Genomic DNA, 142,788 nt, shown 5'->3' on the forward strand with positions numbered 1-142,788 from the left:
GAAGTTGTTGCTCGTGACTTTCTGCCATCTTCTTGATGATTATATCCAGGTTCCATTCCATATTTGTTTATAAAGTAATAACTTATTATGCATCGACAACGTGGAGTTTCTTCCAACTAGCCAATACACTTTTTATATCTTTCTTTTGCCTTTCATAGCCACAAGGCTATACGTTTCCTTCCTGTTTTTTTGTAGACCACTTTCAGCTGATTCTAAAAAAAATTAAACCACTAATTTCCATTTTCTAAATTTTTAGGTTATTATCATGAAATGTGATGACCACGCCACGCCACTACACCCTACATAGATACACGCGCGGCAAATTTGAAAATGAACGCAAATTGAATAGTAAATGGCCTATGGCCTCTCTTAAAATATAGGACATTGGTAGTATGTTCATAGAATGCCTTGTGAAAACATTCCACCAATAATTCAATCAGATGTTCACCGAATGTTCCTTGAATGTCCCGGACATTCAAACATTAATAGAACTTTGATAGTACATTCCTGGAATGTCTTGTGTTGTTAGGGCCATTTTCGCTCTTTTTATCACTTTGTTATATTCTGTAGGATTTTTCCTCTATGTTTTCTAGTAACAAAACGCAACAATTAAGTAATTGTAGTGAAACGATTTCTGCTTCATCAACATTATAGATTATAATTATAGGATTATAGTTATAGATAATTATCCTTTATTTTAAGACGACTCTACGTTAGTTTTGGCGACCCTATTTTCTCGTATAATAGGTTGCATTATTATTTAGTTATCTATTCCTTGAAAATTTGAAGATGGTTCACGTGATTGTGGTAGAATTTACCAAAGTGTAGCTTATACTTTCCCTGTACATCACTATAAATAATAAATGTTCGACAAACTACAAATCTAATGGTGATATATGTTTGTATTTTACCTTACTCCAAAATTTAATAAGATACGAGTACGAAAAAGAGGTAGAATCAAAACGTTAACACATCTAAAAAGTAATTGCAGCAACATCAACACACTCAGGGCAGAACTAGAATAAGAAAAGAAAGCTACGATACCCAGGGAGGCCGTGGAAACCGCTATACACGGAAGTACGGGAAAATTTTGTCGGGGGATTAAGATCGTCTCATTTGAAAGCAACCGCTCCGTTTCGGCAAAAATTACGAGTAAAGGGAACCTTGGTATGTCGTGAATTAGATGAATTTGATAGTACAATCAAAATGATATTAAATTAAAATACTAGCAAATAAGCAAGTCATTTACAGAAATGATTATTCTGTCTGAAATTATCAGAGTAAAATTTTTAAAACTTTTTGAAACGCATTTCTAAACTAATGGAGTCTGAACAATTATAGCTTTGATTTCTTACATATTTACTATCTTCTGTAATTTCTTTTCCCAGCTAAATTCTCGCATCTTCAAATATGTACTTTTGTCATTATCTTATTTTTCATCTTCTTCTTCCTTTATATAAGCAATTCTACTTGTCATTGGTGGGTTGTTACCTTTATGGAAAATTGTCACTCCATCTCTTGTTAGGTTGGCCGATACTTCTTCTACGTTTGCTGTTTTATGACTCTTGTTTCCGCCATTCTACTGATGGGTTTGTTTCATTCTTTTTTCTATTTAGTCTCCACTCTATATTATACTCTGTTTGCATTTTGTTCTGATCCCGTTACTCATTATTCGGGCTCTCAGCGTGTTTCTGTGATTCTTCTGAGTATTTTTATTTCTGCTGTTTCTTTTTGCTTGTGTTTTGGCAATATCGGTCTTGTTTCTGATGCGTACGTTATTGTTGCTCTTTTACTGGCTTTATAGATTCTTGATTTCATCGCACAGTTAATGTGTGGGTTACGACATATAGTGTTATTAAGGCATCTTGCTAATCTATTTGCTCTTTGTACTTGATATCTTACTTCTTTTTCAACGCCTCTAAAGCTGTACAGAGTAATCTTTAGGTATTTTATTTCCATCTGAATTGAGTGTCACTAATCTGAAACTCAAACTTCTTGTAAATTTGTCTATGGATGCTTCTGAGAAAGTTTTAAAGACATAAGACATCAAGCTTAATATTCGATAGTCATCACATTGTGAGGAACTGGGTTTTTGGTAATGTTACGAATCTTTATGTTAGCAAGTCTCATGGTGTTTTACCTGTGTCATATATATTATTGAATAGTTTTGTTATTAAGTCTAGGCTTTTACTTTCGTTGTCTGAAATAAATTTAAGTACTTCGACATTGATATTTTCTGGACCTGTGAATTTTCCGTTTTTCTGAGCTTTTACTACAGTAATAACTTCTTGTTTTGGGTATTTCTGGACATTTTTTATGTATTCGATCATTTGTGGATGCTGAGGAAAAAGGTCTATCGTCGTCAAAATGTGTCTGACTATATTCTTTCCATCTTATATCTATAATTATTTCGATATTATTATTTCTTAATATTGTTTCATAATATTTCTTTATCTACTCTATGTCATATTATGTATAAGTTTTTAGTTTGTGAAAACTGTCATTATAGATAGCAGTGCGTGAAGGGTTTAAAGTGTGCGTGAAGTAACAATGTATTTTAAATGGGATTTACTTTTTTGCACACTTTCAATGGGTTTTTTGGCATATCCTTAACTTTCGCCTTGTCATGGTGATGACAATATGAGCAATGACTTACAACAAAATGTTTGACAGTTTTGTGGTTTGAAAGTAGTTAGGATTTTTAAATGTCAAAGTTCTAAAAATTGTAGAATAGAAATGAATTCCAGTGACGAAGAGTTACAGTTTTTTTATTTGTTTATCTTAGATAAAATATTGTATGAATCTGTGCGTGAAGTACTTTTTGCGAACTTACGCGATGTATAGCACTCGCTCCGTTGTCGCTCGTGCTCTAAAAATCACGTGCGTTCGCGAAAAGCATACTTCACGAACTGTATCATAAATAACTATTCTGTGTCTACCTGTCATTTCTTTCACTTTTTTATGGACATTAAATATGTCGTATCTTTCCTGAAGTTTTTCTACTTCTAGGCATTTTGACATCGTTTTCTTAGCTTCTCTGCACTATTGGATTTGTTCTAATAATAACATCCCAAATAAAAAATGAATAAAACACGATAATTTGTATTTAATGATATCTTACACGTCTCCATAAGAAAAAGTATCCCAAAATATAAAAACATAATAGCAATACAAGCATTCCAAAGATGTCAAATTGAAAGTCAGTTTCTTTAAAGTCGTATCTTGCCAAAACGTCTTGACCATTATTCATACAAGAGAAACCTTCTGGTGGATTGACACAAGCTAAAAAAGAAATGAATCGATAATTTAATAAATATAAATCTTTATATCAGTTTAGATAAAAAAAATAAAAAAATATGAAAAAAAATATTTTTAAGAAACGCTTTTTTTTAGTTACGAGTGACTAAAATTAAAAATATTATAAAAAATCAACTAAAAAGCAAAAAATAAAAAAAATAAAAAAATTTAACACATTCGTCAAAGAAAAGCGTGGCGCGTCTTCACCGAATAAACGGTTTTCACCCCACGCTTTTCTTTCATGAATGTGTTAGATTTTTTCATTTTTTTTATTTTTTGCTTTTTAGTTGATTTTTTTATAATATGTTTAATTTTAGTCACTCGTAACTAAAGAAAAGCGTTTCTTAAATTTTTTTTTTAATTTTTTTATTTTTTACTTTTTAGTCTTACACTTTTCAAACATTAAAATATATCGTCATGTTTATTAAAATATGTATAAAACATATGATGAACAAACATGAAAAGTAGTCGGAATCGGCAAAAAATTTGGAACTCTATTGTTTATTTATGAAACATAACGTAAACAATTAACGTAAAAAGTGAAATTATGTAGAGTTCATATAATTAGCTACAATCTGTAAAAGTTTCAAGTTTCTTAATTGTCAATTTCAACAATTGTTAATAAACATAAAAAAGAATGTGTGTGTACTTTGTACGCACGTAAAAAGTTATACTTCTTTTATATAATTTCAAAGAAATAAATATACTTAACAGGTTATTTGTATTTTATTTAAATATTAAACTAACTTTCTACCTACCACTTTTAAAAAAACTTTATTAAAGCGATACCAAAAATTAAAAAAAAAAAAAGAATATGAATCGTCCGGAATTTGAACCCGGGACCTCTCGATCTCCGGTCACATGCTCTCCCACTGAGCTATATTCCCTTCGCTTTGACAGGTTACAAGATTTCTCATACATACTGACAAATTTAATAGACCAAGTGAAGTATACATAGAATACATTTGTGTACAGTGAATACATTTAATAGAAAGAACAACAAATAGCATTCTGTACGCCAATAGAAAAATAATCAAGTACGAAGAATATTTGAACAATAATACAGCTTAAAGTTATTCAGTTGACACTAGCCTTATGAAACAACTAATCAAAAATATTGATCTCTAAAAACATGTCTTTCTTTCTTCATGCCTGCCTTTGGTCTGGCACTACCTGATGAGCCTTAGTAAACACGAAACATTTCGTAGTATTAAACAAGACAAGCTTTTATATCTTTAGAGGATGATATTACTATACTATCTACTAAATTAGTTACGTATTTACATATATAGTATTTTGCGATTTTTACTCACTTATATTAGTAACATCTTTCCATTGCAATATGAGGAGGTGTCAATCAAAACCGATCTTGTCCCTCTTAAGAAGTTTTAGGGAAATCGCAAAAAAGGTTTTAGTAAATAACCTTCCACTGAAAATCGGTAAAATTAGCATATATCATTTTATTTAGTGAAATTAACTTATTATAGTAAATATTTCAAATCTAAAGGTATAAATAAACCTGTAAATACGTTTTAAAAAAGGACATGTTCTTATTTGATTGGATTTCGTGGACATGATCTTTTTTGTTTGAAGTCTTATGGGACATGTTTGATTTTGGTTGCTCTCCAGTAAGATGGAATAGAATATCATTCTATAATATGTTTACTTTTCTGATTTTTATTAATATTTTAATCACGTGACCAAACCACGTGACCAAATCCGGGCACTGCTATTACCTAAATGGACATGTGGTTTTATGAATTGAAACTAGTTGTGGACATGATCTCATTTGGTTTGGGATCCTAATATTTTGTATTCATTTTAAACAGGACATAATTTTTTTTAACTGAAACCGAAAACATCACAGAATAGGATCCACCATTTTTATTATGAAACAGCTGCTAACTCATTTTTGATTTTTATGGACATGATTGATTTTGATTGACACCTCCTCTGGCACTACCTGATGAGCCTTGATAAACACGAAACATTTCGTAATATTAAACAAGACAAGCTTTTATATCTTTAGAGGATGATACTACTAAAAAAAATACTATACTATCTACTGAATTAGTTACGTATTTACATATAGTATTTTGCGATTTTTACTCACTTATATTAGTAACATCTTTCCATTGCAATATGTACAACGCCTCCGTCGAATACATTAACCAGGAGAGATATTTTATCCAAGAAAATACAAGTGGAAGGGTACTAAAAAATATGTGTTATGTAAATACTTTCTGATTTTGAATTAACGCCGTTACCTCAATTTTACGAAGACACCTGATGTAATCATATGGGCGTAGTCAAAGGGTACCAAATAGGCTAAAGCCGTAGGAACAGAATCAAAAGCATTTGAAAACATGACACCTTAAAATTTAAAAAATATTAATTTATAATTAATCCTAATTAGTCCAGAGTAATAAGGATTTTTTCGGCACACTCAAAGATCCAGGTAGCTGACTACTTTTTTAGTTACTGTAAACCTATAGGAAGAAAACCTACCTGTTTGCTGCCTAGAGTTCACGTCCGTTTTTTAATTATTAGTGCAAAAATCGCGATTTTTTCGATTTTTTGCACTCCATTCAAAAGCCAAATAGTTGATATAAAATTACAAAATTCATTTTTTTAGAACTTTGAAAAACTTTCAAAATGCCGATTTTTGAAAGTTAAAAAGTTAATTTGTTGCTACGCAAACTGCAAAATAAGTGAAAATCGTTATTTGTTAATAACTTTTACTAAAACTGCCTTAGAACTTTAGTGTTTCAACCAAAGTTGGGTATTGGGGTACTTAACAAACCCCTTAAAATTTAAGACCGATCCGTTAATTAGTTTAAGAGTTGTTCTATTTGTTTATACCAGAGACCTTTATTTTGCAATAAGATAAGACAGAAAATAATGAAGATAGGGCAATTCTGAGTTTGCCATATGAAAGTAGAAGAGTGATGGTATCAAAATCTAATGAAAAAAGATAAAAAAATAATTATTATAGTCAAAAATACTAATGCCAAATTTTTGAAATTTTGTTGTTTATAAACATTTAGAATAACTTTAAAAATGTTGTCCGGAGAAAAAATATTTTTATATATTCGAAAAGATAGTATTTTAACACGAATTTTCAAATAAAAAAAATTTATCCTGGGTTCATTTGGGACAAAGTTAGCCATATGTTTTTTTAATTCACAGCTAATTTGTTTATAATAATTAAGGAATCTCATTAACGCCATTTTAAATAATGGGATTTATATTTTTTCTTAAAAAATTTGCACAAACATTGTACTTTCCCAGCACCCTCTACGATTTTTCAAAAATGTAGTTCAAACGATTACTAGGGGGAACCACCAAATCCACTGAGTTAAAATACCGAAAAAGCAATTTCAAACGAATATAATTTTCTGTATCTCCGGACCAACTCAATGGATTTTAATCTTTCTTTTTTAATTCGTATGTAATTTCTACGTACATTACAAATATGCAATTTGTTTATAAATTTATTAATTAATAAACAATCTAATTTGTTTAAACCATTCTTAAAAAAATATTTATTTTACAATAATCTATTTTTTAATCATAGTATCATTAATGATCATAGAAAAAGTTAAAGTACACTTTAATAAATAAAAGATTTTTATTAGATAATTGAAGACACAAGTGCATGAAGGGTCTATGTGACAAATTTTTCAAAACATGTTTTTTATGTTAAAAGTAAGTTGTTCGAACCTAAAAATCTTTCAAACAAGCCAAACACGTTTTAAAGTTAATATTTTCTAAGTTACTAGAGTATAAAGGATCTATGTACACAGTAAATTTTAAAATGTAAGTGCATAAAGGATCTATGTACACTTTTTATATATAAAAAATATATAATAAATATATTTTTTAAGTTTTTTTTTAATAGTGTTAATAAATATATTAGTTTTAGGACTACCTATCCTATAAATTTGGTTTATTTAGATCTTATAGTAAAAAAGTTCTAGTATAAAAACTTTAACTTAATTTTTCTCAATAACTTGCAAATGTCACATAGACCCTTCACGCACTTGTGTCTTCAATTATTTATTGAAGATAATTTATTTATTAAAGTATACCTTAACTTTTTCTATGCTTAATAACGATAGTATGATTAAAATCATGGATTTTTGGGAAAAAATTATTTTTTCAAAAATTGTTTAAAGAAATTAGACTGTTTATTAATTAATAAATGTCTAGACAAATTGAATATTTGTAATGTACAAAAAAATTACATACAAATTAAAAAAAAGATCAAAATATATTCAGTAGATTCCGAGATATAGAAAATGATAGTAGTTTTAAGTTGCCTTTTTAGTTTTTGAACTAATGCATTTGTCGGCTCCCAGCTCCCCCTTCACTTACCACGACTAGCCACCAATTGAACTACCTTTTAAAAATTCGTGTAAAATACCAGCTTTTCTAATATGTGAAAGGATTTTTTCTAGGGACAATATTTTTAAAGTTATTCTAAATGTTTATAAACTACAAAATTTCACACATTTGGCATTAGGATTTTTGACTATATTAGATAATATTTTTATCTTTTTTTAGTACATTTTGATAGCATCAGTTTTCTCCTTTCATTTGGCATACGCAAAATTGCCCTATCTTCATTATTTTTTGTCTTATGTTATGGCAAAATAAAGGTCTCTGGGATAAACAATTAGAATAACTCTTAAACTAATTAATGGATCGGTCTCAAATACTGAGGGTTTGTTAAGTACCACAATACCCAACTTTGGATGAAACACTAAAGTTCTAAAGTAGTTTTATTAAAAGTTATTAACAAATAACGATTTTCACTTATTTTGCAGTTTGCGTAGCAACAAATTAACTTTTTAACTTTAAAAAATCGGGATTTTGAAGGTTTTTTAATGTTCTAAAAAATTAAATTTTGTAATTTTATGTCAACTATTTAGCTTTTGAATGGAGTGCAAAAATCGAAAAAAATCGCGATTTTTGCACTAAATTGTTAATAATTAAAAAACGGATGCGAACTCTAGGCAGGAAACAGGTAGGTTTTCTTCCTATAGGTCTACAATAACTAAAAAAGTAGTCAGCTACCTGGATCTTTGAGTTACCCGAACATGGTCTATTTCTAGCTTATTACCCTGTAGTAAATAGTGTAGGAGCCAGGGGGAGGTTGACTATACACTTTTATATCCCCTCGGTACCTTGAACTTTTTTAAAGTAGTTTTTTGGTGCGTAGATTCGATTTTTTAAGCGTACCAGGCTGAAAACCCGTCAGATAATTTGTTATTAACAGTTTAATTTGTTTAAATGGTTGGATCTCCTAAACTATTAGAGATATTTAATTTTACCAAAATGAATATTGGTTCTTTTGAAAAAATAAATAAAATGGCGTTTGGTAAACTTTGATCCAATTGTTAGAACCGGATTTTGGGATTCCTAGATATGAAAAAAGCTTTTGACATGGTGAGCAGGGAGGGAATATGGCAAAGCTTGACAAATAAGGAAGTGGATATGGAACTGATAACCACAATCCAGAGTGTGTATTGCAATACCATAAATCAGGTAAGAACAGGCAATCTTATTTCCAGCAAATTTACGAATAACGACGGAGTAGACAAGGAGGGGTATTGAGCCCCCTACTGTTTATCTGTGTAATAGACAAAGTAATTAAAAAATACTGGCCAAAAACAAAAACATAACCCATAGGTATACAGAAACAGGTAAACAGAAACCTACAACAAATAAAAATCGAAGCCTGTGTATTTGCAGATGATATTGTTATTGTGGCAAGAACTGAAAGAGCTCTGGAAGAGAACATAAGAATCTGGGAGGCAGAATTAAAAAATTACAATCTAATTATTAATATGGAAAAAACAAAAGTAATGGCAATATCCAAGAAATATGTTAACTTAAATATTGAAATCCAAGGCAAACAAATAGAACAGGTAGATACATTTAAATACCTTGGAATAATTTTAAATAAGAAGGGGACACAAGAAGACGAAACTGGAAATAGGATAAAAGCTGCCACAAGAACATATCATTCGCTGTATAAAAACTTTTTAAATAAAAAAGAAATAACTAGGAAAACCAAAATGATAATATTTAAAACAATTTACGTACCTATCACTACATATGGAGCAGAGAATTGGGTATTGAACGACAAACAAGAAAAGAGATTGCAATCAGCGGAAATGAGGTATTTAAGAAAAGTCGTGGGAGCTAGGAGAATCGATAAAAAACGTAGCGAAGATATTAGAAGAGAATTAAAAGTAAAATCATTAAAGGAAAAAATTCATGAAAAGAAATTAAAATGGACTGGGCACTTATTTAGAATGAACGACGGCAGCCCGGTTAAAATGGCATGGGAAGCGATGCCGATATGGAAAAACAGGAGAGGCCGACCAAGGAAAACGTGGAATACAAGTGTGATGGAAATATTGCAGAATAGAGGAAAATCGTGGCAGGAAGCCAAAGAATTAGCTAGGGACCGAAAAAAGTGGCGTAAGTTCGCAGAGAATAACGAGTAAAGAAGACACCTCGACGCCTTACGGTATAAGAGGATCATCGATTATATATGTATGTATGTATGTTAGAACCGGAGTTATAACAAATTTCGTGAAAAGCAATAATAATTGCAAAATAGGCATTCGATGGGGCTTTTCTAAGTGGGTATAACTCATCTTTAGTACGTGCGATTAACTATTCCTCTCATTTTAAAGGTAATTTTATCATCTTTAAAAAACTTTACCTTTACTAATAAAAAATGCAAAATTACTTTATCTTTGTTAATAAAAAAGTTATGACAATTACACATTAAAAATGTCACTAAAAATTGCGAATTAATTTGTTTATAAATGATTTAAACAAAATTAGCTATAAACTTTAAAAATCTGGCTGATGGAAGTTATAGAACAACTCAAAATGAATATTCTACCCTTGGGTAAATGTTTTTAATGTTACCTTTTGACCAAGATATGTAACTTTTAATAATGCGCTCTGAGGCGCACGGTAGCTCGCAACTAATGAGAGCGCGAGTAAACCGCGCGTGTAAATCAATTTTCAATTTCTCGCCAAAAAATTAACATAGAAACATTTACCAAGCCTTAAAATTTTCCTATTGAACTGTTCTATAACCACCATGGCTGAAGAACCTGAGAGAATGGTTTGGATGCAGCTCAAAACAACTATTTAGAGCTACTGCCTCAATAATTAAAATAGCTATGATGATTGCCAACCTCCGTAGCGGAGATGACACCTGAAGAAGAAGAATAACCACCATTAGTAGCCCAGTTAAAAACGGAAAATACGGACATTGCATGAAAATTTGGATTTAGGTTCTACTTACCCTCTACTTCAAAGTTGAACTTGTGCCGTTGGTTGCTTTTACTTGGGGGGTAACAGTCACCCCTTCTAGGTGGGGAAAACGCGCCTTTAAAAAAACTCGGAAATGGATAAACTGACTAATTCTAAGTAACTTTCGTTCTATAGTAGAGTTCTATAGAGTTTTTAGAGTAAGTCAATACTTTTTGAGTTATTTGCGATTGAAAATGTTTATTTTTGGACAAAAAACACGTTTTCAGGCGGGCAGCTTTCCGCAAATAATTAAAAAGTAAGTAATTTATCGAAAAAAATATTCTTAGCAAAAATGTAACAGAAAAAAAAGGAAAAAAGTTCAAGAAAAAGTGTATCCGTATAGTCTATAGACCCAGCAAAAGCAAAGTGAGGCTGATGAAAAATACGTTCTTATTCGTCAAATTTCAAATCGAATATTTCAACGTGATATAACCAAAAAATGAAGCACTTTTCAGGAAAAACCATTTAAACTTTTTTAAAGTGATTAAAAAAGCTTTATTGTTATTTTTTATAAAATTTTCTAGCATCAAAACTAAACGAGTTACCTTTTACGGTAAAATATAATAGGTATACGCTCAAAATAAAATAGCAAACACAGAAAACATGGAAAACTCATTATACAAGGAAAAGTGGAAGGCCAAAGATCACGAGGAAGATACCCAACAAGATGGATGGATCAAATTACAGGAATATGCAAAATACCTATGCATGAGAAAAGAAATGACCAGAGACAGAGATCTTTGAAGACGGACAATACACGACATCACGTCGACCACTACACTCACTCCGGGGGGTCAGGATTGAAGAGAAAGAAATTAGATTTTCAGAGGGTACCAGACTGAAAATCCGTCTTCAGATAATTTCTTAGTAACAATTTAATTGTTTAAATGATTGTATCTCCTAAACTATTAGAGATATTTAATTTTACCACATTGAAAATTGGTCCTTTTGAAAAAATAAATAAATAAAATGGCATTTGGTAAACTCTGATCTAATTGTTAGAACCCAAATTATTAAAATTTTGTGAAAAATAATCGCAAAATAGGCATTCGATGGGGCTTTTTTAAGTATGACTCAGCTTTCATACGTGCGATTAACTCTCAAAATCCCCTCATTTTAAAGGTAATTGTTTCAGCTTTTAAAAAAACTGCAAAATTACTTTATCTTTATTAATATAAAAAGCTTATAACAATTAAACATTAAAATTTTATTTCACTAAAAACTTGAGAAGCTATAAACTTTCAAAATCTGGCTCTAGCCCAGTAAATGACCGCTTTGGAGTGTAATTTTCAGGGTCAAACCTAAAAGTAGAGCCTAAAACCAAATTCTCATGCAATTTTGAGTTGACCCTGAAAATTACACTCCAAAGCGGTCATTTACTGGGCTTTTTGCCCAAGTTGAAAGTTTTGAAAGTTTATAGCTTCTCAAGTTTTTAGTGAAATAAAATTTTAATGTTAGATTATTATAAGCTTTTTATATTAATAAAGATAAAGTGCTTTTGCAGAGTTTTTTAAAGCTGAAACAATTACCTTTAAAATGAGGGGATTTTGAGAGTTAATCGCACGTATGAAAGCTGAGTCCCCACATAACAATGATGTTCGTATCATGTTCTAAGCATATACTACCAACATTCGTCGGAGTTTATTCTTTTTAGTATATGCGTAGTACAAGCATAGCATGTACCTTAAAAAACATTCTAAATTTCATGTTCTTTGCATATACTATAAAGTATATTCTCGTACCGAATATAGTGAGTACATTCGTGTACGTAGTTACTCGGAATATTCGTAAAAGTTTATTCTTAGAATATACCTTTATCGAATATTCTTAGCACATACTTATAAGTACATTCTTAACACATACTTATAAGTAGATACTTTTAAAATATCTTAAAAATAATATGTATGTATAGAAAGTATAATATTAGCCTTATAGATTATCAACTTCGTTATATTTTAGAATAATTAATAAAATTTATGTATGTAGGTAGTATTGGACGAATTTCATTTCAAAATTGTTGTATGGTAAAAAAGTTTAAACATTAATTGTATTAACGTTTATTATTAAAAATTCGTTTTCATAATTGAAATAACTTTACCATTTCGAGTTTATCACGAGTATTTTTACATCGTTGAAATTTGAATTTAGGTACATTTAATTAAATACGGGAGGCTGTGATACGGGCCATTCCAGAACCAAAGCATGCCAAAACCCACAACCGCACAGGCATTGGTGTTGCCAACCATCGAGTAAGCTTTTTCCGTCAACCTTAAAAATTCCCACTTTTATAAAAAAAATTCCTTCCTGTTGACAAAATCTGAGAAGATATGTTTAATTATTTTCAAATATTTTGATTTTTTTTAATATTTTACAATTTAGACTGGAACAAAAATTCCCTTTTACTTTTCCCTTTATCACCTTTTATGTTGAAAACTCTCGCATAAAGTGAAATTTCCCTCCGTTTGGCAACACTCACTGGTGCCCACTTCCATATCCCCCTAAGCCCGTCTTGTCTTATTCTCACCATTTCTTACCTGAATGGATCAGGGTAGGAAACAACGGTAAAACATGAAATCGAAAATATTATGTATCTATGCATTGTGGCAGTGTTAAGGATGAAGACGAATGATAATAAAGTACCTACTAGGGCTAAAGAACATACATAATCTTTTTATTTAAATAACAAATTTGTTTGCGGTACTTCAAAATAGGTATAATCTATTTTGGTAACTCAATATTATTTAATAAATACATATAAGTAAGTATATAAATTTTAGTTACTCATCTACGTAGTTTAGTTTAGCTAAATATTATAATATAATAGTTTATATAGACAACTAAAATTTATAAATATGTACTTACTTTTTAAGTAATATTGCAGAATGTAGGTGCTAACTACATTCTCATTTGCCATTACAATATGTAAATATAATAGGTATTTGGTAGAACCAGTAGAACCTAAGATGAGATTAGACGATGCTGAAAACATACTTCTGGGCAATATAGCACTTGATAGCACTTTCTTAGAATATCCTTAAAAATATATTCTTCTAATACAAAGATGTGCAGTAGTACGTTCTAAGTATATAAATAGAAGGTTTATAGCACTTCCTTGGAATATTCTAAAAAGTACGTTCTTAGTATAAACTAAAAAGATGTGCGGTAGTACGTTCTAAGTATATAAATAGAAGGTTTATAGCACGTCCTTGGAATGTTCTAAAAAGTATATTCTTAGTATATACTGAAAAGAAGTGCGGTAGCACATTCTAAGTATATACATAGAACGTTTAAGTACTGTAATGTAGTATATACTCAGTATGTGCTATGCACATTCGCAATGGTAATTACGCATATTCTTAGTATATACTTTTTCTGAAAAGTATGTTCTATGAATCTACTAAGAACATGAAATTGTTATGTGGGTCATACTTGAAAAAGCCCTATTGAATGCCTATTTTGCAATTATTTTTCACAAAAATTTTAATAATTCCGTTTCTAACAATTAGATCAGAGTTAACCAAACACCATTTTATTCTTTTTTTTAAAGGACCAATTTTCAATGTGGTAAAATTTAATATCACTAATAGTTTAGGAGATACAATCATTTAAACAATTAAATTGTTAATAAGAAATTATTTGAAGACGGAGTTTCAGTCTGGTACCTTCTGAAAATCTAATCTTTTTCTCTTCAATCCTGAGCCCCCGGATTCTTGTAATTTGATCGATCCATCTTGTTGGGGATCTTCCACGTTTCCTGTTTGCTCTCATAACATCTCATAACATCTCATAACATCTCATAACATCTCATAACATCTCATAACATCTCATAACATCTCCAAAGTATTTTAATTGTTGAAAATGGGCTTTACAGGAGAGTCGTTGGCTAACTTTTAGATCTCTTAAAATTGAATTATTTGTCCTATGGTCGGTCCAAGGAATTCATAGCATTCGTCTTCAACAGAACATTTCAGTGGCGTCTATCTTTCTTTTGTCCGATTGTCTCAGGGTCCAAGATTCACAACCGTAGGTAAGTGATGGGAATATTAGGCAGTTGATCAACCTCATCTTTAACGCTCTTGAAATTTGACAGTCCTTCCATATTGCGGTCGTTTTTGCTGTGACAACTTTTGCTATATCACCAAATTTTTAATCACTTTTGCTACGCACCAAAACAACATAAAAAAACGTCAAAGTACCAGGTACCCAGGGGACATAAATGTACTTACTTAACCCCCGGCTCTTAGACTATAATGCATTATTAATATTTAATTGATTTGAAAATTTATTACCACAAGCTGATGAAACGTTCATAGTCAGAACAATGACCGATAATGTCATTAGAAATGCATATCCACTAGTACGTAGTCCAGCTAACCAGTAAGCAGTTATTACAAATATTAATGGTTCCAATATGAATCCTGGCAGCTAAAAAACAACAACAATTGATTAGATACTTCAAAGAGCAAAATATATGTACATATATGTACAGGGTGTTTCATTAAGAATTGTCCATATAGTAACTGGAGAAACCTTAGCACAAACTACGAAGATTTAACCTAAAACACTTAAATAAAATATTCCTCCTTACCGAGATACAGAGGGTTTTATTACAAATTCTAAAATTATTTTTGCCCATTGTTTTACTTACAGTACACCTTCCAATATTTGTTGTTCAAACTTGACAAACAGTTTACACATGTTAGGATACTTTAACTAGTGTTAAACATAGTTTTCCGCTGTTACCAGAGGCGTGATAACCATTTCAGTACGTAATAATCAGTTCAGCATGTTTTTGATTATTCGTTACTGTTTACGTAAATATCATCCTTTTGTCGCAATGCGATAGAGTAAGTAGTTTTCAAGTATTTGCGTTTAAAGGTAATGAATTCAATAAGATTATGTATTTGTCGCATGTCATTCAAAATACATAATTTTATTGAATCCATTATCTTTAAACGCAAATAGGTAACTTGACAACTACTTACTTTATGGTATTGAGACACAAGGATATATTTAAGTAAAAAGAAACGAGAATTAAAAAAACATGCTGAAATGACTATTACGACAATGGCGTAGATTGTGAGGGAAAAAGGGCGAAAAAGAAGTATAGGTATATCCCTACAGCACGCCTCTGGTAACAGCGGACAACTATACAATGTGCAACTTCTCTCACTACTTACATACATTCAAAACGAAAAATTTCTCACGCAGTGAGAAAAGTCGGCAATTGCAGTGAGAAATAATTGTTTTCACTGGTTCACCGGTTTTCCATACATATGATAGCCGTTTCCATGGTAACATGCACAATACAAACACAATTAATATTGTCAAACAAAATGTGTTAAAGCAAAACTTACCAGGAATTACCTTTCAAAACTGTTCAAAAATAGGGTAGCAGCACCATTTTTGGCCATCTTAAGGAATTTCTTGGCCTTAATAAATCATTAAAAATCAAAAATTAGAGCTGCGGACTTGTAATTGAGCAAACGTATGACGTTAACTTTGTTTGATTTAATAGCCACTTACGTTTGAAGTTAAATTATAAGGACATTTTGTTAGGTATTTTTAATTCAGAAAGCATATAAAAACTAACTTTGTACCATTTGTGACCACTTTGCTCCTAATGTGGTTTATTCAGAAACCATTTGTGGCCATTTGTTTAATTCTACATAGATAAGGATGATAGTTTCTAGTATTTTTAGTTACCTAACACATTTTTTTACTAAAGGTAGAAAAATTATATTTAATTACTAGAAATGTTAATAAAATTACATGAAAAGGATAGTAGTTTTAATAAAAAAAATTGTTATTACAACAGTTTTAATCAACACGAATTACTAAAATTTATAATATTTATTGATCTCTTCAACAAAAAAGTAACCCCTTGAATTTTTTTTTAAAGGTGGTTGAATTTCTTCCATTACCTCATCCTTTTCATACCAAATTTCATCCTTTTTTTGTGGCCACTTCCAATCATTCCCATAGTTTTCCATTGTGCTGATTAAAACCTTGCCATTTTTTTCGTCAGTAATTATTCCTGGGAAAAACTTACTTTCGTACTGTACAATTACGTATGTAGATACTTTGTCCGCAGTACATATGTCAAGAGGGTTCTCTTCAACTACATTCTGTATATTTTTGGCCTCCTCACAGACAGGTTCCTCCCCTGATTCTTGTGTGAGATTGGTCTTTTCTAACCCGTTTCCAATTACTTGTTTTACATCTTCCGGGGCCTTTACATTACTCACGGAAACTGTTTTGTTTATTAGTTCGGTTTTTTTTTAGTCTCTTTAGATTTTATCTTAATTCCATTTTTCCTAGAAGTTTTTTTTAGATTCTCTTCTTTACAGGCTCTTTTCGCCTCTTTGTCTTGCTTCTTTTTTTCTTTTTTTTCCATTTCAAGTTCTTTTTCTTTTTCTTTAGCCACCGCAAGTTCCAACCATGTATTACATGTTAGCACAGAAGGTAAGATTTCACGCTTTCTGGTTTTCTTGGAAATGTTTTCGTCACTGGGATAAATTAGAATGTTACTTAATAGGTCTACAGGCCTTCTTTTCGGAGTATAGACAATGGTAGTACCAACAGATGAAGTCATTAAGTCAACATTTGAAGGTATAGGCGAGTCCGTCAATTTATTAATAACACTGCTATTTTCCAATAGATCCATCGATTCATTGTCCATAACCACATCAGAATTTTTTGCTAACTCTTTATCTATTAACATTTCTGTAGCATTGTCTATGAAACTGCTTTCTTTAAAGGAAGGATTATTATACTCTGGAAAGTCAAATTCTACAATATTAGAGACTGTTGGAGTTGATGTTAGTACATTATTATCTTCCACTTCAATTACAATGGAATTGTCTACCATATAATGGTTAGGAATTTCCTCAGCCGACAATTTGCTGACACTCTCAATGGGGTCATGTAATAAATCTTCTTCGTTTTTAAACTGTACCCATATATTGTATAATGATTCATCAAAAGCATCGTATTTGGACTGTTTGAATTGTTTTAAAACGTCGGGATGAATTTTAGACTCCAAATATTTTAAATGTGTCCGACAAGTTTTCGTTTTGCTAGAGACTACTATGGGTTCTTTCTTTAATGTGATTTTAGAATAATCTACGTTATTAGCAGAAAACGGAAAAAGTCCACATGTTTTAAACCCATTTTGTAGAGATTTAGTAAAATCAGTTTCATCCATAATTTTTTGAAGGAGTTGTGGAATGTCATGTTTTTTGACATCTCTGCCGTTGTGAAATCTGTACATTTTTACTTCAGTTTTCCACTTACTTTTTAACGGAAAAAAGAAACTGACATCCAACGGCTGAAGGATGTGTGTCGTATTTGGATGTAAACACACAACTATAATTTTATTCTCAATGCACAATCGACTTAAAGGCAAACTTAAATGCGAGGAATGTCCGTCCAAAAAAACTATAATCGGCAACGCAATATTACTTTCGTGAATAAAAGGAATAAACACATTTGAAAAGTATTCGTAAAAACACTTTGATGTCATCCATCCTTTGGGTGATTTTCCAACTCCCCAGTCTCTTGGAATATTTTTGCAGATCTCCTCAGGAAGCCGATCATATTTAAAAAGTGTAAGGGGTGGTGCCATTTTCCCTAAAGCATTTGCTGTTATTAAAGTGGTTATATTTTCTTTGTCCGAGGAGGATGAAGTATTGTAAACTGGAAGACCTTTCTCCGCTAAAATTAAACCGCCTTTTGGACATAAATAGAAAGACGTCTCATCCATATTCCAGATTCTTGCCGGATCATCCAAAACATGCTTATCATCTCCAAGTAAATCCAAAGTTTCTTTGAACCAGTTTCGGATTTTTTCTTCAGTAATTAATGATCTGGCTCTATTTATGTATTCAGACTGCTGTAATGAGAGTTCTGGAAATCTACGCATAAATAGATGAAACCACTTCCTCCCAGGAGTATTTGCTTTAAAAGGGGTTTTTAGTTGACTGTCTTCTACCAATTTTTTTATTGAAAAATAAAGGCCTTCTCGACAAATAGGAAAACCCATTTTAGCTGTAGTTTTGATCCAGTGTACCAGCCGATCTTCTATGATCTTCCCTAAAACTGGACTTCTTCCGACTTTGCCTGATGTTTCTGGAGCTCTTCCACTTAACTTATTGCGTATTGTGGAACGGGGTACTTCATACAAATTACATGCTGTACTTACTTTCATTCCACCTCGAATAGCTTCCAATGCATTCTTTACTTGCTGAGGTTCGTATTGAAAAAATGTTCGTTTTGGTCGTTGTCGTACATTATTATTTTTTTTCTTGATTTCAATTTTCTTTTTACTCCGTGCCATTATCTGTAATAATAACAAACATTTATAAATAAATTATTAGTTATATTTTTATGTACATGATGTTTTACCGGTAACGGTATGGTTTCTTATTTGTTTTAAATAAATGTCAATGTATAGTAAATGCATACTCCAGGGTTCTCCATAAAAAAATTATATTTTTGTTTTACAACCCCATTTTGGGATACCTTGATTATTACAAAATATTTTTATATCATTTTGTTAACGAACGGTCCGTTGCGAGTAAAACACCCTGTAGAGTATAACTGGCTACTATGGGAACACGCGTGTTTTTAAAGTAGTCAGTAAATTATGTCATATGACCAAAATTGGATTTAACTGTTCCATTAGTAGCCACTATTAAACAGTTGCTGTGGCCACAAATAGGTCAGAAGTGTTCTAATAGTAGCCAGCAAATGGCCATTAATGGTGTGAATACAAAAATAAGTGTTCCATTTGTGGCCACCCAATTTAATAATGTATCGAGATAAAATAAGGAGTTTAAAAACAGATGAAATCGTAAAGAAATCATACCCAAAACTTAAAATCATACGTTGATCACAAAATTTTAATATTTGGCTTAAATACAGCTTAAATAAACTTACCTGTTTTCTTACGTATATCGTTAACAGAAGGTCTAATACAGTGTCACCTACTTCAAGAATAAGTAGAAACTAACCTGTAAATCAGAATAAGTCGCAAATTGTAGAGCCATCGCGTTAGAACGAATATAGTCGAAATTCTTCCGATTTCCGTAAAGGCGGTAAACTCGGACCTTATTATATTAGATTATTGGTTTAGGTGGCCACTAACGGTGAAGTGGCCAAAAATGGTGCTGCTACCCTAACTGTAAATTATAATTTTAAATAAATATCGTATATAAATTTTAAGAATATTAAATACCTACATATATATACGTATTATGTATATGTATTTTATTTCAATTTATGCATATTATAACATACCCAAAAGCAAATAAATTATTTAATTTTGAAGTTTGTACTCTTGACAAAAACGCATCCATATAAAAAGTACAGTGTGCAACACGTACTCCCCTGCTTGATTTGCGACAAACTTCTGTGCTAGTGAGAAATATGTCTTTTTTCTCACTTGTTGTACAATATACTATTTAACGCTAGTTTAACTATCCTACATAGGTCTGGATCCCGCGTATGAAAAAAAAGTTGATTAATAGCAAGCTGAAAATTTGTTATATTGTCCTTTTCATGAGCATTTTTCAGTGCGTAACAAATGATAGGAAAAAGGGTAAGTCCGTGATAATACCACAAACCATACATATAGTATTTTTACTACAAAAACGTTATTACGTAGGTCAAAATTTTTGACGTAAGAGAACTGTCAAAACATTAGAATGTGACTTTTCATTATTGCCGTGTTTATAATAAACATAGCAATAATGAAAAGTCACATTCTAATGTTTTGACAGTTCTCTTACGTCAAAAATTTTGACCTACGTAATAACGTTTTTGTAGTAAAAATACTATACTCATAGACGTTTCACGTAAATTGTCAAGGTCAAGACAGCAAATTAGTTACCATTCCAATCAAGAGATGTCGCTGTCAGTCAATTCTCTTGTCATATTTAACAACTGACAGTTGAAAATTAAATTAATTTGTTATTTACTTTTAATTTCACAGTTTGTGGCTTAACTATTTTATTATAGTGGTGTTACGTTTTTAATTAGATTTAATCACAATTTTAATCAATAATCAATTGTATTAACTTCCTGTCCGTTTTAATGAGTAGAATTTTTAGTTTACATTGATCATCCCGTGTTGTGTTTCTCCACATTTAAAAAAACAATATAATCAAAACAGTTTATTTTAATAGACAAGTGTGTCATCAACATTTCGGGCCTACATATTTTTGGAAGTTTGTAAAAGATTATAAGGTAATATTTATCTAAACAATCATCCTACAAGATTCTTTCAAAAATTTTCATTCAACTCAATATTACACATCAGTGCTTTCACGTGACACTTGGGAGTAGTGTTTAGCATTTTGAAAACAAATTGGAATATTTGAGGTTTTCAGGAAAATATTGAATAAAACATTGAATTGTCCTTCTGTTGTTTTAATTTCCTGCGAAATTTCATCAAAAATCCCCCAAAACTTATAATTTGAAATTCCCACGTAACTAAAATTAGTCAATTTAGTTCCCATTCCAATCAAGAGATGGCGTTAATTCGATCCGAAAGATTAACATGGCCGTGAAACGTCTATAAGTATGTATGGTCTGTGGATAATACACATTTATGACATTTATTCTAACATGACATTTTAGTTAAATCTGACAGTTGTCACATTTTATTTTCAATTTGAAATAAAAACAAATCAAATGTGTTTCTTGCATTTATAAAATGGTATTTTCTTTGATTTGTATAGTATTATAAATTATACAGATTATATTTGTAATATTATTATCTAATTAAAAAAAATTATTTTTTTTTATTATGGCGCCATCTATTGACAACTAGAATAACTAGAATAAATGTTATAAATGTCACCTACGTGCCTTTTTTTCTGTCACATACAATTTAATGCGTTAGAAAGAAATCAAAAAACTGTGACGCACTGAAAGATGATCATGAGAAAAAGAATAATAGGGCTTTTCATTCACAGTCATTTGTTTCGAGCTGCTGTCATGTGTCACATAATATTAATATATCTACGTCATACGTTATTGGTATATTACAATGATACAAACCGAAGACGTATGACGTAGATATATTAATATTATGTGACACATGACAGAAGCTCGAAACCAATGACAATCGATGAAAAGCCCTATAGCTTAAGGGTGTCTAGTCGGACAAACTTTGATATATGGGGACACTGGAACAGGGGAAGTTTTAACTGTGGAACAGGTTAAAAATTTAGAACGGTCAGACCACGAAAACGGCACATGTATTTTGTCCGACAGGACAGACATAAACTCTTCGAACAGAGATTAAACTCTCATGCAAAAATCAGACTGCTATTTATCACCAAATGGGCGTCTTAATGAGTGGAACATGTAGAATCTGTCAAACGACAGGAATGGTGACATGTGATAAATAGCAGTCTGATTTTTGCATGAGAGTTTAATCTCTGTTCGGAAAGTTTAAGTCTGTTCTGTCGGACAAAATAAATATGTCGTTTTCGTGGTGTGACCGTTCCCAATTTTTAACCTGTTCCACAATTAAAACTGCCCCTATTCCAGTGTTCCCATATATCAAAGTTTATCCGACTAACAAATTTTCAGCTTGCTATTAATCAACTTTTTTTTCATACGCGGGATCCACTGTTTGTCAAGTTTGAACAAAAAATATTGAAAGGTGGGAAAACAATGGGCTAAAATCATTTTAGAATATTTGTAATAAAACACTCTGTTCGCTCGGTAAGGAGGAATATTTTAGTTACGTGTTTTAGGTTAAATCTTCGTATTTTGTGCTAAGGTTTCTCCAGTTACTTATATGGACAATTCTTAATGAAACACCCTATATAAAAAATAGCGACAGAGTAACATGAAGCAGAGATAAACAGCATAAAAGTAAAGAGAAAACAAACAGGTAATGTCATAATACATAACTCATAACATAATAACATATCTCAGATTTAAATATTTTTTAAAATATTAATTTAAAAAAAAAAACAAAAAAAGCGCCCCCGGGTGGGCTCGAACCACCAACCTTTCGGTTAACAGCCGAACGCGCTAGCCAATTGCGCCACGGAGGCTGGTGACAAAATTTAATTTTAACCACTATTTATCGAATTCTTATGAGTGAGTATGTCTGTATCGGTGCTATTTAGAATTACAGTAGAACCCCGCAAATCCGAACTAATTTGGGGTACAATCAATTCGGATTATCCGAAAGTTAGCCTGGAAAGCATGGATGAATAGTGCACTTTTTAAGGAATGATTTGAAAAACAATTTGTTCCATCCGTTTAGATATTCAATAAGGAAGTGGAAAAGCTGTTTTCCTACCACCACCAAATATGACCAACTTATTGCAACCCATGGATCAGGGTATTCTGCAGTTTAACTGTACTATAGAAAAAATTTGGTATGGACTGTATTAGAAGGCGAGGAAAGCCGTCCACTACTGACAATCTTAAAAAATCACCGTATAAGAGATCTCATTTATTAGATGGCTGGGGCCTGGGACAACAGCCCTTAGACTTTAATTACAAAATCATGGAAGAAGTTGTGGCCAGATTTACAATTTGAAGAAGCTCCATTACAAGATGATCTATAAGTCGTAACACAACTTCCAAGATGTGAAAACAAAGAAGAAAGTGCAATTACAAAATGTATTGCAAGCTGACGACAATGGGCACCAATAATTTACGGATGCAGACATTGTAGACTTTGTTCAACCTTAAGGCAGCCCTAATGAAGAAGAAGAAAGCGAGAAAGAAGTTTTTCTGACAAATCGAATGTCACACGCAGTTGCCACTATAAAGCTCTGGATGTAGCTCTACGTTACGTGGAGCAGAACTCTGCTGCGTTACCGGTCGATGTAATGTTTTTGCGTAAATTGTTTAACATCGCTGCGTTAACTCGCTACACCTCCATGCGTCAGACGAAAGTTACCGACTTCTTAAAGAATACGCCTATAGCGATACCTACGCTTTAATTACTACTTTTGCTAATTTTAATTTTTATTTTTAATAACTTTTTCAAAATGAAATAATACGTTCCATTTAAAATTCACATGCGTGGAATGGCCTGTTAGTTTTAAGAAACGAAATATATCAGTTCTCAGCTTTTAAAAAAAACCAGATGTTATACGCCCTTGTATGGGAAATTACCTTATCAGACCCTAGGCCCATAAATTACATTAAAAACCACAAACTAATGTTTTTAGTTCAGCGGAGTCGTTTTCACCAGTCTCGGTCGATTTCGCATCCCGGCAAGTGGTCTGACACTCTTACGAGATCTATAAGCAAAACACCTTTTTTACCAAAATAAATAAGTATATTATTGACAGTTGTTTGCGTTTTAATTAATATTTATTTTATATAATTAATTCCGTCAACACACACCAAACGGAACATTATACGACTTATTAATCCTACATTGTTAAATTTTCTGGTTTTACTATGTATAATAAACATGTTTTTAAGTTTTTTCTCGAAATTTTTATTTTTTTTAACTTTCCGTGGGTTCGGATTTGCCGAACGTTCGGATTAGCGGGGTTCGGATTTGCGGGGTTCTACTGTATTATTTTATCAATAAATTGGACAAATGCCAGACGAATGGAGAAGCAGTATACTGGTACCTGTTTACAAAAACAAGGGAGATACACAACAATGTACAAACTACAGGGTTATAAAACTGCTTAGCCACACCATGAAAATATGGGAAAGAGTAATTGATAGACGGTTACGTGAAGAGACCGAAATATCGGAGAATCAATTTGGCTTTATGCAGGGTAGATCAACAACAGATGCAATTTTCATTATAAGGCAGTTGATGGAAAAATACAGGAGTAAAGAGACCAACGCTCATATGGTATTCATTGATCTTGAGAAAGCGTATGATAGAGTTCCTCGAGAGATTCTGTGGTGGGCACTCAATAAGAAAGGAGTCCCTGGTGAATATGTAAAGATTGTGAGTGTGAGGGATATGTATGAGGGAGTAACGACTAGTGTTAGTAGGACATGTGTGGGAGAGACTGATAAATTTCATGTGAAAGTAGGATTGTACCAAGGCTCTGTGCTTAGTCCGTATTTATTCTCATTAGTTTTGGACCAGATAACAGCGAAACTACAGGGTAACATTCCATGGTGCTTAATGTATGCTGATGATGTCGTGTTGATGATGGATGAAGTGGAAAGAAGCGAGTGGTGTGTTGTGCGACAGAAAAATTCCAATGAAACTGAAGAGAAGATTCTATAAAACACCAATAGACCGGCTATGATGTACGGAACTGAATGTTGGGCAGTGAAAAAGAAAGAGGAACAACGAATGCATGTGGCGGAAATGAGAATGCTTAGAGGGATGAGTGGAGTGACAAAGAAGGATAAAATTAGAAATGAGTATATTAGGGGAAGTCTAGGTGTGGCACCAATTGATGCCAAAATGAGAGAGCATAGGTTAAGATGGTTTAGTCATGTTTAACGTCGAGACGTTAATCACCCAATACGAAGAATAGCTGAAGTGCAGATTCCTGGAAGGAGTCGGAGAGGAAGACCAAAGAAGACCTAGGGGGAGACGATAAGGCAGGACATGTTGGTAAAGGGGATTAACATTGATATGACCCAAGATAGAATTGTGTGGAGAAATGCAATTAGGGAAGCCGACCCCGCATAGGGATAAGGCAAAGAGAATGATGATGATTTTATCAATAAATATTAAATTTTACTTCAAACCGTATGTGCAGTTGAGTCCGCGAGTCTTTACCCGTGCGTCATTAATACCTGGCGAGATAAAACACATACTTTTTATCTAGCATCATTCTCTTCCACGCATGAAACTCATGACAAACCAGCTGCCGTTTGTTATTAAATAAAAACACATGTTATTTTTATGAACCATCTAGACTCAGTGCATTGAAAAGGGATAGGTACAGGTACAAAAAAAGACGATTCGGTATGTTTTCATATTTTAAGCACAATTTGTTTGACGTTTCTGCTTTGTTTACTTTTGTGGCTGTCAGTCAGTTGAATTTTTTGCTGTTTTTGCCGAATTTTTGCGTTTTGAAGTTTCTTTATATTACACAATCAGTTGTTTTCACAACTAATTTTATATTGGGCTTTGAAATTTTAAGGTAAGTAATTATATTTTGGCAATCAATATTTAAAACATACAAAGCACAATGCTAACGTCATTCAAACTTTATTGAATTTTTTTATAAATTGTTTATTTATTTATTAATCAATAATAATAAAAGAATTTATTAAGCTACTTCAAATGTAGCTGTAATTCTGCACAAAAATTTTGAAGCAAAAGTTACATTCAACATTCTATATATTTGATAACGTCAAATTTTATAATAAAACCCGTAATCGGAACAGTAGCCACTTTCTGTCGCTTGTTGTTGCGTGAAATAGATTTCCGACTTATTTCGTATGCTTTAATAGACCAATCAAGTTAGTAAAAAATAAGCCGTTTTTCGACATAATTGAAAAGACGAGGTTTGACAGTTGAAATGTGTAGTATGAGATATTACAAAAAGGCTACCATCTTGGGATTCGTCAATTTTTTAGTGGAACAATTTTCAAATAAACAATCAAAACATCAAACTTAGTTTTGTGCTCATAACTTAAAAACTTGTTTATTTAGAGATTTGACGTCCACAGGTAATTTTTTAGAACAAGAAGATACATCGAATGAGATACGCTAAATGAAAATCGGTTAATAAACAAAAAAGTTATTGCAAAACGGACAAAATCACTGTTTTTGAATATTGTTAATAAGAATTTTATTGTTTATTAAAATATGTTTAAATATGCCTAAACTTGAGGGTATTATGGTGTTTGAATGGTGTGCAAAAAATGGTTCAGATCTGTTAAATAGTTTTCGCAAAATTAAATTTGTTTATAAAATTTTTTGAAAAACGAGCTAAGTTCTGAGGCTGGTTCAGTTAATATGGCTGAATGTATCTCAATAATCCGGGGCTCATTTCCTTCGTTAAGACGTATACTAATAGCCTATGAAAAAAAAAGTAAAAAAAAATTACATTTACGTACACAAAATTATTTGTTAATAAATAGCAGTTTTTAAGCTTACAAACAATTAGGTACAATAATTTCGTAGAAATTACATCAAATTAAATAGCAATATAAAATACGGAAATCTGGTTAAAATACACAACTTCTAAAAAAAATTTTAGATCCTACGACCCTTGGGGTCTGAGATAGCCCCTTTTTTTGAAAAAATCACTGTTACGTTAATTAACAACACTAAGATCTGAAATTAACCAATATTTTATAAGAAAAGTCAACGTTTTTAACAAACTTTTAGCAAGAAAAAATGTTAAAAATTGTGTAAACCATAGATATATAATACTCTAGATTGCGCCCTGCGATCTTAAAATGGGTGACCGTTGCGACAGAGATAAATGAGCCTATTTGGTCGGTAGTCTCTTTTTAATTTAAGGGGAATATCGACGACGTGACTATCCCACTTTATCGATTAATATGTGTTGACAGTTGGAGCGGGTGGTGACGAGAAATGGTCTTTGGTCTTCGGACATGTATAATCGTGGTTCGAATCCCATGCCAACTTTACTTTTTTTATTTTTATTTAATCAATATTGCGTTTATTAGATATTTTTACATCTGAAAAATGGACCTAAGTAAATCTAGCAGATAATAAATGTACCTATGTATAGTAAGTTAATATTGGAATACATAATTTGTGAACTGCATAGTAAAATAAAAGTCATTCATTATTAATATAAATTCGTCCTTATTCGAATGATGTGAATAATATTTGTTTTGCTTCTACTTTTTTAAAAAATTGTAACAATAGTTTCATAAATAAAAATAATGTCTAATTACTTATAATTGAATCGGTCGTTTCAAAAACAGCAAAGTCCACAATTTTGAGAAACTAACTTTTTGAGAGGAATAGACTCCTTTAAGATAAACGTTGTGTGCAAAAACGACACCAGTCCAGTAAAAACATTAGGAACAAAACTACAATATAACTCTGAATTTTGATGTCATCCATTTCATCCATCTTTCGACTATATAGTTAAGTTTTCTTTGCTCTTCTGTAAAATTAGGAATATTATGTGATTCGTGTTGTTTTTGAAACGACCGATTCAATTAATAAATCGATGGTACATTATGTTGATATTAATTATTTGTAATTTTTTACGAATATTTTTAATTACTTTATACTATTCTACCATTAACTTATTAAAAAAAATAACATGGCTTTTATATTTTTAAAAATTTATAGGTACCTACAGAGTTTTTCTTATTTGTTATATATTTCTTTGCATAGATTTATTTTAGAGATGTAATAATATCTAATAAACGCAATATTGATTAAATAAAAAATAAAAAAAGTAAAGATTGGTATGGGATTCGAACCAGGACTATCCACGTCCGAAGACAAACGACCAGTTCTCGTCGCCATGAGCTCGAACTGTCAAACCATCTAAAATACTCGACGACAGAGTAGGATAGTGACGTCGTCGATACTCCCCTTGAATTAGAAAGAGACTACCGACCAAATAGGCTCATTTATCTCTGTCGCAACCGTCACCCATTTTAAGATCGTAAGGCGCAATCTAGAGTATTATAAATCTATGGTGTAAACAGTAGTGTTATAACCAAAGATTATTTTGCGTTGCGACTAAAGTAAAAAAAAATAATGGGCGTAGCCGAATGAGAATAAATTCGCGGACTACCATTCGCTAGCGCTAGACCGTTGCAGCCCATTTTTAACATTGACAGTATACCGGATTTGAAGCTTAATATTATATTTATATATTTTGGTAGAAACTTGAATTTTATGAATATTATTATGTTGCACATTTATTTAGTAAAATTATATTTTATATAAATAAATTTAAAAATAACAATAAAAAGGCCACTTCAAAAAAGGTTTATACATCCCATTAGCTGCTTTGTTTTGGATAATTTTGCAATGAAAATAAGATAAACGTTATTATTTTAACGTGGTACCATAGATAAAAAAAATAGTAAACTTGGTACAGTAGAACCCGATTGGTAGGTATAGGCCATTTTTTCTTCTCTATTTTGAATCTGTGTGTAGTCCTGTATCGTCGACCCCGTTAGGTAAATTATTCCAATTCGTATTTTTTGCACAAACTTACTAAAAAAAAAGTTCTTTATAACAAATCCAGATGGTACCAAGAGCTACCGCGGCCGGAAAATTGTTTAAACAATTCTTTCACTAGTTTTATATTTACTTATAAAAGGTGGGTGACAAACTGTTTAGTTTATAATTTTAATCAACGCAGCATTAAAACATAGGTCCTGAAGAAGTTTTCTGGAAAATTTCTAGTCAAAATATGCAACAGAAAAAAAGTTACGCGACCTTATAGACGAGTGGTACTCTCCAAAAAAAAACGCCCATTTCTCGAGATATCAACCACGGTGTGGTGAATGGCTAATTTTGGTCTTACTTTATGTTTTTGATGGTGCTGAAAACGAAAATGAGTTTTATTTTGAATTTTAGATGGGGAAACATTGTCAAAATCGCAATTTTACCCTAAAAATAAAAAAAAAATGAAATCACGTTTTTCTTAAAATTAAAAGTTACACCCCTTTTTTGCAATACAACATTCTGTTGTCTGTACTCTAGATTTTAACATAAAATTAATTAAACAGCTAAATTTCAAATTTTGCCACTCAACTTTTGCGATTAAAATATGCAATTCAAGAATCTGCACCTTTTACTTCAAACAATTTATAACTTTCTTTATAGCAAGACAGAAATATTGAAGTAGGTCCCATTGTCTTCAGAAAGGTGAGAAATATATACTATAAAAATTTCAGAAAAAAATATTACAATGGAACACAGTTGTAGCAAGTTAAACGCAAAAAAAAAACGTGATTTTTTTTTATTTTTAGGGTAAAGTTGCGATTTTGATAATGTTCCCCCAGTAAAATTCAAAACAACCCTAATTTTCGTTTTCAGCACCATCAAAAATATAAAGTATGACCAAAATTAGTATCGGTATCTCGAGAAATAAGCTTTTTTTGGGGTGTGCCGCTCGTCTATAAAGTCACATAACATTTTTCCTATTGCATATTTTAAATTAAATTTTTTTGGAAAACTTCTTCATGAATTTTATTTTATTTCTGTGTTAGTTAAAATTATAAACTAAAAAGTTTGTCACTCAACTTTTTTAAGTAAACATGAAACTAACGAAATCTGACGACAAAATGTTTAAAAATTAACAACTTCTCTTTTAATGTGTTTAATCATTTTGGACAAATCTCATTTTTATCTAAATGCTTCAAGGATAACACAGTAAAATTTTCAAAAGGAAATATTTACAGCGACCTAAAATACAGTGAGTTAAAACTGAAAAATCATCAAAATTGATTTTTCGCATTTTTGCATAAAATTTGATTTTTGAACATGTTCCACTAATTCTAGAAAAAAAATAAACTCCATATTCGGATTCAGAGACCTCTAAAACATAAGGAATGACGAAAATTTGTCATTCACCTTAAAGTTGATTTTTGTGGTCGGTATAATGTAATTTTAGGAGTTTTCTGAGCATTCGAAAAAAATGAATGCATTTAAATAGCATTGGATCAAGATTTTGCTTATAAATCTTCTCTAAGTATAAATACGACTTACTACTAAATATAACACAATATTTTATTTCCATTCATTCTTTCAGAACTATTTTTCCACACACAGTATGCAGCACATAAATAAACTAACAATTGAATATTGTTTGCTTCCAAACATTTTTCTGTATATAGAAGCGCTTGTTTAAACTCAAAGAACAATGTCTTACTGTTTATTGTCCTGTGCTAAACTTTTGCAAAAGTGCTACCTAATATTATTTTAATGTGACTGTGACTGATAAATACGAAATTTATGTGATAAAAGTATCTATAAGAGAATTCTTTTTAATTTTAACAAAGGTGTATTTATTCGTAAACGTTTTGTTTTATTTTCAATTTCATTTCAAAAACTATAGGTACGTTTTTATATGAATATCTGATACTTTAATGCTGGTAAAAGCTAGTAAAAAATTATATTTATAGAGACAATAGCGACAAATTTAAATATACCAATATATTAAACGACGTCGAATGTGCACTCATACCCCCCACCCCCCTGTCGTATATCGTCGAAATAAGCAAGCCCCCCCCCCTCCCTCTTCTCAACGACGTAGTTTATGGATGACCCCTAACGAAATCTGACGACAAAATGTTTAAAAATTAACAACTTCTCTTTTAATGTGTTTAATCATTTTGGACAAATCTCATTTTTATCTAAATGCTTCAAGGATAACACAGTAAAATTTTTAAAAGGAAATATTTACAGCGACCTAAAATACAGTGAGTTAAAACTGAAAAATCATCAAAATTGATTTTTCGCATTTTTGCATAAAATTTGATTTTTGAACATGTTCCACTAATTCTAGAAAAAAATAAACTCCATATTCGGATTCAGAGACCTCTAAAACATAAGGAATGACGAAAATTTGTCATTCACCTTAAAGTTGATTTTTGTGGTCGGTATAATGTAATTTTAGGAGTTGCTGCCGGTCACCAACCGCGCCCACTATTCAGTCAGTCGACTACGCCCGCTATTTATAACTTTAGTCGGAACGCAAAATACTCTTTGTTTATAACGCTCCTATTTAAACAATTTTTAACATTTTTTCTTGTTAAAAACTTTGTTAAAATCTTTGACTTTTCTTATAAAAGATTGGTTAATTTCAGCTCTTAGTGTTGTTAATTAACGTAACAGTGATTTTTTCAAAAAAAGGGGCCATCTCAGACCCCAAGGGTCGTAGAACCTAAATTAAATTTTTTTTTTAAAGTTGTGTATTTTAACCAGCTTTCCGTATTTTTTATTGCCATTTAATTTGATCTAATTTCTACGAAATTATTGTAATTGTTTTTAAGCTTAAAACTGCTATTTATTAACAAATAATTTTGTGTACGTACATGTAATTTTTTTTACTTTTTTTTATAGGCTGTTAGCATACATCTTAACCAAGGAAATGAGCACCGGATTATTGATATACATTCAGCCATATTAACTGGAGCAGCCTCAGAAATTAACTCGTTTTTCAAAAAATTTTAAAAACAAATTCAATTTTGCGAAAACTATTTAACAGATGTGGACCATTTTTTGCATACCATTCAAACACCATAATGCCCTCAATTTTAGGTATATTAAAACATATTTTAATAAACAATAAAATTGTTATTAACAATGTTCAAAAACAGTGATTTTGTCATCGGTTTTGCAATAAATTCTTTGTTTATTAACCGATTTTCATTTAGCATATCTCATTCGATGTATCTTTTTATTTTCTGAAAAAGTTACCTGTGGACGTCAAATTTCTAAATAAACAAGTTTTTAAGTTATGAGCAAAAAACTAAGTTTGAGGTATTGATTGTTTATTTAAAAAATCATCATTTTCTTTGCCTTATCCCTATGCGGGGTCGGCTTCCCTAATTGCATTTCTCCATACAATTCTATCTTGGGTCATATCAAGATGTCCCCATTATGTGCCATAATCCCTTTTACCAACATGTCCTGCCTAATCGTCTCCCCCCACGTCTTCTTTGGTCTTCCTCTCCTACTCCTTCCAGGAATCTACACTTCAGCAATTTTTCGTATTGGGTGATTAGCGTCTCGACATTGAACATGACCAAACTTTCTTAACCTATGCTCTCTCATTTTGGCATCAAGTGGTGCCACACCTAGACTTCCCCTAATATACTCATTTTTAATTTTATCCTTTTTTGTCACTCCACTCATCCGTCTAAGCATTCTCATTTCCGCCACATGCATTCGTTGTTCCTCTTTCTTTTTCACTGCCCAACATTCAGTTCCGTACATCATAGCCGGTCTTATGGCTGTTTTATAGAATTTTCCCTTCAACTTCATTGGAATTTTCCTGTCACACAGCACACCACTCGCATCCTTCCACTTCATCCATCCAGCCCTGATTCTACTACATGCATCTCCATCTATTTCTCCATTACTCTGTAATACCGACCCCAGGTAGGTACTTAAAACTATTGCTTTTTACAATCAGTTCACCATCCAAAGATACCATTTTATTTGTAGTAACTCCATCTTTAAATGAACATTGCAAATACATACTCTGTCTTTGTCCTACTAAGTTTTAAACCTTTTTCCTCCAGAGCTTGTCTCCACCGTTCCATTTTTTGTTCTAAGTCTCTTTCACTATTTCCTACTAACACGACATCATCAGCATACATTAAGCAGCATGGAATGTTACCCTGTAGTTTCGCTGTTATCTGGTCCAAAACTAATGAGAATAAATACGGATTAAGCACCGAGCCTTGGTGCAATCCTACTTTCACATGAAATTTATCAGTCTCTCCCACACCTGTCCTAACACTAGCCGTTACTCCCTCATACATATCCCTCACAATCTTTACATATTCACCAGGGACTCCTTTCTTATTGAGTGCCCACCACAGAATCTCTCGAGGAACTCTATCATATGCTTTCTCAAGATCAATGAATACCATATGAGCGTTTGTTTCTTTACTCCTGTATTTTTCCATCAACTGCTTTATAATGAAAATTGCATCTGTTGTTGATCTGCCTGCATAAAGCCAAATTGATTCTCGGATATTACGGTCTCTTCACGTATCCGTCTATCAAGTACTCTTTCCCATATTTTCACGGTGTGACTAAGCAGTTTTATAGCCCTGTAGTTTGTACTTTGTTGTATATCTCCCTTGTTTTTGTAGACAGGTACTTAGTATACTGCTTCTCCATTCGTCTGGCATTTGTCCAACTTCCATAATTCTATTAAATAAACCTGCTAGCCACCTTGTTCGTTTCTCTCCCAATGCTCTCCATACTTCCCCAGGAATATCATCTGGTCCTACCGTTTTTCCTTTCTTGATTTTTTGAAGCGCTTTAGCCACTTCCTCGTTTGTTATTTTGGTGACCATTGCTGCTACTGTCTCTGTTGACTGTACAGGCTGTCTGTCAAATTCTTCATTTAATAAGCTGTCAAAGTACTTTCTCCATCTCTTTTTGGCATCCTTTTCGTGAAACTAGTATTTTATTATTTTCATCTGGGATACATCTAATCTGATTAAAATCTTTTCCTTTTTTTTCTGTGTTTGGCTATTTTATATATCTTCGTTTTGCCTTTCCTGGCATCAAGTTGATCGTATAGGCTTGAATACGCTTCTGCTTTGGCTTTTGCTACTGCTACTTTCGCTTCCTTTTTCGCCACCATATGGTTTTAAAGATCTGTGTCGGATCTGGTTTCTTGCCACTTTTTATATAATTTTCCCTTCTCTTTTATTCCCTTATCCTCCCTTCGCCTTCATTATATATTTACATATTATTTCCTCTACTGCATCATCATTAGTAGAGTTACACATCTTTGCGTCGTCCACTTTTGTCGGCTTTGTGACATTCATTTTTCACTGGTCCAACCTCATTTTCTTTAGATCGTCTCTGGCTGCACCTTTCCACTTTTTCTAGGCCGTCCTACAGCTCTTCTCTTCTCTCATCTGGTTCTTTTCAAAACACTTTGTTTATAAGTCGGCTGTCCTTACTCCGTATTACATGTCTTGCCAATCTTAACCTATTGGTCTTTACGTATCTACCAGATTTTCCTTTCCGAACTGAGTACCTAATTCGTTATTGTATCTGTGACTCCATTTGTCTTCGCCCTCCATTCCATACGCCTACTCATTCTTGCTAGTTTTGATATGTCGTCTCTGTTCACTGACAGATTCTCTCGTTGCTCGTGAGATAACCCAGCCATTGAAAACAACTCTTTAGTTCTGGCTGACCTTACTTCTAAATACCACATTCTTCTTCTTCTTCTTGATGTGCCTATCCGTGATGAATGTTGGCGATCGTCATGGCAATACTTATCTTATCTGCAGCAACGCCTAGATATTGTGTTGAACCAGCTTCGGAGATCCTTTAACCAGGATGTTCTTCTTCTTCCTCATATGTAAAAACCAATTTCTTTAGAAAAGTTAGAGTAGCTTTGAGTTCTTAGCTCTTTATCCATATTGTCTTAGCGACCTTATCATAGCGAACTATTGCGACAAACACAGACACTCTTGAGGTCGTCGCTTATCACGGCCAATCTCTCTCATATGTTTGGTAAATTGCTTTTCTTTCTTTCTTTGTCCATTCTTGAATGTTTCTGAGGCATGGTTTTTTACCATCTAGGCATCTTCTCTCATCTATCTTCTATATTCTAATATTTCTCCCGCCTTCAAATGCCTCAAATATGACGGTTTTCTTATGCCTCCCGATGAATATGAAGAGCATTTATCCGGGGTTCAATTTCAAAACATCAAGTAGTACCATGCTGGGTCATGCAGATACACCGACAGGCTATTCATGTTTGCTCTACCTAGTGTCAAAGTAAATAGATTCGTCTTTGAGGGTTGTTCTGCTACGATCTTGCTAGATGTCCTGTCTATCTTAGTATTTCTATTTTTATGAGAGATATCACGTCTTTTCCACCAGATATCAGTTTCTATTTGTGTTATCTCACAGCCCTTCCTCCAAATACTATTTTCCAGAGAACACCGAACATTCCTCTCAGGATTCTGCGTTCAAATGTGAACAAAAGGTTTTAATCTGTCTTGGAGATGGTCCATGTTTCCGATCCATAGGTCAGCACTGGCAGCTGTTGTTGGATGTTGAAGCCGACCATTTTGGTTTTTTCTTTATTTATTTGTAGACCCATTTTTTAGGTAATTAGGGTCTAGATCACCTGTATAGGACATAATTTGTGACGATTTGTTAAAAACATTTCCCCTGTTGTTTATTCTGGCGTCTCTAACCGTCTTTTCCATTACTATATTGTTTATTTAAAAAATGTTCCACTAAAAAATTGATGAATCCCAAGATGGTAATCTTTTTGTAATATCTCATACTACACATTTCAACTGTCAAACCTCGTCTTTTCCGTTATGTCTAGTAAAAACCTAACTTGATTGGCCTATAAATGATGACGCACGGGTAAAGACTCGCGGACTCAACTGTATGTACCATTTTCTTTACTATATTTTGAAATACATAAGACTATTACAACAAACAAATTTTAGTTTGTATAAACAGGGACAAACAAAAATGTTGCATATTTTATTTTGAGTCTGTGTTTGAAGTCCTATATTTTTTTCCTTTTAAAAAGTTTTTCTATTGCTCCTACTTTCTACAGTGAAACCTCCGTTAACCGAAACAATTTTAACCGAAACATCGTTTAACCGAAATGGCTGGCAGTTTGAATAACTACGTCAATGTACGTAAATTCAAAAAAAGCAATAAAATTATAAGGAAAAAGAACATGTTTAGAGTATTTTTTTAAAGAAATCTTCTATTTTCTTTTATATTTTCCTTTGACAGCGATGTTTTGCAGCTATATCTCTCCAATACGAGGTATGTAATTTGATACAAGAAGAATACAAAAAACAATGTTATTTTTAACCGAAATTCTTGTTATCCGAAACGGCCTGCCCCCTGCCCCCCAATTATTTCGGTTAACGGAAGTTTTACTGTATTACTAAATAAGTTGTGCTGAATTATGCTACGTAGGTATATGTATACAGTGCCGTCCATACAGTAACGCATAAATTCATTATTTCGTAAACCGGCGACTTTAAGAAAAAATCCCGAAACAGATTTTTATTTTTAAATTGTGATTTTTTGCATATATATCATACTAGTGACGTCATCCATCTGGGCGTGATGACGTAATCGATGATTTTTTAAATGAGAATACTGCCGTCCTAAGAAAGAAGGCAGTATCTCCACAAATGCAAGTTTCGAGATAATGCAGATTTTAATAAACGGGGCTGAGCCACCATGAAAATGTTTATGGATTTCAGAATTGTTTAACTGCGTTGTAGTTCTTTTTCATATCATTAGATAAGTTTATTTTTTTATAAGATATTTTTATAAATTTTAATGAAAATATGAAAATGGCGGTTACTGCTTTTAAACAAGGTATGTTATTACACACTTGCTTAAAAGTAGTAAAAGTAGTCAAGCAGTTGCTAGATTAAAAAGCAGTAGGTATCTCCATTTTTTTCTGTAGGAGATCCTGCTTTTTAGGCTTGTATAAGATACTTGCTGCCTTTTAACTAAGTAATGCCTAACAACAAGTTGAGTTACTGCAATTTTAATAGTCCACCAGACCCAGGAATGAAGGCTTACTGCTTTCTAACTTTGTTAGGTATATCAATAATTGTATAATAACCCATATAAAAGAGCAAACTCGGAAATTGTAAAAATTGGAGATACTGCCTTCTTGTTTAGGACGGCAGAATAAGGATCATGGGATAGCTCATTTGAAAGGGCATTCAATTCTCTATTCAGTAATATAAACATTAATATAATTATTTATACAGGGTGTTCAAAAAAAATTTTTAATTAAGTTAATTTTTTTTGTGTGAATTTGATGGTCTTGGCCGGGCCAATTTATCAGACATTTTGTTATTTTAAAAACAAACAAATTTGTTTTTTCAATCAGAGGAATTTTTTGAAGTTATACTTCTTTACCGGCGATATGAGGGTGAATTTTTATATGTTAAAACCTATGATCCCGGCGCATGCGCATTATAACTTTGTTCTGATTGGATGTTCAAATGACATGTCAAAAATTATTCAATATGGCGGCTGTGGCACAGCTGTAGTTGGATTATTATTTATGGTTGTTGCGTTTTAAAATTTGTGTGAAAAGAAACAACAAACAAAAGTTAATTAATAGTTATACTGCCTTTTTAAATAGTTTTCATATACCTATATTTTTGGACTTTTGGACTATTTTGGACAAGGAAAACTCATTCTAATTTGGTAAATAGTTTTTATTATAATCATATTGTAATTATACATTTGGATTAGTTTGAAATACAGTAGAGCGTCGATTATCCGAACTAATTGGGGGACATAGGTGTTCAGAAAACCGATTTGTTCGGATAATCGAACTACAATATATTGATACATATTTATAGTCATACATATTTATCCACAAGTGAATAAAAGCCATATTTATATACCTACATATTTATTTATATCTTGATAACGACAACTAGCAACTAAACAAAAAAGTGCAGTCTTTGCAACAACATAATTATTTTTGGATACAATATTGAAGAAAATTGAAGATATAAAGGAAAAGATTCCTCTCATTGGCTGTATACCATAATAAAAACTTACTAATGAAGTAAAAACCTCACATGTAGGTAGGTGGTATATAATTTATTAAAAAATTTTTTCTAAAAATGATCCAAGATGGATAAAATCACAAACGTTTTCGGACCAATCAGTCCATCATCAGGTGGTAGAAACTTCAGATCCAAAGTAGTTGGAACTAGCTACATATTTAGGTCAAAAGACCTTAATGTAATAATAATTATGCCATTTAGGCTACAAAAATGTCGACAATAAGTCGATGTCACAAGAAATTAAATTGCAACGGTATTACAAAGTGGTCTTCATCTTGGCCTCAAACTGACTGTCAATTTGAGGCCAAGATGAAGACCACTTTGTAATACCGTTGCAATTTAATTTCTTGTGACATCGACTTATTGTCGACATTTTTGTAGCCTAAATGGCATAATTATTATTACATTAAGGTCTTTTGACCTAAATATGTAGCTAGTTCCAACTACTTTGGATCTGAAGTTTCTACCACCTGATGATGGACTGATTGGTCCGAAAACGTTTGTGATTTTATCCATCTTGGATCATTTTTAGAAAAAATTTTTTAATAAATTATATACCACCTACCTACATGTGAGGTTTTTACTTCATTAGTAAGAAAAAAAAAATGAAGATATTTTAAGCGTCAATTACTAACGTTTGCTCGGTATTCGAGTGCGGGACGCGGGAGTCGATAGTTCGAATAAGCGGTCGTTCGGTTGATCGACGTTCGGATAATCGACGCTCTACTGTACATTTATTTTCTCAAGAATGGGGATTTTAGAGAGAAATCCCAAATTAGGTTCGATTTTTATTTTTAAATTATGATTTTTTGGCGTAGATTTATTTATCTAGTAGGTATGTAATGCTTTGATTTATATACTTAATTTGATTACCAACAAAAGTTCTACCAATCTTCATCTAATATATTGTTTTCTTACTGTTTTGTTATATTTTTAGATTTTCTTCCACAAAATTTAAACTACATAATTTAATTATATTCAAAACAACTGTCAAACAGTAAAACGTTCAGTTACCCTATTTTTCCACATGACAAATAATGTGGAATTGGACGAGTGAGTCCAGGCTTCGATTACGAATCAAAGCCCCACGAAATTCACGGGTTCGATTCCCGATGCAAGTTTTTATTTTTTTATTTTTTTATGCATTTTGTGATTGTAAGTATATTTGTTATTTTTTTTTTTCAGAAAATGCGTATTTAAAATTTTTGCCAACAATTATTATCATTCAGAAATCATTTTTTCTTTGTGGCATTTTTCAATGTGTTTGTGTGCGTTTTGTTCTTTTTTTTTTTAATTTTTGGTATTGTCTTAAAAATCACATAATATGTAGTAGAAGTATAACTTCTTACGTGCGTACAAAGTACACACACATTCTTTTTTCTGTATTTCTAACTCTAAATACATAACAAACTAACATATTACAATTATTATCTAAATAAAATTAAATTAATTGAGACAAAAAGAAGAATGTATATAATTTATTTAATCCAAAATACGTTTTACTGTTGTCAGAAAACAGGAAAAAAATGTTTATTTGACAAATAAATATTGCTTTTCGCTTAAATTCAATGTTAAACTGCCACCCACCTGCCTCTTGACAGTTTGAACATTTCGTTTGTATTTTGTAAAATGTATTAATAATTAAACAAATTACATACATTCATCTTTTTGTGTCAAATAATTTAATTCAAAAAATATTTTTTGGACACCCTGTATAAATAATTATGTTGATTAGTAAATAGATGGTTTTGCTTGTTTTGGATTCAGAGGGTTGTACAATCGCTGGACAGCTGTTTCCACCATTTCACGCTGCCTCAACAGCTCTAGCATGCACTCCTCTGAATCGAAAAACAGCTCAACCATCAATTTAAGGGGAACTTCAAAAATCATTGAATTTCCCATTGGGACGCGATACAGCGACATCTCTTAACAAATTGAAAAGTCGCAAATGCAGAATTCACCACTCAATAAAATTAAAATGGTAAATAGTTATTTAAATCTGAGACTCTTCGTATTGAAAGTTCTTTCTGGTACATCCTTAATTTGCGACTTTTATAATTTATAAGACCGCAGACGACAAATCTAGAAAAGGAAAAGGACTCCTTGCAATCACATTCTGTTTTCATTCGTCTAGGAAAAGGACAGAAAAGGCTTTCTAGTACTCAAATCTGAGTAAAGATGGAAAAGTAAATAAAACTGAGACTCTTCAATTTGTTAAGAGATGTCGCTGTATCGCGTTCCAATGGGAAATTCAATGATTTTTGAAGTTCCCCTTAAATTGATGGTTTAGCTGTTTTTCGATTCAGAGGAGTGCATGCTAGAGCTGTTGAGGCAGCCTGAAATGGTGGAAACAGCTGTCCAGCGATTGTGCAACCCTCTGAATCAAAAACAAGCAAAACCATCTATTTACTTTTCTATCTTTACTCAGATTTGAGTACTAGAAAGTTTCTCTTCTGTCCTTTTCCTAGACGAATGAAAACAAAATGTGATTGCAAGGAGTTCTTTTTGTTTTCTATATTCGTCGTCTGCGGTCTTATAAATTGTAAAAGTCGCAGATTAAGGATGTACCAGAAAGAACTTATAACACGAAGAGTCTCAGATTTAAATAACTATTTACCATTTTAATTTTATTGAGTGGTGAATTCTGCATTTGAGACTCTTCAATTTAATTATGTTGATGTTTATATTATTGAATAGAGAATTAAATACCCTTTTAAATGAGCTATCACATGACCCCTCTTTTCATTTAAAAAAATATCCGGTTACGTCATCACGCCCAGATGGATGACGTCACTAGTATGATATATATGCCAAATAATCGTAATTTACAAATAAAAGTCGACCTCTTTCGGGATTTTTCCTTAAAGTCACCGGTTTACGAAATAATGAATTTATGCGTTACTTTATGGACGCACTGTATATTCATTATCAAGTAATTACATAACTTAGATACAGTCGCAAAAATGAAAGAATAGGGCTTTTCATCGATTGTCATTTGTTTCGAACTCCTGTCATATCAATTTCATATTTAAACATTTTTTCGTATCTCTGATGCTAATCTTTCTATTCTGAAGAAAATGGCATTTTTTGTTAAATTGCAAACATTCGTTATCCGCTTTAAACTTCAGTTTTTATTAAAAACTAATCATTCTAAGCCAGTCAAACTTCTAGAATCTATTAGTAATACATAAATAAAGAAGAATAAATAAGGCCAATGACTCAAAACACCGCTAACTTACATTATTATGCTTCCAATTGGATTTCTCCTTTTTTTTTCAAAAAAATGTATTGAAATTTTAACCGTAACTTTTTTATTTTTTATCTTAGAAGGTTCTTTAAAAAAGAATTTTGTTGATTTTTACAAGATCTATAAGGCTATTAATATTAAATCTTTTTAAAATTCACAGTCACAAAAAGAGTTGGTAAGGACATTGAAAGGGTTGGTAAAGGTGGTTTTTGCATGATACTACAAGATTTAATTGTCAATATCTCACTCAATTTTTGACATAAAAAAAATTTTGCAAACCAAGTTCTTGGGAATTAAATAAGCTAAAATTTAACGTTTAAATATTTTTCGTATCTCTGATGCTACTCTTTCTATTCTGAAGAAAAGGGCATTTTTTACCAAACTACAAAAACTCGTTATTCGCTTTTAACTCCATTTGTTTAAAACTAATCATTGTAAGCCGATCAAACTTCTAGAACCTATTAACAATACATAAATCAAGAAAACTAAATCAGGTCAATGACAAATTTTAATTGGGGTGGTAATTAGGGGGTTGTTTACGATCACTTTTTTAAAAAATAGGGACTGACATTCTTTTCATTATAAGTCACTTAATTTTTTTAACAAAAATTTTTTTTTATTTCTGGAGATATATTTTTAAATACTTTAAATTAGTTTCAACAAGTTATCCTCGAAAAATGCATAGTCTATCCGTCCTTTGACTTTGAAGCTACAATATTTAGCAACATGAAGAGAAGTATCCATTCTCAAATGTGGTCTCGAGGTAAGGAAGTACAAAATTCAAAGAAGTACCACAAAATGTATATATTAATAAAAAGGTCATATAAGGACCCGTTTTGGCTCTTCACGAGCCATCATTAGCTTAAAAATACAGGAGCAAAGACAAAACTGACCTACAATGTAAAATGGAAATTTTAAGCATGTGGCGATAACGCCCACCTCAGTAAAGGAACTTACCAGACCAGGAAGGAGGAAGAATCTACTGGTTTACATTATGTAAAAATAAAATTCGCAAAAACATAAAACACTCTAATAAGCTCAGTATTAGTGTGTCTTCCGAACAGTAAGGTTGGTTTTGTTACACGCGCTTAATTACTTTTTGCTCGAATTTAGGCAGGTAGATATTTTATTTTGGTTTGTTATTTCATAAACCCATAGTTAAGGTAAGTACAAGTTTTTTAATATTATAATGAGTAACTTTTCCGACGGGGGTACTCCCCCGTCTGGAAAAGACCCACCAGATGAGAAAGATATACAAGGCGAAATGGAAATTGATAATAAAATATATAATTTAGACAACAAATATATTTCGACAGACATCGGACCGTACTATGTTATCGTTGAACCGGTTGATCAAAAAAGTCATTTATCGGCTGTTAAAGTTGGGCACTACTTATTTAAAAATACTACTTTTAACACACATGTTATTGACATAAAATTAGTCGGGAGAAATAAAGTAAAAATTATTTTTAAATCTTATAATATTGCTAATGCCATTATAGGACATAAATTAATAAAAGATAACAATTTGATCGCGTATATACCTATTTTTTTCAACCATAAAAGGCAATTATCAGACAAATTGACACATTTTTGTCCGAAAAGTATATAATGGAGAATATTATATTGAAAGTGAACATAAAGTTGTAGATGTAAAAAGAATGAAACGTAGGATAGTTGATTCTGATAATGAGACACAGTTTGTCCCTAGACAAATGATCGTCTTGACGTTTTTAGGAAATAGTTTGCCAAAATTTGTTAAAATTGATTTGGTGAGATTTGCTGTAGAGCCCTACATATATCCTGTAGTTCAGTGTTTCAGGTGCCTTCGATATGGCCACACAGCCAAATACTGTAAAAGCACTACAACTAAATGTAAAAAATGTGGTCAAACCCACGATGAAAATGATGATACCGATTGCACTTCTGACACTTACTGCATATACTGTGAAAAGCATGACCATCAGTCCGTATCAAAAATTTGCCCGAAATACCAGGAACAATTAAAAATTAAAAAGATCATGTCTGAAAAAAATGTATCATTTAAAGAAGCTGAAGTTATTGTAAGAAATCCGTCTTACGCTAAAATAGTAACACATAACAATTTCGATATTTTAAATAATTTAAACAATTTCCCTGAGCTGAATGGTAATATTGACACGAACAATTCCCCCTCCACGAGTAATAAAAATTGGGTACCACGTCCACATTACCAACAGCCGAAAAAGCGCAAAGTAAGTTCGCCCCTTTCAGTTAATAAACCCCCTTCATTTAAACTTAAAAATACCGCTTCAAATCCTATCATTCCTAATCCACATAGAGAAGCTTTCCATTCATACAAAGAAAAATTAGAATCACAGATACTGCAGAAACTTCCTTCTATTTTTGAAAATATGCTTAAAAAATTTAATTTGGTAAACCCAGATCCACTAGTTATCCAGGAAACACAAACAGAACTCAGAACAATCTTAGATACGATACAATACAATGATAGTGATAGTGACGAAAATTATTATTAAGTAGATGATAAATATATTGCAATGGAACTGTAACTCCATTGCTAAAAACAAAGCTAATCTTATTAATTTTCTAAACGATCACGCTGTTAAATTTGATTTAATTATGCTTAACGAAACTTGGTTATCTAAAAAGAAAATATTTCATTTACCAACTTACAATATATTACATGTAGATCGAACTGATGGATTCGGAGGCACTGCCATACTTATTAAAGATTCCCTATGCTATCATGAAATTTCAATTCGTAAAAACTTTAATTCCAAAATAGAAGTATGTGCAGCATATATCGATAACCTTAAGATATCCTTAGCCTCCATTTATAAAGCTCCCAACATAAAAGCAACTAAGACTGACTGGAATAATCTTTTTTCACAACTACAGGGTGATGTCATTATATGCGGTGATTTTAACTGTCATCACAGTCTTTGGGGCTCTACAATAGATAACTCACAAGGAAATCGACTTGTAGAAGCTATAGAGGAAACTAACCTAATTATTTTAAACGACGGACGACCTACTAAGATAGTCAGACCTAACGAAAGACCTTCTGCCATAGATCTTACCTTTGTCTCACCTAGCCTTTTAAGTTTATCTGAATGGAATCCTCTGAATGATACACTTGGCTCAGATCATCTCCCTATCCATATTACTATATCTCGGGAATATATCCCCACTAACAAAACACCTTCTAGAAAATGGATTGAGTCTTCAGCTGACTGGACGCTTTTTCAAAACCTAATCGAAACACAAATCTATAACAATAACAGTAATAATAACTCCTTTGATTTTTTTATGAAAGTAATAAATGATGCAGCTTCTAAGTCAATGAAATCTCGTTCAGGTAACAGTAAAAAACCTCCAAATCCTATTTGGTGGGATAATGAATGCACTTTAATTGTAAATGATAGAAAAGACGCATACCATGAATATAAAATGACAACGAATTATGAAAATTACCTCAAGTTTAAGCATATTCAGGCCAAAGCTAAATTACTTTTTAAACAAAAGCAACAGCTATGCTGGAAAAATTTTATTAACAAATTAAATAAAAATACCCCAATATCAAAAATTTGGAGTTTTATAAAAAAAATATAGAACAAAAACTCAACTTTTAAAAAACATCCTCTATCTGAAGAACTAATAAACCAAATTTTTGATATTGTAGCACCTAGTTTTGTGCCAAATATGCTTGAAGGTCCGAACGAGAAAATTGGCAGCCACTACATGGATGCACCTTTTGATATAACAGAACTTGAAGCTTCAATTAAGACCTCTAGATGTACTGCTCCGGGTAATGATTATGTTACATATGACATTATTAAAAATCTTCCCCAACTTGCTAAAAATTTTATACTAAATATATACAATGATTGGTGGGTGAATTCAAACTATGTTGAGCATCTCAAACAAATTACCATTTGTTTAATTTTAAAACCTACTAAAGATAGAAATATGCCTTCCTCTTATCGCCCTATATCTTTAATGTCATGTATAACTAAAACGTTCGAAAGAATGATAAAAACAAGACTGGAGTGGTACATCGAGTATAACAATATCTTACCTAATACTCAATACAGTTTTAGAAGGGGATATGGTACTTTGGATGCAGTAACTCATTTAGTAAATGACATCCAGATTGCCTTTTCTGGCAACAAGTATCTAGCTTGTTTATTCCTAGATATAAAAGGGGCTTACGACTCTGTAAATATAAATATACTTAAACAGAAAATGGTTAAGATTGGTCTTAGCGAAACGACTGCTCTAAATATATTGCAACTATATTTTTCTAGACATGTCTATATTAGAGACCATAGAAATGTGTTACATGGTCCAAGGGTTGTTTATCATGGGTTGCCACAGAGATCCGTACTTAGTCCTATACTCTTTAATATATATTCTGCCAATATTCATTCACTATTTCATAATTCCGTAAATTGCATACAATATGCAGATGATATCTGTATATACACCATCCAAAATAGTTATGAAGCATGCACTGAGGCTCTTGATAATATTATGCATAAGGTAAGTACATGGACAGAAGAAACTGATGACCCTTTCAACAGAAAAATGCTCTATTATGTTTTTTACCAGGCATAGACTACGTGCACCAGAGAGATTAACTCTGTGTGGGCGTACCTTGTCGGTAGTTAAAGAGTTTAAGTATTTAGGTATCATTGTTGACACCAAGTTACTATGGTCGAGTCACATACGTCACTTAATAAACAAATGTGAGAAAGGCTATAATTTGCTTAGGTGTGTAACAAATCGAAGTTGGGGCGCAGCTACTGGTATAGCTTTATTGTTTTATAGAGCCTATGTGCGGTCTATCATTGACTATGGATGTTGTTTATACGGATCTGCTTGTAACACCAATCTAAACAAAATAAACAGAGTTCAATATAAATGTCTTAGAACTTGCATAGGTGGAATGATATCATCACCGGTGAAAGCAATACTGGCAGAATGTAATGAATTGCCTTTGGATTTGCGTCGGCAGCTATTATCACAAAAATATCTTTTAAAACTAAAATCCTTAGAGTCAAACATGATCAACAAATTAAGTGATATTGCAAAAGAAGATTTAACAAACCGCTTTTGGAAAATAAAGAATTCTCCTCCACTGGCAGAAGCTTTCGTTGAGACCAATGCTGATCACATTTCTTTTGGTAAAAATAAAACATTGTTTATGTATACCATACCCTATAGATCACTAATAAAACCACACAGAGTCATAATACCCAATTATACAGAATACCGTCATATAAATCACACCCTTCTAAAATCCATATTAGGTGGATTAGTCAATAAGCCATTTATATATACAGATGGATCAAAAACAAAACACGGAGTTGGTTGTGGAGTTTTTATCCAAAATACAAAACAATCATTTATGTTTAAATTACCATCAATATTGTAGCGGAAGAGAAATCTTGGCCGATCCCCGTATAACAGTAAACACCTCGAGAATGACGTAATCGGATGTGCTAGGCCTCGCTGGAGAATTCTGGAAGGTACGTCACGTAGGCGGAACAAGCCGATAGCTCGAGATGGGAGTCGATTGTTCCAGAATAACAACTGGGTATAAATACGGGCATATTTTGTGAATAAGTTTAGTGTATAAGATAAATTCGTCTGTAACTTATATAAATAAAGTCGTATATAAATTACGAACCGCTAGTTTTATTGTAATTAGAAGTAATTACACTAATCACGCTACAGTTGGTGTCGGTGTTCGGTAAACTTAGTGCGATATAAATAAGTGAATTACAGAGAGACTTTAAAAGACTTTTGAACTTTATTCGTCGGGAATAACCGGAGTGCGTTGATTGTTCGGTATTCGGAAAGACTTAAAAGACATTGTGAAAAGTACGTGTGTGCCGACTAAAGATGTTGCTAGAAGAACTCTCGCTAAAACAGCTCCGTGAACAATTAGAAGAGTACGAGCAAGATGCCAGTGGGTCCAAGAAAGTCCTGAAAGCACGACTCGACGAGGTCCTCAAGAAGAATGGAGAGGACCCAAAGACGTTCCACTTCCAGACAGCAGAACAAGCGATCTTATCGAAATTTGAAAGTGTTTCTCAAGTAATTAAAGAAGTTAGTAGACAGAACAACGAGAAACTTGAAGAAGTTAGTAGAAAAAGCGACGAGAAATTCGAAAACGTTGCTAAAAGATTCGACGAGACTTCTCAAAAGATTGAAGAAACTTTTAAAGAGGTCTGTAGGCAAAACAACGAAAAACTTGAAGAAGTTTGTAAACAGAACAATGAGAAATTTGAAGAAGTTTCTAGAACATTCGATAAGATACAGAAAAGTGTAGACGACAATAAAGAAATGTTAGAAGAGAAGATCAAACAACTAGAGACTATGGTAACCAATACGAAAGTTCTACCTTCAGTTAATGCAGTAGTTTTGGCCGTAGAAGAGAAGATCAAAGAATTAGAGAGCATGATAACCGATACAAAAGTGCAACCGTCAGTTAATGCAGTAGCTTTAGATCCTGTAGTGAAAGATGAACTACCGAGAGACGAAACGTCGCATAATATGAGATTCAAATTACCACCATTCGATGGAAAGTCCTCTTGGTCCTTATATCTTAGACAATTTGAAGCTATTGCGACCGCCAATCATTGGACCGAACAGGAAAAGGCTGTTTCCTTGACTGCTGCTTTGCGAGGTGATGCTGCAGATATATTAAGATCAATTCCTAAGGGTCAAGAAAATTGTTACCAGACCTTGTTCACTCGTCTAGAAAAACGCTATGGAGATGCCCATCTACAACAAGTATACAAAGCACAACTGCGAAGTAGAAGTCAACGAGCAAGTGAAAATCTGCAAGAATTTGAAGCAGATGTGGCTCGTGTGGTGCGGTTGGCTTATCCAGAGGTGCCAGACAGCGTTTTAGAAGAAATTGCAGTAGATACCTTCGTCAATGGGCTGAAAGATAATAAACTACAGAAAGCTTTACGACTAGCAAGGCCGAGAGTTTTAGATGAAGCACTTGCTATTGCATTGGAACATGAAACGGCTAGTCAAACTTCACGAGGCCATAGAGTAAGAACCATTGAAGAAAGTGACGAACACAACGATGAACGTCTGGAGGAAATGATAGGGAGTATTAAGTAATCAGATGCCAAAGAGACGCGAGCCTAGATGTTGGAATTGTGGAGACGTAGGCCACATTCGTCGTAATTGTAAGAAGATCGTACAGCCGTCGGAAAACTAGAGCGGGTCGACACCAAGGGGCAACTGCCGACCTCGAGAACTAGAGCCCCCTTAGTAACTGTCAACCTCACGTCCTCCGGTGGAATCCACAACTTATACATCGAAGGTCGTATCAGTAATAGATGTAGATCATTTTTGGTGGATACAGGTGCAACGAGAACTATCGCACGTCCAGATGTAGTACGAGACCATAATAAATTATCACCTGCAACAGTAAAGCTTAGAACAGCGACTGGTCAGCTAATTAATACATATGGCGAGGCTAATATGTCAGTATCCATTGGCCAGACCACAGTTGAACATCAAGTATTAATTGCCGAGATCTCCGACGAATTCATATTGGGGATGGACGTACTAAGGAAAGTGGGGGCAATATTGGATGTTCAAAATGGAGTTCTCAAGATCAATGGTGAAGAGTTGCCCTTTCACGACGACAAAGAAGATGTCATCCGCTTACTTACTACATGCGACGTAACCATACCCGGTAATAGTGAGAAAATTCTGATGACCATGCTTGATGGACACTGCCGAGAGGGAAGTTTAAGGATGGTCGAAGATGTGGATAATGTCGAGTTCCTAACGGCGAAAACTTTGGTAAAAGTTCGAGATGTGATCCCTGTAAGAGTTATGAATTTAAGGGAAACTGCTATCAAGTTAAGTAGAGGAGCTTTGATCGGGCAGTGTGTTCCCGTGGCTTCAATTTGCTCTGTGAATACCAATGAGAAATCATCGAAGGCGAAGTATCCAAAGGAGCTTGTTGAGATGATCATTGAAAGATGCCAAGATCTTGATCATGAACGAACGGAAAAAGTGACGTCTATGCTGATAGAGTATCAAGATGTTTTTGCTATTGACACGAAGGATAAGGGAAAAACAAGCATAGTGACGCATAAAATAAATACCGGAGACGCTCAGCCAATCAGACAACGGCCTAGACGACTTCCATTCGCGAAAAGAGATGAAGCCGAAGAGATTATCAAGGATATGGACAAACAAGGGGTAATTGAACCATCGAACAGTCCATGGACATCACCAGTAGTTCTGGTAAAGAAGAAAGATGGTTCAACGCGTTTTTGTATCGACTACCGCCAGCTCAATGCGGTAACAAAAAAAGATAGTTATCCTTTGCCCAGAATAGACGATACATTGGATACTCTCTCCGGTTCTCGTTGGTTTTCCACACTCGATTTAAAAAGTGGATATTGGCAAGTAGACATGGAGCCAGCCGATCGGGAGAAAACCGCATTTTCGATAGGATCAGGGCTTTGGCAGTTTACGGCTATGCCGTTTGGTTTATGTAATGCCCCTGCCACATTTGAAAGATTAATGGAGGCAGTTTTAAGAGGTCTAACATGGAAAACATGCCTGGTTTACTTGGATGATGTAATTGTGGTTGGAAGGTCCTTTGATGAACATGCCAAGAATCTAATAGAAGTCTTTCAACGATTGAGGGCAGCGAACTTGAAGTTAAGTCCGAAGAAATGTCACATGTTTCGACGAGAAGTTAAGTACTTAGGACATATTGTATCGAGTAATGGTGTAACAGCTGATCCTGAAAAGATTGATGCAATTAAAGATTGGCCAGTACCAAAAGATAAACATGAAATTAGAAGTTTCCTTGGCCTATGTACATATTACCGACGATTTGTCAAAGGATTTGCCAATATCTCCAAGCCCCTAACAAAGTTGACGGAGGAGGACAAAGAATATACATGGAGTGAGGAGTGTCAAAAAGCTTTCGAACAACTACAAAGGGCTCTAATCAGTGCACCGATATTAAGCTACCCGGGACAGGCAGGAAAATTTGTTTTGGATACCGATGCTAGCAACAGTGCCATAGGAGCTGTTCTCTCACAAATCCAGGATGGACAGGAAAAAGTCATCGCTTATTTCAGCAAAGTCCTGTCGAAACCAGAAAGAAACTATTGCGTTACCAGAAGAGAACTGCTGGGTGTAGTGAAGGCTTGCGAACATTTCCATAAATACTTGTACGGCAGAAAGTTCCTTCTTCGAACAGATCACGCTGCTCTAAAATGGCTCATACAATTCCGTAATCCAGAGGGCCAGATGGCAAGATGGTTAGAACGACTGCAAGAATATGATTATGAGATAGAACACAGGGCCGGAAGAGTTCACTCAAATGCTGATGCCCTTTCGAGACGACCATGCAGTGCGAATTGTAATCACTGTGCCAAATTAGAGGAACGATTTTGCCCCGTGAGACGAACCACCGTAATTAATGAGCAATGGCAGCCCCAACAGTTACAAGACGCCCAAAAAGATGATCCATGTATAAAAAGAGTATTGGATTGGATGCGGCAAGGTGAGAGACCTAGTTGGCAGAACATTAGTGCATGTAGTCCAGAAGTCAAGGCCTACTGGAGCCAATGGAATTGCCTGGTACTAAAAGATGATCTTCTGTACAGAACCTTTGAGAACGATGATGGTACAGAATCTAAGCTTCAGTTAATTGTACCTAAAAGTAAAGTGTCAGAAGTATTGCGTCAGTTGCATGACGGTACATCAGGTGGACACTTTGGTATTACGAAGACTCTGCAAAAGGTTCGAGAACGGTTCTATTGGGTGAACTGTAAAGATGATGTAAGAAGATGGTGCCGAAAATGTGAACTGTGTGCATCCGGTAATGGTCCGGTTGGTAAAAAGAGAGCACCCATGAGACAGTACAATGTTGGAAGTCCTATGGAAAGAGTAGCTATCGACATTGCAGGTCCATTTCCAGAAACCGATGCTGGAAATAAATACATCCTGGTAGCCATGGATTATTTTACAAAATGGACTGAGGCCTATGCATTACCAAATCAAGAAGCTGCTACCGTTGCAGAGGTACTTGTTAAAGAATTCTTTAGCCGATTTGGTGTTCCCTTGGAGATCCACTCCGACCAAGGGCGAAACTTTGAGTCAGCTCTTTTCCAAAACGTTTGTAAATTGATTGGTGCCAATAAGACCAGAACAACACCCCTGCATCCTCAATCAGATGGGATGGTCGAGAGGATGAACCGAACGATGGGTAAACACTTGTCCAAAGTTGTATCTGAACATCAGCGAGATTGGGACCAACACATTCATTTATTCCTGATGGCCTACCGCTCGGCCGTAAATGAAACTACAGGTCAAACACCAACCTGCCTGATGTTGGGTCGTGAAGTTCGGTTGCCCTGCGACCTAGAGTTTGGCTGCGGACCTTCCGAGGAACATGTTGCAGGCGAAGACTACGTTGACCGCCTGAAATTACGAATGAACAACATTCATGAACTTGCCCGACAACACATCCAGATAGCCAGTGACAGAATGAAAGATCAATATGATTCTCGATGCAAGAATGAAAGCTTCGAAGTAGGTGATCTTGTCTGGCTTTATAATCCGCAACGTCGTCGAGGCTTATGTCCTAAACTGCAAAGACAATGGGAAGGTCCATATGAAGTTAAGAAGAAAATAAATGACGTAATATATAGAATTAAGAAGTTGCCAAACGGTAAACCAAAAGTTATTCACATAAATCGTCTTGCACCATATGCTGGCTCAAATGAAACAGAAGAAGCACGAGTCCTCCAACAGGAGATGAAAGATGTCGTACAGCCAAGTTTTAATCAATTTATGTCAAATTACGCAGCGAGAAAGAGTGCTAGATTCGGCGTGACCACAGAAGTTCAGCAAGATCTGTTTGGTGTTCCAGAAAACGTCTCTCTGGCCCACTGTGTTGCCCAAGACCTCGAGATGACTAAAGGAATATCGTCCGTATTCAATAGAAAGTTCGGCCGCCTGGACGAGTTAAGAAATCAGCAGCCTAAAATTGGAAGAGTACTGCGATTGGAAAATGGTCCTCGATCTTTGCTGTATATGGTGACCAGAAAGTCTTATACGGACACGCCAAGCTACGAGAACATATGGCGTGCTCTAACTAATTTGAAGAAAATCGTGTGTAATTATGACATCAAAAATTTGGCTTTACCAAAAATAGGCCATGCAGTAGAAAATCTGGATTGGAAGATTGTGAGAAGCATGCTTGAAGTGGTCTTCAGAGGAACTGGTGTACAAATCACTGTGTGTTGCATGAACCCGAAGATGTCGTACCCTTCAAAGACAGTAGACTGTTATTTCTTCTTGAAGGGTGTATGCAGAGCTGGAGAGTCGTGTAGATTCCGCCATCCTGGGCCTTCATTTAGAGTTGCTGATCGAGACGCTCAGATCTTAAGAGGGGAGCAGTGTAGCGGAAGAGAAATCTTGGCCGATCCCCGTATAACAGTAAACACCTCGAGAATGACGTAATCGGATGTGCTAGGCCTCGCCGGAGAATTCTGGAAGGTACGTCACGTAGGCGGAACAAGCCGATAGCTCGAGATGGGAGTCGATTGTTCCAGAATAACAACTGGGTATAAATACGGGCATATTTTGTGAATAAGTTTAGTGTATAAGATAAATTCGTCTGTAACTTATATAAATAAAGTCGTATATAAATTGCGAACCGCTAGTTTTATTGTAATTAGAAGTAATTACACTAATCACGCTACAATATGTAGCATATATACTGCTGAACTTATAGCAATTTGGAAGGGCATTACTTGGTTAACATCAAATAATTTACGAGATGCAGTAATACTAACTGATTCTAAGTCTGCATTGGAGTCAATAAAAAGCAAAAAATTTGAAAGAATGAAATGTCCTATATTATGCAATTTAAAAAATTTGATAGCAGATTTAAATATAACATTTGTATGGGTCAAAGGTCATACAGGTATACTAGGTAATGAAAAAGCTGATAGTTTGGCTAAGGAAGCAGTATTTAACGGAGTTCTTTGTAATATTTATACATTACCAGACGTCTTTCATTTGATAAAAAATAAAATAAGATTAAAATGGGAACGACAGTGGGAAAATACTGTAGAAAACTCACAAAATACCTACTTTAAAATACATCCTACCCTACCATCCCCACCTCTATATATTTTCAACTACCCTACTTCAAAATTCTTTTCGGCAAGTGTTTTTCGACTTAAAACAAATCATGGGCGATTTCCATCGCACCTTGCTAAGCTGGGCATTATACAGTCCTCGGCCTGTAGTTGTGATCAGAACTCTTACGGAGATCTAAATCATATATTTTTCGGTTGCAAAAAACATTTAAAAAAATCCAATGATTTAATTCGTACACTTATTGAAATGAAATATTTTCTTCCATTAAATCTCACACACATTTTGTTAGCTGCCAATAAAAACACCTTGGAACTTTTAGTAAATTTTATTAAAGAAAATAAAATACAAATTTAAAACGGCATAACCCACATCTCTGTAGTTATACTATAAGAAAATTCCTTTTACAACTTTCTGTGGAAAATGGACTTGATTCCATGCCATTATCTTTCCACACACACACACACACACACTCTAATAAGCTGCATATTATAAAGAAAGGAGGACGGTTAGGATCTAACTCAAGAATCAAAAATACAACTGGTAACTGAATCAAGAATCAAAAATACAACTTTCCAACTGACATATTCCAACTGACATTTCAAGTCTATGAAACAAAACAAGAACCATTGTAAGTCGCCAAAGCACACTTTACTACATACTATGCCATGTTTGTTAGTTTGTGACATTATTATTTGAAGACCTAAGTGGAATAGACGGAGAGGCAGCGCTGAAAAATTTCTCTGAATTTACTAAAGCTAGTTATTTCGCAGTTGATTACTGTGATTGTGTAGAGAAACATACTGCGGTCGGTCAAGCAAAACGTAGAACAGGTGGTACTGACAGCTTGTCAACGTTGCTTACCTGCGGAGGTAATTAAATCCATTTACTAAGGCTGAAAATCAGTACACACATTCTAAATTAAATATAAATAAAAGTTATTATAGTCGGTCAGCTGTATGACGGGACAGAGCCGGTCGGTCGGCCCCAATGAATGTACAACAGGGTTATTCACTTTATTTTGACCCCCCTTGTAAACTCCTTTATTTAGAGAATTAGAAAAAAATGTAAAATAAAAAAGTTATTCGATTTTTTAATTATGATTTTTTGACATATATGTATATCGTACTAGTGACGTCATCCATCTGGGCGTGATGACGTAATAGACAATTTTTTTAAATGAGAATAGGGGTCGTGTGCTAGCTCATTTGAATGGTTATTCAGTTCTCTATGCAGTAATATAAACATTAAGATCGTTATTTATACAGGGTGTCCAAATTTTTTTGAATTATTAATTATACAGTTAATTTAATTAAAAAAAAATTTTGGACACCCTGTATAAGCAATCATGTTAATGTTTATATTACTGAATAGGGAATTGGATACCCTTTCAAATGAGCTAGCACACGACCCTTATTCTTATTTAAAATGACGTCACTAGTACGATATATATGTCAAAAAAGCATAATTAAAAAATCGATTAACTTTTGTATTATACATTTTTTTCTAATTCTGTAAATAAAGCAGTTTACAAGGGGGTCAAAATATAGTGAATAAACCTGTACATTCATTGGGGCCGACCGACCGGCTCTGTCCCGTCATACAGCTGACCGACTATAATTACTTTTATTTATATTTAATTTAGAATGTGTGTACTGATTTTCAGCCTTAGTAAATGGATTTAATTACCTCCGCAGATAAGCAACTTTGACAAGCTGTCAGTACCACCTGTTTTACGTTTCGCTTGACCGACCGCAGTATGTTTCTCTACATAATCACAGTAATTAACTGTGAAATAACTAGCTTTAGTAAATTCAGAGAAATTTTTCAGTGCTGCCTCTTGGACTAGAAGAAGGAGGTATGTTACAAAGCCTACCTTTTGAGATATGAGCAGTCAAAGTTTTTATTCCTTTACTTTTATCATGAAAATATTGTTTGTGTTATTTGGTTTTATTTATATCGCAAGCATTCCTTTACAAACAATGTTGATAATTTTGTTTTTATTTTTAGTATTTTTTCTAAAAATAAATAAAAACTGTACATACCGCCTTCTTCCATTAATTTTAGTTTGTATAACAACGGTATAACTATCCTTTATCTGAATGGATGAAGGGGGTATGTAGCATGGAATAATACTCTATATTCAATTTTACAGAAATTTATGTAATTAAACACAAATAATCTTCTTTATGTGCCGTGCTCGATTATTAAGCGTTGGCTATCAAATTGGCTATAGTAATTTTGTTAATGGCAGCTGGGTAAAGGGATGCAGAGGATCTGTTAAACCATTCTCACAGGTGTCTAAGCCATGACGGTCTTCTTCGACCGGGCCTTTCTTCTTCGACCGGGCCTTTCTTCTTCGACCTGGCCTTTCTTCTTCGACCTGGGGTTTCTTCTTCCGTCTACCTTGCCTTGTATTATTAAATGGAGTATATTATACAGAGTGAGTTTTATGTATGGAAAGCCTCAATTATCTCCGAAAGGGCTTGCACGATTTTTTACAGATTTTGGTGGCAAATGGTTTTCTAATGCGACCGATATAATAGTGACAATTACATTGTTGTCAGAACTTCCGTTTTTCTGTAAATCTAATGAATTTTCTTATTTCAAATGGAACACCCTGTATATTTTTGCGTTTTGAAGTCTTTAATAAATGCTGATTATTTTTCGTGTTATATTCCCTATATCTAAATGCCATAATTTCGTAGTTATTTAGCTACATCTATTGAAAAAAAAAATGTAAGTTAAAAAAATCAATTTTTTACCCGGGTACATTATTTTAGGTTCTTTTGATCATTTGAAACAAAAAAGGTCTTTTGTAATTTTTCTCTAAAGTTAACAGTTTTCGAGTTTTAAACCTGAAAAAGACGAAAAATGTTTCATACCTCCTTCCATTCAAGAATTGTATTTTACATGTTACATACCTCCTTTATCCACTAGAATATCTCTTATTAAGCTTTTTAGAGGTACAGTAAAAGTGGCCTATGATAGTTAAGTTACATACCACCTTCATTCACTAAGAACCTCAAAATTTTAGAAAATGTTACATACTTCCTTCTTCCACTTAGGTCTTCATTTATTCTTCGCCCATGAAGACTGTGTCTAAGTATTCTTTGATTTATAATAGATTGTAGTAGATACACGATATACGTAAAACATTCCAGCATAACACATTCAGGGATAAAAAAATACATAGTATCTATCATTTCAAAGATAAAAAATAAACCAAAAATAATTGAAGATAAAATATGCAATATTTTGGTTAATTCATTTAATGATCAAGAAGTGACATTAATTCATTTCTTCACTTACCAGTGATAAAATTCTTGATAAATAGTAAGTCGCAGGATGATATAACCCAGACTTGTATTCCCTTAAAAACAGGGGTAAGTAAGAAGGAAATTGATGCAGCACACTGTACATGGGATTAAATGTATTTTCGCTAACAAACATAAAGATTATTCCTGTCACAGACTGTACACCATTCTGTGTTAAGGCATCTGTCCCAAGATAACAGAACCCGACTATGAAACCAATCAGCTGAAAAAAATAACAGCTTAAATTATCGAATATTTATCAACTTTTTTAAATTTTTTATTAGATTATTTCACGTTGACTGTTGACACATTTGGTAAAACACACTTTTATTAATAGACTTTTTTAAGAAACTTTTTGAGTATAATGAATTATTCAAGTGATATGTCAATACGTGTCTTAATTTCTTTGGGTTGGTCTACATTTGATGTTATCCATGTTTCTAAGAATTTGTATTTTTAGCTATCCCCAATCTCAATTACAATATCTTCAATAATCAATTGGATGTTTGCATCTTCTGATTTAGTCATGATAATGCATTTAGTTTTCTTCAAATTCATCTTCACTCCTTATTCATGACAGTTACCAGTCATTATTACTGTATCGTCTGCAACACGTGTGGTATTTAAAACTTCACCATTGCTAGATATACCTTCTATTGAATCTGAGAGCGCTTCTTTAAATACCGCTTAATTGTAGACATTGAAGAGTAGTGGGGACAGTACGCAACCCTGGCGGACTCCTCTCTATATTTTGATATCCCCTCAGGTGTTTTGGTTGTCAACTCTTACCTTGACAATTTGATTTCATATAGGTTAGATATAATTTTTGTATCATGACTGTCCATATTTTTGCTTTTTAATATATCTACAAGCTTTTTATGTTGAACCGTATCAAATGCCTTTTCAAAGTCTACAAATCATAAGTAAATGTCCTGATTCATGTCCATGCATATCTGGGCCAGCATATTCAAGCCGAACAAAGCATCTCTTGTCCCCATACCATTTCTAAAACCACATTGTGTGTCACTAATTTCACATTCAAGAGTTTTAACAATTCTACTCTGTATTATTTTCAAAAATATTTTAAATGTGTGAGTCATTAAAGCTATTGTTCTGTAATCTGAGCAGGTTGTTGCACTTGACTTTTTGGGAATTGCTACAAAGGTCGATTGCAGCCCTTATCTGGAGTTTGTGGCAGTCTGATATATTAAATTAAAGGGTGCAACCATTACATCAATAACATTTTCATCAATGAGTTTTAATAATTCTATGGACACATTAGGAAGGATTAGGAAGAACTTAAAAAGTTGTGACTGGCTGAATGGCAAAAGCCTGTGTCAAAAAAATGGACACATCATCTGGTTCAGTAGCTTTGCTATCTTTTGTGTTTTTGATGGCATAGATGACTTGTTCTGGTAATATTGGTGGTCCGGAATCCACTGTAGTTTCTAGATAGTTCTTCTCTTTCATCATTAAATAGTTTTTTGAATGTAATTGGTCTGGTGACACAAACTCTTCTTCACATCAGTAATAATATCCCCCTTATTATTTTTAAGGATATTCTTCCTCGTGCTTTTTCTAGAACCTGTCATTTCTTTGATTCTTTGTGTAAATCAAAGCTATCCTACTCTTTATCCAGATCTTCTATTTCCTTGCATATGTCGGACCTTGCATCTCTCTTGTGCCTCTCGAATTTTCTTTATGATGTTTCTCTTAATTTATTTGTATTTATTCAGGTCTTTTGCTTTATATTTTCTTCATTTTTCCATAAGTTAAATAATTTGTACTGTCATTCAAGGTTTTTTTCTTCTTTAAGTGGTTTCAGGGTCTCTTTTCCAACTGGCATAAAGGCATGTTGAATATTTCCCCATTTTTTGATTATCAGTTAGAGTTTCCGCATTATCTTCTTTGACTTTCTTTAAATTCTCGTTTATTCCAAATTTCTTTTCTGCATATGTGTTGTCTTGTTTGAGCCGCCTTGTGCCCATGATTTTCTTATAGTTTGGGCTCTTTGCGTTATTTTAGTAGTTCATAGTTCTTTATCACATTTGTATTGATAAGTATTTACATACATAAGAACAACTCCGCGCCCCGTACTTACATTTTCTATAGAATTATAGAAGAATAACTTTATTGAATATTTTCTTACCATTCTTTGTGCAATCTTCATTGCCTCCAATGACGGGTTTCTATAAATTTCCAAAATCCATCTGTACGTTAACCAAAACAATTTTGACAACCAACGAATCTCTTTGCTGCAAATAATCATTTTTTGTAAGACATTTTCTCTTTTTATACTTACTAATCTACTTACAAATTTTGACGCAATTCAAATTTTCTTTGCTTAAACAAAAATATAAGTAAATTAAACATTTTACATTTAAACATTAAACATTAAACATTTTCTTAAGTGGGGGGTATGGTTTGAATTAAATTTTTAATTTTTTTTTTTCATTATTTTAAACCAAAGTGTATAACTCTTAGAATACTCTCTGAAAATTTCGGATTGATCGGAGTAAAATTATCAGTAGTAATTGCACAAGAGCTCTCAAATTATTGAAATTTTCCCGAGTGTCACTTTGGCAGTTTTAATTTCACGAGCCAAAGGCGAGTGAAATTATGTCAAAGTGTCACGAGGGCAAAAATTCTATATTAATTTTAGAGTTCGAGTGCAATTTGTTGCGATTATTTCATGAATAAAACTGTTCAAAACCAAAATTTTATTGTAATTTATATATGTAAGTACCAATTAGTGAAATTAAACACACAGTTGTTATAAATATGTATTTGACGGTTGAAAGTCATCACTTTTATAATTTTTAAAACATTTGTCATTAATGTCACTGAATGTATTTTTTCGTAGCAATGAAGGGCATCTGACGTAATATGCTTAACGACGGGAGATTATCAAAAATTATCACCTTAATTTGCATGTCTGTAGCTTTCTATTGGTCAGAATCTCCTATGAATGAAATAATCACTAGTAATACCACTAGAGGTCAAATTATTTCCGGAAATTTTTTTGAGATCATGAATATTTTGAAAATTTCCCGAGTCGCAGACGAGGGAAATTTTCTAAAAATATTCATGATCAAAAAAAAATTTCCGGATATTAATTTGACTTCGCGTGGTATTCGGTAAGAAAATTCCACACCAAATTTGCATTTGAAAATCCAAAGCTGCATGAACAGATTAATAGCGCGCCATAGCTTTGTCAGCAATTATTTAGGCTTTCAAATTCGTAATTTCTACTCATTGTAGTTGCATGGGAATACCATTTCAAGATAGAAAATAGTATATTCTTCAATTTTACATAAGTTTTGAGTAACTACAAGTGATAGAAAATTATTTTTTGGCGTTTTTAAAACTAAACTACGCAAAATTGAAAGTACTGAATGGGAAAAAGGTAAATAAATTAGTGTCTAAATATTATATACAGTGCTAGTCAAAAGTCCGTACCCCCCTCGTATCTTTTGAACGGTTATACCTATAATAGTGAAATTTGGAGGGAGGAAATAAACGGACGTAAGCTTCTTAACTAGTCATGACAGATGACGTAATAGTGACAGATGACTTTACAGCGCCACTGTGACAGATAATTTTAAATGGGACCTTATGGCAAGTGATACCTCGTTTGAAAGGTATTGAAAATACCTATTCATTTATACTAATTTTGTTTGAGTTTAAACTAATTTTGATGAAAAAATGAAATAAATATAAAATTGTAGTTTCGCATTTAATTAATAAAAATTCAAAATTCTGCCTATGATTACTTGTCAAAAGGGTTGAAGTTTACGTAAAAACTACTAGAAAATTAAAAAACGTCAAATTTTTTGACAAAGAAACCATAGGCGGACATTTGAATTTTTGTTAATTAAATGAGAAACTACAATATTATATTTATTTAATTTATTCACCAAAATAAAAATCCACCTACACCCAAAAAAATTAGTATGGCTGAATAGGTATTTTAAATACCTTTCAAACGAGGTATCACTTGCCATAAGGTCCCATTTAAAATTATCGGTCACAGTGGCTCTGTAACGTCATCTGTCACTATTACGTCACCTGTCATGACTAGTTAAGGAGCTTATGTCCGTTTATTTCCTCCCTCCAAATTTCACTTTTGTACGTATAACCGTTCAAAAGATAAGAGGGGGGGTACGGACTTTTGACTAGCACTGTATATTTTATTAGACATAGAAACTTAATTGAAAACATTCAAAGTCCTGCATTTTCGCCATTAAGAAGAGAGGAGGTGTCCGAAGAATATAGAAAACATCTTAGCTTTGTAACTAAAATGAATCAAAACTAAATTATGTAAACAAATAAAAACCAGTCTGTCAAAAATGTTCTGTTATTGTAAACGTCAAAAAATTTCCACTATAATTCGCTGTTGGGTACCCCACGAGCAAAAAATTTCCGATAAAATACCTCCGTTGCCATGGTGATCTGTCAAAATAACGTATTTTGATTGGTTCAAAATTACAGGTGTGGAATTTTCACTAGTAATACCACTAGAGGTCAAATTATTTCCGGAAATTTTTTTGAGATCATGAATATTTTGAAAATTTCCCGAGTCGCAGACGAGGGAAATTTTCTAAAAATATTCATGAGCAAAAAAAAATTTCCGGATATTAATTTGACTTCGCGTGGTATTCGGTAAGAAAATTCCACACCAAATTTGCATTTGAAAATCCAAAGCTGCATGAACAGATTAATAGCGCGCCATAGCTTTGTCAGCAATTATTTAGGCTTTCAAATTCGTAATTTCTACTCATTGTAGTTGCATGGGAATACCATTTCAAGATAGAAAATAGTATATTCTTCAATTTTACATAAGTTTTGAGTAACTACAAGTGATAGAAAATTATTTTTTGGCGTTTTATTTTAAATTATGTAAACAAATAAAAACCAGTCTGTCAAAAATGTTCTGTTATTGTAAACGTCAAAAAATTTCCACTATAATTCGCTGTTGGGTACCCCACGAGCAAAAAATTTCCGATAAAAAACCTCCGTTGCCATGGTGATCTGTCAAAATAACGTATTTTGATTGGTTCAAAATTACAGGTGTGGAATTTTCAGAGATACAGCATGTTGAATATTCGTTATTCGACTCGTTTTGCCGCGGTTTCGAGCGTAATGAGAAACCGCGGCAAAACGCAGATTTGTAATCTGTAAACACAAATTAATAATTAATATTACTGTCTCTAATAATTAATATTAATCTTAGTTATAGGTTTGATAAAATAATCTACCATTAGTTTTTTAAAAAGTATGTGTATGTATATCTAAAACTCACTGTTGCAACTCTGCCCATATGAAGTTCATATTGTACTACAATTTCGACTTCTTTTGCTTCATCACTAACAGCAAATTGGTCGCATATTCTTTTAACTGTTTGTCTACAGTTATCTTCATAACCCGGAGTTGTGGATAACGTCTTAATATAAAAATCAGCAGGGTTGTAAGATGTTGGACATACATAACCCATCCTAAAAGTGTACATTCAATATATTAGGTCTGGATCCCGCGTACCAACAAAAAGTTTATTAACAGCAAGCTGAAAATTTGTTAATAGCTTAACGATGTCTAATCGGACAAATTTTGATGTAAGGGAGCACTGAAATAGGGGAAGTTTTAATTACGATACGATAGGAAGTTTCCCACGGTAGCCTTAGAGGCGATGCTGAACCTTTTCCCCTGCAGTTCTGCATAAGCAGGGAGGCAATAACCACCTCCTTAAAGCTGCGACAGACACAAATAATGGAACCTGGCGATCTAGTGCGCCATCTTAAAATTGTGGAAGAAATTCCTTTGAATTCTAAAAGCCGACAGACGTCATGCCAGTTAAATTCGACTTCGAAACACCATTTAAAGTTGTCATAAAAAACCACCAAATGGATGAAGCAGTTGAACCGAAACTGGAGAAAGGTTCACTCATATGGTATACGGATGAATCTAAGATAGATGAAAGGCGGGAGTGGAAGTTACTGGGCCGAATTTCAGGCTATCCAAATCTCTTGGAAACGCCCCAACTATCTTTCAGGCAGAAATACATGCCATACAGATTGGTGACCAAGAATGTCTCAACCGAGAAACTCGTAGGGCAAAAGTCTTCATTTTATCAGACAGTCAAGCTGCCTTAAAGGCTCTAAAGTCATTTACTTGTGAGTCAAAGTTGGTTTGGGACTGTAAACAATCCCTTAAGAAGGTGGTGGAATGCAACAAAGTAACTTTGATGTGAGTGCCAGGTCACAAGGGAATTGCAGGAAATGAGGAAGCTGATAGACTCTCAAAAGAAGGGGCCAATACCCCATTCCAAGATCCAGAACCCTTCTGTGGACTACCAAAAAGCCACATCAGAGAGAAACTCTGGAACTGGGACCTCAATCAACTACAACTATACTGGTCTAACACACCAGAGCAAAAGCAAGCAAAAAGGCAACGTATCGCCTACTGCAACAAACCGCCTTCTCGAAATGAGTAAAAAAGATATAAAAATGGTCACTGGCCTTCTCATTGGTCACTGTCCTCTGAGATATCATCTCAAAAAAATGGGCAAATCAGATAGTGAGAACTGTCGTTTCTGTGACAACGGAAAAGAAACGGCAGAACACATTATATGCAATTGCGTAGCACTGTTCTGCAAACGACTAAAATTCCTAGAAGAGGTCACCCTAACGCCCTCTGACATAGGAAACAAGGCATCTAGGATGCCAATCAATTTCATCAGAAGTATTGGCATCCTAGAGTTTAACTAGATTAAGGTATGCACAAAAGATCTTTATAGGTCGAAGTGCGGAGAGGCCCCATAGCCTTAACGACCCCACATAATCTATCTATCTGTCTATGGGTCAAACCAAAATATTAAAACAATAGAAATTTTCTAAAAAATATGTTGTTTATACTACACGAAGCTACTTACACATTTATAAAAGAAGTACACTTAAGAGCAAAAAAAAACGACTCACTCGATGGATTGTAGTTTATACTTAGTAATTCCATGTTGTGTTCTTTGAATTAAAACAACTAATGCAAAAAATATTGTCTATTACAGAGCTTGAAAAAAAATTGTTTTTATGCAAACTGGCAACGTGTTGTAAAATTTGTATTCTTTTGTATGGCATAGGGAATGCAGCAAACATTTTAACGGGCATGTTCTACGCAATTTATACCTCTATGAATTTGCCGGTGGTCGTCTCAGTCGCTTTTCAAACGTTGACCTGTGTGTACACTTCGAAGTGCAGTAAGTGAATATTTTACAAAATGTATACTTCACCAGTGAAGGCGGTCCAGGTAATTGCATAATTACGAGAGGGATATAGTCAGAGGACTGTCGCCCGTCGTCTCCTTATGAGACGCATTCTGCAGTCTCAAAAGCTTATCGTCGATACCAGGAGGCCGGTAGCTATAGTTGGCGACGTGTAATGATAGAGAGGGATGATCGATTTATTGTCCTGAGTGTATTGCGGAATCGGCACGTGACAGGAGTTGAGCTTCAATAATCCTTGAGGAATGTTCGAGGTGTCACCGTCACTCAGTGGATAGTTAGGAGAAGGATTAAGGCTACTACTTTGACTCCCAGACGTGCTAACAGACGGCCCAATTGGAACGCACCTTAGAAACAATTGTCAATTGGGAATTTGGCCAATGATGCAGAATTATGCCAATTATTCCCTGATGAGAATCGAATGTGCTTGTAAAGCAATGACAGAAGACGACACGTCTATCGGAGGCCCGGAGAACGATTTGCCCAGTGCTGCAGTATCGAAATAGTGAGCTATGGAGGTGGTTAGTGTATATTTTGGGGCACTTTATCTTTAGAAGAAAAAACAGAGCTTGTGTTCGTGCCCGGTGGTGGTCGCGGAGGAGGTTTGACAGTGGATCGTTACATTACGGATATTCTCCAAGATAATGTTGCTCCCTACACCGGCTACATGGGCGACGGCTTCATGCTAAAACACGGTAAAACTCGATTGCACACAGCGCAGATTACTAAAGATTACCTGGCCAACACCGATATAACAACAATGGACTGACCTTCATTAAGTCCGGATATGAATCCCATAGAGCACGAACACCTATGGGATAAGCTCAAACGCAGAGTTCGGGTCCCTAATCCAGCACCAGTGACATTGGCGGAGCTAAAAACTGCATTAGATGAAGAGTGGGAAGTGATTCTTCAGGAATCAGTAAGAAACTTAATAAGGTCGCATGGAAAGTGTAATACAACTCAGAGGAGGAAATACGCAGTATAAATTTTGATTTACTCAGATTGTTTTTCCTTATTGGCTTTGGATTGCTTGATCTATTCAGCCACGATAGATAATAAATTACTGTTTGCTACAATATTACAAATACAGTGCGCTGGAATAAGTGTTACCCACCCTTATTAATTCTTTTATTTTTAGCACATAAGCAATACGCTCTGACAGGTCGATTTTTAAAATAATCATAGTATATTATAGCATCAATGTTTCGAACTTTACGTGATTCTTCTTCAGGTGACAGGCATAACTTTGACTTTTTTGAGGTACTAGTACACTTTAGAAGACCAAAAATAATCATTTTTTTCAAGAATTTTTTTCTCAGAACCTTTATTAAAAATGAAATAAAACTTTTTACATATTAATATCTAACTCTTGGAAAGTACAAAAAATATATCTTTTTTCATTTATGCAGGCACACTAATATTGTAGAGGGCGCAAAAGTCGAGGCCTCGAAAAATGATGGCGGACAGTTAATCTCAGGGTTGGGATATCTGAAACAAAAAAATCGAACTGCATTTGAAAAAGGAAGGTTTTTTTACGTGACAATTTACCACAATTTCACCAAAAAATAAAAAATACATATTTCTTAACCGTTAAAATCTGAAGAAAAACGGGCGATTTTAAAAAAAAAATTTTTTCATATTTCCATAAAATCTTTTTTTGGGGGAATTTTTTACTAACGGTGGTAAATTTTCACGTAAGAAATCTTCCATTTTCAAATGCCGTACGATTTTTTTCTTTCAGAAATCCCAATCCTGAGATTAACTGTCCGCCATCGGAACTACTTTTTTTCGAGGCCTCGACTTTGGCGCCCTCTACAATACTAGTGTACGTGCATAAATGAAAAAAAAATATTTTTTGTATTCTCTAAGAGTTAGCTATTAATATGTAAAAAGTTTTATGTTCTTTTTAATAAAGATTCTAGAAAAAAATCTTGAAAAATGCATATTTTTGGTCTTCTAAAGTTTACTAGTACCTTAAATGGGAAAGTACATCATGTGACAAATCATTTAAAAGCTTTTGAAATGCTGATTACAAAAATGTATTATACTTTACTCCTATTTGAGAGCGTAGGCGCAAAATTTCTATCGATTTTTTTTTAAACGCATTAATTTTTTTGAATTCTGAAAAAATTAATAAGTATTTTTGAAAAATTTAAACGCAGAATGGAATATTACATTATTACGGAGGGCTAAAAGTCCTTTAGACTAAACAAAAAGTTTCTGTTGAATTATACAGGGTGTCCCGAAAAGATTGGTCATAAATTATACCACACATTCTGGGGTCAAAAATAGTTCGATTGAACCTAACTTACCTTAGTACAAATGTGCTCATATAAAAAGTTACATCCCTTTGAAGTTACAAAATATGAAGATCGATTTTTTTCAATATATCGATAACTATTAGAGATTTTTTATTGAAAATGGACATGTATCATTCTTATGACAGGATCATCTTAAAACAAAATTATAGTGAAATTTGTCCACTCTCTAAAAATTGTATGGGGCTTTTGTTCCCTTAAACCCCCCAAACTTTTCTGTGCGTTCCAATTAATTCATTATTGTGGTACTATTAGTTAAACACAACGTTTTTAAAACTTTTTTGCCTCTTAGTATTTTTTCTATAAGCCAGTTTTTATCGAGATGCGGCTTCTTTTTTAATATGTTTACATAAAAACTTTATAGGGGTTTTGTTCCTTTAAACCCCCAAATGTTTGTGTATGTTCCAATTAAACTATTGTTGCGGTACCATTAGTTAAACACAGTGTTTTTAAAACTTTTTGCCTCCTAGGCTTTTTTTGATGTCACCTATTATCGAGATGTGTCTTCTTTTTCAAAATATACCTAAAAATGTAAAAAATAAATAATTTTTTTAGATTAGTAACAGGTTTCTATAATCGTACTTACCATGTAAAAATATGTGGTAGATTCGAAAAATATTCAAAATATCTCGATAAACACTGGCTTATCGAAAAAGTTTGAAGAGCCAAAAAAGTTTTAAAAACATTTTTTTTAACTAATGGTGCCACAATAATAATTTAGTTGGAACGTACACAAAAGTTTGGGGGGGTTTAATGGACCAAAACCCCCATAAAATGTTTATGGGGTGCGTAAATTTCACTTTATTTTTTTTTTAAGATTTTGCTGCCATAAGAACGCCACATGTCCATTTTCAATACAAAATCTTTGAGTTTTCGATATATGAAAAAAAATCGATTTTCATTTTGTAACTTCAAAGGGCTGTAACTATTTTTGTGTGCACTATTGTATATAGGTAAATCAGGTTCAATCAACCTATTTTTGACCCCATAATCTGTGGTATAATTTATGACCAATCTTTTCGGGAAACCCCGTATATTTGAAATTAAAAATCAGACTAAGTTTTCACTTTTTTTTAAACCTGTGACTTATTAAAATAAACATTATAGAAGTTCTTAGGGACTCTCAACCCTCGATAATACTGTAATATTTCATTCTGCTTAAATTTTTCAAAAATACATACTTATCAGTTTTCTCAGGATTCGAAAAAAAAATGAATGCATTTAAAAATAATTAGACCGAAATTTTGCGCCTACGCTATCAAATAGGATTAAAGTATTATACATTTTTGTAATCAGTATTTCAGAAGCTTTTAAATAAGGTGTCACATGATGCACTTTCCCATTTAAAAAAATCAAAGTTATGCCTGTCAACTGAAGAAGGATCGCGTAAACTTCAAAGCATTGATGGTAGAATATACTATGATAATTTTAAAAATCGACCTGTTCGAGCGTGTTGCTTATGTGCTAAAAATAAAAGAGTTAATAAGGGGGGGCAACACTTATTCCAGCGCACTGTATAATAATAACATTACCTAGATGTGCGCACATATAATACTTATGCACGCACATACATACATAGGTAGATACTTAAATAAATAAAAAGCAAAATAATACAAAAGAAGAGGTGGAAACATTAATTGACCAGCAGGTATACTCTTCATTCATGGCCCTAACCAACTTAAATTAATTTACAAATAATTAAATTGACAAAAATACTAAATGCTAATAGTAAATACTAATAAATGTATGTTTTTTTGACACGGCGCTAAGGCTTCAACCCGGTTCAACACCTCGGAGGTGTAGACTTTCTTTGTGTTTTTAATTTTTTTTTTTTTAATTATACTTTTTCTAATTTGATTTGATTTTTACTTTTTGGTTTTGTTTTCTTTTTTAATTTTTTCAATATAAATTTTTATACAATTTTTTTCTTATTACATCCCTGTTTTACTCAGATTTTGTAAGTTAATTTACGGTTATATTCATTACATAATAACTTTCATTCATAACATGTTTTCTCACATACAATATTAAGTTATGTTTCTTATGTTCTTTAGTTACTAATTTTATAATAGTCCAGGGCGCATCTGTTTTGAGATGGACGTTGAGAGGTGACAGAAATTTTTTTGCAGAAATTGCTTGAAAATAAATTAAATAATAATATTTGAGTTATCCTCCCTCTCAAAAAGGTCCGGAACATTGTTTAAATAATCAAAATGGCAAAAAATGAAGGAAAAATTCGATTTTATTCTTCGTTTTTTGATGATAACTTTAAAAATATTCATTTTCGAGAAAAGTTGTACTAACATAAAAGTTGCGTAATTAAATTTGCTACAATATAGAATTGGTTAAAAATTTAAAAAATTGTCACCCTAGTTGCAAAATAGCAATAATTGCGAAAAAAACATACAAAATCAAGTATTGGAATTTTACGTTTTTAAACCATTTATGCTACACTTAGGACCTTCATATTTCACCCAAAAAAACTTTATGATACAGTAAAACAATACTGTAAATTTCATTAAGATCGGTTGAATAGATTTTGCAAAATAAATTTCGCAATCCAGCTTTCGCAAAATAAATTCATTTTTTCAAAATGTTACAGAACCGAAAATAAAGCAGATAGCAAGTTGAAATTTTTTTTGCTTATAAAAGTGTACTGTACCTTTCATTTGCAATTTGCAAAATTAAAATTGATTAATTACCACGTTGTCAGGAAATTTTTTAAATAAACATTAATTTTTGGTGCTACGCGCAGGTCAGCGGTGTTTGATTCACACAAGTTGATTTCCACCAAAATTTTTTCCAATCTTAATCTAATATATTATTTTCTTACTCTATATTTTGTTGTATTTTAATATTTTAATTCCACAAAAATCAAACTAATTTTATTATTGTTTGTGAAATATTGTTTAAACAATTGCATATATTTAAAAATAATAAACTTTTATTCTCTAAGTTAAAATATATTAACAAAGAAAGTTTTTGCTAATAAAAGTGTTATTTCAAAGGATAGAGTATGTGTTTTTATTTTGCAATAAACAAATTTATTTATTTACATCAAAATGTAATAAAAATTAAAATGTATCAATCATTATCAAAGGTCATTGGAATGACCAATCAGAGCAAACTATCCGCTGTCCTGCGCGTAGCACCAATAATTAATGTTTATTTAAAAAAATTCCTGACGCCGTGGTGTTAATCGCATTCAATTTTGCAAAATTGAAAATGAAAGGTACAGTACATTTATATAAGCAAAAAAAAATTCAACTTGCTATCTGCTTTATTTTCAGTCCTGTAACATTTTGAAAAAATGAATTTTTTTTGCGAAAGCTGGATTGCGAAATTTATTTTGCAAAATCTATTGAACCGATCTTAATGAAATTTACCGTATTATTTTACTGTGTCATAAAGTTTTTCTGGGTGAAATATGAAGGTCCTTAGTGTAGCATAAATGGTTTAAAAACGTAAAATGCGAATACTTGTTTTTGTATGATTTTTTCGCAATCATTGCTATTTTGTAACAAGGGTGACTATTTTTTAAATTTTTAACCAATTCTATATTGTAGGAAATTTATATACGCAACTTTTATGTCAGTACAACTTTTCTCGGAAATGAATACTTTTAAAGTTATAATCAAAAAACGAAGAAAAAAATCGAAATTTTCCTTAATTTTTTGACATTTTGATTATTTAAACAATGTTCCGGACCTTTTCGAGAGGGAGGATAACTCAAATATTATTATTTGATTTATTTTCAAGCAATTTCTGCAAAAAAATTTGAGTCACCTCTCAACGTCCAAATGTACTAATATTTTTACAGATGCGCCCTGGTCTATAAATATTTGTGTCATTGCAATAAAAATTACTTACAGTAGGAAAAATGAAAGAATACCCACGAACGAACATATAAAACACGCTGTATTTTCCTATCACCGTGTCACACAAAAAAATGGCCAGCGCAAGTGCATGTAATAATTATTGTTATATGTACTTGCACTGGACAATTTTCTTTGTGACACGGTGACAGCGTGTTTTATATGTTCGTTCATGGGTATTCTTTCATTTTTTCTATTGTATGTTCACAATATTTTACTTGTAAATTTACATTGTGTGTGGATAGACACTTGCCAAACAGCGTAATCAAAAACTTTAACTTATTTTATCTTTGAGTCGATTTTTTTTGCTCTCAAGTGTAGTAGACCACGAGATATTATACAGAAGCTCAGCCACGATTTTCTCAGTCCTGCCTTTGCAATACTGGAAGGGTAGACGAAGTACTTACAATCTGTGGAAACATCCACAAATTTCCTGTGACATTTTCCTGTAAAAACTAGATTTTCCCAAAAAATAAAAATAGGGTTTTGCGATGAATTTCTGAGTCCTGCATATCCGTAGAATGACAGGATACTATCGATTTTATAAAGAAAATTTTTTGAGCAGGAGGGTTGCAAACGGGCTAACGGAGTATATATGTATACAAACATGTAAGGAAAATAATGAAATTTTCATGATTTTCTGTGTCCTGCCAACTATATAAATTAAACATATTATTTATTTCAAAATGATCAAAAAAAATATTGGCATGACGTCTCCTAATGTTTAGGTATATTTATCGCTTGGAAAATTCTGCGGAAAATTTTCAACCTGATTCCGTGATTTTCTGAGTCCTGCCTTTAAAAAATTTTAATACTCAAATGCAATCAATACTTTTTCGGTACTCGGCAGTAAGGTTAAACGGTTCTAATAAGAGGGCAGGAGTCCTAGATTTGTAAGAAAACTCGTGAAAAATTCCACGATGTTCTGAGTCGTGCCATTTTGCATATGTTTCAAAAATCTTAATATAAGTCTATTTACAAAGAGGCAGGATGGTTTTGTAGTTATTTCGTATACAGGGTGGGGCATTAGTGTGACAAAGCCCAATTACTCGTTTGTCGTAAGAGATACGAAAAAAAGTTATTTAGGTAAAACCTGGGGCAAAGATAGGATCATAATTTGAAAATATTTTCTAATATGCAGGGCTACCCGTATTGACAGGGCGACACAAACTTATGTTTTTTTTTAAATAGAACACCCTGTATATAATTTTAAGATTCCTAAGATCATTTTAAGATAATTTAACACAATTCACCTAATCCAAAAATGTTTCCTAAGAGAGCTAGAGCTCTTTGAAGATGGCGTCTTGTAATTAGTTTTTTTTTATATTTCCAGAACGCTTCCATTTCGATACACAAAAACTGGTCCGCCTTTTTATCTTCCAGAGATAAATCGATTCCATCAATTAATTGCAAATCTCTAGTACCAGTCATAGGAGTCCGTTTTGGGTAGGACAACGGTTATTTTATCGCATAACTTTTTTGTCTTTAGACGTACTCTTGCTTTAAGTCGGTAGGATGCACCGTTTTCTAGAAAAATCAGTTTTAAAATTTTTCGTATTTTGGATTTAAGAAAAACTTGAATAAAAAAATAAAAAAACGGTGTATTTATCGACTTGAAGCAAGAGTAACTTTTAGTACTAGAATACATCATAATTTAATACTCTATTGTCAAAAATGCTTAAAAATTAAAGCAAGATATGAGATTTCGTTGATCTACCCAAGACGGACGCCTATGACCGATACTAGAAATTCACAATTGATAAAATCGATTCATCTCTGGAAGGGAAATAAACGTACCAGTTTTCGTTTTTCTAAATAGTTTTTTTTTATTTTTTTTTTCAAATTCAAAAACTGCAAAATTTTTAAAATCGATTTTTCTAGAACCTGGCGTATCCTACCGACTTAAAGCAAGAGTACCTTTTAGTACAAGAATACTCCATATTTTAATAATCCAGTGTCAAAAATGCTTAAAAGTTAAACACAGAAAAGTGAAGCGATAAAATATCCGTTTCCCTACCCTAAACGGACGCCTATGACCGGTACTAAAAATTGACAATTGATGGAATCAATTTATCTCTGAAAGATAAATAGGTGTACCAATTTTCGTTTTTCTAAATGGAAGTGTCCTGGAGCTATTTTAAAAAAACTAATTACAATACGCCATCTTTAAAGAGCTTTAGGAAGCTTTATACGCCATCTCCTTAGGAAGCATTTTCGAACCAGGTGAATTGAGTTAAATTTTCTTAAAATTATCTGAGGAATCTCCGGGCTTCGTTTGTTAGAAGTGTTTCTGGACACCCTGTATAATAGGTACAATCCCTACTATAACCAATTAATTGTAAAATTATTGATTTTCTTCCTATTACTTTTATTACGTTTACTTAGATACAAATATGATCTAATCACTTAAAATAAAGATCTTACAGTTTGGTATTAGATTTGAAAGGTGTGTAAAAATCCGAGACATTACTCAGGAAATAGTATATTGTACAACAAGAATGTCATTTTCTCTCGTGTTGTACACTGTACTTTTTCTATGGATGCGTTTTTGTCAAGAGTTCAAATTTCAAAATTAAATAATTTAGGTGCTTTTAGGTATATTATATGCCTAAATTGAAATAAAATACATATATAGACATAGGTATTTAATATTCTTAATATTTATATACTTGATTTATTTAAAATTATAATTCACAGTTGAATGGTCTTAAAAAGTACTTTTTGATAAGTTTTGACAAGTTTGAACACATTTTATTTGACAAAAATAATTGTGTTTGTATTGTGCATGTTACCATGGAAATGGCGATCCTATGTATGTAAACCGGCGGTGAACCTGTGAGAAAAAATATTTCTCATTGCAATGGCCGACTTTTCTCACTGCCTGAGAAATTGTTCGTTTTGAATGTATGTAAGTAGTGAGAGAAGTTGCACATTGTATAGCATCCATAGAAAAATAATATTTAATACCGTTCGATTGTTTTAACGATATAAAAATTAATTTTTACGCATTAAAACATCTTTGCGATTATCCTGCCACGTTGTAAACGGTTTTAGATTAGTGTTTTTTAAGCATACTTGACATGCCATGACTCAGAAAATTGTGGTGATATGAATATGTTTGTATAACAACCAGCAATAATTTTACAGACTTAAAATTTTATTTTTATATACGAAATAACTACACAACCATCCTGCCTCTTTATAAAGAGCTTTATATTAACATTCTTGAGATATGTGCAAAATGGCATGACTCAGAAAATCGTGTAACTTTCCACGAATTTTCTTACACATTTTTTAACTATGTATAGGAAAAAAGGTGTAACTAAACATCCTGCCATTTTAAATAATGTCTACTTAAATTATTTATTTTATCATAAAATTTATTTTATGACTCAGAAAATCACGGAACCAGGGTGAAAATTTTCCACAGAATTTTAAAAGGGACAAGTGCAGTTAAACATTAGGAGACGTCATGCCAACATTTTTTCGATCATTTTCAAATAATTATGTTTAATTGCTTAAGTTGGCAGGACTCAGAAAATTATGAAAATTTCATTATTTTCATTACATGTTTGTATATCTATATACTCTTTTAGTCCTTTTGCAACCCTCCTGCCCAAAAAATTTTCTTCATAAAATTGATAGTATCCTGTCATTCTATGGATATGGCAGGACTCAAAAATTCATTGCCACTCCCCATTTTTTCCTCATGAAAAATCTAATTTTCACAGGAAAATGTCACAGGAAACCCGTGGATTTTTCCATAAATTGTAAGTATTTTTTCTAACCTTCCAGTTTTGCAAAGGGCAGGACTTAGAAAATCGTGGTTGAAGTTCTGTTAATATCTCCCGGTTTATAGTATCATCTCATGGTTGATGCAATCACTACTATATGCGTTAATGCATTCGACTTTACAATTTTAAAAAACTAAAGCAAATTAAACTGTTAATCAATGCTAAAATTCTATAGCGACATCAAAGCTGTAAACTAAGTAACATTTTCTATAATATAGAGTAAAATGTACCTAAATAATAATTATATTATCTTTTGAATTTGAATATTCGATTTCAATATTCTATCTAAATGCTTTGAACAAATGGAAAAAATTAAAAATAATAACTAATGGACTAGTCTATATTAATAAAAAGCTTTTAAAAGTTATAATATTAGGTAACCAATTTAAACTAAAATGGAGCACTATATATTAATTTTTAAATTGTATTTAAATTGTTAAGTAGAGTAGACTTTTCAGATATTAACATGAATTTCAAATCATCATCATCATCAGTGGCGTCACAGCTCTTTATGAGCCAAAGACTTTTCCGTGCTCTAATTCCAATAAATTTTAAATCATTCTCTAAATTCTCTAAGTTGTCTTGGTACCTAAGTCTCGGTCTTCCTCTTGCTCGTTGTCCTATCGGCCCTCTTCGGTCAAAAACTTTTCTGACTATGGCATCTTCCTCTCGCCTGGTTACATGCCCTATCCATCTAAGGCGTGCTACCTTAATGAATTTTATAACGCCTGGTTATCCAAAACTTATATACAACTCTTGCGCCACAAACCTTGTTCTTTTATCCCTCCATAAATTCTTAGGATTTTTCGCTCGAAACGTTTGAGCAGTTCTTGGTCATACTGTGTAAGTGACTAAGTTTCTGAACCATATGTTAGCACTGGTCTTATTTAAGTTTCTTCGTTAATTTCTAATCGCAATATGCAAAATAGGCCAGGGCCGACAATTTTTGAGATGAAAAAAATAGTAACAGGAGAGAACCCATTGAAAAAGGAATAAAATATAACAAAAATAAGAGCAAAGATAATTTAAGGAGTGAGTTATTAAGGGTAAAAAACAATGTCCTATGGAAAAAATTCAATAGCAAAGTTGTAGGCAATAATAAGATCTACAACTTTTATCCCAAATCCAAATCTAAATAGGGGAGGTCATGTCCCGATCCAAGTTTCCTACCAAATATCCAAAAATCCTTTCCGATTATCCAACCCACAGGAGTAAACCTAATGCGCCAGAAAAATCATTGGGGAAGGCAACGGGAAACCACTCCAATTATTTCTCCCGAGTAAAGTTAACATGGCACAATCCAAACATAATCAGAGTATTACTGATCATGAATCTCGGAAACCAAGATCCGGCAGGGAAGAGCGCGCACCAGACTGTAGGGCCTTCCCGGTCGTCACCACACGAAACCCCTACAATTTAAAAAGTACGACAACTTTAAAAATGTCTAGCAGTACAATCAGATTAGGCACATGGAATGTTAAAAGCCTCTATGCAGCAGGCAAGCTCAGTAACTTAGTTCAAGAGGTTAAACGCTTAAAAATTTATATAATGGGCATCAGTGAGCTCCGCTGGCCTGGAGCGGGAACATGTGAACAAGATGAAGGCACACTATACTATTCTGGAAGTGTAGAAGATGACGTACATCATAGGAATGGAGTTCGCATATTTATAACATCTAAATTCAAGAAATATGTGAAAAATTTTGTACCTTTGAACGACAGACTAGCGATGCTCCAATTAAATAGTAAACCATTTAATGTCAATGTTATCCAGATATATGCCCCTACTTCAGAAAAGAAATATGACAATGATGTGGAATCATTCTATAGTCAACTAAAACAGACACTTAACAATCTAAAAAGGAACGAAATCACATATATTATTGGAGATTTTAACGCGAAAATTGGTCAAGGAAGAAGATCTGACCTGGTAGGTGAATATGGACTAGGGGAGAGCAATGAAAGAGGCGATAGATTATACCAGTTCTGTCAAGAACATGACATGATAATCGCAAATACATGGTTCAAATTACACAAAAGAAGATTATACACATGGAAGGGACCAGGAGATAAATCACTTCATATAATTAGAAATCAGATAGATTATATTCTAGTAAACAAAAGATTTAAGAATGGTGTCAAGAGATCAACGACATATCCTGGTGCAGATATCGGTTCAGACCATAACCCTCTAATAGCTGACATCCAAGTGAAGCTCAAAAAAGTCGAAGAAAGCCCCAAAACACCAAAATTACATATCTCAGCATCCAACAAAACGCTAATAGAAAATGACCTGAATAATTAGCTAAAGAATTCAACAAATGAAAACAATACAGAAATATGGAACACGTTTAAAGATCTTACCTGGAAAGTAATCGAAAAATATACAACAGCAATGCAGAGGCACAAAAAACAACAATGGATGACTGATGAAATCCTGGAATTGATGGAGCAGAGAAGAAAACTGAAAGATAACAAGACAGAATACAAAGAAAAACAGAAACTAATTAAACAAAAAATAAAGGTAGCTAAAGAAAAATGGATGGAGGATAAATGCAAGGAATTAGAAAAGTTGAATGAAAAACATGATACGTTTAATATGTTTAAAAAAATTAGAGAAGTAGCTGGTCTTTATCATAAGAAAACTCCACATACTATAACGGATTCGTCGGGAAAAATGATAATAGACGAACACGAAATTCGAACTACCTGGTATAATTGTATAAATGAACTTTATAATGATGATAGACCCGAAGAACTAGAGACTTTAGATGAAGGTGAAGGACCAGAAATACTAAAATCAGAAATACTACATGCTATAAAATTGTCAAAAAAACAAGAAAGCCGTTGGTCGTGACAACATACCTACAGAAATGTTAAAGCTCATAAATGAGAAAAACATTGGAATACTAGTCAAACTTTTCAATGATGTTTATTCGACTGGTGATATCCCTGAAGATTGGTTAAAGTCCGAATTCATGACCCTAGGTACCAAAAAAACAACGTCCGAAAAACTGTAGCGATTATAGAATGATAAGCCTTATGAGCCACACTTTGAAAATCTTTCTACGTATCATCCACAGTAGAATCAGAGATAAATGTGAAGAAGATCAGGATGAAACACAGTTTGGCTTCAGAAATGGACTGGGAAGCCGAGACGCACTCTTTGCACTAAATGTATTATTGCAGAAATGCCGAGATCAAAGGAAAGACGTCTTTGCTGTATTTATTGACTATGAGAAGGCCTTTGATCAAGTACAACATCACAAATTAATTAAAATATTGAAGGATAGAGGAGTTGATAGTCAAGATGTACGAATCATAGAAAAATTATACTGGCGTCAAACAGCGACAGCTTGCATAAATAGAAAATCAACAGAAATATGCAAAATACAACGAGGTGTCAGACAGGGTTGTATACTGACCCCACTGTTATTCAATTTATATTCAGATAGAATATTTAAGGAAGCGCTGCATAATTTGGAATGGGGTGTGAAAGTTAATGGAATTCTGATAAATATAATCAGATATGCAGACGATACAGTTATTTTAAGTGATGATATGAATGGATTACAACACCTTTTAAATGCTATTGACACAGTGGGAAGAGAGTTTGGCCTAAACATAAATTGTTCAAAAACAAAATACATGGTATTTAGCCGTTTGGCCCATCAAGATTCACGGTTATATGTTGATGGTCATATAATTCAAAGAGTACCCACTTTTAAATATCTTGGTTGCCATATTACTGAACAACTAGATCCAGATAAAGAGATAAAATGTAGAATCGAGATAGCTCCCACGACATTTTTAAAAATGAGGTCATTCTTCTGTAATGATAACTTGCAACTTCAACTTCGAAAGCGCATGATTAAATGTTACATTTGGTCAGTCCTCTTGTATGGTGTCGAAGCATGGACATTAAACATATCCACCATTAATCGTTTGGAGACCTTTGAAATGTGGCTGCACAGACGTACACTGAAAATACCATGGACGGCTATGCTGACAAATGTGGCAGTCCTTAAGAGAGCAAATGCTGACCGCGAGCTGCTTAATAACATCAAATATAGAAAGATGGCCTATTTTGGACACGTAGTAAGGGGAGACCGGTATAATATTCTTCAACTTATGATGATGGGTAAAATCGAAGGACGCAGGAAACTCAGGAAAAATTCCTTGCGAGATTCCTTATGTGAAATATAAAAACATTCCTTGTATCGGCATCGTATTTAGTTGCCTTACCGGAGACCTGAAGATGCATAGCAAATTGTAGTATGCGAAACCGGTCGTCGTAAGTATGGTATGTTAAACAGTAAATGGTTAAGTTCAATTCCTTGTATCGGCATCGTATTTAGTTGCCTTACCGGAGACCTGAAGATGCATAGCAAATTGTAGTATGCGAAACCGGTCGTCGTAAGTATGGTATGTTAAACAGTAAATGGTTAAGTTCAATTAGTTACCACTATAAACAGCCCGGATTAACCGATAATAGTATAAAAGGCCCGGTTTCAGGTAAAATTTATTTTAGGCTTTATTATGGGAGTACCGTCTAGTCAGTGTTAATTGCAAAAGACCAACTCTGTCTACCTCGGTGGCTTATCGCTCCGGGTGGGTCTTAACAATGGGCCAGGTCAGATAAATTTAATAATATTTACGACCGCACTAATTGAATTCAAACCATTTACTGTTGAACAAACCATAATATTAAACTGATTGTAAGTCTAGTTTTATTTCTCATACTTAAATTGAAATGGACCCACAAACCATAAATTTAGCATTTATCATAAATATCCTTTTAAAATTCCTACGGTGTTTTGTTGAATGTTATGTTGGAATTTTTCTGCATATTATTGAAAAAAATCAATGTTTTGCATATTATTGACAAAAGTAGTGCATATTTATGGGTATAAATAGTTTGAGTAGACATATTGTCCTAAGTCTGGTAATCACTTAATATTTTGTCTATTTTTCTTATAATCAGAAACTATATCTTGTCTTTGTTTAAAAGGACAAGCACTGATCCAGAAATACAAAACTGAAAATATAGAGTTGCAAATTGCAATCAGACCAGTAGTTACATACGCAGCCGAGACAGACAATGTGCCTCACCGGTAAAGATGAAGAAAAATTAAGAATATTCGAAAGGAAAATCCTAAGAAGAATTATGGGTCCTATAAGAGTGAAAACCGGAGAAATGGGAACAGACATAACAACAGAAGAGACATAATGAAGAGAGAAGATATAGTTAGATTTATTAAAGAGCAGAGACTGAGATGGCTAGGCCACATACAGAGAAAAAACGACCTACTGATTAAGAAGGTCACCATATGGAAGCCAGAAACTGAAAGACCAAGGGGAAGACCCAGAGAGAGATGGGAGGATCAGGTCATAAGGGACATCAAAATTGTAACAAAAGCCAAGTCATACAACAAGCTTTGACAATACACAAGAAAAATGCGGAGTGATTCACCGCAATAAGCGAATCAGAGAGCTCTAATTTGCTCTAAGTAACAGCGGCAAACATTAATCCGGAATGAAAAGCCGTGATGATGATGATGTCTTGTCTTTACATTGAATAAGGGTTGTTCTGTGATAGTGGGGTAGTGCCACCGAATGTACCGGGTGTCCCAATAAGAATGGCTCTCGGCCATATCTCAGAAACCGTTTATAGTACAGATTTGAGAAAAAAATATTTTGAACAAAAGTTGCATCGGGAAAAGCCTGGAAATTATTTTCATAATTCTAGGTCCACCGCTAGAGGGCGTAATTGAATATCAAAAATTAAAAAAATCAAAATTTTACAAAATTTACCTAATGAAACGGCACTGGAAATCCAATCATTGTATTCTTCATAAAATTCTGCGCATATCTGATTTCACAAGTTTAAGTCTACCTTTGCAAAAAAAGATGAGGTTGAGTGGGAACGTTCTTATGAAAAAATGGCTGTAAGTCCGGTTCTGCTAAATCGAATTTTGCATACTTGGTCTTGTTGAAAACAGCTCTTCTTCATCAATGTAAGAGTCTTATTTTCGAAATAGCCTAATAAGTAATATGCCAGCTAGTAGGCGTTATTTAATTATTTTTGGAAATCTAGTTTTCTTTGGAGAATATTAAATACAAGTATGCATTTTTAATCCTGTGTTACAAAATTAGCCCACATTAGCAACAGAATACCGAAAACAGCATGTGGATATCTTTTTTCTATCTCGAGATATCTTAAGAAACGTATAAATTTTAAATAACTGTTTATGTCACCGGTAAACGAAGTTAAGGAAAAGTAGTGTGCTATGGAAAAACAAAGAAACATTTTCCAGATGTAAACGTACCTATATAATTAATTAAAACAACAATAAGAAAAACAACACTATAAAATATAACAAAGAAATAAAAGCAACTTTCGATGCCTGTTTCGATTACTCTTTTAAGAGTAAATTGAACAGCAGTCTCAATTTCTGCTTTTGAAGTGCTTTGAATGGCGTTTCGTATTTTCTAGATCATGTTTTCTCGAGTAGTGGGCCTAGCGGCAAAAACAAGGTCTTTAATCCGTTTCCATAAATAAATGTCTAAAACAGTTAAATCTGTTGCTATTCAATCTACTCTTGAAAGAGTAAATGCTTGCATCGAAAATGATGAGCAACAATTTGAACATTTAGGCAGTCACTAAGTACTAAGTAATTAGTTGCTTTTATTGCTTTGTTATATTTTAATTAATTTTGTTATATTTGTTATATTTTGTTTTAATTAATTATATACGTTTACATCTGGAAAATGTTTGTTTGTTTTTTCCATAGCACACTACTTTTCCTTAACCTCGTTTACCGGTGACAGTAACAGTTGTTTAATATTTACACATTTCTTAAGATATCTCCGGATAGAAAAAAGGTATCGACATGCGGTTTTCGGTATTCTGTTGCTAATTTGGTCTAATTTTGTAATACAGGATTAAAAATGCATACTTGTACTTAATATTTTCCAAATAAAACTAGATTTCTGAAAATAATTAAATAACACCTCCTAGCTTGCATATTACTTATTAAGCTATTTCGAAAATAAAACAATTACATTGACGGAAAAGAGCTGTTTTAAAAAAGACTAAGTATGCAAAATTCGATTTAAGAGAACCGGACTTACAGCCATTTTTTCATAAAAAGGTCCCCCTCACCCCCACCTCTTATTTGCAAAGGTAGACTTAAACTTGTGAAATCAAATATGCGCAGAATTTTATGAAGAATACGATGATGGGATTTCGAGTGCCCTTTCATTAGGAAAATTTTGATTTTTTAATTTTTGATATTCAACTACGCCCTCTAGCGGTGGACCTACAATTATGAAAATAATTACCAGGCTTTTCCTGAGGCAACTTTTGTTATAAATATTTTTTCTCAAAGCTGTACTACAAAAGGTTCCTGAGATATGGCCGAGGGCCATTCTTATTGGGACACCCGGTACAATGAAGCTTTTGATAACAACAATGTTTTAGATTTACTAAATTTCTAAAATATGTCTAATAAAAAATCAGTTAGATCGTTTGTCCTGTCTTATTTTGTCTGTAAATAAAACTACTGCTACTCTATTTAAACCTTTACCTCTCAAAGAAGTCAAGAGCATTGTTTGTAGAACCCATATAAGCTATTCGTCCATCAGCAACTAAAATTAGTTGACTAAACATGGCAAATATATCTGAAGAAGGTTGATGTATGGTACACAAAATCGTTTTTCCGGTAATGGCCATTTGGTTCATAATTACCACCAATTTCTGAGCAGAATACGAGTCTAGACCAGTTGTAGGTTCGTCACAAAATAATAGAGGTGGATCTGTAAGCAACTATATAAATTGTCAGTAATTTTGTTTAATAATAAATATTTTTTAAATATTATAACTTGTCGCTGGATCGTTTAAAACCCAAAATAATTTAATTCATAAAGTCGTCATAAACAAAACATAAAACAAGTCAAATTCAGAATTATTTACATGGGAGACCAACTGTCGCTTACAAATGATAAAACTAATAATATAGAAAAATATACCTCCTTCTTAAAAGTCATTAAACAAACAATACTGGATGCAACATGTAAACATCCAAAAATTCTAAAAGTTTTAATTCACATGTTTCAACTCCCATTCTGTACATAACGTTTTAATATCTCTCTCTCTCTCTCTAACTTGTCGTTTCCCCATTACCGAGGATCGTGATTTCTTCCAATATTCCTAACAATTCTTTTCCATTGGTCTCTATCTTCAGCTGCTCTAAGAGCTTCGCAGAATGAGTTTCCAGCTGAATTCTTTATTTGGTCGAACCATCTAGTTGGTGATCGTCCTCTTGATCTTCTCCCCGGAACGTTTCCAGAAACAATTAATCTCTCCAAACTGTCGTCACCTCTGCGAACCACGTGACCAAAGAATTGCAGTATTCGTTGCAGTCATATTGTGGACAGCCTTTTTTAAATCTTGAGTTGGTTTAGAATGGAAACTTTTGTCCTATGAGCTGTCCAAGGTATGCGCAGCATTCTTCTCCAGCACCACATCTCAAAGGCATCAATTTTTTGGCGCTCGCATGCGCGAAGAGTCCAAGTCTCTGCTCCGTATAGAAATATTGAGAATACAAGGGCAGTCACCAGTCTCATCTTGATATTTTGAAAGATAGATCTGTCGTTCAAAACTTTAGTTAGGCGACTCATCGTATTTTTTGCCATACCAATACGTCTCCGAACTTCAGCTTCACAGTTACCATCTTTAGTTATACTAGACCCGAGATAGACAAACGTGTTTACTATCTGGTATCCTTGTAACATGTTAGTCAGTTGAATAGTGTCGAATCTGTCGACCATCTTTATTTTTGTCTTAGCTTTATTGATTTTTAGAGCAACTGTATTGCTTTTGTACTCAACTCTTCGCAGGAGATCAAACATTTATTGCTCATTTGCTGCTATAAGTGTAGTGTCATCAGCAAATCTTAAATTGAAAATTTTACTACCAGCTACTGTTACTCCACCGGTCCATCCTTCTAAAACCATCCTCATGACATGTTCACCATAAATGTTAAGTAAGTCAGGTGACAACACGCATCCTTGTCTAACACCTCTCGGTCTTGAATTGGTTTGAGAACTTATGATCTAGTCGAACGTTTTAATAAGGGCCTTATAAAAATTCGAACGGTAGTTTGTTATAAACATTCCAATTCCATCTTAAACTTCGGTGAAAAATACTTAGTGTCTCTCCGATTAAAATAAACAAAATCCAAATGTTTATTTGAGTCAATTGCCTTCACTTATAGTTGTTTTTGAATTTCATCTAAAAAGCTCCGATCAAGCTATCCATCGTTCAGTGTCTTAGCTAGTGGGGGAATTTTTACCGGCGAAAAAATCATTTAAATGCTTCATTTCCTGGGGTAGGTATGTACACAATCTAAAAATACAATTATAAGATGAACCATTAAAAGTATTAAGTAGTAGTAAGAATATTTCCAAAGATAAGTTTCCGTGATCTGCGGTCTCCGTGAAATACTCTGTCTGTATTTTAGGTTGAACGTAATCCTATAGAAAATGTTTACGTAATCTTCTTCTTCTTTACGTGCCATCTCCACGACGAAGGTTGGCAAATATTATTGCTATTCTAACTTTTGACACTACAGCCTGAAAGAGTTCAGTAGAGCTACATCCAAACCATTCTCTGAGGTTTCTCAGCCAGGACATGTTTCTTCTACCTATGCTGCGCCTTCCTTGAATCTTGGCCCGCATTATTAATTTTATGAGTTCATATCTATCATCACGTGTTATATGACCCAAATATTGTAATTCTCTTATTTGGATGAAATCCAGTATCTCCCTGCTGTTCTCTATTATTCTTAGTACTACTTCATTGGTTATTATGTATGTCCAGGAGATTCTCAGCATTCTTCGATATGTCCACGTTTATTATTGAATGCACTTAAAGCCTTTTCTATTCTTACTCTGATTTCTTTGATATAATCGTTTGTTTTATTAATGTTTGTCCCTAAATAGTTATAATTCTGAACTCGTTCTATCGTCTTATTATTTACGTGTAGATTGATGTTTCTAATATTTTTCTTTGATATAACCGTGAATTTTGTTTTCTTTGTTTAGTAATAGACCAAATTTTTCACTCGTTGCAACAACCTTATCTAAAATTCTTTGTAGTCCAAGAATAAAATAGGACAAAACCTCGCAATTTTTACAAAATGAATCGATTTGCTTGAAAATTTAAGAAGAAGTAGTGGATAGTCAAAGGATCAAAATCTATATCATGCTAAAAGGCGCTTTTACCATGGGGGTGGTTGCCACCCCATCAAGGGGGTGGAAATTTTTATTATATTTTGACCGCAAGATTTGGTAAAAACATTCATTATAAGCAAAAAAACGTTATATATATTTTTTTGATAAAATTAATAGTTTTCGATTTATTCGCCATCGAAAGTGTTAGTTTTGTATTAAAAAAATCAATGTTTTTAATCAGTTTTCTGCTAATAACTCAAAAAGTTTTCGTTTTATCAAAACAACTTTGCTTAACAAAAATGTACCTTTTGAAAAAATAAACAAAACCGTTTTTTTTATTTTCTTTAAGACCAATAGTAATCGAGCTATACTTTATTATATGTTGGCTCTTCTTCGTCAAATGCTAAATATTGTAGTTTCAAAGTCAAAGGACGGGAAAACTATGCATTTTTCGAGGATAACTTGTTAAAACTAATTTAAAGTATTTAAAAATGTGTGTCTCCAGAAAAAATATCTAGCTAAAAAAATTAAGTGACTTATAATGAAGAGAATGTCAGTCCCTATTTTTTTCAGCAAAAAAGTGATCGTAAACAACCACCTAATCACCACACTAATTAAAATTTGTCATTGACCTGATTTGGTTTTCTTGATTTATTTATTGTTAATAGGTTCTAGAAGTTTGATCGGCTTAGAATAATTAGTTTTTAAAAAAATGGAGTTAAAAGCGAATAACGAGTTTTTGTAGTTTCGTAAAAAATGCCTTTTCTTCAGAAAAGAAAGATTACCATCAGAGATACGAAAAAATATTTAAATATGAAATTGTAGCTTATTTAATTCCCAAGAACTTGGTTTGCAAAATTTTTTACGGCAAAAATTGAGTGAGTTATTGACAATTGAAACTTGTAATATCATGCAAAAACCACCTTTACCAACCCTTTCAAGGCCACCTCCTTTTGTGGCTGAGAATTTTAAAAGGATTTAATATTAATGGCCTTATAGATCTTCTAAAAACCTACAAAATTCTTTTTTAACGAACTTTCTAAGATAAAAAATAAAAAAGTTACGGTTAAAAAATCAATATATTTTTTTGAAAAAACGGAGAAATCCAATTGGAAGCATAATAATGTAAGTTAGCGGTATTTTTAGTCATTGGCCTTATTTATTCTTCTTTATTTATGTATTATTAATAGATTCTAGAAGTTTGACTGGCATAGAATAATTAGTTTTAAAAAAACTGAAGTTTAAAGCGAATAACGAATGTTTGAAATTTGGTAAAAAATGCCATTTTTTTTCAGAATAGAAATATTAGCATCAGAGATACGAAAAAATGTTTAAATATGAAGTTGTAGGTAATTTAATTCCCAAGCACTTGGTTTGATAAAATTTGTTTTACGGCAAAAATTGAGTGAATCGTAAATGAGTATACCATCGAAAAACATTGATTTTTTAGATATAAAACCAACACTTTCGATAGCGAATAAATCAAAAACTATTAATTTTATCAAAAAAATGTATATGGGCCATTCCACGAACATAAGCCTGTTTTGGATTACTTCGACAACGAATATTTTACTGTGCAACATAAGAAGTACGAAAGTAAATGGCGCTAATTCCAATAAACAACAATGTAATTTGCAATTTACTTTCGTTCTTCTTATTTTGCACAGTAAAATATTCGTTGTCGAAGTAATCCAAAACAGGCGTATGTTCGTGGAATGGCCCATAGAACATTTTTTGCTTAGAATGAATGATTTTGTTAACTTTTGCGGTCAAAATATAATACAAAATTTCCACCCCGGAGATGGAGTGGCAACCACCCCCATTGTAAAAGCACCTGTCGGCATCGTATAGATTTTGATCCATGGACTATCCGCTACTTATTATCAAATTTTCAAGCAAATTGATCCATTCTGTAAAAATTGCGAGGTGAAAAGCTTTGGTTCCTGGACTATTGTACCTACGTAATAATCAGGCTTAATTAATGATTTTTTAAGAGAGATATTAAGGAGGATATTGGGACCCATTTGCGACAATGGTATATAAATATAGAGCATAAGGTTCAACCACGGGCTATATCAATATTAAAAAAACAGTATATGGCAAATTATGCGAAAATACAAAGATTGCGCTAGGCAGGTCACCTTATAAGAATGGATAATAACAGAACACATAGTAGAACTCTTAGTGGAACTATGGTGGGACTTCGGCCAGTAGGAAGACCAATAAAGAGGTAGATAGACGAACTGAGAACCGATACTAAAGAGATATTGAGGATGGATAACTGTAGGAGAGCAACCAGGGACAGAGATACTTAGAGGCGGATGCTGGGGGAGGTCAGGGCCCGACTTGGGTTGTAGCGCCATGGGAGAGGAGATAATTTTTTTTGTACTTACCTCTGTGGCAAATGCCAATCGCTTCTTCTCTCCACCAGATAATGATTTGGCCTGATCTATACCTCCAATTTTAAGATCAATGCACTTCATTAGTCCAAGTTGTCTGAGAATGTCGTATATTAGCTGTTTTTTATCATTTCCCGATAGTCTTCTATCAAGCTTTAAATTGGCCTAAAGATGTATTTATAATAAATAAGTCATATGTGATCGAATATTTCTGCGTAGTCCAACAATATCTAGTTTCACAAGTTTACTACTAGGTCAGGGTAACAGGGTGAAACCATTGTAAAAGTGAGAAAATATAAAAAAAAATAAAAGGAAAAATTATTTATGGGTGGGTTTTTTAGGGTAAAAAACTATTTATTACGATTACTTACATTTTATTATTACGTATCGTATAAGTCATACTCAAAAACTTCAGTCAACTTCAGAACCATATCTCCCATCCTAATTTCTAAATAAAAGAGATGACGGCACAAGGTTGCCTTCGACATGGAGACCCATCCTTAAGAAAACATCATCCACTCCATCTACCAGTCTTAATCCAGAATGTTCCCGCCCACCCCCACCCACACCACTCCATCGAACCATGGCATCATCGATGGTCAACATGGGCCAGCATGGGCCAAAATGGGTCAACATTGGCAACATCTTTCCCTCGACCTAGGTGGAACTTTAAAAAAGCAGACTAGGCGACTTTTACTGTGAGATTGGATAAATGTTTGGGATGGATAACCCCAACACATGCAAACTATATGAGATTTGTTGGCGCGGTTATCTCGTAAGCGAATAAAACTATACCCAGAGGATATCGTAAAGATTATGTCCCAGGATGGGATGAAAAATGTGAGAAATTGTATCAAGAATACAACGAAAGCCAAGCCCGAGAAACTGCGGACGAACTACTGCAAAGTTTGGATGCAGCCAGACGACAAAAATGGATGGAAACTGTGTAAAAACTAGACTTGGTAGTAGCAGACACTCAACTAGAGACAAAGTACCAATAGTTCCCAACAGAGTGGCCTCCCACATTGTAGCAACCTCAAGGGCACCTACAGATCGGGACCACGCCACTAAAGTAAAACAAGAACTAAGAATACCAAAGTCTGCATGTCCGCCTACATCTTAATACTCTGATGAGTTTACTCCAGAAGAAATAACCTCAGCAATATCAGAAATTAAGTCTACAAAGGCACTCGGCTCCGATAAAATACATCCAGAATTTTTACTCCACTGTGGCAAATATGCTAGGAAATGGCTGGCTGATTTCTACACATATGTATATGTTAAATTCAGGAGAAATCCCCCATTCGCTAAAAAAGGCCTCCATTATAGCCGTATTAAAACCAGGAAAGGCAAATGATCAACCCCAAACTACCGACCGATTGCACTGCTGAGCTGTGTCTATAAACTGTTGGAACGCTTAATCTACAACAGAATTAGTAAAAACATATTTGGGTTGATTGATACCTATTGAGCAAAGCAGGGTTCAGACCTAACCGCAGCTGCGCAGGTCAGATTCTGTCCCTAACAACACACATTGAAGCAGGTTTTCAAAGAAAACAAAAAACATCCGTTGCTTTCACTGACTTATCAGCTGCATACGACACCGTCTGAAGACAAGGACTAATCTGCAAACTATTCCGTGCCATCCAGTACCAAAAGGTAACCAAACTCATTGATAGCATGCTCACCGACAGACCTTTTCAGGTCACAATGGGCAACTTCAAAAGTGACCAAATGAAGCTCAGCAATGGACTGCCACAGGGATCTGCTTTGGCACCCTTACTGTTTAATTTTTACATCTACCTAGGACAACTTCGCAGAAATTTGGCTACGCTGATAATTGGGCCATTGCGGTAAGACATAATAACATGGATGTTACAGAAACAATACTGACGGATGACCTTGCCGTTATGGGTGAATACGTTCACAAATGGACGCTACGGCCCAATGCAACAAAAACCGAAGTGTGCTGTTTCCACCTGAATAATTCCCAACAAAAAACTTTTCGTTCACTTTGAAAATAGACTACTTACTCATAACTCAACACCAAAATATCTTAGAGTGACTCTTGAAAGAACGTCAAGTTTTAAGGAACACCTACAAAGAACGGCAAACTAAAGACGTGAAATACATAATATAATTCAAATGCTATGTGGCACCACATGGGGGTCCTCAGCCTCCGTACTCAGATCATCAGTTCTCGGACTCGTATACTCGGCCGCTGAATATCCTTCCCCGGTATGGCGCAATAGCAAACACACGCAGATTATTGACACCCAATTAAACCAGACAATGCGAATGATCTCAGGTACAATTCGACCAACACCGAACTATTGGCTTCCCATTCTGAGTCACATTCCACTGCCGAAACTAAGAAGAAGTCATTCTCTTCTCAGAGAATATCGAAAAATCGAGGCTAACTATCAACTACCCATCCACCATGATAAGCTTGATATCGAAATGAACAGACTGCGCTCCAGATATCCTCCAGTGTTAAGGGCCACCTCATTACATCAGGAACATTTCGACCTCACCAATGCTTTTAGACGACAATGGGAGAGTGACTCACCACAGGAAGCACACCAAATGGCCTGTATCGATCAGAAATCGCCAGGCTTTGAACTACCCCGCAATACATGAACAACGCCCAACAGAATAAGAACAGGTAGCGGTAGATGTGCTGACAGCTTGCATAGGTGAGGAATAGCCCTTACTCCTGAGTGTGACTGTGGTGCGCAACGACAGACCGTCCGTTGTTGAAGAATGCCCCCGAAGGCGGTTCCCTAGAGTTTTCGATGAGTTCCTGAATGCGACCGAAAATGTTTTACATTATATTAACCCATTATATTAGATGTTTGTTTGTAATACTTTATGTAACGTTTTATATATTTTTTTTAAATTGTGTGTTCTTATTGTATCTATGCCATACGATAAATAAAAATAAATAAAATAATCATCGATGGTATAAATGAACCGTCCAGCACCAGCGGCAGCAGTAGTGCAGTGACCAGTGAACAGTATAGTGTCTGTGGGCTTAGGATGCTGAGACCCCGGAAGCCCTGAAGATAACGTCAGAGAGGTCGTCTAAAGCTCGACCCAGTGAATATCGATGCGGTTCAACCTGGAAGCCTGGTCAGTTTAATTTTAATAGTTCTTGTAATAATATTGATTTTAGCTTCAAGTTTAATTATATTAACAGCCGAAACCTTTTTGGACTAAGTGAAACGAGATAATGTTCTACAAGGCAGATAGATCTAGTTTGAAAACTTACTAGTAAGTTATTAGTAAAAACGATTACTTTAATTTCTTACCATTATATTCATGTGTTCCCTTACTGTAAGATAAGATAGCAACATATCCTCTTGGTGCATAAATCCGCTTAAATATTTCATATAGTCCCCAATTTGTCGACCGTTTATGAGAATGTTGCCTTCAGTTAATATTGAACCTGATAACAAATAAATGATAAAGAAGGAGTTCACACGTAATAAAATAGAGAAGACCAAGAAGGAAAACCCAAGATAATATCCGGCGTTTGAAAGAAAATGTGGCGCATGCAATGGTATAAATCATTTTGTGCCAGTGTGTAAACGATGCACACAAGAAGAAAGAAACACAGCAAGAAAGAAGGCATTCGAGATTCGAGTGTAAGTGAGGAAGATAAGTAGATATACAAGGTGGCAAAGAGGTAAGCAAAGCGCGCTGTAGCTACTGCTAAGGAAGCTGGATGAAGAGTTAGACACACCAGAGTGGATGAAAAAGTTAAACAGAATTGCTAAAGTATAAATTCATCAAAGGACTTGATTCATGTATGGTAGATTAAAAGTGCGGATGCAAGAGTGTTAAGAACCGATGTTGAAATAAAGCAAATATGGTATGAGCACTTTAGAAAGTTAAGGTTGGCAGGTATCTATATGTGGTTGGGAGGAACAGGAATAGTTTGAGGCATAGAATTGCTTGGAGAAAAATTAGGACGAGTAGGAAATCTTAAAAACCTTAGTTCCTACATAACGGAAAATGGAACACTAGATGGACAGATACAAAAGTGGTGAGATTTGTGGCGGTGAAGTGTATAAAGAATATTCAGGAAACGAAGATGAAGGTAGCTGACATGAGAATTTTACGGTGGATGCTGGGTAAGACTATAAGGGGCAAGATCGGGAAGGACTGACTTAGAGAAAGAGCCGTGGTGACTAGATTTTCAACAATAAAAACTGCAATTGTTTGGTAACGTTTGACGTAGACTAACTATGTGGGATGAAAGATAGAGCTGTTAGAAGTTGATGGAAGGGGAAGGACTGTTTAGCAGAGAAAGAAAGGTTTAGGTGAAATAGGTGGCGAAGAAGAGTAAGGAACAGTGACCCCTGAAAAGGAAAAGGCTGAGGCTTCTATTATTTGTTTTCATATATTCAAAAGGCTTACCTTCAGTTCTATATCCTAAAGCAGTCATCAAAGTACTTTTGCCAGCACCGCTAAAATAAAAAATGAATATAGTTTATTAAAACGTTAAAAGTCTTAAATTAATCAAAATACAGGGTGTAACAAAAATACAGGTCATAAATTTAATCACATATTCTGAGACCAAAAATAGTTCGATTGAACCTAACTTACCTTAGTACAAATGTGCACATAAAAAAGTTACAGCCCTTTTAAGTTACAAAATAAAAATCGATTTTTTCCAATATATCGAAAACTATTAGAGATTTTTTATTGAAAATTGACATGTGGCATTCTTATGGCAGTAGCATCTTAACAAAAAATTATAGTGAAATTTGGACACCCCATAAAAATTTTATCGGGGTTTTGTTCCTTTAAACCCCCCCCCTCCAAACTTTTGTCAATTGTCAATTTATCGATGTTCCAATTAAATAATTATTGTAGTACTAATAGTTAAATACTATGTTTTTAAGACTTTTTTGCCTATTAGTACTTTTTCTAAAAGTTAGTTTTTATCGAGATATTTTGAATATTTGTCAAATCCACCACATATTTTTGTATATGGTTAAGGAGACTTGGTAATAATATGAAAATTTACTTATGATTTTAGGTATATTTTGAACCATATTAAAAAAGAAGCCACATCTCGATAAAAGGTGCCTTCTCGAAAAAATACAAAGAGGCAAATAGTTTTAAAAATACTGTGTTTAACTAATGGTACCGCAGTAATATTTTAATTGCAACGTACACAAACATTTGGGGGGTTTAAAAGAACAAAACCCACATAAAATTTTTATGTAAACATATTAAAAAATAAGCCTCAACTCGATAAAAACTGCCTTATGGAAAAAATACTAAGAGGCAAAAAAGTTTTAAGAATATTAAATTTAACTAATGGTCCCACAATAATAATTTAACTGAGACGTACACAAAAGTTTGGGGGGTTTAAGGAAACAAAACCCCCATAAAATTTTTATGGGGTGCACAAATTTCACTATAATTTTTCTTTAAGATGTTCCTGCCATAAGAATGCCACATGTTCATTTTCAATGAAAAATCTCCAATAGTTTTCGATATATTCGAAAAATCAATTTTCATTTTGTAACTTCAAAGGGCTGTAACTTTTTTATGTGCATATTTGTACTAAGGTAAGTTAGGTTCATTCGAACTATTTTTGGTCCCAGAATATGTGATTTAATTTATGACCTGTATTTTTGTTACACCCTGTATAATAAGTGTATTTTACTTAATTAAAGTGTAGGCAACAAGTGTATAAATATACCTTGATCCCATTATAGCTACCAAACTGCCTGCTTTAACAGCTCCAGTAACTAAAAAAAAGAATGTTAGTTATCTTATAAACAAACATTTGTATTGCAACCTCCGTTAATTATCTGTTTGTGCTGCATCTGGCCATTTTTCGTCGTTGACGAGTATACTGAAAGATTTTCCCAAACTAAAGTTACTCCCTCTTCAATAGGTGACCATCGTGAGTAGGTACGTTGCCTTTTCTTCGCCAAACTAGCTGAGGCATATATGTCAAATTCGTTCTAAAAATAAAACGTGGTTTTAGTCACCTACATCTCTAATTAATTATACCTTATAATTGTATCGAGTATAGTATACGTAACAAATATAGTATGTACAAGGGTCTGATTTGTAGGTTTTGGTAGTTCTGATTTAAGGGCATGGGCGCAAATATTTTACGGCTATCCCTACTTTTTCTGTCTTTGCGGGACAAATTACGTGTTTTAAAATTCCCACTGATATGGATATGTAAACATTAATTGACAAATGTAATCATTAACTTTAAAGAGATGGCTTTTGAATGTTCTTGGATAACTGTTACTTTGCTTAAATTATTAATTTAATTAATTAATATGATAAGTTTTTCACTAACTATGTATTCAGTGATTGTAATAATTTGTATTAGTCCAGAAAGCCACTGCGCATCCGCTAGGAAAAATATTCTAATTCGGATTTTTTGCACAATCTTACTCAAAAAGGACTCCTTTTAACAAATTTGCATGTTGCCAGGACCAAAAGGTGGTCAAAAATTTTTTAAACGTTTTTTTTTTGTTTTTTTCCTAAAATTATTATTTTTGCATGAAAAAAAGTTTTTTTTAGGTTTTTTGGATCATTCCAAACAGAAAAGGTCTTTAGTGACTTTTCTCTAAAAATGATAGTTTTTGACATATAAGCGATTAAAAATTGAAAAATTTCGAAATCGGCCATTTTTAACCCTCAAAAACTATGTGAAAAACTGAAAATTTGAATGTTGCCAAGGTCAGTAGATATTCTTTAAACATCGATTGATGAAATCCCGAAGAGTTTTTTGCAATACAATATTCAAAACTCCTTTGCTTTTTAATTGCTAATCAAGCTTGCGCGACACTATTTTCCACCGACAGTATGGTGCAAATGAAAGGAATAAATTCGTTATTTCCTAAACTGGCGACTTTAAGGAAAAATCCCGAAACAGGTCGATTTTTATTTTTAAGTTATGATATTTTGGCATATATGGTATACTAGTGACGTCATCCGTCTGGGCGTGATGACGTAATCGATGATTTTTTTAAATGAGAATAGGGGTCGTGTGGTAGCTCATTTGAAAGGTTCTTCAATTCTCTAGTCAGTAATGTAAACATTTACATAATTATTCATACAGGGTGTGCTTCTACTTCTTTTTTTGTCAAATAATTTAATTTAATAAAAGTTTTTTGGACACCCTGTATAAATATTTATATAAATGTTTATATTACTGAATAGAGAATTGAAGAGACTTTCAAATGAACTAGCACACGACCCCTATTCTCATTTAAAAAAATCATTGATTACGTCATCACGTCCAGATGGATGACGTCACTAGTATACCATAAATGCCACAATATCACAACTTAAAAATAAAAATCGACCAGTTTCGGGATTTTTTCTTAAAGTCGCCAGTTTACGAAATAACGAATTTATTCCTTTCATTTGCACCATACTGTCGGTGGAAAATAGTGTCGCGCACACTTGATTAGCAATTAAAAAACAAAGGAGTTTTGAATATTGTATTGCAAAAAACTCTTCGGGATTTCATCAATCGATGTTTAAAGAATATCTACCTACCTTGGCAACATTCAAATTTTCAGTTTTTCACATAGTTTTTGAGGGTTAAAAATGGCCGATTTCGCAATTTTTCAATTTTTAATCGCTTATATGTCAAAAACTATCACTTTTAGAGAAAAGTCACTAAAGATCTTTTCTGTTTGGAATGATCCAAAAAACCTAAAAAAACTTTTTTCCATGTAAAAAAAATAATTTTAGGATAAAAACAAAAAAAAAAAACGTTTAAAAAATTTTTGACCACCTTTTGGTCCTGGCAACATGCAAATTTGTTAAAAGGAGTCCTTTTTGAGTAAGATTGTGCAAAAAATCCGAATTAGAATATTTTTCCTAGCGGATGCGCAGTGGCTTTCTGGACTATATACTGTACAACAAAAACTAATACTCAATCCAGAAAAGAGGAAAAGTTATAAAGTGACTTTTTAATAATATATTGTTACTATGGAACGCTTACAATTTTGAACATCAACAACAAAATACTTGGATCACAGAATATATCCTGCTGTATTCTCTGCTTGGATTCTCCATAAATAATAAATAGCTTTTTATTAAGTTCACGTCTTAAAAATCAATTATTTATCAAATACACTATCAATATTATTTAATCAACATCTCAAAATATTCCCGATGCCATGTCAAATATTTAAAATTGTCACTGTCTTGTCACCATATTCTATTCGACTCAGTGCGTTGTATGACAATAAAGATAGCGAATGTTCGATTTGGAAAATATCACCACGGACATAGTGTCAATTTTTTTTTTCAAATCCGGAAAAAACTAATAAATATTTTTTAAAAATTTAAACGCAGAATGAAAGACTAAATGATAATCGAGGGCCGAAAGTCTCTTAGAATAAATAAAAAGTTTCTATTGAACGAGATATTTGAAATTAAAAATCACACTACATTTTCTCTTAGTTTTTCACCCATGTAATTAAAATAAACATTAAGTAACGTTTACACGTATCCAGTAACTGGCGCCAATCTCACTGGCACTCTTATTAAAAATCCTAATACTGCCACTGAAACCACAGGTAAGACAGCGCCAGCGACTGGAACGCTGTGTTTACACGTGTCTACAACCACTGGGACGGGGTTAAAGGGGACGCGGACGAGGGCCACTGGCATGAAAAATAGACCAGCTTTCTAGTCGAGACAGCGCTGGCAGACAGCGCTGGACTGGAGCAAAAAAGCGTTTACATGATGCCACTACCATGCCAGCACTGTCGTTCCAGTGCGACTGGCGCCAGTTACTGGATACATGTAAACCTGCCTTTACAGAAGTTTTCAGGAACTTTCGGCCCTCGGTAAGAACGTAATCTTTGATTCTGCGTTTAAATTTTTCAAAAATACTTATTAGTTTTCTCAGGATTTGAAAAAATGAATCCCATTTAAATAGCATTGGAGCCAAAACTACGTACACATCCCCTTAAGCTATTTTGGTAGTTCTGGTAATTAAATATGTAATTAAAAATATTTAACTAAGTAATAATCTAATCAAAATCAATGGAAAATCCCAGTAGCTGGCTGTATACCATAATTTAAAAATCATACAGAAGTAAAAACTTCGTTTGAATGGTATAAAAAAAGTTTATTAAAAACCATTAAAAGTCATCCAAAAGCGAATAATCCATGCGAATCCTTTTGGTTGACTTTTAATGGTTTTTAGTAAACTTTTTTATACCATTGTACAAACGAAGTTTTTACTTCTGTATGATTTTTTAATAATCTAATCTTATAAAAGCCTAATGCGATAAGTCATGCAGTCTGTCCGGGGCATTTTTCGATATTCTCATAATGACTCCCGGATAATTTTATAATTTATATTTTAAACAAATTATATAGGTACGTTATATTCAAATAATATTTTTAAAATTAAATAAAGGAATTTCATTAAAATATTTTTCAGCTAACAAGACCGCTTTGCAATTAAATGCTGATAATTTTATTACTAGCGGAGCAGATAAGCAGCGATATATTTTTAGGCCAGGGTAATAAGACAAAAATATACCCCGTTCGTGACAACTCAGCAGCCAGGGTACTGAAGCATTTTTTCGAGAAGTAATACCTATAGGAACAAATTGTAGCTATTTCCTGCGTAGGATCTGGCGGCCATTTTTCTTTATAAACAATTAACTGTCAAAAAATGGCATTTTTCCCTTTTTTTTCAAATGACTGGAAAACAGTGAAACTTATGATTTTTCTAGTACAAATATCTTTGAGATTATGGAAGAAGCTTTATAATGACATATTACAAAGTTTGTTATACTCATTTATTGTTAATATAATTGCGAAAAAAGGTCGGAGTTGCAAAAAAAAATATTTTCGCAATAACTGTTGTAAAAATTAGTGTACAGGATTGAAATTTTTGTCAAATGAGGGTTCTTTGGTGCTTAATATGTGATAAAAATTTCAAAGCGATTCACTCAATTGTTTAAATCTTATTCAAATTGTTTATTCCAGAGAGCATTTTATTTTCAATAACATAAGTCAGAAAAACATGACGTTAGAACCATTCCACAGGTATTAAATGAAAGAGCATGAGCTATATTTTCAACTTGGTTTAAAAAAGCGACTAAAAAATGCATTTATTAGTAATAAATAATTATGCAAAAGTATCGTAAATCTTTCCTTATAAACTTTTTGGATAACTTTTTCCAAAAAAATTAAATTTTTTACCCTGTTTTAAGTGCACAACTACCAAGTAATGTTATTTATATGATAATTGATAAAAAATTGTAATAAATATATATAATTTCTTATGTAACAAAATAAAAAGTTTATAAGGAAAGATTTACGATACTTTTTCATAATTATTTATTACTAATAAATGCATTTTTTATTCGCTTTTTTTAAACCAAGTTGAAAATATAGCTCATGCTCTTTCATTTGACACCTGTGGAATGGTTCTAACGTCATGTTTTTCTGACTTATGTTATTGCAAAAAAAAGCTCTCTGGGATAAACAATTTGAATAAAATTTAAACAATTAAATGAATCGCTTTGAAATTTGTATCACATATTAAGCACCAAAGAACCCTTATATGATAAAAATTTCAAAGCCGTACACTAATTTTTACAATAGATATTGCGAAATTATTTTTTTTGCAATTCCGACCTTTTTTCACAATTATATTAACAATAAATGAGTATATCAAACTTTGTAATACGTCATTTTAAAGTTTTTTCCATAATCTCAAAGATATTTGTACTAAAAAAACCATAAGTTTCACTGTTTTCCATTGATTTGACAAAAAAGGGAAAAATGCCATTTTTTGGCATTTAATTGTTTATAAATAAAAATGGCCGCCAGATCCTACGCAGGAAATAGTTACAATTTGTTCTTATAGGTATTACCTGTCGAAAAAATGCTTCAGTACCCTGGCTGCTCGAGTGTCATGGGAAAAACCTTATTACCCTGGACTATTTACACTACCTTTATGAATAACATTTTACTGGTCTGTTGTTTCAATCAGCACTCCTCAACAAGTTATCGTTTATTGGTTTTAATATTTTATTACAATAGTATTTATACGAGTACGGAATATTTATTTAAACAGTGAATTTATTACATGTTAATTTTTTTAAATTTCTTCTGACGTATCGTATAATGTAGGTTTACCCAATAATCAAAGTTATGCCTTTACAAGAACATATTATTTGAAAAATAAGGAGTATATACCATGTGTAAATAAATGTATCTCCTTTATTCACAAGTTTAAAAATTTGTTTAGTACCTATGTATGTATTTCTTAAAGGCACACAATCATTGAAAAATGATTCATGCTATTTAAAAATATCTTTCTGTTAAGGACATTGTTATCGACAAAGTAGATCAAATTCAAACTTGTCATCATAAAAACACATCTGTGTATCGTTAAAAATTAATCGATGGTCGTGGGTTGTATTGGTGTTGTTTAATAATTTAGCAAAATACATAATCAGCAAAAATCTTATTTAAAACATGCGAACGGTTTTTTCAATCACAATCAATGCAGTGTTTATGCCTGTTATTATGGCTGTTAAATAATTTGTGTTCGAGTGTTTCGTCTATTGTACAACCCTCGTCACTGATCATATCTTAATGGCAGCTAATCTGGAAAGCTCAACGTAGGTGGCGCTCGTGTAGTTGGAGGTCACGTCAACTTACATCAACACTTCAAATCAATCTATTTCCAAGTAAATATTGCATATTTGTTTCGCCGTGTGAATTAAACTCGAGAAAATAAAATCCCTCAATGTTGTGCTATGCATTTGTGCTTATCGAGAACATCAGGTCACAGGTTTCTCAAAGATATTCTGAAGAGAAAAAAATGGATTGTAGCAATAAGAAGGGATAAATATGTGCCGACTATAAACGCACGTATCTGCAATAAACATTTTGTTGAAACAGATTACGTATTGCCCCTAGATTCGAGTGTAAAAAATAGAATACTTCACTATAAAACTCAGAACAAAATTTATTATAAACGCACGGATTAAGATATGCAATTTTATATACATTCACACTGTTGCCACATCTACAATCGCTTTTTATAGAGTGAGCATATAAAAAATTTATATTTGAAGCAATAATAATAATAAAGAAAAATGTGAAATACTAATTTTAAATAATTCTCAAGTTCTCAATATTTTTTACGGACTAAAACATAACCTGACCAAACCTAACCTAGCGTCATCGAAAATAATATAAAAAAGTTAATAACTGAAAATTAAAGTGACCTAGTAGGTACCATTCAAATATTCTTTAGTGACTAAAACATAACCTGATCAAACCTAACCCTAAATTTTTCTAATTTCATCTTAAATTTAAGGTCGCTTTTCACGTAGACAAACACCCAAATAATTGTACTTAATTAAATTAACACATCCTATATTTCCATATAATTTTTTTTAAATAAGACAACATTGCACAATCGACTGCGCTCAACCCATACTTAAACCAAATTTACACCAAATGCGCAACTGTCATGGCGGCCATATTTTGAAATTAGATAAACACAAAAATTAATGCTGAGCGCACTTAATTGTGAATTTTAAATTGATAAAAAAGTAAGGCAGATTGCACATATCATATTACTCACAGTTGTCAGACTCGTGTGGGGAGCGAGTCAATAGTAAATAAATACCCTCTTCTTAGCTATAGAAATAAAACATTGAGACGATGATTAATATAGTTTATCATTCGATAAGGGCTTCCTATTTTCAGTAACCTTCTCATTTCTTCTCAATTCGTTTTTCAACGCACAAACAGTCTCCAAGATCCATATATTTCGGCCATAATTTATTATTTATTAAATCGTAATCAAAAACACCATATACAATCTTCACGAATAGTCAAAACGTTGACCTCCAACTACACTAGCGCCGCCAAGCGGGAGAAATGGCGTACATAGGTGCCATTGCATATCGGCCGTCATAGGGTAAAAGGACTTTACATATTTAGTTTAAACAAATTATGAATTTAATATATATTTAGTTTGACTTTAACATTCTATAAAAGGGTGGTCCGTTAGTAGATGGTTTTTTAATATTTTAATATTTGTTTAAGATCTAAATAATAAATAAATAAATAAATAATAAACTTCCATTATTCAATTTTAAAAATCCTATTTAAAAAAGTACGTATATATTTTTATTTAAAATATATAGGTCTGGATCCCGCGTATGAAAAAAAAGTTGATTAATAGCAAGCTGAAAATTTGTTAATAGCTTAAGGGTGTCTAGTCGAATAAACTTTGATATGTGTGAACACTGGAACAGGGGTAGTTTTAATTGTGGAACAGGTTAAAAATTTGGAACGGTCACAGCACGAAAACGGCACATTTATTTTGTCCGACAGAACAGACTTAAACTCTTCGAACAGAGATTAAACTCTCATGCAAAAATCAGACTGCTATTTATCACCAAATGGGCGTTTTAATGAGTGGAACATGTAGAATATGTCAAATGACAGGAATTATGACAGGTAATAAATAGCAGTCTCAGTCTGATTTTTTCATGAGAGTTTAATCTCTGTTCGGAGAGTTTAAGTCTGTTCTGTCGGACAAAATAAATGTGCCGTTTTCGTGCTGTAACCGTTCCAAATTTTTAACCTGTTCCACAATTAAAACTACCCCTGTTTCAGTGTTCCCATATATCAAAGTTTATTCGACTAGACACCCTGAAGCTATTAACAAATTTTCAGCTTGCTATTAATCAACTTTTTTTTCATACGCGGGATCCAGACCTAATACATAATAAATCTCTTTTAATAAATTCCTCCAAGCGCCACCTAGAAAAAAATCTGAACTACATCTGATATTTTCGGTGAATTTAAACATTTATGTTTTCGTGGGTCGCCCACGTTTTCTCAACTGTCATCGACTAATTTCACGCGTAACTTCGATACGAGAAATATATAAAAAAAATATGCATTGAAATCCAGATCCCGTAATTTTTTGAGCCTTATAAAATGAGTACAAAGACATAGTACATATTTCTTTTTTTGTAATTACAGCTTCAATTTACCGTACACTTCTCGACTTCTCGCAGAATCTGCCGATAAAGTAGAGTCGTGTTGGGGAAACCTGGCGTGCCCGTTTTCGTTTAAAAAGATTAAGATTAATTAAATATCTGTATGTTTTGTTCAATATAATTATGAGGTATTGCATTGTTCTAACTTATAATTAAATCATCGACAAAATATTTCATTATATTTTATTTAATTTTATTGCAGTTACTTTCTTAGAGTAGATGTTTCATAGATAACTTAATAGAAAAGAATATTTATTTTAGATATATTTTTCTTTTGATATTTTTTGTACCTGGTAAGACATTAATGCCCGGTTGCACCAACAGATCTTAAGCTTAAGTCGAGAATATCATAAGAATTAATATAATATAATTATAATATATTACAATAAGAATACCATAATATAATATAGATATACATAATTGATAATAAGGTAAGAATCTAAAATTATGGTGCAACGTAATGTAACGGTCACGTTACAAAATTAGCTCTTTAATTATTATTATAATTATTTTCCCTCGGTCTCCATTTAAATTCTCTAATTTCTCGTATAGGACTACTGGGGTGACGTCATACCTCGGTGATGGAACGTACTCCACCTATCGAGAATGATTTCGTTTTCTGAGAGAATTTGACGTTCACCTTGGCGGAGAAACGTCTCTCGTTCGTCACTTGGTTTGTGGCTGCTAATTAAGTGGGTTGGTTTGGTACTTGGTACTGGTACCATGAAATGGCGAATGAGTTCCATACACCTTATTTTATAACATCAATCCAGTTTTTTTAAGTAAAAAGTTACCAGCAAGGGTTGTCTGGAGTTAGGGAGACATGTGTGTGACAACTCCTGTTGGAGCCTAATAGGAATCATTCGGTGAGATTTATTTTTTTGTAATAATTTTTTAATTAGCCATTGTCATGTGTTTTTTTGTTGTGGAATATTTAAAATATTAGTCCCATTGTTAAACTTTCTTAGTCAATCTATTAAGGGAAGGGTGTAGATGATTTCGATCTTTATATTATCTTTATATCGATCTTTATATTAATGGGGTTTTTGGTTTTACATAACCAAACATTTTTGAAGTCCTCAAATTAATATTGGAAATAATTACCATTTCTCTGTAGGTTTTAAATTTATTTAACATCCAATATTTTATAAATTCAATATATTTTTACAGATATTTCCTCAAATAAATCATTTCAGTGTCATTTATTCATGTCTTCACACTTAAAATAGTTCAAGGTTACCTGAGATTGGTTTTTTGTTCCATTTTTAATGGCCGGTTTTTCTATACTATTGCTTCTAAAAAGTATTTCTTCTTCCCTTTACTTTTTGCTCATGTTTAAAATGGAAAATAAAACTGGGAATGTTTTTAGCCATTTGGAAGAAACCCTAACATGAAACCGTAGCCCTTTGACCACCTAGGGAAACCACTGCAGCCACGGCCAAGTCACCATTGGGAATATGTCTAATTGGGAGCAAGCTATGGGAGCGTTCCAGCTCAATTTTCGTCTTGGCACCTGGGCCTACAGGAGTCATGGGGTCGCACCATCCTGGTGCATCATTTTCTAGGATGCAACCGCAACCTCGTTTGGGAACATTTAGTGAGGTGTTTTAGTAACTATTGGTTTTTTTCATATTTCAGACTATCTGTTAAATACGCTATGTTTTTTTCCAGATTTAGGTTACCTCTGGTTTTTTTTTGACATATTTGTATATTAGATTATTTGGTTCCCAAACTTTGTATCTATGGTAACTTCTTGTGCACAGGAATAAGCCTAGAGAAAATTAGGTTTTTAATACTTTATTATTGCTTTGATACTGGTTTATGTAATTCGGGTAAATTTATTTTGTAATATTACTAGCTTGTTTCCCAAATATTTTACTGTTATTCGCTTTATTCCATTTGTTCGGTTAATTTAGGTCATCGTCGGTATTTATCTCAACTTCATTTCTACTTTAGTCAATTGTATATTTAACTTTATTTATTCATTATTGTATTTTCCCTTAGTGAGGCTTGGGCCTATTTATTTGTAGTATTTTCATCTTTGTCAGTTTCCTTTAGTTGTACGTAGCAGGCGTACTATAACCATTTGGTAGAAGACTTATGTAATTTTGTACCCTATATATATATATATATATATATATATATGTAAGAGGTATTTAAGTTTATAACAGATAACATTATTGTTGTTATCTTTAAAATATATAGCTTCTTGTATAACTTATGTCATTTTAGAGTTACATGATATATGCTTGTCTAACTCAGAGATTGTTAAAAATCTAGTAGTTATTTTAATAAATATTTATTTATTTTGTATATCAATTATTTTATTATTCCTTTATGTTTGTTATTACAGGTTTAATATATTTAATATTTGAAAGCAGTGTAAGATACCTGGGAAAATGATCGAAGATCATTTTCATGGCGCCCATGATTTGTTAGATTTATTTATCTTGTTCGTCTTTAGCAATTATCCATCTTCATTCAGTTTCAGTACATTATTCTTATTTTATTATTTCATCTTTTAGTCATCATTACTATCTATATAGAGCTACTGTTCTTCGACAGGCATGCAAACGAGCCGTATCCATCCTTGAGTGTCAAGTGGTTTTCTTGCATCTCTTGCTAGCCAACTCTATTCAGTTTGCCTCTGTCTCTTCCCACTTCTACTTCTATCCCTTCTAATCCCCCTTTCTTCAGTACTACTGCACTTTAGTAGTATTTTTTTTTATTTTTCCTATTACGGCTTCACCGCTGAACCCCCTTTATTTTCATTTTACTACTTTCAACTACCTAGTAGAAAGTAGTTCTTCATTTCTTTTTTTTTCTTACTTCTGTTGGAGTACCTATATCTTTCTTTTTACTTTCACTCCAACAGAAGTTTTCTTATTTTTGTTACAGTAAGTGATACTCAAGGAGGCCCTCTCTATAAGTAGAGCTTAGCTAAGCTGGAGCTTAAGATCTGTTGGTGCAACCAGGCATTAAACCTATATGTTATAGGTATAACTTCTTTGTTATATATACCATACCTGTATGTTACATATTTTTATGCCTAAACTTTATACACTCAAAAGTGCATAAAAAATGCCGGCATTGAAGTATTAACCAGTTTTGATTTTACATAACTTTTTTATATATGTATGATCCTTTTATAACAATTTTTTGAAACTTAATTGTTAACTAAATTTTGAAAAAAAAAATTAAAATTTTGAAAAAAAAACTAAATTTGGACTTCATTTTTTATTAAGAGCAAACGGTTAAATAGGAAAACGACAAACTAATTTTTAAGATAAGATGTTGCTTCTTCTAGCTCGGAGCATAACTTTTATTTTATCATTTTACTAAGCAGTTCACAAATTATCATTCGAATGATAAGTGAACTTACAGTGAAGTGGGCAGCTGGTCTACAAGCCTTTAATACAGCGCTTCCACTCATTAATTTCCATTTATTTGGACGGACCCATATTTGAACGTTGAGAATATAAATTATGTGAATTATTCTGGGATATTTTTTCTTCTTTTTATCGGAAAATATTATCATCAATAAAGAAATAATTATTTAAGATCTCAATTTGTTAACGTGTAAAAAGCGGTCGTTTTTAAATCTGAGTGTTACTATATCCGCCAGTTTTTCTAAAATCTCAACGGCAAAGATCTGGTGTATGGTGTATGGTCAAAGATGCAGCAGAAAAAAATCAGTGAAGTGACTGTAGTTGGTTCCCCCATCGCATGGCGATGCGCGACGGGTAAAATCACTAGTATAAATCACTAAGACTAAATACCTAGAATCGGTATTACAGGGTAATGGGGAAATAGATGGAGATGCATGCAGTACAATTAGGGTTGGATGTAGAAATTAGGACAAATAATCCCGGATTGCTGCCGAAAAGTTCTATAAAAGTTTTCCCGTGAATGCAATCGACTCAAATGTTTTCCAGCCTCGGTGCATGAGAGTTATAGCAATCGCCATGAAACCGCTTTTCGGCACGAAAATAATGCTTAGTAATTAAGATTAAGCATGAATTGTAATTTCGATTACCAAATTTCGAATTCCAATTCCATGCCGAAAACTTCAAATTTTACATGACAAAAGAGTGTGAGTTTTTTCAAAAATCGTGGAATATATGGGGAATGAGCTAAGGCTGTGAGAATCATGTTGTAATTATTCGCTTAAATCCTTTGCTCGCTCTGCTTTGAATAAATATGTTCAAAACATTGCCTATTTGTGATAATAACTTCGGTCCTGAAAACGATAATCTTGATTGTAATGCAAAAAAACCTGTTCCTTTTTGTAAAGGACACCGCGCACATCTTATGGAAAATATAATGTCACTCAAATGCAATAAAATTGCTCTACTACTAAATATCATTGCGGCAAGTCTGAATTTTTTATAATATCGGAGTAAATTGTAAATTTCGATCAACTTTAATTCCAATTTACGCCGTTATTATAATTATCGGTATGAAATTGGAATTACAAATTGTAATCGAAATTACCATTCTTTACGTGACGAAAAGCGGTTTCATGGCGATTGGAAAACTTTTAGAGAACTATTCGGCAGCAAATATTTCTTGGGGATTTTTTGTCCGGAATTTTTTGTGAGGATATTTTGTACAAAAAAAATTGTGGGGATTATTTGTCCGGGTTTTTTGTGGGGATTTTTTGTCCGGGGATTATCTGTGCGAACCCCTGGATGTATGAAGTGGAAGAAAGCGAGTAGTGTGCTGTGTGACAGAAAAATGTACGGAACTGAATACTGGGCAATAAAATGAAAGAGGAACAACGAATGTATGTGGCGGATATGAGAAGTGGAGTGGAGAGTGGAGTGACAAATGGATTGGAGACAGCAAGCTAACAATATTTAGAGTATCATCACGCACTGACAAGGGCTCAAAAAATGAGGCGAAGGAGTGATAAAAAAAGTAAGAATGAGTATATTAGGGGTGGCACCTATTGATGCCAACAAGAGAGAGTGTAGATTAATATGGTTTGTTCATGTTAAACGTCGAGACGTTAATCATCCAATACTTTGGGTGAAGAATTACTGATCTGCGGGATCTTGGAAGGAGTAGGAGAGGAAGACCAAATAAGATCTGAAAAAGACGCTTAGATAGAATATAGAGGTAAAGGGGATAGATATTGATATGACCTAAGATAGAAAGTTATGTAGAAAAATAATTAAGGAAGCCAATCCCGCGTAGGCATAAAGGCAAAGAGAATGATGATGATGTTTTCGAAAGGCAATCCAGGAACAACAGATAATCGTATATTGTCCAATTGACGTGTTCATGGGCAAATGCAAGTCTTTTGTGAGCAGCAATAAGTAATGGCCCGTTGCTGGATTGCAAGCTGTCAAACCTTCTTCTTCATCAGGTGCCGTGTCCGTATTTAGACGTTGGCTGTCATCATGTTTACAAGTTCCTGAAACCTCTCTCTATCGGCTGATGCGCGAAATAATTCTTCTACCGTGGGACCACACCATTGTCTAATATTACGCAACCATAAAAGTTTCTTTCGACCAATTCATCTCTTTCCCTCCACTTTTCCGTATATTATAAGGCAAAGTAGATCGTATTTAGGCCCTCTAATTATCTATCGGCTGCTGCGCGAAATAATTCTTCTACCGTGGAACCACACCATTGTCTAATATTACGCAACCATAAAAGTTACTTTCGACCAATCCATCTCTTTCCCTCCACTTTTCCACTTTTCCTTGTATTACAAGGCGAAGTAGATGGTAGTTAGGCCCTCTAATTATATGGCCGAAGTATTCTGTTTTTCTCCTCTTTATGACCTTTATGAGCACACGTTCTGAATTCATAATTTGGAGAACATTTTCATTGGAAGTGTGCGAAACCCACGATATCTTCAGGATTCGTCGATAGCACCACAATTCGAATGCTTCTAATTTATTTAGCATTGTGGTTTTTAACGTCCATGTCTCACAACCATACAATAATACAGACCACACGTAACATTTTAGGACCTTCTTGCCAATCTTCATCGACAGGCTTCGGTTATATAAAACTGGTTTCCAGGTCATAAAAGCCTTACGTGATATTTCAATCCTGGTTATTATCTCTTCATCACAATCGCAATTTACATTTAACCAACTGCCAAGGTATTTAAAATGGTTTACTCGTTCTATCTCCTCTCCATCAAGAGAAATCACGCCTTGATCTACATTTATCTTTCCAACTGCCCTCCACTTTGTCTTTGAAATATTGATTTTTAGGCCTCTCCCATAACTTGCTTCACTGACTAGATTTACTAATGTCTGGAGTCTGGAGATCTTCTAAAGTTTCTGCAAGAATGACTGTGTCATCAGCATATTTGATATTGATTACTTCTCCGCCCAGTCTTACTCCTTCTTTTCTGTCGTCCAAAGCCTCCCTAAAGATTTCTTCAGAGTACAGATTAAAGAGACTGGGTGACAAAACACAACCCTGTCGCACACTACGTTTGATGGGTAGTTTTTCAGTAGGACTATCTCCAACTTGAATAGATGCTACTTGATTGTAATATAAGTACCTATGTCAAACCCTTTTCTCTTAAATTTCGTCGAATAATAGAAGCGTTGAGTACTGGTCGTTAGGCTTGCTGGATATGCCTTTGAAGTATTCTATCAGTTTGCGTCCGGTCTCGCAATGCAGCAATAGTGAGAACGCGGTCTTTTCTGACAGTTGTCTTCCTTTTGGCACAATACAACTTTTTGAAGTTATACTTTTTTAGGCGCGATTGAGATTGAGGGTGAATTTATATTGATCTGCGCGCATGCGCACACCGACAGTATGGTCGTTATACGGGCTCTGATTGGGTGTTGAAATGATTTGTCAATAATAAATAATTGTTCAATATGAAAGTAAACAAATGTATAATACATTAGTTTTATTGTTTTGAGGACAGAAACAAAAAAGTTTATAACTGTAGTGACATTTAAATAGTTTTTAAAAGCAACAGGTACGTAATAATTGTAAATGTATCTAGGTACCTACCTATTTGAACCTACCAAAATACATAGTATGTAATATTTTTATTTACATAATTTGATTACCATCAAAATTTCTATCAATGTTTACCTAATATATTGTTTTCTTACTCTATGTTTTGTTGTATTTTTTCAATTCTAAATCATTTCAATTCAAAATCAAAATAATTTAATTTAATTCAAAAATGTCAAAAGCTTAATCCGTTTAGTTAGTCGATCTTCGCACATAATGACACAATGTTTTGTTGCCTCCGTGGCGAAGCGTTTAAGGCGAATGAACCCCAATATACCAACCGCACTGATAGCTGGTTCGAATCCCAATAAAAACTTTTATTTTTTTATTTTTTTTTTATACATTTTATGCGGAATGGGACGTTTCATCGCCGCCGGTTCATCGCCGCCGTTTCGATGCGGCCGGTTCATCGCCAGTCCATTTCATCGCCGGCCGTTTCATCGCCGGCCGTTTCATCGCCGGCCGTTTCATCGCCAGTTAGTCAGTTGATCTTGTATTATGGGAGATGACACGACACGACGTTAAATTCAGTTCAAAACTTATGATAAATAAATAGATAAAAAATATTATTATATTAATTTATTGTTCTATTTCTACTTCCCCTAAATTTGATACTAAACAGTATTAAATTTGTAGTGTTAAATTATATTTTATATTATAAAAGTTTAAAAGTCTATTAAAAGATTAAGTATGGCAACGGGAATGGTCATATCTCGCATTTCCTAGAATTCCTAATTAATACTAAAAATAAATAATAAATGTAACTGTCGAAAATTGGTCGAAAATTCGGAAATATTTATATCAGTTAGCGATTAACTGACTGGCGATGAACCGGCGGCATCGAAACGGCCGGCGATGAATCGGCCGGCGATGAACTGGCGGCATCGAAACGGCGGCGATGAACTGGCGGCGATGAAACGTCCTAGACCCCATTTTATGATTGTAAGTATATTTATTATATAATTTTATTTTCAGAAAATACGTATTTAGTTAAAAATGTTTCCGACAATTAATGTTCAGAAATCATTTGTGGCATTTTTAATGTGTTTGTGTGTGTTTTATTCTTTTATTATTTTAATTTTTGGCACTGTTTTAATAAAAAATGTTTGAGAAGTAGTAAGTATAAATTAGTTTAATATTTAAATAAAATATAAACAAACAGTATATTAATTTCGTTTAAATCATATAATAGAAGTATAACTTCTTACGTGCGTACAAAGTACACACACATTCTTTTTTTTTTTTAATTTTGTGGGTGGCTCGTTTTTTGACGCGCAGTATATATTTTTTTCAAAGGTACAAAAATATCCGAGGTAAGTCAAGAATGATTTTGATTCTTTTTTCTATATTTTTGTAATTTATTTTTGAAAACATATACAAATTTTGTCAGCTTTTGAGTTGTGATAAAATCATTCGTTCAGACAATTGATTTTTAAAGTACATATATTCTAATTTATTTATTTAAAATTTTATCTCTGCATTTTTAAATTTATAAAACTAGTTTAGAATCAGTGAATCAGAAAGAGGTATCACTATACTGATACTGTTATGTATCAATATGTATTTTATTAAACATGCCTTTGCTTACAGAATGAAATATTAAATACACACACATACACTAATGAAATGATATTGCAAAATGATACCATGTCCTGCGGTTCTTTTTTATTTCATGTACATGAAATATGTAATTAATTTTTGCGTAACATTTATGCTCAGATATTCAATACACATTCCTTCTCTGGCAGTTCGGTAATTTTAATATTTAAAATATTAAATCCAATTTTGTTTTTTTATTTTAATAAAAGATTTAATTAATTGTTTAGGCGAATACCTAATTATTTGTTTTTCTTCTCTACATAACATACGAGATCCGAATAGCAGGTCAAAATGTACCCATCGGCTTGCCGGATGAAACATTTTTTTTATTAAATTTCATACTGCCTATCAAAATCGTGTCATAGCTATTCTTAAGGGGGGCCGAAGGGGTTGAAATCAATATTTCAAACACATTTTTTTTAAAGTATGGTAGAATTATTTTATTTTTAAATTAAATAGGCATATTCAATACAATTCATAGATTACTCAAGAGAAAATTCAAGAAAAAATACTGAAAAATAAGCCAACGGTGGCAAATTTTTAAAAGACACCTCAAAATATAATGAATTTTGCGATGGACATCAGAACTCATCATTGAATCATGGTAAACAAAAAATTTAAAAAGATTTTATAAGCTTATTAGACCGGACAGTATCGTCGCCCCCGCTAGCGAAATTATTCCGATTCGATTTTTTTGCACAAACTTACTCAAAAAGAGGTTCTTATAACATATCCACAGGGTGCCGGGCGGTGCCGTGGTCGAAAAATTGTTTAAACAATTTTTTTTTTAAACAAATTCACAAAAATAATTTTTTCATTTCGGACAAAATTTTATAGACAAATTGGCTTATTCTGAGGAAAAAAGGTCTCTTGTCATTTTTTTCTAAAATTGATTGTTGTCGAGTTATAAGCGATTAAAAATTTGAAAAATGCGAGAATGGCCATTTTCAAGGCTTAATAACTCGATTAAACATTATTATTGTGAAATTCAAAAAGTCACCAAATCAAGTTTCAAATCCCTTCTTCAAGGTCCCGAAGAGATTTTTGTCATTATTTTATTAGAAAGCTGTTATTTTTAATTATTAACAATTAGCGCTATAGTCGAGGATGTATCGTCGCCCCCGTTAGTGAAATTATTCCGATTCCATTTTTTTGCAGAAACTTACTCAAAACGAGGTCCTTATAACATATCCACAGGGTGCCGGGTGGTGACGTGGTCGAATAATTGTTTAAACAATTTTTTTAAACAAATTCACAAAAATAATTTTTTCACTTCGAACAAATTTTTTTTAGATAATTTGGGACATTCTGAGCAAAAAATTTCTCTTGTGATTTTTTTCTAAAATTGATTGTTGTCGAATTATACGCGATTTATAATTTGAAAAATGCGAAAATGGACATATAACTCGACAACAATCAATTTTAGAGAAAAATCACAAGAGACCTTTTTTGCTCAGAATAACCCAAATTATCTAAAAAGAATCGTTCGCAATAAAAAAAATATTTTTGTGAATTTGTTTAAAAAAAAAGAATGTGTGTGTACTTTGTACGCACGTAAGAAGTTATACTTCTATTATATAATTTCAACGAAATAAATATACTTAACAGTTACAATACAAAAAATTAACAATAATTACCAAAAATTAACCAAAACTTAACAATGCCAAATATTAAAAAAAAAAAAAAGAAAAAGTATGAATCGTCCGGGATTTGAACCCGCAATCTCGCGATTTCTCGATCTCTGGTCCAATGCTCTACCAACCAGGCCATCAAGGCGCATTTTACTGACGTTTCAGATATACATAATTACACATCACGGTGACAAGTGAAATATAAAAATAGATGTTTTATTATTTTACGCCCAAGGAAGACAAATCCAAAGACACAAAATTATAATAAATAATACATTTACTAAAAAACACTAATATATTATTTTAATATTTGCGCTGATACATAATTTGAAAGATTAGCAACTAAACGTCATACTGTCTGTGTGCGCATGCGCGCAGATTTATGAAAAATTTTACTCTCAATCGCGCCTAAAGAAGTATAACTTCAAAAATTGTTTAAACAATTTTTCGACCACGGCACCGACCGGCACCCTGTGGATATGTTATAAGGACCTCGTTTTGAGTAAGTTTCTGCAAACAAATGGAATCGGAATAATTTCACTAACGGGGGCGACGGATAAATCCTGGACTATAGCGCTAATTGTTAATAATTAAAAATAACAGCTTTGTAATAAAATAATGGCAAAGATCTCTTCAGGACCTTGAAAAAGGGGTTTGAAACTTGATTTGGTCACTTTTGAATTTCATAATAATAATGTTTAATCGAGTTATTAAGCCTTGAAAATGGCCATTTTCGCATTTTTCAAATTTTTAATCGCATATAACTCGACAACAATCAATTTTAGAAAAAAATGACAAGATATCTTTTTTGCTCAGAATAAGCCAATTTATCTAAAAAAAATTTTGATCGAAATGAAAAAATTATTTTTGTGAATCTGTTTAAAAAAAATTATTTAAACAATTTTTCGACCACGGCACCGCCCGGCACCCTGTGGATATGTTATAAGGACCTATTTTTGAGTAAGTTTGTGCAAAAAAATCGAATCGGAATAATTTCGCTAGCGGGGGCGACGATACTGCCCGGTCTATATGAGTTTCTCGGGGTAACGCTGTCAAGTTTTTTTAGTTTTATCTAATTTTGACTGTTTGATATCACTCAGAAATCTAAACAGAGAACTTTTTTGCAAAAAAGGGTGAAACTCAACATATTTATTATTGTTAAACAAAAAATAAGCATAAAACAAAAATATCTTAACAGCGTTACCTCAAGGAATGTCTAAAGAAAATATATACAAAATTCCAGGTGAGTTGGTCAAATAGTTCTTGAGTTACAATGTTTACAGCCTGAAAAAAGCAGTTTTGAGAAAAACGCCTTTTAGAGGCGGTTTTACCTATTGTGCAGGGTGTGCGGTGCACACGGGCGCCGGGATGTTGGGGGCACCGAGCGCCAAAGAGCGGGTCATTTACTTTGTTTCAACATAAAATATGCTTTAAAACGATTAATGAAAAATTACATTGGCACTTAGCGCCATAACAGACGGGCGACTGTGGTCGGCCACTCTGTGGGTTTTTATGCGAGAGACTGTGGCCGGCCATAGTCGCCGTCTGGTATGGCGCTTATGCGCGATGAAAGAATGTTGCGGGGACGTATCAATGGCAAGATTGAGAGGTCGGGAGGCTTATTCCAGAGACAATTTGGTTTTTGTAAAGGGAACAGCAGGGTGAGTGTATTCGACACTTTGCGCAATAGAGGTGATAAACACCGTTGGGTGGCCCTGTTGTTGTTCGATGTTAGGAATGCATTCAATACGCTGTCTGCAATGGAACGAGGTAATGAAGGTAATGGAGGAGAGAGAATGTCCTGGATACCTGATGAACGTGGTAAAGGACTATCTTTCTGAGAGAAGAATTATGGTGGAGAAAGGATCTGTCTTTGGCCCGACGCTATGGAACCTGGCATATGACGGGATGATGAACTGTGGATATGGAGAGGGTACGACTCCTTCGCATTCGCGAGCGACCTCGCTGGTAGTGGCGGGGGATGAGCCTGATCTTAAATACCGGGTACGGAACGCAGGCGGCGTTGTGAAGAAATGGATGATACAGCACGGACTGAAACTCGCAGCAGAGAACACCAAAGCCATCATTCTCACAGGAAAAATAAACAGACAAAGTGTGGAACTACAATGTGCAGGAGCGTGTCTAATATCCAAGAAACGCTTAAAATACCTAGGAGTGACGTTGGACCAGAACGGATAGTGGGGGGAGCACGTGCGTGTGGTGACCCAGAAGGCTGCAAACAGTGCGGCTGCGTTGGAAAGGGTGATGCCCAACATTGGGGGTCCCAAATCCGAAAGGAGGAGGGCCTTGCACGGTGTTGTGCAGTCGATCGTCCTCTACGCGGAACCAGTCTGGAATGAGGCGGTAGAGATACAGGCCTAGAGGGGCTCATGACACGAGTAGACAGAACAAATCTGCTGGATACAGGACTGTGTCTACCGCAGCCTTATGGGCCATCACTGGATGTGTTCCGCTGCATGTGTTGGTAGTGGAAAGAAAAGAACTATATGAGAGAAGAGACCTAGAGCTCACTATGGCCGAGAGAAGACAGGAAAGAGAAAGGACAATTGAAAGATGACAAGAAGAATTGAACAACATGGAGCATGTGGCACAGTGGACAAAGATGCTGCTCCCGAACCTAAAATATTGGGTGGACTGTAGTCACAGGCTCCTGGATTATTTCCTAACGCAGGTGCTCACAGGACACGGGTGTTTTAGAGCCTACCTCTCTAGGTTCGGAAAGGCTGACACTGATGAATGCCCATACTGCAGACACCAGGACACTGTTACACATACGATGCTAGAGTGCAACAGATGGATAGTAGAAAGGAACAGAATGGAAAGAGAGACAGGTGTAAATGTTGTGACAGTGTAATGAAGGTAAAGTGCTTCGGAAGTGATGTCAACCTTGCAGAGGTCATTCCTCTTTCGGAGCGCTGGATGACAGAGGAGGGTCTGGTTTGGCAGGTAGGCATTCGGCATAGCCTCGGCGATGAGAGGGAGTTTTAAAGTACCTCGGGAACTATTGCTAGGGCTACGAAGAATGAATCCTGCACTAAGGTCAGTCAGGCGGCGTTCTGGACTGAGATGTCTTCCCATGTCTGAGATGAAGATTCCAGACCATCCCTCTTTAAAGATGAGGAAAAAAGGTAGGTACCTATTCGACTATTTCATTTTGACTGCGCGTCTACCAAAGAGCGCCAGGGCATTGACTGCACACAGGCGCTACATGGGCTAGAGCCGCCTCTGACGCCTTTTAAGTTATGTCAACTTTTATTTTCAATTTCTTTTTGTCTGTCAAATGGTAAAGTGATGCACACCGAAATATGTTTTTAAATCGCGGGGTAATTTACAAAAGAAAATAAGAACAGCTGTTGACCGTTTCTCACTACGTTCAAGCGCCTTGGCACGAACTTGCTATAAAACGAGTCGAAGGTAGGGAGGTAGGGAGATAGTGTTAAATAGTCCTAGCTTTGACTCGATTTGCAGCCAGGTTCGCGCCAGCACGCTTGAACGTAGTGAACAACGGTCAACAGCTGTTTTTATTTTCTTTTGTAAATTACTCCGCGATTCAAAAAGATATTTCGATGTGCATCATTTTTCGATTTGCAAGACAAAAAAGAAATTGAAAATAAAAGTTGACAATACTTTAAACGCGTTTTCCTCAAAACTCCTTTTTTCAAAGGCTGTAGACATTGTAACTCTAAAACTACTTGACAGACCCACCTGGAATTTTGTATATATTTTCTTTAGACATTCCTTGAGGTAGAGCTGTCGAGATATTTTTTGTTGTATGCTTATTTTTTGTTTAACAATAATAAATATATTCATTTTCACCCTTTTTTACAAAAAAATTCGTTGGTTGAACTTCTGAGTGGTATCAAAAAGTCAAAATTAGATAAAACTAAAAAAGCTTGAGAGCTTTACCTCGAAAAACCCATGAGCAAAATCTTTTTTGCTCTACCAAAAAAATCTAATTTTTTGTTTACCATGATTCAATGATGAGTTCTTGAATTTTGGTCTGATGTCCACCGCAAATTCCATTATATTTTGAGGTGTCATTTAAAAATTTGCCACCGTTGGCTTATTTTTCAGTATTTTTCCTTGATTTTTTTCTTGAGTAATCTATGAATTGTACTGAATATGCCTATCTAATTTATAAATAAAATAATTTTACCATACTTTCAAAAAAATGTGTTTGGAATATTGATTTCAACCATCGTAAAACTCAAGTCAATCCTTCTGACAAATAATTCAAGTCAAGTCAAACTGGTCAATCGTACAGGTATGAAAATTCAAACTGTTTGTCAAACTAGATTGAAAGAGTTTGAAAAATAATTAATTTAGTAGATATACTTTTTTGTCGAGATTGACATGTTAGTTGCCAATTAAGATAAGAAAATTAATAATACAATGAGTGCCATATAAAAGTAACTTGATACAGGGAGCGATTATACTCAAAATAGGGTCCTAAAATTCTTGAAAATGATTCCTGTACGCTTAGATAGAATTGCTTGCTGGCAAGTTTCGTTTTATCGATATCACTTTTTTTCATATTTTTATTTGAGTGTTACTAGATTAAAACAAAGAATTCGTTTGATGGTTTTTTATCACACCAAGCGTAATCTACTTTAACAAAAATTTATGAAGGAACAACAAAATATTATATTTTTGATAGAGTAGTTTTAATGAATTTTTTGTGACATTGCAATGTCGTTCTAAAGAATTAGTTCACTATTTGTAATTTTATAAGGCTGTTCTTTATTTTTACATAATATAAGTATGCACTTTCAAAGTTGGTCGTATTTGAAATACATTGTATTTCAAATACTCGAAATAGTATTTTGAAAATACTTTGATTGCAAAATACACCTTTTGATGTCTTGTAATGCTTATCTGTTAAGGGATGAATCACCTCTTTGCGGCGGTTACCTGGAGTTAGAATTAGGGGAGTAGGGCTCATAAACCTGATCCCAGCAATTTACTTTATGGCTGTGTTTGTGGCAATTCAATTTGGATTATTTTATTCTTGTCTCCATAAAATAATAAATGTGTATTTACGCCAAAGAATATTTTACACCACAAGTGGCGCACAACTAGTCTAACAATAGTTAGATATTTTTACTAAAGCAATAAAGCAATAAATCACAGCATGAACTAATAGTCATATTCACTTCTTGCATTTTCGTCGTCAGAAACATGTGGCTGGCCAGATGATCCGCCCCGCCCGGCACTACGAAAGAAAAAATTACAGTGACCGCATACTTAAAATATGGATTTTTGTCTAAGAAACTAGGAAGATTGAAAAATCAATTGAAATATACATTTCGGAATATAATGAACCTAAGATTAAAAAAATGTTTTAATCATTTTCGATAAAAAGTCGACGGCGATCAATGTGTTAGAATGTATGTGTAATGTATGTAATTTAAAATAACATTTTATTCAAACAAATAAGTTTTTTATTTTCGGTCTTTTGTTTTTGAAAAAAATTTAGGTTAACCTCCAAAAAAGTGTTGATAAAGAACACCAGATTGTAACCTCTTTGCAATAGCGACGGATCTACGGGGAGGGAAAAGGGGGAAATTTCCTTCTAACAAGGTTCAAAATCAAAGAAAAAAATGGTTGAAACATACAAATATATTACCTGACTTAAACCACAGACAGACAAAGTCAACCCAATAAACACGCTAGTTAGAAAAATTGAGGGAACTTAATACATATAAGTTATTATTTATGTCTTTTATATAGTTTGGGTTTATCTTTCTTATGTCTTTTGGTTGGTATTTCATTGGAAGTTTCCCCCCTAAAGCAAATTTCCCCTCCCAAGGCAAATGTCTAGATCCGCAACTGCTTTGCATACAATACAGGAAGTAAGTATTTGTATTTTGAAAGTATTTTAACTGAATAACTTATAAACTATTTGGTCGATCTGGTTGAAATTTAGCACACTTAAATAACTCATTAATTAACATAATTGAAAGTCATTAAATTTTACGTCATTGTGCAAAAAATAAAGTTATTAATATTTATAATTTACTGCAAAAAATGAGGGTTTTTTGCAATTATTTCGGTCAATTGTTTATATATTACAATATGCTTACCACCAAATTAAAGAACTTTTTAAGATCTACATTTATTTGAAAATTTTTCTCTAAAATGTACAAGAAACGTTTTATAGTCAAAAAACTGCTTTTTTCATTCTTTACAATTGTTTAAAAAAAAAAGCAAAATCAGCTGTACGTCTTCACGGAATTATCATCAGTTATCCCTCATCTACCATTTAAAACTTTGAAAACCCTGTAGAACATTTTTACGTGAAATCGATGATTTTTTCCCTCTTAACTGGGGTATATACTAGATACTTAGATATTACCTGTATATTTTCAAACAAGAATGGGTTAAAATAATATCTTACAATAAAACTAATTACTTATCATTGTCATTTATTTTCTTATTGAGACCGCTCTATTGGGGACCGCGTTTATGGGGACCGCTGAATCGAGCACCGCTGAATCGGGGTACCGCTGAAACGGGTACCGCTGTATTGAGACCGCTCAATCGGGAACCGCGCTTATGGGGACCGCTGAATAGGGGTGAAACCGGTCACGAATGGATGCAAAAATCAACCAACAGAAATGAATGGACACGCCTAAGGGAGGCTTACATCTGACGATGGATGGAATAGCTGTTGGTGATGATTAAAACCAGCGGGTACATACATGCATTAATGAACACACTTCAGAAATATTAGAAATTAAAAAAATGTGTGTGTACTTTGTACGCACGTAAGAAGTTGTACTTCTATTATATGATTTCAACAAAATAAATATACTTTAAACAGTTTATTTATATTTTATTTAAATACAGTGGAACCTCGATAAGTCGGATTAATTGGATCGGGACTGCGGCCTATCCGGGTTATCGAAAATACGGGTTAGCCGGGGAATATAGTAAAAATAAATAAAATGCAGAATACTTATAGATAAACTCCATTATAATTGCCAAAACATGAAATACATATGCACAGTACATCTAAATTACGTATAGTTGTATACAGTATTGTTCATTTCTTGCTAAAAAACTCAGTCAAACTGAAAAAATGTTTCTCTTGTCTGATGAAAATCAGTCTGGGTTAGCCGGACTTCCGGGTTATCGGAGGCGGACTTATCAGGGTTTCACTGTATTAAACTAATTTTAATACTTACTACTTTCCAAAAAATTTTATTAGAACGATACCGAAAATTAAAAAAATTTAAAAAATATGGAACACCCAGGTTTGAACCCGGGATCTCTCGATCTGCAGTCGAATGCTCTACCACTGATCTATAATCGCTATGATTATATAGGATTACAAGATTTCTCGGACATAGTGACAAAGACCAAGTGAAGTATAAAAACGTATACAGTCGGAAAAATGAAAGAATACCCATGAACGAACATATAAAACACGCTGTATTTTCCTGTGACCGTGTCACAAAGAAAATTGGCCAGCTCAAGTACATGTAATAATAATTATTACATGTACTTGCGCTGGCCAATTTTTTGTGTGACACGGTGACAGGAAAATACAGCGTGTTTTATATGTTCGTTCATGGGTATTCTTTCATTTTTCCTACTGTATATAAAAACGTTTTAATAATACTTATTATCATATTCCCGAAGAAGACAGATCCAAAGACACAAAAGTATAATAAATATATTTAGTAAACACACTAATATATTGTTTCACACCTTATTTGCACTGATACATACATAACTTTAGCAGCACATATTTAGCAACTAACTCTATACGGTCTGTCTGCGCATGCGCGTGTGGTTTTATAAAAAGTATGAGAAGAGAACAAAAGAATGAAGATAATGAAAACCATCAAAACACAATATGTAGCTGCAACACCTGGGTCATGTCATGCATAGTAAGAAATACGATGTACTTCTATTGATTATACAAGGGAAGATCCAGGACATGAGAAATATAGGAAGAAGAAGAATCTGATGGCTGCGGAACTTGAGAGGTTGCCACGGATGCACATCATTCGAACTATTAAGGGCAGCCCCATCTGAGATAAGAATAACCATGATTGTCAATCTCCGTCGCAGAAATGGCACGTAAAGAAGAAGGTTGTGGCATATGAATTTTATGAAAGTTTAAGTGTATGCATTGCTGCGACTAAGAGCTGGCGCTAGATTAGCTACACCAAGCTATATCTTGTCTTAGTGTTAATACGCGACTATACAGTGATGAGCGCGCTAATAACCGGCAAAATAACGCAAAAGATGGAAGAAATAATACGTTGTGAAGTAAAAAGAGATTTAACTAGTAGAGGTGGAAATTATCGATATAAACGTATAAATTACTGTTACATTACATAGTTTGCCACGTTTAGACGTATCGGAGTAGATGGCAACTGTCACTGTGACAGGAGAATTTAATAAAATACTCCTGTCTCAGACGTCTAAAGGTGGTAAACTATGTAATGTAATGTTAATTTATACGTTTATCTCGATAATTTCCATCTTTACTAGTTTCATCTCTTTTTACTTCTCAATGTTTTATGTTTTTCATCTTTTGCGTTATTTTGCCGGTTATCAGCTCGGTCATTACTGTAGATTAGATAAAATATAGTTTGTTATAAAAATTAGTCTGTCGTTGACAAGGTTGGTCACATTTCCCTTTTTAACGCTTTTCTTTAGTTCAATCGTTTGAGTAAAATCTTTAGACGTTAATTTGACTGCCTTTTCTTCAATGCAAATGAATGAAAATTTGAAGACACATGCATTCGCGGGAACAATACACGAATAGTCAATAAAAAAATTATGTTTATTAATTGTTTAAGGGGAAAGTCTACTGTGACAAGGGAAAAAACATGCCGATTTTTCGGATTTTTTTTCTAACAAAATATGACTCGTACATTAAATTAAATTAAACCGTCATCTTTATTATATATTCAGTATTTTTAAAAAAAATTTTAAGTCGAAATATTCAAAATTGCCGTCGTGGCACTCCTTCAAGCGCAGGTCCGTTTTTTTAGGTGCTCAAACGGTGTATATGAAATCTCACGTCTGGGTGATCTGAAACAAAAAACAAAATATAGTTATCATCTAGTATTGACTCTCGTCTGACGGAGAATTTTTTTGATATCGTTTTTTGTTTAATTGTTATACACAATAATAACATCAAATTTGGGCAAAAAAATAGAAAATAATTTCAAGAATTTTTTTTTGGCGCCAAAATTTTTTATCGACAAAATCCTCCGTCAGACGAGAGTCAATACTATGTAGATGATAACCATATTTTGTTTTTTTTTGTTTCAGATCACCCAGACGTGAGATATCATGTACACCGTTTGGGCACCTAAAAAAACGGACCTGCGCTTGAAGGAGTGCCACTACGGCAATTTTGAATATTTCGACTTAAAAATTTTTTTACAAATACTGAGTATATAATAAAAATGACGGTTTAATTTAATTTAATGTACGAGTCATATTTTGTTAGAGAAAAAATCCGGATAATCGGCCTGTTTTTTCCCTTGTCACAGTAGACTTCCCCCTTAAATAAAAAAAAACGTTTTTAATTGAAAATGCTTAAATTCTCTTGTTTTTTTACAATGAAGAAACTTGAAACTTTTACCGATTGTAGCTAATTATATGAACTAAACATAATTTCACTTTTTACGTTAATTGATTCCGACTACATTTCATGTTTGTACATCATTATGTTCTATACATATATTTTAAGAAACATGACGATATATTTTAATGTTTGAAAAGTGTAAAACTAAAAGTAAAAAATAAAAAAATATGAAAAAAAAATTTAAGAAACGCTTTTCTTTAGTTACGAGCGACTAAAACTAAAAATATAATAAAATCAACTAAAAAGCAAAAAATAAAAAAAAAAATCAAACTCGAAGGATTATTCGAAAAAAACTGTTAGACAGATTAAATATACAAAAATCTCACATATTCGTTAAAAAATTTAAAAAATCTAACACATTCGTTAAAGAAAAGCGTGGGGCGCGTCTTCATCAAATAAACAGTTTTCGCCCCACGCTTTTCTTTAACGAATATTTTAGATTTTTTTAATTTTTTAACGAATATGTGAGATTTTTGTATATTTAATCTGTCTAACAGTTTTTTTTTTCGAATAATCCTTCGAGTTTGAATTTTTTATTTTTTGCTTTTTAGTTGATTTTATTATATTTTTAATTTTAGTCGCTCGTAACTAAAACAAGCGTTTCTTAAATTTTTTTTCATATTTTTTTCATTTGAAATAGATTTGCAAGTGCTTTATTCTACTTTGTTGGGATCTCTTTGTAATTTAGGCATAAATTAAAGGGTTTTTATATATGTACTTTATTAGATAAAAGACAAAAGAGCTAGCCAATGTATTTAAAATTAAAAGAAAGCCTACAAACGTTTTAGCAGGCAGCACAATGAAACACGCAATTGACATTATGAAAATAATAAAATATTAAATTAAAAATGAAATGAAATACTCACATACGATCCAGACGATCCATGGCTTTGAAATAAATTCAATGGGGTCTCCTCAACATCAAGCATTTTATTTGCAGTTGTAGAACAATTGAAAACTTTAAATTAAAAACAACGCCAGACGCGACTTTCTATTATTTTATCTTGAATATTAAACAATACACTTGATATACTAGAAAACAAATATTGTCTTTGCGGACTGTGTAAATTTACCTCGTATGAAACTTTTTGTGGTTTGCTTGTACAGAAACCTCATTTCTAGATACGGTGTAGTAGAGAAATGAACAATTTTATTTTGTAGAGAATAATTCGAATCCCGGAACTTGCAAAGTTGTAACCTGACGCTAAATTCCCTACTTTGCATGAGTAGTTGAAAGATATCGATTTATATTGGATATAAGTGTAAATCTATCTGTCTACATAGTCTAGTTAAATTATAGAAAAATTGAAAATTATATTTGTTTGTGTTATAAAATTGAGTTAGGTGAGCTAACTAAATGACCAAAAACGATTATAATTTGTTGAATTACAGGACAATAGGAAAACATTTTACTTGAATATAACTGACATTATATTTTATAAATCTTGACATTACAATAACTATAGACTTCTATACTGTCATTACATAGAGTATGTACAACTATACAGCAACATCTACTTTTAACGTTGTATATTGTAACACTCTCCCTCAACGTGAAAAGTAGATAAGCCAAACAATGTTGGTTTCTTTCTAACACGCATATTGTAACGCTTAGATTCTTGAACACCATCATCGCTTCTTTCTTCTCTATTCACTTCTTGATTTTCACTTGCACTTTCTGCACTTTCCATATTCTCAGATTTCCATATTCTCAGATTTCCCAATTTCATTCATACCAGTTTTAACTTCTTCGGAGTTCTCATGTACACTAAAACATTCCGACTGATTCTGGTTCACTGATTCGGCTTTAACTTCAAAAATTCGTAAATTGCATGTAACCTCAGGTTTAAATCGTACGTCGTGGCTCGATACGATTCTTATTTCAGGTGGAATCCATATTCTAAAACCATCCCTGTCATTCACGTAACCAACTAAATAACCATGTATCGCCTTGTCATCAAATTTACTGCGTAAATACTTGTTTACGTGACATAACATTCAGTGCCAAATATTCTTAAATGTTTCCCAACTGGCTTTCCATACCACAATTTATAGGGACTTTTATTCTCAATTGATGATTTTCCTGTGCGATTCAGAAGATACACTGCAGTATTACATGCTTCTGCCCACAATTAGTTGGACAACTTGCATGGGTTTAACATGTAACGAGCACACTCTACAATGGTACGGTTTTCCCTTTCAGCAACACCATTCTGCTGAGGTGTATAGGGTGGAGTGATACAATGCTCTATACCTCTACTCGCAAGAAGTTCAGATACCTTTCTATTGTCAAACTCTCTCCCTCCATCACATCTCAGTTGCTTTACTACATGGCCATTTGTGGTTGCTTCAGTTAAAAATTTTTCTAAGAAGGTACATACCTCACTTTTGTGTTTCATAATGAAAACTTTCCGAAACTTACTAAAGTCACCTTTAAAACATACGTAATAACGTGCTCTTCCCAGTGATTCTATAGACATGGGTCCATTCACATCTGCATGGATCTGCTCACCAGTGACTTGTGGCCGATTGATCTTAGTTTTAAATGGCAATCTATGCATTTTTCTAATTGCACATCCATCGCAAAAGCTTTCTTTTCACCCATCAATGTCTATATTCATTTTATTCAAGACCTTCTTTACGTGTTGCTTATGCTGATCACCAAATCTTTCATGATACACTTGTAACATATCTGTTGACTCTACTAAGTTCGCTTGAATGGGATTGGTCGGTTTCATAACACGTACATCAAGTGCATACAGGCCATTACTGAAGTACTCAGTCATTACAGATTCAAGAGTATTTTTATCATGTATTTTATTTTATTTAGCGTATGGCTTAAGTATATCACAGAATATATTTAGATTTATGCATTATACAATGCATCACAAACAGATGTCCAATTTTTTTATATATTCGATTGACCCTTCGGTTGCCATTACAAAGTCTATAGGGTCGCCTGTGTATGCTCTGCGTGGGCAGTCCTGAACAATGTGACTGATCGTCTGTCTTGCAGCGCCGCAGTCACAAGAAGGCGAGGGGAGTTTACCCCATCTGTGGAGGGAGTCGGCGCATCTTCCACAGTTTGTTCGAATTCGATTAAGGGCTGCCCAAATCTTACGGGGACGTTCAAATTCGCCAGGTGTCCCTATGATGTCCGGTAGACTATGGTAATGCGGATCTGTCGTACTTTCCCAATCTTCTCTCCATCGGGTATTTAAGTCAAAGTTGGATTGCTGCAGCGCTTGAGCAGATTGTAGAGGGGGTAACCTGGATCGGAGACGGTTTCCAAGAATATCGGGGATGTCGTTGTGGACTAGAAGCTGGCGACTGTCCATTATTTTGTTATATTCTTTAACCAATGCATGTTCGCGGCGTAGGTTGGGTGGTGCTATATTACTAAGGGTAGGTAGCCACATTGTAGGGGTGGGCTTAATTGTGCCTGTTATCATACGCATAGTACGGTTTAGTTGGGTGTCGACCAGGTGGGTATGCCTGCTATTTAGCCACACTGGAGCACAGTATTCTGCCACCGAATATATCAGGCCAAGAGCAGAGGATCTTAATGTTGATGCTGTGGACCCCCATGTAGTGCCACAGAGTTTCTGTATTATATTGTTGCGTGTTTTCAATTTTGCTGCTGTTTTCGTCAGGTGTTCTCTGAATGTGAGCGTTCTGTCTAGAGTAACCCCAAGGTATTTCGGGTATTTATTGTATTTTAACAGCTTGTTATTAAAATACACTCGCAATTCTCTGTTTGCCAACTTGTTGTTTAGATGAAAAGCTGATACTTCAGTTTTTGTAGTACTTGGCTGTAGTCTCCATTTCTTAAGGTATTCGCTGAGGATGGATAAGTCATTCGTGAGAGTGATTTCTGTAGTTTCTAAAGATTGGTGGCTTGTTGCAAGGGTCCAGTCGTCAGCATATCCAAACTTCCGAGATTCGGTTTCAGGCATGTCAGCAATATAGAGGCTGAAAAGTAAAGGGAAAAAGACAGAACCCTGTGGAAGACCATTGTTAAGTTTCATCTGTCTACTCGTCTCCTTTCCCATTATAACCTGGAAGGCTCTGTTGGTCAGCATGTTGTCAATGAGGTTAATTATCTTTCTGCAGGGGATAATGCGGGCCAGTTTATATATTAATCCCTGTCTCCAAACAGTATCATATGCTGCTGTTAGATCTATAAATACTGTTGCTGTCTTTTGTTTCTTTTGAAAACTAGCTTCCATAAAAGTTGTTAATGACAGCACTTGGTCCGTAGAGCTTCGATGAGGGCGGAAGCCAGCTTGTTCAATGGGGACATTTTCTAGTATCCTGTGACTAATTCTGTTGAGGAGAAGCTTTTCTAATAGTTTATATACCATGCTGAGTAGAGCTATGGGGCGGTAGTTTTCTGGCTTATCGTTTGATTTGCCCGGTTTCGGAATTGCAATTATCTTTGTTCGCTTAAGTGAGAAAGGAATGTTACCTGACTGAAGTATATCATTAAAGAACATTGCAAGCCACTGTTTCGTGTATGCACCACTGTGTATCAAGAACTCTGGATGGATACCATCAAAGCCAGGTGCTTTACCTGATTTCATTTCTTTCAGCGCATGTGTGATTTCAGAAATAAGTATTCTTGCTGAATATTCGGAGTTCGTTCTGTTCATTTGTTTTAATGCCCTTAAGTCTCTTTTCACCTTGGTAGTATGTGTTCGATCTCGTGGAGCTCTGGATAGAGATACTATATGGGAGGCAACCTTGTTAGGAGACATTTTAGACTCTCTGGATTCCAGCTGGTTAGCTCCTCCAATTTTCCGCAACAAGGACCATGCCTGCCGGCTTGATTTTTTGAAGTCAAGGTTTTCGACAGTCTTGATCCATTTTTGGCGTCTAGCTGTATCGATGTTGTGTAAAAGCTCATCGGCTATTTCTCGGTCACCACTTTCGAGAAACTTCGTGTATAAGTCTTCACATGTTTCAGTCCATCCAGGCACATATTCTTTGCGATACCCCCTAGGGATGGTTTTCTTGGCAGTGCTTATTACTGCGCCCACAAACCTCTCATAATGTTTGCTGGTTGGAGGGACCCAGCTCAAGGTCCGGTCTAGTTGTTCAGAGAACTTCTTCCAGTTTGCTTTTCTAAGATTCCACCTGGGTCGAGGATATGATCTAATTATTGGAATTGATATTCCGCTGGTGATAAGCACCGGACGATGTTGAGTATGTGAGAAGTCTGCAAGGACACTTCTCGCAGTTGTTAGTGGTCTGTCATTGGTATCTTTTGAGACAAAACATAGGTCTGGGTTATATTCTTTTCTCCATGCAGCTGATTTAAATGTTCCTCTGTCTTTGGCATCAAAAACTAGATATGTGTTTTGCTCTTCGGACCATTCTACTAGTGCCTCCCCATTTTCATCATTCGTGGTGTACTTCCACATTTCGTGGTGGCTGTTGAAGTCGCCGATGTATATAGTAGGATGTGGATGAGTCTTTAGCACTTCTGGGTTCCATGTAGTGGCTGGAGGTTTGTATATGTTAACTACGGTAATATCTCCAATCTTGGTGACTACTTCATGTATATTATTTTCATTGGAAGCAGAAAGTAGGAAACCATTTTCTATATTGCAGCGAATGTAGGTTGCGACGCCGTAATGTTTATCATAGGTGGCTCCCAGTAAATCGTAGCCAGGTATCTTTCCCCTTAAATCAAGCTGGACTTTGTCTTCAGTATGGGTCTCTTGTATGGCAACCAGGTCAATGTCGTTATCGTGTAGGATTTTTTGCAACACTTGGCATTTTGCCTGGCTTATGCCCTCGATGTTAAGGTGACAGACTCGGATACACTGTCCGAGATCTCTAGTCAGTTGGTTCTGAGACGAACCTTTATTTGTTCCCATCGTATGTTTACGTATAGATAAGATTTCTGTTTGTGATCTGTGATGTTGGCAGGATATTGTTTTTGTTTTTCGTTCGTCTGCCGCCAAATTTTTGCTAGTTCATTTAGCGTTACCCAGGGTGCACCACATGGAGGCGAACTAGCATTACACCCCATGTATATTTATCACATTACATTATATTACATTTATATTACATTTATCATATTATACATATTATATTACATTTATCATGTATATTTACACCTTTATCATCGAGTACTGTAACGAACCCTCTTTGTGCAGCAGCTTTCACAGAAAACAAATGAGCGCTTGCTTCAGGAACATAAAAACATTTTTCAGTTCAGCATCTTTCCATTTATTATTCAGATGCGTTTGAATTTTTACCGTTCCTTGTCAATAGGCTAGCATACACACATCCTTCTTACCAAGTGATATCTTTTCGGGTTCAGCAAACTCTGTATAAGATGAGAAATATTGCTTATCTGTAGTGATATGATTTGTGGCTCCACTGTCACAATACCATTTCCCAGCTTCAACACAATTGTTAGATGAGGCACTTAAAACAATAGACAAAAACAGCATCATTACTTTTATTCTCGCCTAAATTCTCAGCAGATTTTTTCAATAGACACTCTCTCGCCCAATGGCCTAATTTCTTGCATCTGTGACAAGAAAATTTTTCTTTTGCACGATGTACATTTTTCTTTGACTTTGTAGTAGTTGTACTTTGGCTCTGTTTGTATTTTTCTGTCGGGCTAGTGCGTGCAACAAACGCAAAAGATTCTGTGGTACTTTGGTCACGTAATTCAATGGCACACAATTTCTCAATCAATAAATTCAAAGTTTGATTCTTTGATGGTATCGTGTCCCACAAATCTTTGAAATTATCAAAGTCCTTACCCAAAGTTGATAAGATCCGACCATTTAACATTCTTTCGGATAAAACATTTTCATCATGCTTCAGCAATTCATCATTCAAATCTACAAACAGTTTCTGCAACTTCGCAACCTGTGTGCTAATATCTTCTTTTTCATCACGTTGGACTCTAAAAAAGGCTTCAATTAACATGTTTAACCGTTGCGTGCTGCTACGTTCAAATCGCGCACGTAATTTGACCCATATTTCACTAGCGTGAGTACATGTCAACACGAGCTCGGCAACAGTTTTTCCTAGCGTACCTGCTAACAAACTTGCCGCTTTTGCATCGTCTTTTAACCATTGTTGATGCTTCTCTACTTCCAATGAAGTTGAATTTTCAGCAACCTCGGGACACTTACACGTACCGTTCACAATGTCTTCAAGTGCATACGCTCGTAATAACATCGAAACGTGCCATTTCCATTTTGCCCAGTCTTCAGGACCCTCAAGTTTATCGACTTGAATTTTATAATCGTTATTGCTGGTCGCCATATTTTTCACCTGTTCACAGTTCACGTGAATTGGGCCCGTAACCTGTTATAAAATTGAGTTAGGTGAGCTAACTAAATGACCAACAACGATTATAATTTGTTGAATTACAGGACAATAGGAAAACATTTTACTTGAATATAACTAACATTATATTTTATAATTCTTGACATTACAATAACTAGACTTGTATACTGTCATTACATAGAGTATGTACAACTATAGAGCAACATCTACTTTTAACGTTGTATTAACAGTTTGTATAATATTTTGACGCAAACAATAAAGAAAAAGGATACCGTGGGTACACAAGAGAGAGCACTTAACTCTTTCATGAGTATGTACAAAATATACTTATTGTTTTCACCTATTTTGAAAAAATGTGAAAACGTTGAATTGTCCATGTCTGTCTGTCCGTCTGCAAATACAACTCTTCCGTCGTTAGATCAGATAGAATGACAAATGAGGTGTCGAATGAAAGCTTATAACTAAAGTCCGGATTATAAGCATTTTGCTTTTTTTTCTTGCTTTTTTTGCTTATTATTAGGATTTTTAGTAAAAATGCTTATTTTAAAGATATGTTCCTTATCTTTGTTTATTTTGCTTCTTATGATAAACTATAGTTAAATTTCATGTATTACTTCCCGTCTTAAGCAAAATTCTATAAGTATACACTGTATACTATACAGAGCTATAAAACCCTAATAATTCAATAAACCATAAGAATTTTAATTCCTTAGGCTTATAAGATAAACGGGAAAACCCATCGTTATACCTGTCCATGTAATAAACTAATATTTTTCTGCAGAAAGCCCAAATTTATTATATTGTTGTAAAATACTTTTCGGTAGTATTGGTACATTTGTCTAAATTTAAATTGTTGAAAGAACTTTTTCTACGTTTAAATAATATGTCTGCAGATAGAAGACAGCTTTTTACAAGAAAATTTTGAAAAACATATTGTTAATTGTTTTTATGCTAATGGCCATGAATAAAAAATATATTAATACGTTAATCATTTTTCGATTTTTTATTATATCTAGTCCAGAAAGGACTAAACAAAATTAGTAAAAAGTCGAACATGTTGAGGTAAAAAATATTGCGGCCCTCGGTAATAGACCAAAAACATTTTGTGGCCCTTACTAAAAAAAGTTTGCCCACCCCTGGTTTAGAGGGTCGCTTTCACCAATTTCACTGAGTGTACTCGTAATGGAATATTGAATTCTACCATGGCTTTGTATAGTGCGTGTGTATCTACACTGTCATAAGCACATCCAAAACCCACAAACAAATGGTGAGTATCAATTATTCCATACTCATGTTTTTTCCAAAGCTTGTATTTGAAGGAATATATGATTATAGCGTTGATTGATAAAATATAGGGGAAGATAACATAAATGTACAATATCTAAAATCACCCAGTGAGTATTTTTGTCGTTAAATAATTTTTATTATTTAGAATATTCAATGATTTGTTTCAAGAATTCAAATTAAAAGACAAATTACAACTACAATTCTTGCTAATTTAAAAACGAGTTTAGAAAGTAATACTAACTTCAATAATTATTTTGAACATTGCAATGACCATGCCACCGTTATATTGGCTATTACGTTTTCACAATATCTCGTGAGTCGATAGTAAAGAATGTAGACCAATATTTTTAAGTCACGTTTAGGAAGATTCCTCTGTAGTTATCACAAATTATTTAATCTCCTTTCTCGTGAATAGATACAATTATACCTACGTTCTAGTCTTCTTTTAGTTTTACCTTCTTCCGAATCAGTTCTACTAGCCTACTTATACAACAGGTCGGATTTTTTGCGCCATGTTTTAAAATCTCAGAAGGAATGCCATCTGCACCAGATTGGTTTCCTTTCAATTTTTGTATTGCATTGATGACTTCTTTTCTTCTTCTGTTGCGATGTTATCTTTTTCTCTTTCGTCTTCCATGCATTCGAGCTGGATTTCTGCTTCTTGCAACCTCATCTCACTTCTTATATTTAGTCCCTCCTCAAAATTGTCTGCTTATGTGGTAATGGTAACCCTTTTTCATCTCTCCTGTTCTGTTTGAAATCTGTTGATCATCTAGGTTTGAATTCCTTTCTGTTCTGGTTAACCTTGTAGAATTTTCGCGTTTCCATTATTGTGTGTTATACATTCTAGTTCCATCAGTTGGTTTTCTGTATGCTCCTTCTTCTTGCTTTTCAGTATTCGTTTTTCGTCTCGTCTTAGCTGCCTATACTCTTTATTTTCTTGTCTCGTTCTTCGTCTTTGGAGCCTTGTATATGCTTGATTTTTTCTGTGTTGCTTGTGCACATTCCTCATTGTACCAGTCCTACCTTGTTTTTTCAAGCTATTGTCTCTCAATCAGTTCGGATGCTACCTCTTCCAATATGGTACTACACTGCCTCCAATAGAGTTGTTAAGAAGCTCAACTATACCACCTGCCCCACGTATTGAACATACTGAAATGCGAGGCTGAAATGACATGCGAAGTGTCGATCACCAAATGGTGATTTGATTTACTGTATTCTCATCAGGGCTTCCATGTTCCCGTAAGTATATATACAGTCGGAAAAATGAAAGAATACCCATGAACGATCACATCAATCACTTATTTTGTATTTGCTGTCTTTTTCTATAAATAACAAACGTTTGTTATAGAAAAAGATAGCAAATACAAAATAAGTGATTGATGTGATCGTTCATGGGTATTCTTTCATTTTTCCGACTGTATTTGCGCATAAAGCATGTGCTGGCAACTACCACGTTCATTGGGGCGACTAAGTACACACACCCAATCTTCATCCAGCCTCAAAAATGAGTTCACCCGTAAATAAATAAAGAAATAAAAGTCCACTGCTGAACATAGGCCTCCTCCCCTCGTTTCCTGCGCCGCTCTCATCCAGTTTTTATTTAGCTTTCTTAAGTCGTCAGTCCATCTTATAGGCGGTCGACCGACGCTTCTCTTGTCTTCTCGTGGCCTCCATTCTAATTACCTCTTTGTCTTTCGCACATCTGTCATTCTGGCTATGTGTCCTGCCCATCTCCACTTCAACCTGGCTATCCTTTCGATGACACACCCAAACTTATATGGAATCACCATGTATTTCAAAGTAATATTTATTTAAAAATGAATAACCATTTTCAATTTCGTTGCAAAACGAAAATACAGCCGAACAATATTCCAGTCCAATCAGAGAGTGCTGCAAGCACCTCTACCGGTTTCGAAACTTATTAGTCTCTCATCAGGAGGCACATATGCTGCTCTCCCCGATCCAACCAAAACAAACCCCAGCGTGCAGTCCCGAATTGCAACGAACGAAATGGCATAGATGCCCTAGCGGCAACTGCTAGCAAAAGACTAAGTTTTCACTCTAACGGCATACAGCATATCCCACCAGAATGAAAACAATGGGAACCTTCTCTGGTAACACCTCCGAGGCTTCTACAATTTGCAAGCCATACGGATGCTGAGACTAAGGAAAATGAGGGAATTCTACAATTTACAATTCACGTCCCATCTGCTCAGCGCGGTAAAGTTCCAACGAGACTGGTTCCCTTCATACTCCACACAGAGTAAATGTAAATCAAAAATGAATAACCATTTTCAATTTCGTTGCAATAACGAAAATACAGCCGAAACTTAGTCTTTTAATATTTATTTCTTTTGAAAAAAACTTGTTATTGTTGCGAACAATAAAGGTTTTTATTAAAAATAAACAAATCTATAAGACAATCAGATAGTACAGTGTTGGGACCGTGCAAGTTCGGCAAAGCGACCCCTATTTCTACGCTCTGTACTTTTATTCGCACTTTTAATTATATTGGCCAATTATATTAGTCCTGGTTACTGGATAATTGTCAAGGTCATAGTCCAAAAAAACAGTAAGAAGAAAAAATAAGATTCAGGTTATGTTATGAAAACGTGAACAATTGTATGTAGTAAATAAAATTAGTTATTAAAATGCAGTACTGCACTTCAAAATACAATTAATGAAATTTACCTTTATATAATAATTGCATATCATATTAATATTGTGGAGCAATATATAATTTTTCTGCTTCAATGACAGAAGGTATGAAATATACGACAATTTGACAATTTCAATTGACAATATGAATTATTTAAGATAGTTGCAATATTTCTCCGCGACTCGCGCACGGTCGTTTCTCGTTTCCCTTCCAAGTACTTGCACACCGCGAATAGGTTATTTGCTCGAGTTTCAAATTGAACGAACATAAATAAATTAACTTTTGCGTCCAAAAACGAAAATATGCGTCATATGGGGTTATAGAACTTACGACGGGGAAAGATTATTGGTCTTGTGGAGCAAGTAATGTTCTCAGAGGGACATAGTTGTAGAGCTAGACGTAACACAGGGCGTTCTCTCCAAAACCTATGGTTGGTAACAGGACTAGGAAAGCTCAAAAATAAAGCAAGGAAAGTCGCCAAAAAGTAATAACGGCTCGCCACGATCGTTTAATTGTCCATTCAGCTGGAAAACACCCAACCATTTTTCACCTGCAACTCCAAAGGCAGCTTTTGGAAGCTACTGGTGTAACTCTTTCAGTTGAAACGATAAGAAGAAGAGTTCTTGGCTCCTGCCAAGAAGTATGCAGCAGGAGACAATTATGGGTTCTCGAGTTATCCGGGCAGCACAAGATTGATCTCCTAAATTGGTGTCTTCACCACCAAAACTGGAACATTGGGAATTGACAAAATGTGCTATTTTCAGAAAAAGTCAGGATTTGTGTAAAATCAGATGACCCACGAAATCGTGTACTTAGAGGTCGAGGAAGACAAGCAAGAACGAAAACTGTAAGATCTGTTCACAAATATACAAGAGGAAGTGTAATGTTCTGGAGAGGAATTGTGATCCGTAAAAAAACTCCTTTAATTTTCATCCAATCAACTTTAACTGCTCACAGGTATATTGATAACCTGTAGTTAGGCTCTGGAGAGGTGCAAAGGATAAAATTTAATTTTGTTGCATGATAATGGACCTCCACATACCATTAGAGTGACTAGAGACATCATTGAAGCAGAAGGTATCCCTTGTTTGGAGTGGCCTGCTTGCTCACCCGAGCTTAACCCTATAGAGAATTTGTGGGATATGCTTAAAAGAAACATTAGAGCTCGCCAGGATAATCCACAAAACACCTCACGGCTAGTACAAGCTGCTCTTGAAAGATGGAGCAACCTACCACAACAAAATGTCGATAATTTGATTAGGAGAGTGCCCACGCAAACTGAAGCTTGCATAAGGACTAGAGGTGATAACAATGACTACCAAAAAATAATAAAAATAAAATAAATAAAATCAGTATTCGTTTTACATTGAATTTGTTTATGCTGTTGACTTTAAAACAACTAATTTCAATTTGTTTGTTAAATACTTTATTGTTTTATTTAATTGTTATGTATTTGTTATTAAATTGCTTTAAAATAAATATTGTTTGACTTCGTGTGTTCGTTTTTTTAAATTCGTACGAAATAATAAGATATATCAGGTGATTCCATATAAGTTTCGGTGTGTGTAAATCAGGCGAGTTCCGTTGTTGTTTGACCCTTCATGTAAAGTGTGGTTTCTAACGGTTGGCATATATTCCCTTTCCTTACTTATCTTTGCATTAAAATCTCCTATTAATACCTTTATCATTTCTAGACCTTCTTTTTCTTCATCCGACTTTTCCTCAGTTGGCGCATGAGTATTTATTGTTAAATACACTGCGCGTCATTAAAAAAAACCCACCTAGAATTTTATAGCAATTTTTCAATAATTTTAAGTTTATACAATTAATTCTATTGTAACTAAACTCCCACAATGCAGAAACACTTTTAGGCACCGAAAAACGGTGCGACGAGTCAATTAAGGTAATAAGTTTGCAGAATTTATATTAGTTGTACGATTTCGAATAACGCACGTGTTGTTTGTACCTTATTTTTCTTGGAATATGGCTGTTTTGTTTTTCAAAAATCTTTCATTAGAGTACAGTTGTTCAAAGAGTGAACTTGTGTAATTTAAAACTATGGCTGAGAGATCTGCTAGATCTGTTCAACCTGTTAATTTGATTTATAATGGAATGAGCCAAAGAGAAGTGGCCAGGCAGCTTGGAATCAGTCGTTTTATGATGTTCCAAAAAACATACCAATGATTCGTAGAGACTGGATCTGACGAACGAAGGCCAGAGAAGAGTGTTCTTTACAACGCATTTCTTTTCAAAATCTGTTCGTTGCGGCTAGAGCAATCCAAAACCGTTTTCAAAATGCTCACGGGTGGACATTAAGCACTTCTACCGTGAGAAGAGGGTTGAGGGAATTTGGTCTAAGGGCTCGCTGTCCAGCAAGAGGACCTTTGTTAACAGCAGCACATCGACAACGCCGACTTCAGTTTGCTAGAGACTACGAGCATTGGACGATAGGAGATTGGAAAAATGATTTGTTTAGTGATGAGTCCAGGATGGTTCTTTATGACTCAGATGGTCAAATCAAAACATACATAAGACGTGGGGAACAATAAGCTGCTTGTGTTCGACGAAAACGTGTTGTTTTTGAAGGAGGTTCGGTAATGTTTTGTACAGCATTTCATTCGAAGGCCGTACTGATCTCGTATTTATTGATAGAGGAGCATTGAATGCTAGCCGCACCGATACATTGCTGAAATTTTAGATAGGCATGTATTCCTTTTACTGGGTTTGTGGGCGAAAACTTTATTTTCATGCAAGACAACGTCAGGCACGTAGCCGCAGGATGGTAACGCAGTACCTGGAAACCGTCGGTGTGCCAAAAATAAATTGGCAGGCTCAAAGCCCAGATTTGATCACGATTGAGCATGTTTGGGACTAACTCAAACGAAGAGTAAGAAAGAGAATACCTGCTCCAATAAATCGTGAGCAGCTTCGGTTGGCGCTCATGGAAGAATGGGAAGCTTTTCCTCAAGACTACATTCAGAATTTGATCAATTCAATGACAAGTCGAATGAGGAGTGTAATTCAAAATAGAGGTGATAATACAGGATATTAAAAATTACGACTTTATTGTAAATTTTATAAAGAAAACAGAAAAAGTGTACAATGTTAATTTTTTAATTTTGCAATAAAATCGTCATTTTGGGAGAAGTTTTTTTAACATTTGTTATTTAAGAAATCATTGCATACTGCTTTAGAACATATTCTTAAACATTACACAAACATCTAATGACAATCAATTCCTTGCAGGATTCGTAAAAATTAAAAAAGTGCCAAAAATTTTAGGTGGTCTCTTTTTAATGACGCGCAATGTATTTAAATATTTTACCTCAGATTCTTATTTTGCATAGTCTTTTCGTTGATAGGTTGGAAGTCTTATCGGGCGTTTCACTCTTTTATTGACTGTGCAGCTCGTTTCTAAATTTATGTTCTGTTGGGTGGCAGCTATAATACATAGTAAAATTTAGGTGTTGCTTGGTATTTAATGACAGAAGCCACTGGCACCATTCACCCTCCTCCTTTTTTAATCGTGCTCGGGACCGGCTACAGCGGAGTTCCTGAAGCTGAAGTACATAGTTTAAAACATATGAAAGGGGTTATAAGAAATTAGTCCTGGATCCAGCGTACCAAAAAAAAGTTTATTAATAGCAAGCTGAAAATTTGTTCATAGCTTAAGGCGATGATTTCCGATACACGCTGTACGCAGCCTACGGCGTCTATTGGAGTCAACCGGCTAAGTCGGTGGTCACTTCAATTCACCCCGTAATTTGAATTTGTTTTAGAATTACTCTTTTTTTAACTATTTTCGATTGAAGATCAATGGTTTTTGTCCCTCAAAGTTTATTAAAAGTAAAAAAACGAATAAAATCCTTTACAAAAGGTATATATTTAAAAATCCCTAAAAAGGGCTACATCACAAAACTAGTTTTCGATTGATTGACCAATCATCATCAGTCCTTACCTTGAGCTTACAATTAATAAAGTTGAACTTGCTATAATGGTTGCAGATCTCCTTTTTCAAAATTTTCAGTTGGAAGGTGTTCTTTAAGTTGACTGGAACATTTCTTGGTGTTTTGACAATGCAAAAATTAGGAAATCTTCCAATGTATCAATATCAACGTTTTTCCTAAATTTTGCATTGTCAAAACACCAATAAATAATGTTCCAGTCAACTTAAAGAACACCTTCCAACTGAAAATTTTGAAAAAGGAGATCTGTAACCATTATAGCAAGCTCAACTTTATTAATTGTAAGCTCAAGGTAAGCACTGATGATGATTGGTCAACCAATCGAAAACTAGTTCTGTGATGTAGCCCTTTTTAGTGATTTTTAAATACAGTAGAACCTCGGTATAACGAATCTGAAGGGTCCGAAAAAAAATTTGTTATATCGGGAATTTTTCAATATCGGGGTTCGTTATATCGAGATTAAATGCGGCCAATATTCGTTAAAAAGGGGTTCTTAAAGCTGAATTCAAACCTCTAAAGCCAAGCGTCCACAGACCCGCATCGTACGCAACGGATTTTAGTTTGCCTTACAATGATTGCCGATAATGCGATCCGTACGATGCGGATCAGTGGACGCGGTTACATAAGTTTCTGTACAAGGCAAACTAAAATCCGTTGCGTACGATGCGTTCGATGCGGGTCTGTGGACGCTTGCCTTTAACGAATTTCTGATCGCTTAACCATGTCAAAAAGCCCTGTCCCATCAGCATTGTAGATATCATCTGCATTGTATCCACGGGTCAAGTCTGGCAATTTAGCTATCCAATCTTCGCAAGTTGCATCATCCACGGCAGAACTTTCGCCACAATTTTTTTGAAACTAATTTCGTGCCTCTTTTTGAACCATTAGTGGCTCGAAAGTCTGCGTGTCCTAATTGTTCTGCAAACTGTTGAGCCTTTTCTTTGAGTATGGGACCTCCAACGGGTAAATTTTGATCCCGGCACTGTTTAAACCACTTAGTAACAGATTCTTCGACATCCTGTACGCTAAACCGAGGTTTGGAACGGAGAAATGCGTAATACAAGGGTTGCGTACGTTATATAGGGGTTAGCTACGCTCAATATTCATTATAGAGAGGTTTTAATTTATCTCCGCAATCGAAAAAATTCGTTATATTGAGGGTTAAAATCAAAATAGTTCATTATTACATATTTTTACATAGAATGTTATGGAAGTTTAAAGGGGATTTGAAAAAAATCGTTATATCGGGGTTCGTTATTTCGGGACTCTACTGTATATACCTTTTATAAAGGATTTTATTCGTTTTTTGTATTATATGGTATACAGCCAACTACAGGAAAACTTTTTCCTTGTGGATTTTTATTAAAAGTAACGAAGATGTTGTACGCAGCCTACAGCGTCTATTGGAGACACCGCCTAACGATGTAGAGTCGGAAAACTTTGATATATGGGAACACTGGAAGAGGGGAAGCTTTAAATGTGGAACGCGATAAACGTGTCATCCTGACAAGTTTATGATTGTGAAAATTAGCAGTTTTTTTAAAGGTACTAGTACACTTTAGAAGACCAAAAATAAGCATTTTTTCATGATTTTCTTCTCAGAACCTTCATTAAAAATGAACATAACACTTTTCAGATATTAATATCTAACTCTTGGAGAATACAAAAAATATATCTTTTTTCATTTATGCACGTAGACTAATATTGTAGAGGGCGCCAAAGTCGAGGCCTCGAAAAAAGTAAGTAGTTTCGATGACGGACAGTTAATCTCAGGATTGGGATCTCTGAAACAAAAAAATCGTACGGCATTTGAAAAAGGAAGGTTTCCTCCGTGACAATTTACCACCGTTAGTGAAAAATTCCGCAAAAAAAAAGATTTTACGGAAATTTGAAAAAATTTTGTGAAAAAATCGCCCGTTTTTCATGGTTAAAAAATATTTATTTTTTGGTCAAATTGTGGTAAATTGTCACGTAAGAAACCTTCCTTTTTCAAATGCAGTACGATTTTTGTTTCAGATATTCCAATCCTGAGATTAATTGTCTGTCATCATTTTTCGAGGCCTCGACTTTTGCGCCCTGTACAATATTAGTGAACGTACATAAATGAAAAAAGATATGTTGTTTTGTACTCTCTAAGAGTTAGATATTAATATGTAAAAAGTTTTATGTTCATTTTTAATAAATGTTCTGAGAAAAAAAAATCTTGAAAAAAATGATTATTTTTGGTGTTCTAAAGTGTACAAGTACCTTAAGTTTATTCAATAGCCAACGTTATATAATATGTGAAAAAATGTTTGTCCGACAAAAATGTTAGGCATTTTAACAAGTCCGACACGTAGAACATGCCAAATGACAGGAATTAAGTTGGTGATAACTATAGCAGTCTGATTTTTGCATGAGAGTTTAACGAAAGGGTAAAAAATCAATTGGAAGTTCTGTCCGACAAAATTTATGGGACATTTTCGTAGTCCGACGTTTGATACCTGTAAGATATAGACAAAAATGCTGCTGATAAATAGCAAGGTAATTTTGATTTTTTTATGTATAAATTGTATTTTGTAACGCAAAAAGTTATATGTCGGACAAAAAGTTTGAAAAAATCGAAGGAAATAAATAAAAAATCATTTTTTTTTATTATTTATTCGCATATTGATAAAGCTATTTTATTTGTATATTATTATTTATATTCACATACTTGCATTTGTATTTACATACATGCAGACTTAAAAAAACATTGAGTAATAGTCTATGCGCCAAATAGAGGTCACCGTGTCCTTTTCAATTCTGATGGACAAACTCAACGATTTCTTATGGATTTTTGGCTGCTTATTACGAATGTCGATCCGAGTGGTCAAAAAATTGTTATTAACAATTTAATTGTTTATAAGGCTCTTGCCCGATTTCACCAACGATACCTAAACAGTTGTCTTATTAAGTAATTCTTATCGATAGGAACTTCCCAAGTCAGTACTTAAGAACAATAGCGTTTCACAACTAAAAAAACTGTTTATTTAGGAAATTCTTTCCTAGGTATTAATTCGGGTACGTTTGAACTATTTTTGATAAATAAAAAGAAGAATAAGATGACATTACCTTACTTTTTTAATTATTTGTCAAAATTTTTTGTTAGCTAAGTTGGTTTTATTCAGATATGTACCTACTGTTATAGTTATTTTATTTAGTAGTTCTAGTTATTTGTGAATTCAGTTTGTTAAGTTTTGTATGTTATTTGTATATGTACAGTGAAATGGAGGAAAAGAAAAGAGTTGTAAATTTCACATATATGACGAAAAATTAAAGTTAGGTGAATTGTCATTAATGAAATAATTTTAAAATAAATACCATGTTAAGAATTGCTTCTTTTATTATTAATTTTTAATGATAGACTTTTAGTGATATCATGAATGGGTTTTTGAAACACAACACTAGATTGTTAGGTAGTAGGTAGACTACATAATTTTGACAATAGACCTGTAAAAAACTCCAAACGATTTTCTATATTTTCCAACACATATTATATTATTAATATAAAAGATAACACAAAATTACGACTAATATACCTAATATTACAGAATAACAGAAAAATTAAGGTAAGAAACAAATTATTGACAAACGTCACAAGTACATTAGTCAAAATTGTAAAAATATAACCTGACTGTCCACGATAAGTAATACCTAAAGTTTAGGGAGATCGAAAACCGTATCCTAACGTAAGGTAATGCTTAAGCGGTTGGCTCATAAACTAAAAGAGATAAAAAAATGTTTCAAATAAAATTTGTTCCTTAATAAAAAACGAAGATAAAACCCTTTTACTGAGCTTAAATCCAACAATTAGAATTCAAGATATTGTAAAACTAGTGCACAATGCAAATTGCAAAATAAGTATTTTTCGAAGCTTTATCGATCGTAACTCGGCTTCTACGCATGAAAATGAGCCTTAGAAGGTCTCATTTTAAAACTTAATTAATAGGCTTTAAAACAAAGTTTGTTAAATTACTTTATCTTCATTTGTTTTAAAGTTTACCCGTTTGAAGTTAAAATTTTCTTTAAAAAATTGTACATTAATTTGTTTATAAGGGTTTCAAGCAAATTTGAGCTATAAACATGTATACTTTAATTAACAATAATGATAGAACTCAAAAGGAACATTTTGAGCTTACGAAAATGTTCGTAAGTTTATTTTTGGCCAAGATATCGACATTTTAATAGCGCGCAATGAGGAACAAGATCGGCTCACAGCGTAAATCTCTATCGATATATTGGCCAAAAATAAACCTACGAACACTTTCCTAAGCTCAAACTATTCCTTTTGAGTTCTTCTATTATTAATGTTAATTAAAGTATAAATGTTTATTGCTCAAATTTACTAAAAACCCTTGTAAACAAATTAATGCACAATTTTTTTAAGAAAATTATAACTTCAAACGAGTATAACTTCAAAACAAATGAAGATAAAGTAATTTGACAAACTTTGTTTGGAAGTCTATTAATTAAGCTTTAAAATGAGATCTTTAAAATTGAAAAAGTCATTTGCATACGAAGAAGCCGAGTTACGATCGATAAAGCGTCGAAAAATACTTACTGACTGTGAGCCGATCTTTAGCCTCATAGCGACCATTAAAATATCTATATATTGGCCAAAAATATACTTACTAACATTTTCATAAACTCAAACTGTTCCTTTTGAGTTCTTCTATCATAATTGTTAATTAAAGTATAAATGTTAATAGCTCAGATTTGCTTGAAACCCTTTAAACCAGAGGTTCTCAATCTTTTTGAGTCAGGTACCACCAAATACTTTTTATTATTTTTGGTACCACCTAACTAAAATACCTGTCTAGCTAGTTGATCTAATTAACTATAATTGTGCCAATGGTGGTGCTGATTTTGGCTGTTTTGAGTTTTGCGTACCACCTCAAATAATGAAATGTACCACCAGTGGTACATGTACCAGAGATTGAGAACCGCTGCTTTAAACAAATTAATGTACAATTTTTTTAAGAAAATTATAACTTCAAACGGGTATAACTTTAAAACAAATGAAGATAAAGTAATTTAACAAAGTCTTAGACTTTCATTTAGCAGATGCCGCTACGCACCTACTACCTTCACGTCAGTTGCAATGGGGGACTAATATGTCGAAAAATTTTTACCTGGAGTAGAGAAAGCAGCCTATGCATTAAGAGCCTCTAACAAGAGGTGAAATCATCGATAAGAGTGCTGGCTGCACTCTCTAATCTAAGTAAAAGTTAAGACGGTTTTGGCTTCGCATTGCAACTGAATAAAAATGGTATACATTCTTATTTTAATTTAACAAACTTTGTTTGGAAGCCTATTAATTAAGTTTTAAAATGAGACCTTCTAAGGCTCATTTCCATGCGTAGAAGCCGAGTTACGATCGATAAAGCTTCAAAAAATACTTATTTTGCAATTTGTATTGTGCACTAATTTTACAATATCTTGAGTTCTAATTGTTGGATTTAAGTTTAGTAAACGGTTTTTTCTTCATTTTTTATTAAGGAACACATTTTATTTAAAATATTTTTGTTTATCTGTTTTAGTTTATGAGCCAGAGCCATATAAACAATTAAATTGTTTATAACAATTTCTTGACCACTCGGATCGAAATCCACCCTCGAAATTCGTAATCAGCAGCCAAAAATCCATAAAAAACCGTTGAGTTTCCTCATCAGAATTGAAAAGGACACGGTGACCCCTCTGGCGCCTAGACTATAATGTATGTATATATTTTCAAAAAATTTGTTACTTTTTATGGGTAAAATTTGTTCTGATATATTTCACATTTTTAGGGTCCTAAAAATGATAATAGAAAATGTCATAGAGACTGTGAAAGACATCTTTTGGAGTTCTCTAATTAGGCGCATCAAAAAGTATGGAAAATTTCACACCAAAAAAGTTGTATACATTTTTTTCACCGACACTACACCGTTAAGGTATGAGCAAATTTTTAGCTTGCTATTAATAAACTTTTTTTTGCTACGCGGGATCCAGGACTAAATAAAAAGACAATAAATTCAATAATCATAATTTATTAATAACATATTATGCGTTTCGTGCAATTTTAAATAAATTAATTAACAGTAGTTCTCTTTGAACAATTTTACTTAAAAAAATAATTTGTAAATGCATGTACGTATTAAAAAAGGAAGATCACAAAATTAAACATTCGTTCGTTTATTATAATTGCCATATCAATATGTAACATATTTATATCATTATTGATATGTGAAAAAAAAGGTAAAAAGTTACATTTTTTAAATGTAATGCTTTGGATAGACACCAAAATGTTCCATTTGATAAATAAAGACATGCAAAATTCTTAATAATCAGCCCTATTCGTAACTTTTAACAAATCGAATAAAAATGACCAAGTCGAATCGTAATTACCCGAAATCGGAATGTTTGATATCTATCGCGTCATTTTTGTGTTTGGATTGGCATTCTGTAACTCACATCGTAATCAGAGTAAATCGAAATCTCTAACTTCTATTTCACGCACACAGGAGGTGGTGGCTACCCCGCATTGACCAGCGAAATTAGTGTTCTGTGACCTGTTTGTGACTGGATCTAAATTTGAAATATGACACCGTTGCCATATCCTCAATGTTTCCATACTATCTTCATACTATCCTCAAATTTTGAAAAGTAAATAAAATATTAGTGTAAATACTGGATGCAAACAGCTCAAAAGAGGATAAATGGTTTTAAATTAAAGTTAATTAAAATTGATATAAAAAAAAGAAGATAAACTGATAAATAAAAAAGATAAGTGAAGATAAGATGTATAAATCAAAGATATTTAAATTATTGATGTTATTAATTCATTATTGTTAATAAATTATTTAAAATCAATATTACTAATAATATGCAATCTTTAAGATTTGTTTCCAGCTGAAATAACTGCTAAACAACTTTTCCCAAAAATGGCCTCTTTTCTATAATTTGTTCAGACTATGAGCGTTGATTGATAAATACAATAATATATTTATCAATCAAGGCATAAGTCTATCTTATGCTATTCTTGTACATTATACCATTGATAGAAATTGTACAAGAAATAAACAAAAAAAAGTATGGCAACACTGTGACAGCCAAACATTCAGATGCTAAATAGCAAATAA

General features: G+C 33.6%; 2 protein-coding genes and 1 non-coding gene across 4 annotated transcripts; all 3 read right to left on the reverse strand.

The window, feature by feature from the left end:
* Positions 1-3,086: 3,086 nt before the first annotated feature.
* Positions 3,087-121,556, reverse strand: LOC114327235 (protein scarlet). 2 transcript variants are annotated; one of them, XM_028275778.2, is made up of 15 exons: positions 121,282-121,556; positions 92,311-92,479; positions 92,212-92,260; positions 90,915-90,964; positions 89,804-89,940; positions 86,487-86,657; positions 81,447-81,685; positions 61,898-62,090; positions 58,910-58,938; positions 58,745-58,850; positions 56,591-56,818; positions 14,931-15,066; positions 5,565-5,670; positions 5,411-5,511; positions 3,087-3,282 (listed from the first exon to the last, which is right to left on the reverse strand). In XM_028275778.2, exons 1-15 carry the CDS (start codon positions 121,342-121,344, stop codon positions 3,107-3,109), a joined length of 1,953 nt encoding a protein of 650 aa, XP_028131579.2. In that variant the 5' UTR covers positions 121,345-121,556; the 3' UTR covers positions 3,087-3,106. The 2 variants fall into 2 exon arrangements, with proteins under 2 accessions (XP_028131579.2, XP_028131580.2); XM_028275779.2 differs by lacking the exon at positions 56,591-56,818.
* On the reverse strand, positions 22,642-22,715 carry Trnan-guu (transfer RNA asparagine (anticodon GUU)). Its single transcript has one exon. It is a non-coding gene; the product is annotated as a tRNA-Asn (tRNA).
* Positions 121,557-122,110: 554 nt separating the features above from the next.
* LOC114327229 (uncharacterized) lies at positions 122,111-127,708 on the reverse strand. Its single transcript, XM_050649261.1, has 2 exons — positions 127,219-127,708; positions 122,111-122,346 (listed from the first exon to the last, which is right to left on the reverse strand). Exons 1-2 carry the CDS (start codon positions 127,706-127,708, stop codon positions 122,111-122,113), a joined length of 726 nt encoding a protein of 241 aa, XP_050505218.1.
* Between the last annotated feature and the right edge of the window lie 15,080 nt (positions 127,709-142,788).

This window comes from Diabrotica virgifera, chromosome 4 (assembly GCF_917563875.1).
Source record: "Diabrotica virgifera virgifera chromosome 4, PGI_DIABVI_V3a".
NCBI lineage: Eukaryota > Metazoa > Arthropoda > Insecta > Coleoptera > Chrysomelidae > Diabrotica > Diabrotica virgifera.

Excerpts from the sequence above, each read along its gene's own strand:
- LOC114327229 (XM_050649261.1), bottom strand. The coding sequence starts at position 127,708 with ATGGCGACCAGCAATAACGATTATAAAATTCAAGTCGATAAACTTGAG. Across the intron at positions 122,347-127,218 it reads ATCCGAAAGAATGTTAAATG|TTGGTTACGTGAATGACAGG; the intron begins GTCGGATCTTAT and ends ATGGTTATTTAG.
- LOC114327235 (XM_028275778.2), bottom strand. The coding sequence starts at position 121,344 with ATGCTTGATGTTGAGGAGACCCCATTGAATTTATTTCAAAGCCATGGA. Across the intron at positions 89,941-90,914 it reads TTTAGGATATAGAACTGAAG|GTTCAATATTAACTGAAGGC; the intron begins GTAAGCCTTTTG and ends ATTTGTTATCAG. Across the intron at positions 5,512-5,564 it reads GGTGTCTTCGTAAAATTGAG|TACCCTTCCACTTGTATTTT; the intron begins GTAACGGCGTTA and ends CATATTTTTTAG.